Below are 144179 nucleotides of genomic sequence, written 5' to 3'. Positions count from 1 at the left end.
CAGTTGGATTACTGATCCTTAAAGGTCATAGGTAAACATGACTGTGTATCTTTTAACATTATTATAGGCTGCATATTGAGAAAATGTTCAATTTCAGTCATTTCTTTAACCCCAGGTAGTTTTTCTTTAATCTAAAGGTGTGAACAAGAGGCATAAAACTTGGGGAAACTTTGCATACTGACATGACTTATTGTCCAGATGCGTGTACATTTATATTGGGTTTTATTTGCCATTTTTATATGTTTAGTTCAAATTTAGTAACGTTATTGCAAACGGTTTCCATAGATTTTCGTATGATCATTTTCAATCAACTAGGTAAATTGCCATAAAGTAGCCCTAAATGTCTTGGGCATTACACGTTACATTTATTTATATCACGCCTTTGGATTCCGTAGCGCTGTTACAATCAGAGTCAGTGAAAATACGTTTTAACTACGCACAATAACAAAAAGGAAAAGAGGGCCCTAGTTGGGTGGTTTAGGGGGAAATGAAACAGGAGTGAACTGCTTGGATGAATTGATCAAGTCAGGATCAATTCATGTTGGCTAAGTGTTAGGAGGAAAGGTCATACACTTCTCCAAAAAAAAGAAAAAGTGAGTTTTCAGAGAGCTTTTGAATTTTGCGTACCAGGGAGAAGTTTTGACAGAACTGGGTAGGGAATTCCAAACAACAAGTATAACACTTGTGAGATCCAGAATACTGTAGTGGGAAGATGTAATCACAGAGACAGAAGTCTTGAGAAAAATGAAGAGGGAAGTTGTTAAGGGATCTGTAGGTCAGGGTCAGAAGTTTGAATTAGATTTTGCAGGCTATAGGGAGCCAATGGAGCGATTGCCACAGTGGAGCAGCAGATTAGGAACTGTTAGTGTTGCAGTGTTGAGTATGGATTTGAGTGGTGAAAGGCAGGAGAAGGGGAGACCATTTAGTAGGGAGATGGGATATCACAGGATATTGTGGACAAATGAGACAAGGGATAACCATAAGCTCAGTCTTTGAGATGTTACGCTTCAGGTAATGGGATATCATCCATGATGGAATTCCAGGAAGACGGTCAATGAGGCAGATTAGATGAGAGTGTGAAAGGGTTAGGAGAGGAGATATATTTTTGGGGATCACCTGTGTATAGGTGGTATTGGAAACTAACATAGTAACATAGTTCATAAGGTTGAAAAAAGACCAAAGTCCATCAAGTTCAACCTATATACCTATTATGTCCCTACTGTGTTGATCCAGAGGAAGGCAAAAACCCTTATGAAGCAGATGCCAATTGCCCCATACCAGGGGGAAAATTCCTTCCCGACTCCAAATATCAGAATAAATCCCTGGATCAACGTTCTGTCCCTATTAATCTAATATCCATAACTTGTAATATTATTGCTTTCAAGAAACACGTCCAGGCTCCTTTTGAACTCTTTTGTTGAGTTTACCATTACCACTTCCTCTGGCAGAGAGTTCCATAATCTTACCGCTCTTACTGTAAAGAACCCCCGTCTGTGCTGGTGTAGAAACCTTCTTTCCTCTAGCTGTAGAGGATGTCCACTTGTTACAGATACAGTCCTGGGAGTGATCTCTGTACTGCCCCCTTATATATTTATACATAGTTATTAAGTCCCCCCTAAGCCGTCTTTTTTTCCAAACTAAATAACCCTAATTCTGATAATCTTTCTGGGTACTGTAGTCCTTCCATTCCCCTTATTACTCTGGTTGCCCGTCTTTGAACCCTCTCCAGCTCCACTATATCTTTCTTGTACACTGGTGTCCAGTACTGTACACAGTATTCCATGTGTGGTCTGACTAGTGACTTGTACAGTGGTAGAATTATTTCCTTGTCGTGGGCATCTATGCCCCTTTTGATGCACCCCATGATTTTATTTGCCTTAGCAGCAGCTTCCTGACACTGGTCGCTACAGGTAAATTTACTGTTAACTAAAACTCCTAAGTCCTTTTCCATGTCAGTCGTCCCCAGTGTTTTCCCATTTAATACATATTCCCAGCCTGGATTTTTCTTCCCCATGTGTATAACCTTACATTTATCTGTGTTTAACCTCATCTGCCACATCCCAGCCCAGGCCTCCAACCTATCCAGATCCATTTGTAATCGTGCACTGTCCTCTATTGTGTTAACCACGTTACAGAGCTTAGTATCGTCTGCAAAGATTGATACTTTCCTATACAATCCCTCTACAAGGTCATTAATAAACATATTAAAAAGAATAGGACCCAAAACAAAAGATATGAGTTGTCCAAGTGAAGAGGTATAGATGGAGAAGAGTAGTGGCCCAAGAACTGAGCCCTGAGAAGCACCAACAAATAGAGGTAGAGGAGAGGAACAAATTCCAAAGTATGGTCACGGATACCATGAAGGTTTGTAGGACCGGGTTGTCAAAGGCTACAAAGAGGTCCAAGTAGTGAGAAGTGGCTTTTTGTTTAAACAGTGAAGAGATGATTGTAATAATTTTAATGATCAAGCACAGATTGTAGAGGGTCAAGCAGGTAGAAAATTATAAATCAACTAAGTTAATCGCCCCAGCTGTTTGGATGCCAATGGGAGAAGGGAAACTGGACGGTAGTTTAATGGGGATGGGGGATCAAGGAAAGGTTACTCTAGAGACATGAGAGCGGTGATGGCATATGAGAATACATCAGAGGAAATAGAGAGATTAGCGATATTGGTCAGGGTTGGGGTAAGGTCACCTGAAAAGGTCGGTAGGAGATGTGAGGGTACAAGGTTGAGGGGGCAGATGGTGATGTTGGGAGGACTAGAGAACCTCAGGAACTTTAGTAGGGGTGACATGATAGTGCCAGATTTGGTGTGTGTGTCCATAATATTAGTGTCACACATATACATATATATATATATATATATATATATATATATATATATATATATATATATATATATATATATATATATATAGCCTGCTCAGTGCATTCACGAGAGCTAACAAACTCATTGACTATTTGTACACAGAGACTAATTGCAATTTAAAAAGCCACAGGTGTGGGAAATTAATCTTTAATTGCCATTGCCTTGTGTGTCTGTAACATTCAAGGGAATGTAAACTTTTGATCAGGGCCATTTGGGTGATATCTGTTATCATTGTGATTTAAAAAGGAGCCAAACTACGTGATAATAAATGGCTTCATATGATCACTAGCCTTAAATAAAAGACAGTTTTTCATATTTTCAAAATCAGTACCAACATTTCACAGTTTCTGCCAGGGTATGCAAACTTTTTGAGCACAACTGTACATAAGTGTAGAACGTTGGCATGTTTGTGTTACTGCAAGGTGTCTGTGAGCAAAAGATGTTAGTGTGTGTCTGTTACTGTAAGGTGTTAGTGTGTAAATGTATGTTAGTATATAGCAAGGCTCAACAAAGTCTGGGCGCAAATGATTGGAAAAGAAAAAAAGCTGTCTCCTAATATTTGCTGGCTCCTATATATAATTAACACCATGGGAGAAGATGTTGGGCAGAGAAGTTGGTACGCAAGTGAGGCGTGTTAAAAGTGGAAAATGGATGCTTAGAGTTATAGGTAAGTGAAGAGATTAATTAAATAAAAGTGGAGAGATTGAGGGTCAATGTATAGGATCGGAGCATTAGTTTGTACGTGGAGGTATATAGGAGGTATTGTTATATTGAGGTGTGGCGACATTAGGACAGAAGGTGGTAGAGATGCTTGAGAGAGGTGGCAGAAGTGTGTTTGTAAGCTGTAAAGTGTCTAGGTCACGGAAGTTTTGGTGGGTTTGTGGTGGGGTTTTTTTAGGTAGAGGTGGTGTGGGAGTTCTGACACGGTTAAATGGGAGGGAGGAGTTGGAGAAATTAAAGGTGGGAGAACACTGTCAGTTTGGTAGCAAACACAATCCCTGGGTGAGGTGGTCCATTGTGAGAGACCAAGAAAAGAGGAGAGTGACTGCAGTTTAGAAGCAGCAATTTAATATAATTTCCATATCTTTATTTACTATAATTGTTTGCAAATCTGTACACTTTTTGTATACATAGAGCATTATAAATACATATGAATATATATATATATATATATATATAAATATATATATATATATTCATATAATTAACTATGATGTCATAATGTATTTGTATATAATTGTTTGATCATCCACTTTACAGAATACCACTTTCCTACCCTGCGATTGCTGAGTAAGTGGGAGGCAAAATGAGTTTCCCTTTACATTGGTTTTGTCTGCACGCTATTGGTGTTCTGCAGATTGGTTCAGGTGCCATTCCCTATAGGGAACCATCATAGCGCTACGGAATTTGATGACGCTATATAAAACAATAATAAATAATAATAATATAGCCTTGTGCCAGACACAATCGATCAGTAACAAGCAGTAACACGATCAGTAACTTTATTTGCAAATGTTTCAGTAGCAGCGTCCACAGGACAAAGCACCTCTTATATTAGAATAGTGACGTTGGTACAACCATAATAAGCTGCATGCAATGTCCCGGTAACAGGTTTTGGGGGTGGGGGTTCAGCTGCTGCACAGATCAGGATTTTGTATTCAGAAATCTCACTCACACACACACACACACACACACACACACACACACACACGCTGCAATAAGATGAACACCATATTGCCTTTGAACAGAAATTAGCAGCATGCTTTCGATGCATTTGCATTTCTCGGCCTTTGTGTATTAGTATTTTTTCTAATTATCTTGTAACTGATTTGAGAGATACGCATAATATGCACCACTGTGTGGGTATGTTTTCTTTGTTTCCTTTTAACAAGAGAAAACTGTAAATAACATTACTATCGATTTGAGTTGAATGTTACACCTACTGATATGTTTATGTCTAGACCGTTAGTACGAGAGAGGAGCGATGGGCACCTTTGACTACATTCGCCTAACCATCGAGTGGTATTTAATTCTGTGTTGTTCTGTAGGCCTCCCTCCAGCAGTACCGCAGTAATGCTGGATCCCCAGCCAACCAGTCTCCCACTTCTCCTGTCTCCAATCAAGGCTTCTCTCCAGGCAGCTCCCCTCAAGTAAGGCAATATTGTGCCTTTGGTTTCGTGTAGGCTTTCAGTCTAACCATTACTGCCCCATGGTCTATCACTGTTTCTGTTTTGTGCTCCATGACTCTGATGTCCCATCTTGTTGCACAGAATCATAAGTAGTTTTGTGAGTCTTGTTGAAGGTGCCTGTAGTCATTGTGATGAGCTGATGGTTTGAAGTCATCCTTTGGGAGAGCTGTGTTAAAAGATTTATAAAACTCCTGAAGTGTGCTTTGTGCTCAGGTTTGCTGCAAGTCGATCTCACACAAGATCTAAAGGGTTTGAAGATAAAAGGGGTGAATTTTACATATTAATACCATGAAGTGATTTTACAGCTAGACATTTCAAACTGTGCACTTGTGCTACTTTCAGAAATTATAATTATACCTATTAACATTGAACTGCTCTTAGAACACTAGAAGAACCATATCTGTTCTGTCAACATGTTGTAGTGGTGTGTACTTTCATTATTTTTTCCATGCAAATGCATCTTTTATTTAATATTATCAAATATGAAACAGGACAGATTTGTTAAAGAAAATATCCGCAGTGTGACAATCGGATCTGCTCATCTCTGCTTAGGGTCCATGCACTTTAGGAGGTAGCAGAGGCATTATTAAACACTAGTCTACACAAAACAGACAAGCCAGAAGACTTTTTTTCCCATCAGAAATATTTTAGTGCTGCCGCAACAGCAAAGGATTCCAGGTAGACGTGCAAAAAAAAGGTTAACAATGATCACCTTTTGCTTCTATCACCACTTTGTATATGGACCCCTTGGAGCAAATGTCTCGTGCACTGCAGCTTTAGAGAAATGTAAGCAGCTGTCTTGTAACCTTAAAAAAGCTCTAGAATGGACACCAAAGCTCACTCATTTTGGCCATGGTTTTAAAGGTTTGTGGAAACAGAACGCCTCTTTTGTTTTTTGTTTTTATTTTGCAGCACACACACCACCTCTAAACTTCTTTTGTCATTTAATCAGACATATACAATATATACAATAAAGTGGAATCGAACTCAAACTGAAGTGGTACAGCAATCCACCACTGCACTGAATGTTAGGGCATGATGAGGGCTGAGAGGCACAGTACACTTGCACCCTTCTGGTATGAAATAGAAAGAAGACCATTGACAGAGGGGGAGAGAAGAAGGGGTTAGCTAAGGAATGTGTATGAGCTCTTTGAACTTGTATATATTTAAGGTAATGTTGACTTTTTTTTTTTTTTTTACATTAAAATACTTTTACAACCTGCAGGTAACTTTTGCACAGTGATGGAGGTTCTCATAAAGTCTTTATTGCAGTTACACGCAAGTTTGCCTTCCTTTGCCCGGTGTAAATCCAATAGAAAAGGTTGCCTTAGCAATTTTGATCACTCCATGTAAACATGCAAAGCTTGGTCCAACCAAGGTTTATAATTTAGTGTTTTATTATTATAAATATTATATGTGTTATATATATATATATATATTGGCTTTTGCTCAATAAAAATACTTTTTTGGCCATTCAATGCTTCCTATAGAAGCCTCCGGTGATAAAATGTTTATAAAATGTGTTTCTGTGTATCTTCAAGGTGTGAAGACAACATGCGTTGATTATGTGCAGGATTATAGATGTGTTAAAAATGGTCTGCTTGCTGCTAAACTGAAATGATTTATGCTGCTAGGTATCCTCTTTATGAAACAAAATTTTGCACAAGAGTTGCAAACGTCTGAAGATGTTTTAGTGAAAGTACCAGCTCAAGTTCAAATCAATGTATGTGTGATAGCGCTTTGGAATATAACGACCTATAGTTACTTTGGAGAACTCTCTAGATGACTGATTACACAATGCCTCAGTAGCTTCTTAACAATGCATGGTCAGCAACAGTTTTCCAGCAGTGTTGATCGGCTACCTTTTGGGTACCTTCGGTGTAAATGTTTTGACCTGTCTGTGTCTGTAGCTTAGTCTTTGTGTCTCTCCCTTCCTCTGTATGATTCTGGGGTTTATTCACCAAACTGACAGTTTGTGTGAGTTGAAACATTTCCACTCTTCAGATTCTTGGTGTATCCCAAAGGACCAACCCTGGTGAACTTCGCTAATGGGTCTGCCTCTATGAAGTTTAACGTTAATGTTGAGAAGTGGGGGGGTCGCTAATCAAAATGATTACTACTACTACTGCTATGTTATTGCATCTTATAAACAGAATAAAAAAACATTGTATTCAATATAAAAAGGACACACAGACTTACTTAGTTCATTATATCCTTATTGTTCTCAAACAAAGTTCAGTCAGTCTTTATCTTTGTATAGTTTTTGTTCTTTATAATGTGTTTTCTACATATTGTTAATCTTATGTGTTGCCCCCGCAGCTGCTCTAACCATTGCTTTCATGAGCAGTTTCTGCGTCCCGTAGACTGATAAGGATGGTGCACGGGCTGCTTACATGCGAATTACATGCCACGAGCTTCCAGTTGGTCTGCTTCACTTTACAGGCATATACTATATAGTTGCCTTTTCTTGTGTGATGTGTAACTGGTGAATAGCAGGTTAAGCTTCATCGATTTCATAAAAACAAGAAAACCGAAAGAAACCGTGTTAAAATACCAAAAAAACAAAACCTAATTTTCCTTTTTACAGTGGGTCTTTGTTTTTCACCTCGTGTTCCCTGTTGTATTTTCGGCTTTGTGTCACATTTATGTGATAATGTCATGTTAGGTATTATTATTAGGATGTGTGATATGTCTTACTTTTCATTTTCAAATTGCATTCAACCTCAATGGTAACAGATTCTACCCTTAAATCTACACCTTGCGATCCAGTTTTTTTAAAGTTTGTTATTCAGAGACATTCTTTGGGAATTCTTTCTCAGTTTCCTTACTTGTTGTGTTGCATGAAGCCACTGGATTCTGTAATATAATCCACAAAAAAGACAGAAGCCGCTATATATATTCAGAGATGCGACGGGGTGTCTTATATGTGAATGAGTTACTTAAGTGTACATTTAAGTAAGCTTCAATTCATCCTGGTTCCCCCAAAAAGATGTATATTACTTTGTGTGTATAAGTAAAATAGGTTGTGTGGTTGTATGCCTGGGTTTTAGGATGCCACTGTGTATATGGTAGTTAGAATTTACCAATTATTGCAGTTTTATTGCTACACAGCAAAATGGCATTATTTGATATATGCATTTAGTTCAATAATTGCAACTACAAAAGATTCTCAGTTGAAAATAGTACAGTTTTTTTTTTCCCTTTTCTTAAAAGTGAGTGAAAGGATTCGTACTTTTATGCATTGGCCCTCTTTTCCTGCTCTCAGCTTCTTGGCTTGCTGGGAATACATTCAGCCAAATGCATGTCCTCTTTGGCACTGTGCTGGCATGGTATATTCACCATCAGCCTGCTCCAGTGCTTGGTGGTCGAGTGGTCTGGGGTTCTCATAAGACCCCCTGAAGGTATGTGCAGAGAGTTCTCCTATTAATTTCTTTGAGTACTTTCTTGCCTATGACTGGCTGCTTCAAACAGCCAAGACTTGCGCAAACAATGGACTGCAAGTTTCAGCACCGGAACTGCACTTTCTACTTAAGTTTAGGAACAGATCATTTTTAAGGAACAACTGTGTGTTTCTTACATCTGTTTCTATCATTTGGGCAAATGTCTTTCCCACAATAAGTCTTCTGCCTACGTGTGTAGAGCTTGTCTTGCTTATCACCTGCCTCTTTTAACATTTCCTTTCTCATTTCTAGCATTCAATCCTCGGAAGTGTGTTTGGAGACTCTTATTATGACCAACAGATGACTGCACGGCAGACTAATGCTCTATCTCACCAGGTAAGATAGGAGCTATGTGATCTGTCCAGCCCTATGCTGTTTTTTTTTTTTTTTTTTTGAAGAATGAGGACATGAAGACATTAAACATGGGGAAAACCGAAAAAGGCAATGTGGAGAGCATTTTCGTTGGTACTCCCTAAGCTCAGATGCTGGTGAAAATCCTTACACAACAAGTCCTTTAGTTGAACAATTAATGAATAGTAAAGTGAAAAGCACAACTCTCTTGCGCACCCCTCCTTTTAGTGAATTCACCCCTTTGTCAAAAACTGATTCACAGCTATAAAATAATGTCTAATGTATGTCCAAGACAATTACACAGATCAAGTGTCATGGGAATAGCACAGGCCAAGTGCAATTTCAGTAATGATTGATGCGCAGAATGGTATTGCTGATAGCTCACTTTTTTTTTTCTCTGTTGGATTTATGAAGAGTTTAACTCCATAATGGCTTGTCTCTGTTTGCAGCTTGAACAGTTTAATATGATAGAAAATGCTATTAGCTCAAACAGCCTCTACAGCCCATGCTCAACCCTCAACTACTCTCAGGCAGCCATGATGGGACTAACAAGTAGCCACAGCAGCTTGCACGACTCACAGCATCTTAATTATTCCAGCCATGGCAACATCCCCAACATCATCCTCACAGGTAATCTCTGCTTTTTATTACGTTACCAAGATTATATCATTTGTCTAACAGTAACCTTAATATGTTACCTTCTGCAGATACAATATCTAGATCAGCTGTTCTCCGAGAAATCTAAAACAAAACTGAATTCATAAAAATGACACAATTGGCACTTGCCCCAATTTTGTACTTTATTATCTATTCTCAGCAGCTGCTGCAGAGAATTGGATTGTAATAGACTACCAGTAGGAACACTGAATCAACACAGGTCCTGTAATGTAAGAACCAATGGTGGGAGACGTTTCTATTTTTAGTAAAAGGGAATGTTTATCTGTAGAGGGTTGGCAATCTTTGAATAATAAAGAAACATAGAATTTGGTGGCAGATAAAAAACATTTGTTCCATCTAGTCTGTCCATTTTCCCAATGTCAAGACCCAGACCTGAATCAACCCTTGGTCTTGTCTTAGATTCAGCATAGCATTGTGTTAACCTCTACCACTTCTGATGGGATGACGATCCATTTCTTTTTTTCTCTTCCACAGTAACGGGAGAGTCTCCGCCTAGTTTATCAAAGGAATTGACCAACTCATTGGCGGGTGTGGGAGATGTGAGTTTTGATTCAGATTCTCAATTTCCCTTGGATGAACTGAAAATTGATCCTTTGACACTGGATGGGCTGCATATGCTTAATGACCCAGATATGGTCCTCACTGACCCTGCCACAGAAGATACTTTCAGGATGGACCGATTGTAGAGTGAATATGCCATACAAAGAAATATAATGCTGCCCATTCCCCAGCTGAGCATAAAAAGTTCAGGGGGTCAGTCATGTCTAAGGCGATTGCTGAGATGTGTTGCGCTGTGATATACAATGAGTAATAACTTGTTGTCCTAAGCTTGCAATGCTAAGAATCCCTCATTGTGCGCCATGTTTTTATCTTAATCCACTCGCTTCACCCTAAGGAAGAAGGATTAGACCTGAAATTGTCCCATTTGCCTCCAAAATTACAACATGCAGTTATCCATTAGGAATTCACACTGGATGTTCTTTTTGCTTATTTTTTTCATCTATTGTATGGCCTCAGCAGAATCATGTATGTGACATCAAGCCTGTCAACTCTTCCAAAGACCAACAGGCCACAGTCTGTTACCTGGATATTTAAATATGTCTTTTTATGCAGATGGATAATAACCCGTCTCTAAACCTTCTATGCCTAAAAAACATCCAGCCTTCCCTGAAAGAGCTGCCACACATCCAGAATCTGATAAGCAAATGAAAATTAAAATGGAGCACGGGAAATGTTTGCAGCTCTGTCTCTTGGTTGCTAATTGTATGAATATTATTCTTATTGTTTGCTGTCTTTGTTAATGGTTATTTGTAACCAAGTTGCTGCCCGAAAGTCTAGCAACTGTAAGTTTAGTAAATGACTTATTTGTATTTATTTTTATGTTATTTAAGTATTTTGAACATATGGAAAATTGCTTCACAATGCCAACAAGAGCTTTACGCTCATCTTTTTGTTACTGGAATTTTTACCAAAAACCTTATCAAATGTTACAAGAATAGCATAGCAGCCCAATTTATGATATAGAAGGTGCCCATCAGAAAATGTTTTCTTATGCTTTTTTTCTTCATTTGCTCCGTTTTTGTTGAGCAATTAGTAATTACACAAAGGCACACACTCTATAGATTAATCACCAAGCAGTCTTGTTTTCTTTCTGCATTAAGTTGGTGTAACGGCCTAATACCTGTTATTTTCTCCCTATTTGTATGCTAATTGGACCAATGAAGCATGTACTGCATGTTTTATTGAAGAATGGGGGCACGTGTTTGCTAGAGAGCGAATGTTCTTTCCTGTATGGCAATAGCCTGTCTGATGAGTTTGTGGGGGGACTGCTCAGCATATCTCTACTAAAAAGACAAAAAAAAAAATAATAATAATTAAAAAAAAAAAATCACCATTATGGCAAGGGAAAGAAACATCTATCCTTTTTGCACATAAGAAGGTCTTGCCACCAACCTCTTTCATGCATTTTATGTGGCCAGTTGTATAGAACAAAACTTCTTAAGAACCACCTCTGACATGATGGCAACTGTTGCTTGTTTTGCTTTTATCAGTAGGTACTCAATGGATATCCCATCCTCAGATTTGTATGTTTCGCAAATGAAGCAGGGAGGGGATCGTTGATTGAAATATAATTCCTTGAATGCCATTGGTTTATGGTTCTACAAGAGGTTTGTTTTCTGGACAAATAACTGATTTAAAAAAATGAACTCCAGGGATATAGAATGCCATGTCCAAGTTTATGGTAAACCTACCCAACATTAGCAAACTAAATGGTACATGGCACAAAGCGTGTAATCTATGCAGACAGTTATTTGAGTGAGTGGTTTATAACCTTTACAACATTGTATGATTTAAGCTTCATCTAGCATAACTTATCACTTCACTTCATATAACTTATAGTATGAGCAATGGTGTATTTTGGCAGGGCAGTGTGCCCTAGGCCTGACCCTGGGCAGAGCCCCAACAGCTCCTCACCATTTACTCCTGGAGATGCAGTCCTCTACGCTGAGCAGTAGATTGTCATATCCCATGCTCCGCCACATGAGTATGTGCAAAGGCATTCTATGGAGCCTGAATCAGTCTCTAGTGTTACCCGCCTTGTTACAGGGGAGATTGCTGGTCTCCCCAGCTGATAGGGCAATTAGCCGGTTATGTGGCAGACACCAGGAATGCTGACCTAGGCCAGACTATGCACAGAGTGAGTACTATGAGGGGTCTAGAGAACACTAATAATGCACGCACAAGAAACAGTGGGGTTTGTAGTTGGGCTTGGTAAGAGATGTACATTTGGGAAAGGATTTCTTTATGTATATTTCAAAAATTGCTTCTAAATACAAAGTATTTGCACTTTTCCATTATACATTAGTCCCAAAACGGACGGTTAGTAAAGGTTCGACTTCACACCATCTACGTTGCTATTATGTACTGTAGCAGTTTTTGAATGTTTGTTTCCTCTTCTGCCATTTGTGGATTTGTGATAGTATTGTCATGGCGTGCCTGGCTAGGACATACTCATGCACTTCCTCACTGTGTTACTGGTGATTTGGTAGAGCGATGCAGACTTCTTTGCTCACTTTTGCTAGACCAGTGTCCTGCTCTGTTCTAAAGCTTCAAATCTCTGCAAACACTTTCAGATTTTTTTCTAATAAACTTGAAACAAGACATGTTGCACGTGCATCCATGGGCAGTATGTTTATTCTTGAAACCCATGGGATTTGATGCTGTTGGGGCTGGAGACAGACTCATTTTAAGTGAACAAAAAAAGGAATTTGTGTGACCGTTAACCCAAATAAATGCTACAACACCTGTGAATTTCTCAACAAACAATTCAGTAGATAAGGATACAAAAACAATATGTGCTTGCAAATCAAAAAAATAAATGTCGAATAAACCAACACAAATGGGTGAAGCAAATAAAGAAATAAGAGTATATACCTTTTCCTTATGGTAATCACGCTCTCACATGGGTAGTAATAGTGGTAGAGCCCAAACTCGGCTCTATAGTATGTGCCTGTGGGTTATATAGTTAACCCCGCACCCTCTGGTCTGGAAGCAGTCCTCCTCATCAAACGGCAATCTTGGAACGAGCCAAATGCTGCCAAAGTCCCCGATGACGCGTTTCGCCCTGGATGGGCTTCCTCAAATCAGTCTGCGTTTGATGAGGAGGACTGCTTCCAGACCAGAGCGTGTGCAATTCTATTCTAATGAATACTAAAGCATTACAAATGGGCATCTTGCTACAAAAAAAAAATAGTTTTCACTTGAAGCGGGGTGGCCTACCGGACCTGGCGCTTTTCAGCAGTGACTGACTTTTTCTGCTAAGCATTCACTGCATGTAAGATTTCTCAATTGTTGCTGATTTGTTCTGGCTTTTATATTCTAAACAAACGTCCCTGACAAAGAAAACCCTTAAGCATATCAACAAGCACACATTTGTAAGTCAAATTAGGAAGCGCGTTATTATATATTTATGTTGTTGACTGACACTGATTCTCCATGGTGACAAATTTTGAGGTGATATAGAAGTCTTGTAGTGGCGGTAAACTTCTTTGCTCCCAGGAAAGTGATTAAGCAGAGCTATGTCCTCAACGTCTAAGGCTGTAATAAAAAAATTAACTCCACTAGCTGCATTTAAACACAGAAACGTACCCAGTATTATGTTCTCTAATTGTAAAGTGTGTATTTGGCTGAGTTTTTTGTTTTGTTTTTACTTTTTTGCTCTAACTGGAAATTTTTTGTTGGTCCTTAATTAATTTGGGCAGTGTATATAACGCTGCTGTTTATCTGTTGTGTAGAAATGTCTGTTTTTTTATTATTATTCCCTACGAAATGCCGATCTTTCCGGAGGATTATGTCGTTTAGAAAGCCTTGGGTTGCTCTATCAAAACAAAAATGGTAGCTACCTCTGCCAGAAGCTCTTCTTTGTGTTCTGCTTTGGCTTGTGGTTTAATCATTTCTCAGATAGTAGTAGGAATAGTAAAGATGGACTAATTTGACTTGTTCTTTTTACTGTTTTTGGTAGACAATCTCGTAGAGATCATCATAAATTAGCAACAAAGTAGGATGACATCTGATTTATCTGCCCCCCCCATGCTGTTGTCAATATTTAATAGATTTTCTGTTCTTAAATGTGACAAGCGAAGACGAGCGAGTTCAGCCTTTTCAATTACCACCCCCCAAGTCTAATACAGCACCTTGTTGGCCAGCTGGAATCCAAATTTCATCAGAGCATCAAAACACATCTTCCATTATAAATCATGCTTTCATGTGGGTAACCTTGTTTTCTAGTTTTCTGTAACATCGTAGGGAGGTTTTCTACATTTACAGCAATTCCCTATTAAGGATGCACCAGGAAGGTGTTAGTCGATTTCCAGTGTAAAGATTTTCTGCAACACAAAGATCAATATAGCAAACCTCAGGTTTCCAGCATAACGTAATCAAAAAATGAGTTGATTTTATATCGGCCCTAGGGGGTATCGGTGTGATACACCAAATTAACATCTGAATTCTTAAACACACAAGGCAGGTAAATATTGTTTAATGTTGAATCACTTTTAAATGTAAACGTTTTAAGCTTGCTGTTTATATTGTAAAGGGAAATTACATGGAATCGGCCAATTCCAGGGGTTGCTGAAATAAACAAGAATGCCTCAAGTGATTAATCTGACACAGGTAGCCCATGCTGCGTGTAAATATATAAATGTGCAAATACTGACATATGGCACGTTCGGCGGTGGAGACACTTTGCTTATTGTGCATTCCGTTTCATGTTTTAAGAAGCAGGACACAGGTTGTTCATAGAAGAGTATGGGATTCTGGTATTTTTGGGAAAAAGCATAGCAACCCATTCATCCATTTTAGTTTGTAGGGTTGCTAAGCTGAGTCACATAACCACATTTGAGAAACCGTAAGGATATGCCTTCATTCACTATACCTTTAACTACAGCATTACCCAGAATGAAAAGAAAAGCTTATTGGCTATTGTATGTATATTTTTCCTGAACTATGTTTACATCTGTCACAATACGTCATTGTGTCTCTTTTCCTTGACTGTTATTTTGGTTGCCCAGGTGAATGTAGATTTAAATCGTTTTTTGTTATTTTTTAAACCAGGCTTTACATCCTGGTTTGTCATTTTTATTTGGGGGGCAGGGATCAGTGTGTTTAATTTTTCTTTAAATTCCCAGCATTTCCCAGCATAGCAGCATTTTAAGAGCGCTTTAGTGAAAGGAATGCAGGAGCCCAGGGACATCATGCTATACAAGCATCCGAAAGAACCATGCCATGTTTATTAGAGAGCCTGGCCCTAATGATACAAGCCAAGCCATTATCATGTTACAAACATCCAAAGGGGTGCCTTGTGGTTGATCCGACCATGAAGTTAGTAGATGAAACCTATAAATCATTTCAAATAATTCTTCTTCGTTTTTCTCCTATAAAATTAACCCAGTTTTGCAGAAGGTGATGTTCATTACATATTGAAATGTTCCGTTTGCTGAAACATAAACTGTTTGAAAAGGCTTACTGCATGTACAAAGGTCACATCAGACATTTGTTAACTCCAAAATGTTATACGTTATCATGCCGGTATGAGTACCTTGGGAATTTGCCAACTTTGAGATTTGTGTTTAGATATTAATCATGCCACCTTTTGTTCAGATTTATATAACCAACAATATTCTGTGTATGAACATATGCTGCTCTGTACACAAAGGCGTTTATTCACTAATAGAGAGTGTTTTAACCCCTTAATGACAAAGCCCGTACATATATGGGCTCAAAATGCATTGTTTTCAATGGGTTTAGGGACCGCCCATTGTCCTTAAGGGGTTAAGAGAGTTGTGTTGGAGCACCTTGACTTCACTATACATTATAAAGGTCCACGCTCAGTGAGCTTTTACTGCAGGAAATGTTTAGCTGTCCCTGTATTCGGTGAGAATTCTTTAGTCTCTATATACATTAAGTTATGTATTATACAGGGCCTGCTCAGCGCCCCCCCCCCCTTCCTGGAGAAATTTGACAGTGTTGGCCCTTTGTAATGAATAGTGAGAGCGTTAAAACCACAACTCCCCTTTTAGTGAAATAAACCCCAGTGGGTTTTATCTGGGGTGAAGGTTGCGGGGTGGGCTTAACAAAAAATAAGACTGTTGAATTTATGAATATTTGGAAAACGTTTGGTATTTACAAAACTGTACTTAAACACTAAAAAACTGTGATTTGATACAGAATAATGCAAGTGTTTGAAATGTATTATGGTGTGCAGAGAAAGGGGAGAGCTTTATTTGGAGATTTGCATTCAGCCTATTTTTGTTAAAGAAATATTGTATGCTGCGTGCATGATATCCATGCATAGGCTCTGGCAAAAAGTCTGCTTTTATTATGTATTAAACTGCATGTTAGTGAAACGGCTACCCCTTTTTTTGTAAATAAGAAATGTACAGACACAACTCTTAAAAATGTGTAGTTCCGTTTATTGATATTTTTTCTTTTTTTTGAAGCAAAACCTGTGCCTGGAATCTGGGTACAACTTTCCTTTAAACGTACAAGCGACAAATTTGACCTGTACTCAACCATACAAAATTTGGACGGGACTGAATTGCAGTCTTGGTTACTTTTCAAGATATATGATGCGTTAAATGTTATAACTTCAGAAGTGTAAAATAGATTATATTTCTTTAAGAGACTATATTAAAAAAAAAAAAAAAGATTATAAAAAAACACCCACTCAAACCAGCATGGTACAAAAATCTCCAATTGTACATGGAAAAAAGGTCTGAATAAATATACTAAAAATTGAATGTTGATGTGCGAATGGAAATATTTTTTTTTTCTCGTTTTCCTGTTTGATAATGAGCCTGTCACTGTGAGGTTGATGTGAGAGAATCTAACATTTGACATGTTTTGTTTAAGAAAAAAAAAATGGTGTGGTCTTCAATGTAATTTTAATTTTCATTTTATTTATACAGCGTAGAATAGGCATGGATGCATGTGCATTTTCTATGCTGGCACGGCAACGTATCTGTGTATTATAAATCATTTTTACCTTTTTAAAGCAATCATTGTGTGAAATTTATATATTACAAAACAAACACTATATGATGTCTTATTCATTTGTGTTTTTTTTTTTATTTATTCCTTTTATTTCCTGTTTTATTTTTTTAAGAGGGTGAAAACCGAATGGGGGGCTGATTGTTTTTACTGTGGTGTTTTCTTGCCTTATATGTAGGCTTCACAGATTTACAAATAAACCATTATAAAGGGGATATTATGTTTGTTTTTATTTATTTGTTTGTAATATACCGGCAAATATTTGTCTCGTTAAAATAGTAACTTAAACGCAAAGCCATAGTTAAAGGGTGCACTTTCACATATATTGATCTGGGTTAAGGTAAACAAATCCCCCTTTAAACTGCATGACATTTTTTCCTTTATGACCTCGGAGGCAGCTGGTATTGGTCAACCCCCCCCCCCCTTTAAGTTGGAGAAAATACACACAAAAAACCTAGATTGATGAAATGGACTACATGCCTTTTACTTAACAGAAAAATGTAACGTTATAGCCGTCAAATACCATAATCTGTGGATGCTTCAACAATGTAAACATTACATCAATATTCCTCTTACTCAAATAATTTAAAAGAAATAAAAACCCCTTTGCTTATACGTAGCATTTGGCTCCCTATGAGTTAAATGCCTGCAGGGAAAGTATCACATTAACTGATTATAATAGTTTTTGAAAGTATCAGAGATCTGCCTTTATTTGCACAATGGGTGGCTGTGTTTTTTTCCACAGCTCTCTAATTTAGCAGTTTCACCCACGCACACGCTAACCGCTTATGAGTCAGCAGAGGACAAAGGCTACAAGACGTTTAGCATAACTCGGATAATAATTGTTTATCTTCAACACAAACTAAGATAAAACTCCTACATAAGTATTTTAAAATGATGCTCCATGGCCAGACCTTCACTCCTGATTCTTCTGCAGACAAGGAGTGCTTGATTAAAGCATTGGATAATCCAACATTCAGATGTGTTATCCTTGTGCAGATGTTTTGAAGCTTTGGGACGTTTAGAGTGAAGTTATACTATGAGTCACTGTATTTAAGGAATCCTGCAATCCAGTCCATGTTTTATATAAATCAACAGCATTTGTGAACTTTGAAAACCTACATTTCTGCATACTTTGAAAAGCATCTAAAAACAGCTTTCCAAGACCAATAAAGTCGCTTGTACGGACCTTTAACTGTTGCAGCAGAGTGGTCTCTGCTGGACCAATTTTGTCCAATAGTTGTCTTGGAGATATTTATTTTAAATGTAAGGGTTTATCAGAGTGGTCTCTGCTGGAAATCCGTAGGTTCGCCGTCAGGGGTTAACTTGGTGCAACTTGGCCAGCAGAGACCACTGGTCTCCCTGCTCCAACAGTTAGAAGTCTTTACGAAGAAGTCGCTTGAACGGACCTTTAACTGTTGCAGCGGAGTGGTCTCTTCTGGCCAAGTTGCTGGACCAAGATTTTAAGTCTGTACGAGCGAGTCTATTGGTCGCCAGTAGGGGGCTCGTCTGCCATCAACCAATGAAGTACAGACGACCCATAGAGTTGCTCGTACGGACATTTAAAATCCTGGCACCAAAGCTGCTGCATAGTCCATGCCACGTTAACCCCGTATTAACCCCTTCTTCAAAAAACAGAGAAAACAAAGAAAAAAAACAAACACAAATATTCGCCCAAACCGAACACAGGAAAGGGAGAATATTCACGGAATACGAAGATTGTTTCCCCCCACGAAGACGAATACGAAGGGTTGGTCAGCGCCCAAGTCTAATATATACTATTCACCTCCGCTTAAGGATTAATTGTGTCTCTAAATCTGTTTCAAGGCTGGGTTATAATACGTACATGTTGTGTATTTTACATAGGTTGGTGTACTAAACTGCAATGTTGGATTTGACTCCTTCAACCCTTCATGATGTTATGTATTGTAATGAATAGGTATACTTTAACACCTACATTGATTGTATAGAACTTCATCCCTTCAATAGTGGAGTCCATGCCCATAGATGGAAACATTATAGGAATTTGCTGCCAAATGTACTAGAAAACGCAATAAAAAAAATCATTTAAAACCTTTTTTTATAACCTTTGCAATGCTTTTCTTGCGTATCAAGATGAGCACTCACAGGATTTCAATATCGTTCAAGCTCATCTTGATATGCATGGCAACCTTTGTAAGAGTAATGTAAGAATAAAGTAGAGAACCACACGATTAGATATGCTACTTTATCAATCTTTTGTCTCATATCTCAGTTTCTCTGATAAACCCTTACATTTAAAATAAATATCTCCTAAACAACTATTGGACAAAATTCATAATAAATTGCTGAATTCATTTGAATAAACGTTTACAGGAACGCTTAAATGAGTGATAGCCTCTATTAATTGGAGTAACCTACTACCTCAAACTTACAAGCCACGGTCAGCGATATATTTACCTTGTGCACTGCCTTAGACCCGACCTAGAGCAGCACCCCTAGCCACCCCTCTCGGGGGGGGGGGGCAGAAAGACACTGCACTTCTTAAAGAAATGGACTGGCTGTTGGGATATGTTGTCATATCCCGGCCACCATGTCCTAAAGCACACAGAACCTTTTAGTGCAGTCTTTGGAGGCTACGCCAGTTGGGGAGAGCAAAGATCTTCCATCTGACTAGCCCATTGTGCGGTGGGACACTGTGGGACTTGATGGTCAAAGAGGGAGATCGTCCTCCGGTTTGCACCAGGGGAACTAACACCCCTGTAGACCTGGCACCCTAGGCCTAGGTCAGAATACGTCACTGGCCACAGTCACCGATCCATTTATGCACATAAATAATCCTACATTTTTCATTCCCATGTCCTTCTCAGGTCCCTTTGTAACTAGCCACATATGCACATTTAACAGATATACTCCTTTATATTGCCGTAAAAGTCCTATCAGTTCATATCCTCACAAGTGTGAAACAATTCTTATCGTCAAGGTGAGAACATGGGGTGAGAAGCAGTAGGCAATTTATTTCTGTCATCTTCATGGAAACAGCAAGCCGCATAAAAAGAGAGAGAGAAGAAATGGAGCTATGACACATTTTTCTCAGATGCGATGAACGATAATATATTCGTGATGGCAGAGCTACAGCAAGTACATTTATCACTCCTAACAGAACAGGGCAGGTGTTTATATTTATTTTTTAGGCAACAGCTATCTCAGTACAAATAAGCATCCAGTAGTTTTACTTACATGCAACTTAATTTCTCATAAATACAACGCGTTGATTGTGTAACACCATTGGCAGTTTGCAAAGGGAATAACCAAGCACTTTATACACAGGAGTGATCACCTCTTTCAAGCCTTACCAGGACTGGCAATGTATTATTTACCCCACTGGCACTCAATGGGTTACATTTACATAAATTGTTAAAGCATTACCAATTTTTTTTATATATATCTTTGTATTGGTTCTCTGTTGTGGTTAGCGCTAGCGTACATAACACTATCAGAGTCACACATTGCGTTACACATTTGCAAAAGGCAGCTACCATTTCGTAATTATGTCAAGATGCTAGTAAACCTCAATTTTAGTAAAGTGGCTACGTTACCCTGTTACACACCATTTTGCAGCAAAGTATACCTTAACCCCTTCATGACCAGGGATTTTACTTCCCTAAGTGACCAAAGCTTTTTTCCCATTTTTATCACATTTTTGTGATAAATTCCCTTTTTCCATGTGCAGTGTGCCCACACAAATTATATATTGTTTTTTTCAAAACAGGCGTTACTAATACCCCTAATTTATGTCCAAGTATAATATCCCGCATGCATAGATTTTTTTTATTTTATACTACATGTTACATTATTTTTACTTAACTTTTTAACTTTGGATTGGGGTTATTTTTAATGTATATATGTACTGGGAGGGTTAAGAGATGTTTGAGCACCTGTTTTCCCATTTTTAAGTTTTTAATAATTTTTTTCATTTATTATTTTTTTAATTAATTTTGTTTTTAGATTTTTAACTTTTTTTGACTGAAGATCCCTTTGAGGTCTTTAAAGACTGGGTGGATGGAGGCTGTTTTTCTTATTTTTTTATTTCATTACTTTGATCCCTACTGCTGCTGATCACAGAATGATTTCAGCACTTGTGATCAGCCGGAAGGTTTTAGTAGAGTATAGATAGACCCTCTGATAACCTTTTTATTTTAATTGTTGTTGAACCTTTCTGTTCTGTTCAGATATTCTCTGTTATGTCAGTAACTAAAATAATAGGCCAGGGGAGGAGCAGTAGACATTTAGATTTCAGTAAGTTAATGGTATATATCCAGGGGAAGGACTTGTTACTAGTAGGTTGCCTCAAGTCTGTATTGATACCCATATTTTTTTAAATGCAACTATTATAAAAGATCTTATTGGAAACTTTTTGCAGATGACACAAAGGTCTGCTACAGGGTAGACATTCTTGGTGGAACAAGCCAAATGGCAAGTGATTCAAGTAAATACGAAGAATGGCCGAGAGTGTGGCAGCTGCTGTTGATAAAAGCAAAATAATGCATTTGGGGGCATTATATATATTTTAGTAACAACAGAAGAGAGGGATTTGGGAATTAAATGTAAGCAGGCAATGCAATAAAGTCTTACAAAAAGCAAGCAGGGTGCTGGGAGGTGGTTCTGCCACTTCACAGATCTCAGATCAGACTACATCTAGAGTATTGTGCACAGTTCTACGAACCAAATCTCTAGAAGGATATTGGAATTTTGGAAAGAGCTCATTATGGGGCTGCCAAAATTATGAATGGTTTGTAGGATAATTACCAGGAAAGACTCATAGCTATTATATAGCTTGCATAAAAGAAGAGAAATAGGAGATGTGATAGAAACATTTAATTACTTAAATGGATTTAACAAAGTACAAAAGGGAAGTTTATTTCAAAGGAGGAGAAATATTAGAACAAGATATCATAATCTAAAACTAGAAGGTCAGAGGTTTGGGTGTACTGTAAGGAAGTTTAATTTTACTCTGTGAGGCTAGGTTTCCATTTGGGTTTTTTTTGCTAAAAACGCCCATAAAAACGCCAATAGCGCCACCTGGCGTTTTTTTTGTGGAAAAACGCAGCAGCCAGATGTTAGCTGTTCTTCAATAGGAAATCGCAAAATGCCATTTCCACTTGGCGTTTTTCTGTCTGGCGTTTTTTCAGTCCTCTTTGGCGTTTTTCTGCTTTTTTGGGCTCTGTGGCAGTTTTTCAAAATCGCAGCATGTTCACACTCTGGCGTTTTTTGCAAGGAAATCATGGCGTTTTTCTCCAATAGAAGTCTATGGGAGAGAAAAAACGCCATGAAAAAGCCATGTGGGTTTATTGTCTTGGCGTTTTTTATGGCGTTTTTTCCACAGTTACAATGCAGAGGATGGACCCAGTATCTGTGTGTCCTACGAGATATAGGCTGAAAACAAACAGTTTCACACAAAACAAAGTCCTGGACTGGTTCATATTGAATTTTACACCATTTGGAACAAACATGCCATTACAAACAAACATACCCGACGCATCAACTGGATCCTGCGTGCCAAAAGCAACAGCAAACAATTTGCGCCATCATTTGGGGCCAATCTTCCCAGAGGAGCAGACATTCGAAATAAAGCATGCCTTACAAACCACAGAAAAGAGACAAAAGGGTCTACCAAGTAAATGACATCAGGAGAGGGCAGATACTTGCCATTTATCCTAATCCCTTTTAGCTGGGTGAAACTTCTAACTTGTAAAGGCTGGAAAAACTGCCTAAGGTCAAAAAAAGCAATTTCCACAGAAAGGCTAAATCGCCAGAAAAAACTGCAGAAAAAACGCCAAAACGCAGGTAAATGCAGTGGCAGTTTTCTTGGCAGTTTTCCTGGCGTTTTTCATCAAGAAAAAAACGCCGGACAAAAACCCAAGTGGAAACCTAGCCTGAGGGCGGTAAATAAATGGAATAGCCCACCATCAGAAGTGGCAGAGGCTAATACAGTAAGGGAATGCAAACATGCATGGGATAGTCTAAAGTTATCCTGAAGCTAAGACAAGATCAAGGACTGATTAAGATCTGAGTCTTACATCAAGTCAAATGGGGAGAAGCGATGGGCCGTGAGCCGCGATGTGTTAGAGAATAGGATGTTGCGGTGTGTGTGTGTGTTAGCATATGCCGTTAGTGTGATTTGCAAAGCAAATTGGCAATGCTCTACAGACTATAGAAATAATAGAATGAAAGCTGATGAAGAGCCATCCCGATGCTGACTGTATTTTGTAAAACAAACACAAAAATAATCTTCTATGATTATGTTGCTAGGGACTAGTTTCCAACAGTGTGATGTATATAGTGTCAAATGTATACGTTCTTAAATAAAATTTCATGATGACTGAGTGATACCTGAATTGTGAAAATGGTGCTTTCAAAATACTCTTCAAATGAAGTAATGTGATAAGACACACAAGTGTCCTCACGCAAGTAAATTGTAACTAGTATATTCCTCCAATGTACAGTAATATGGTGATATTTTTACCTTGCACATTTCACACTGTGGTACTTTTCAGTAATAAACTGCACTTTTTACGTGGTTTTCATAAATCTTTATTTTATTGACTCGAGTAATCCAGCAAACCAGTTCACATACTTGAGCAATAATTGTGTGCAATCATTCACACAACTCTCCAATCTTGGCATTTTATATGCTTTACTAGTGCATAGGTCATGGCACAACCCAGGGTATTGCTTTGCAAAACAGGCATTGTGCATTTTCAGGGTCCAGGAGTCAGGGTATTGGTCTGACCTGCAGGACGTATAATCATTAGTCGGGACTTTCTTGGCCAATTCAGCACACTTAATAACTATACCTGATGCATTCATTTGTCGAAAGATTGTTGGGGTGCATTTTAAGTTACAAGGAGTCTACGATTCTCTGATTTACCATTACTTTTCATTTTCGTGTGTGTGTACGTAGTTTGCATCAGATTTAAAAAAAATTATGTTTATCACTCTATATTATCAGTTCCTATGTATATTGGTACAATGTTGATTATCATTGAAAATATATAACAATAAGTGTTGCATAAACGATACTCGGTGATAACGATGTTAATATAAAATATCAATTGATATTGTACAAGCTACAAATATCATCACGGATTTCTCCATACTGACTCACTGGCATATCTGGCAGTTAAGGACTTTCAGAGATGTACTTTCCCTTTTTCACACCTTCTACAATCTAAGAAGTCTTCATTTTATTTCTGTGCAGCCATGGAAACAGAAACAGGAGGCAGGTCAAATTACAAATAATAATAATAAAACTCTAGAATGTTTACTTCCCTGTAGACCACTGTAAATAAAAGTGTAAACAGATTTGCTGTAGTAACAGTAGAAGCAAGAGATAGAGTCCACGGGTATAAAAATTGCCCTGGGCCCTCCAACATCAACAGCTAGTCTGTGCCTTGCCCCCCTTCTAACATACAACAAATGTAAACATAGTTGCACAAACTACACATACTCATTAACACACGCCATCTCACCCCACTTACACATGCATGCTCACACACAAGTACACACCCATACTCACAAACACACACGCATGCATGCTCACACAAGTACACATCCATGTTCATACACACACACACACAAGTTCACATCCATGTTCACACACACACACATGCATGCTCACACATCTCCCTGGTCCCTTCCCCATCTAGCCTACCTTATCTACGCATCATAGCAGGGGTTAACGGGAACATAGGGATTTCCGCTCCCATTATCTACGCAGCATCGCATTGGTTAATGGGAGCGGAAATCCGTAGGTTTGCTGTCAGGAGTTAAAGGGCCGTGCGAGCGACTCTATTGGTCGCCTGCAGGGGCCTCCTCTGGCATCAACCAATAAAGTCGTTCTTATGGCTCTTTAACTTCTGACGGCAAACCTACGGATTTTCGCTCCCATTAACCCCTGTGATGCTGCGTAGATAACGGGAGCGGAAATCCGTATGTTCGCCGTCAGGAGTTAAAGGGCTGTGTGATTGACTCTATTGGTCACCTGCAGGGGCCTCCTCCGGCATCCCCCAATCAACGAAGAGTTGGCCAGCACCTAAGTCTAATTAATATATATAATACATGTGTGAATATTTCGCATATCTTATATGAAAGTATAAAATATTTTATATAGCATACTTGTGTATATCACATATGTGAATATTATCACAAATGTATATATCACATTTATGGATCTTTTTTTATATGAATGCATTTTCACAGATGTGTATATCACATGTGTAGTATGCTTTCATATCTTAGTATACATTACTGTATACTGTATAAAAAATTGCTGTATAACATTACTGTATAAAAAAAATTAATTATAACATAATGAAGCACTGCTTTTAAACAAGGCTGGGGTGCAAGTTTGACATCTAAGACATGTTTTGTATATCGCCCAAACTGTTCAGGATTTTTTCAGACATCAATATATTGCCATCACTGGGATGGCACTCTTGTGGATATACATTAAATGTAGGACAGGTAGTTTGTGACCAAAACTGTGCAAATAGTGTTCTAGCTGGCAGGGTAGTCTTAGTGTCTTTAAGGTAGTATTACCTCTGTCTATACATATTTATATACAGCATCACCTAATGATGTTTGATTGTGTGCAGCCCACATGTTCAGTCATATAAGAAATGTATTCAGGTCTTGTCAGAGTCATATCATGGCTGGGTACTCCCCTAGGCCTGAACAGGGCAGTCCCCAAACTGCTCTTTACCACTAACCTCCACAGCATGCTAAGCACCAAGATATGGCATCATATCCAATGGCTGCATGTGTGCCACATAGTAATGTCCATACCTGGGAGCTCTCCGGGTCTGCACCCAAATCCTCCAGGTTGCGGGAGCGGGGTCTTGACAGGCCCTGGCCATTTCCGCTTCAAATGGGGTTGTTTCCCGCGCCATCGACAGGAACACCCCCAACGTCACCGGGAACACCCCCGACGTCAGCGAGAACTCCCACTAACATCAACGGTAACGCCTCAACGTCACCGGGTACGCCCGTCAGGGGGACCTCCCGCTGACGTCAGTGGGGACTCCTGCTGACGTCAGTGGGCGGTCCTGGCCGTGTCCCGCAAGGTAAGGCTCCGGGTAGCCGGAGCCCAGAAGTTCCCAGCTATGGTAATGTCACTATGGAGGCTTTGCCAGCTAGGCATTGAGCTCCATAGTTACAGTTACCAACTGTCCTTGTATCTGTCTCTGTAACCAGCCGAAAGATAAGTGAATGTGAGGTCCGTGCCTTAAGCCTTCTGCTTCAGCGTATTTATGTTTTGAAAGTGTTGATATGTATTAGTATATTTAAGATAAAATAGGTTTATTATGATTCATGCTAGACATTTATCTGCACAAAGGGAATTAGTCAGCTCTGGCAGCTTTTGCGTGTTCAAATTAATCATGTATTGTGGTGGTAAGGAGTTCAGGGATCTTGCAAAAGTGCCAGAATTGCTGGCATTTTTGTAAAATCCCTGAACTACAATACATTTATAAACTGAACACACAAAACATGCCATTCTGAAGGCTGATTCACTTTGTGCAGAAATCATGCTGATGTGGATGCATTCTGGGCAAATCCTGTTTCAGTGTGTAATCTGTGTGCTGGGGCAAATCCTGTGAGTGCAGTCTGGCTGCGGGGGTCAAATCCAGTGTCTCCATGTAAAATGGGTAGAAATCCTGTGTCTGTTTATAATCTGTGCAGGGACAAGTCCTGATGTACATATTACCGTACTGGCCCAATTATAGGCTGCACCCCCCCCCACTTTAAGTCTTTAAAGTGGGAGTGCGGCCTATAATCAGGGTTTATTGCAGGAATGCGCAATTCGTATCGCCCGACGCCCGGGACATGCAGCCTGTACAATACGTGCAGATAACCTCCGCTGCTGCCGGCACTTCTGCCAGGGTTTCTTTGACTGAGTGTCGGCATAGAAGCCCTGGCAGAAGTTGCGAGAAGCAGCAGATGTTGTCAACGCGCATCGCGCAGACGTCCAACGACTGCCCCGCTAAGACAGCCTTGGAATCAAATTAATTCATTTATTCTTATTCTTGTTCTCAGCTGCCGCCCTAGAACAACATTCTCCGGATGTTGATAGCCAAACACATATCCACTTAGGGGATGGTAAGCACACTTGACTGTGTGCTAGTGAGCTGTGAATCAGACTTTAAATCAGACGACCTCCACAACTTCTGTGTGGTCCAGAATGGATAAGAAATCGTCAGGTGATGTTAAATCCTTGAGACGTTTCAGTGGTATATTCTACAAAAAAAACAGGAAGTAAAAAAAATCTTTTTGAGTACTGTCCAATAGACTGCTGATGCCAAAATTGTTATAAAAGTGCAAGTGCCATCATAAAAGTGCAGGTGCCATATATATATCAGAAGAAAAATCCTCACCAAAGTGCAAATTCCATACATATTAAAACAGAAATCCGGAGTTGATCATTGTTATAAACGGGTCTGTATTTTATTAATCTTACTGTAATTATTGAATAACATTTACTGTATGAATATATATATATATATATATATATATATACAGTGGGGCAAAAAAGTATTTAGTCAGCCACCAATTGTGCAAGTTCTCCCACTTACGAGGTCAAACGTTTTCTGTAAGTCTTCACAAGGTTTTCACACACTGTTGCTGGTATTTTGGACCATTCCTCCATGCAGATCTCCTCTAGAACAGTGATGTTTTGGGGCTGTCGCTGGGCAACACAGACTTTCAACTCCCTCCAAAGGTTTTCTATGGGGTTGAGATCTGGAGACTGGCTAGGCCACTCCAGGACCTTGAAATGCTTCTTACGAAGCCACTCCTTCGTTGCCCGGGCGGTGTGTTTGGGATCATTGTCATGCTGAAAGACCCAGCTGATGGAAGGAGGTTTTCACTCAAAATCTCACGATACATGGCCCCATTCATTCTTTCCTTTACACGGATCAGTCGTCCTGGTCCCTTTGCAGAAAAACAGCCTCAAAGCATGATGTTTCCACCCCCATGCTTCACCATAGGTATGGTGTTCTTTGGATACAACTAACCATTCTTTCTCCTCCAAACACGACGAGATGAGTTTCTACCAAAAAGTTCTACTTTGGTTTCATCTGACCATATGACATTCGCCCAATCCTCTTCTGGATCATCCAAATGCTCTCTAGCAAACTTCAGATGGGCCCGGACTGGCTTAAGCAGGGGGACACGTCTGGCACTGCATGATTTGAGTCCCTGGCGGCGTAGTGTGTTACTGATGGTAGCCTTTGTTACTTTGGTCCCAGCTCTCTGCAGGTCATTCACTAGGTCCCCCTGTGTGGTTCTGGGATTTTTGCTCACCGTTCTTGTGATCATTTTGACACCACGGGGTGAGATCTTGCATGGAGCCCCAGATCGAGGGAGATTATCAGTGGTCCTGTATGTCTTCCATTTTTGAAAAATTCCTCCCACAGTTGATTTCTTCACACCAAGCTGCTTGCCTATTGCAGATTCAGTCTTCCCAGCCTGGTGCAGGTCCTTCGACAGTTCTTTGGTCTTGGCCATAGTGGGGTTTGGAGTGTGACTGTTTGAGGTTGTGGACAGGTGTCTTTTATACTGATAACAAGTTCAAACAGGTGCCATTAATACAGGTAATGAGTGGAGGACAGAGGAGACTCTTAAAGAAGATGTTACAGTCTGTGAGAGACAGATATCTTGCTTGTTTGTTGGTGACCAAATACTTATTTTACAGAGGATTTTACTAATGAATTCATTAGAAATCCTACAATGTGATTTCCTGTATTCTTTCCTCCCATTCTGTCTTTCATAGTTGAAGTGTACCTATGGTGAAAATTACAGGCCTCTCTCATCTTTTTAAGTGGGAGAACTTGGACAATTGGTGGCTGACTAAATACTTTTTTGCCAATATTTATTAAGAGAGGCTAAACAAACTAACAATACAAATACAAATTGCTATAAGTTAGTATATGCTGTTATCAAACTATCTATTCATTGATTGAATGGAAATAACAAAGAAACAGCAGGATAAGCCTGTAAACACGTGATACAATTACCACTCCCTTGTGATCATCTCCACGCAGACTCAGAAAGAGAGAGAGAGAGTTTGCAGGACTTTATAAACACAATAAGTCCTCCTTCTGAAATAAAAAATAAGTAATAAATACTAAAGTATAAGTCCCAGTCCTCTCAAAATGTGGAAATCCTCAACGCATTTCGCCTAGACCCATTCGTCTATATTGGCTTCCTCGTACGTACCTGTATCTCCCAAACTTTTATATGCTTCTTTAGTACAATGCATGCTGCTCAAAATTACTATCGCTCCTCCTTTGTCTGCAGGTTTGACTACCAGGTTATGTTTAATTTTCAATTCTTTTAATGATCTTTGTTCTTGTTAACTTCTGCTTCTGGTTAAAAGACTTATTCTTAGATTCTAGTTTTTCAAAATCTTTGAGTACAAGGTCAGTAAACACCTCTTTTTTCGTTAAATGGAAAAAATCTTGATTTTGGTCTCAATTATGTGTCTAAGAATTCCTCTTTTACTTTATTCTCTTTTTGATCTTTTTTATCGGATTTACAAAAAAACTTTTTAACAGTTAATTTCCTCAAATATTTTTGAGTGTCCATAAACAGGTCGAAAGAATTAGGTCCTCTTGCTGGTGCGAATTTTTAGTGCCTTAAAATGTATCTAATTTTGTTCCAATTGATATGTTAACAATGCCTACATCCTCCCCTCTTCTCCTCTCTTCCTCTTTGTCCCCTTGATCTCTTTGAAACTTTATTTTCTTCCAGGGGCTTTGATATATCGGAACAAATCTGTTTCTCAGTTCTAATACTTCTCTGGGTGGGGGTGTTTCCTTTCTGTTTGTTCCACCCTTTTGGGATGGCCCCCTGTCTAAAAAAACTCCTTTTCTTATCCTTACTCTACTTTCATCCCGATTTTTAAGGAGGGAGTGACGTCTGTATAGAGTGTAGTTGTCCTGATATTTTCTGTACGTATTCTTAGTATAGTTAAATTTAAAATTAGTAGGTTTATTTCTAAATTTTGTTCTCTTGGACCTCTCAGACGCTTTTGACACAGTCAACCACTCTCTTCTCCTACAAACCCTCCATGCTTATGGCATCCGTGACATGGCTCTTTCATGGCTTAAATCCTACCTTTCTAACCGTACTTTTAGTGTCTCATTTACTGGAACTTGCTCCTCTCCCCTACCGCTATCTACTGGTCTTCCTCAAGGCTCAGTTCCTGGGCCTCTGCTATTCTCCATCTACACTTCTTCACTCGGAAAACGTATTTCTTCCTTTGGTTTCCAGTACCACCTATGTGCAGATGACACCCTACTCTATATTTCTGCTCCTGATCTTCCCCCTCTCTTCTAACTCACCTCACTGACTGTCTATCAGGAATTGCATCATGGATGGCGTCCCGTTACCTAAAGCTCAACATCTCTATGACCGAACTCATGGTAATCCCGCCATCTGCTCTGTCCACTTTTCCTGACATCTCTATTACTGTTGATAACTCCACTATCCATCCAACAGACCAGGTTCGCTGCCTTGGTCTGTTGGATCCCTCACATCCAGTTCCTCACCAAATCCTGCCGCCTCCACCTGAAAAACATCTCCCGAATCCGCCCTTTCCTCACACAAGATACCACCAAGTTACTAATCCACCCCCTTGTGATATCCCGCCTGGATTATTGCAACTCCTACTAACCGGTCTCCCCCTCTCCCGCCTTTCACCGCTTCAATCTATCCTCAACACTGCAGCTAGATTCATCTTTCTCTCCCGCCGCTCCTCATCTGCTGCTCCACTATGCCAATTACTTCACTGGCTCCCCATACCCTTCAGAATCAAATTTAAACTTCTAACCCTGACCTATAGAGCCCTCAACAACTCAGCACCCCCTTACATCTCTACCCTCCTATCCAAATATACCCCTACCCACCCTCTTTGCTCCTCTCATGACCTGCTGCTTTCTTCTACTGTTGTTACCTCTTCCCACTCCCGTATTCAGGATTTCACCCGCGCCACTCCCCTCCTGTGGAATCCCCTTCCCCGTTCAGTCAGACTTTCTGCCTCGTACGCGACTTTCAAAACCTCTCTGAAAACCCACCTGTTCAGGGAAGCGTACAACATTCCTTCCCATTACTCTCAACCATCATCCTAATCACAGCCATCGGAACAAACGGCTTCAACACATTAGAAGCAGATCAACTCATCCTCATCCAAGCAGTCCTCTCCTATTGTCTCACTCCCCTCAACCACCGACTAGATTGTAAGCTCGCAAGAGCAGGGTCCTCTTCTCCTTTGCACCAGTTTGTTATTGTATGTGTTATGTGTTTATAAAATGTTCTATGAATGTAACAGCGCTGCGGAATCGGCCGGCGCTTTATAAATAAATGTTATGTAATGTAAATTTAGGTCTGCCCGGAAAATTCATTGGGATAGTTGGGCGTTTTTCCTGTGCAACCCATGTTGTATGTATTCCTCTCTGTGTCTCATTTCCTTTTTTGTTTTCAATAATTTGTTCCTCTATTTTATTCATTTTTCCTTCCAGATTTCTTTTTGTGGCCATAATTGTAATAGCTACTTTCACTTTTATGTCCTTTTCTATATTATGTATTTCTTTTTCTATATTTTTTAGTTAATCTTTTTGTTGTCCTATTATTAATCTCATTAATTTAAAGGAACATTCGCCCATTGTATTGTGCCACTCCTGCATAAAAGCCAGATCATCTGTGCCAAAAGCTGGAGTTTTATAAATACGTAACCCTCTGGGTATGGTTTTTGTCTTTATGTTTTGTTCAATAAATGTTACTTCCCACCATCTTTTTATTTCCTTTTCCATAAGTCTTTCTAATTGAATAAAAAGACAAAGTGGGCTCATAACTTGATGGTTCTTGTGTAAAGATATTATCAAGTTTTTTCTCTTTCCTCTCTCCAAATGGAGAAGGAGTCTATTCCATGGGCCATATTTATATCTAAATACCAAACACCAATGTGCACTGATACTCTCAGTGGAGAAAAATAAATGTGTTAAAGAAAAGAGTTAAGGGTATAGTGAATATGTAATGAATATGTAATGAATGTTTTCTATACTACCACATTAGTGAAAAATACTGCGCATTCCTTCAATCTGTACCAGATCAAAAGTACATGTTTCCCTAATAAAGATGATGCTTGTAACGTTATTCCCATTCACCAGATTTTGTTATTTTTTAGGATAAAGTACATCTTTAAAGGCTGTAATATCACCTTGGTACAGTAGTGGATTGCTTTGGAGCTCCACTTGGGGATAGCTGGCACCAAGGGTAATTCTTATACTCTTGATTATATCACTCAGAGCTAGAACTGGTTACTTGAAAGGCCATGTTGGAATGCAGTAATGGGAAGCCAAGACAGAGATCCTTGAGACTGGAGTTCATGGTAAATCTATGTGAGCCTCACCTGCCGTGTGTCAGCCCTATAAAATGACATATTATCGGAATTCAGTTGCTGGCTTACCTGTTATTGATGTTTAATAAAGCTATGGCCAACACCCAAGGTCAGATTAAGGAGCTTTGTGCTCTGGAACAATTAACAGGAAGGACCTCTGGAATTTCGGTCTTAAACAACCTGTTTCTCACCTCTTGTTTCTCAGCTTTTTGCCTGCTGTGGTCTTTTCCCTTTAGTTCTATTCCTTCCCTTTTTCTGTTCTTCTTTTTTTCTTGTGCTGTATCTTTTTTCCACCTCACCCGCTGACATCTTTTCTTCACTCTTTTCTATCTTCTTTGCAAAGGTGTATCTAGAGTATTTGGCACCCAGGATGGATCCCACATTTGCTTTGGGCACTCCCCCGATTGAAGGAACGGAGATGAGACAGGGACATGGAAACAGTTGGCGGAGAACATAAGGAGATATTAAGGAATTTCGCAGATACTTGGAAACCACCCTTAAAATACTTGGCAGTAAGCTTTAGGGATTTCAAGGGCCATGAATAAGATAACATTTTAAGAGACAATTCACTCAACTATCTGATTTTCTTTGAAGACATTTTTTTTAAAAATCATACAAGATTTCAGACTCTAAAGGTAAGTTAGGTTCTCCCTGATATATTATCAGTGAAAGTATTCATATATACCTTGAATATACTAATTTTGGATTGTAGTTATGTGAAGTTGCTTAAAAAAAAGACACCAGCAAATACCAGCATTCAAATATATATGCATTTTATTAATACAAAGCTTGTCATATCTTCCTCTGTATCCATGTTTCATATATCTCTATTGTAGAAAGACAAAACAGGCCTATCGCATCTACTATAACTGCGCCGAGGATGTGGTTGTAAGTTTCATTAGGACAACAGTTAAAAAACAGGAATCACAGTGATTAATGAATATATCCTGCTGATGTATAAAGAAAGGAAGAGACATGAGACACTATGCACAATTAGTTATTGGAGCTGTAATCTTCGTCAGTGGGATAATTTAAGAAGATTCTCGGTAGAGGGTATGTAATGTTTCCACCCTTTATTTGGGTTTTTCGGAAACATTGAAATGAAAAAAATGCTGTATGCTGTTCTGTTTAAGTTCTAACATTAATCAAGATATAATATTTTTTAAAGTTCCTCTGATGACCAGTGATTTTAAAAACACAGAAACATTCTATATTTCTGTATAATAAAAGGAAGCCGTCAAGGGGCATAGTTGATATTCCAATTGACATATTTTCATTCATTTTTCATACGTGTTGACATGCAGAGTCTACAGAGAAGCTATACGAGTTTGCCCATATTTACATAAAAAAGACAACTCAGCAAAACAGTAAGTGGTGTACAACATGTTGAAGCTTTAGGCTTTGATCTTCTGTTCTCTAAATGTTTCATAATCATTAGGAATTGTATCTAGGGGAAAATAAAGTAAAGTCATAGTCAGAATAAAGTAATGAACAAAAAAAGTATTCTACATAAAAACATGGGCTATGGTGAAGCCTAAATCAAGCATTTCAGTGATCTTCAGTACATTTCACCTCTAAGCCATGGCCTCTACAAACCAGCAGAAGGTCTAAAATGACCATCTTTGTATATCTTGGTGTTGGAAACACCTGTCCAAGATGTATATTTGGTGGCTGGGCCATATGTAGTTATTGATGTAAGACAAACAGATTTTTAGACAGCACAGCAGCTACCCATCAGCTGTCGAATGTCGTATCCGGCCTAGAATCTCCTAATAGAACAACATTGTTGTATCTCAGTTGCATATCAGATTGAATTTTGTGGTCAAAGGCACCCTATACAAATAGTTCTTGAACAAATATAACTTTTTTTTTGCTGTCTGAAAATCTACTAGTAATTGTATTCTATATTTTTGTTTGTAATTGTATTATATCTTGTGCTGCCTAACCCTTTCTTCCAAATACATCAAATAGTTTTGAACACAAACGTGCTTCTCACCATTACAGCGGTATCTTAGGTTAGACCAGATAATGTTCTCTTGAGAGAAACAGAACACTCCAAGACGTCCTCCTCTCATTGTGGTATCCAGGATGACTCCAGAATCTGCCACCAGTTCTGAACCCTCAAAAAACTTCACCCTGTGAAATTAAAGAACACCTTAAATGTATTTTTAGCCCCTTAAGGACAATGGGCGGTCCCTAAACCCATTGAAAACAATGCATTTTGAGCCCGTACATGTACGGGCTTTGTCATTAAGGGGTTAAATTATGACTCGTAAGTTAACAATATGTGAAAAAGCTGTACAGGGTGAATAAAATAATGCAAGGATGATGATGATGATATAAAATGATACAATTATATTTAAAACATATTTTAAAAATAAACCGTAGAGAGGGCTGCCAGAGGCAAATTAATTAGCGAATGCATTATTATTACAAAACTATGAATCAATGAATTGGAATTACTTTCTACCTTTGGAATTAAGTGGAAAGGTATCAATAGTCATAAATATATGAAGCTGTGGATTTATTTAGTATTAGTAGTAGTATTATTTCAATGCTCCTCAGATTCCCTAGCAGAGTCTTATTTCTATTTTATTATAAATTACAAATTATTTTTTTAAAAATGGAAATAATTTCATTTTCTTAAAAAAATGTTTAAAGAAAAGAATAAATCATTATAATTTATCTTGCATCAGATCTTAACTGTTTTAATTTATATATTTACTCCCTCTGCACACTCTCTTCTTGTGACACGGATAAGATGGGTTGAGTGGGGATGAATTCCAGACAAGCTATAGCAGTTGGAACGTAAACCTTTCTGACTTTTACTTTGAACAACTGCATATTACAGGTTCCTTGGTGACAATGATCAGGAAGTTAAATTCATAAATAAAAGATTTAGCCCACTCCTCGCTTCATATCAGTTTCTCTCAGTGCAACAAAATAACTCTCATGCATACCCCATCCAGATGGTATAATTTTTTACTTATAGCTATCAAACACATTTAACAGCAATGCATGTGGTTTGGGAGTTCCTATTAATGCAAATATGTTAAGGTTAAACATGTCTCTGGGTTTTTTTTTTGTTTTGTTTTTTTTTTACTTTTTCATTTTGTTTACACCTTCATATAGTCCATTGTCCATGTCCATTTCTCCACCTGCACTCCACATGCACTCCACCTGGGCCTATATTAGTACCCAATGGGCGTTATCATGCCACCAGACATATACCCGGGTAATCAACACCAAGTAACCTTTATAGACACCTAATAGATACATTTATTGATCATACCTGATGTATCCCACTGAAGGTCTGTGTTGTAAAAACCATCTGTAAGACGTCTTATCTTTCCAGCCTGCATTCCTGGGATCCTTCCACAGCAGTCTGACTTGGTTGACTGAGTCCCCTGTATGCCACAGAGAATTCCTAAGCTGCTCTCCTGGCCCACTTGTTGATTTTACTGCCTATGACCAAATGCACAAATGTAGTTACAACGATTTTGCACTTAAGTGTAAGACTAAGTTACAAAGTGCTGAAATTGGTCCGATCTCCACAGTAGAAGGTCCCTTGATTTATCAGCCAATGTGTTACCCTATATTCAGGACCTTCAGTGCAAGAGTAACCTTAGTTTAAATGCATGCATTGCTAATATATGCAGTAGTTTGTTAGAAGTCGATAGTCCCCTTATGCTCTGCAATACTTTGTTTGGGATCTTTTAGCATGTTCCCTATACATGTGTGTGAATAATTACATGAGTAATACGAATAATAAAAGGTACCATAAGTATGGGCCATAAATATCATTAAAGCCTGGGATATACAGATCCAATGAGTTTGATGATATGAATGGTATAATGGCTACTTTTGTTCTTCATGAAGTTTGTTAATGTTTTCAAAACAATAGGAAAATATAGGGCCTTCAGAAGTTTCAGGAAACCTCATGCACTTTCTAAGACAATGTGGGCAAGAGAGTAGAAACAAGATTCAGCCTTGGTAGCAAGTCAAGCGAAGTAGCCCAATAACATTGACTCAAAAAAAAACAATAGGCACTGTACAACACACATTCACTTAAAAACACTTAATGGAAATCTCTTCAGAGACCATAGAAAAGACTTGTTCAGGGTGTAAAAGTCCTTATTTCTCAAATATAACAAATGAATCACAGCAATGGAGAGGGGGGGATGGTACCTCCTACCCTCGCTATTACTCCACAAACAAGAAATTTGTTCCACTTACAGCACCTGTCACCGTAAATCTGAAACAGAAAGTAAATATATAGTAGGCCACTTTTGTTTCTACTTTCACTTGATAAGGTATATCATACAAGTATTTCCTCAATTGTTTTGTAATGAAAAGACAATGTTTATATTTAAGCTGCTAATAGAATTCTGACAGATGTCTATGGACTGTGGTAAGAGCTAAATGACTGATTGAAGGGAAAAGAAGACAGCAACCATAAGTTGTTCATAAATAACCTATTTTTTCAAAAGTAAACAGTTTAATTTTTACAGTTTGGTAATTTCATTATTTATAAGAATATGCACTGATCATCTGTTATACCTTAAGTTGGATTCCAGGTTCAGCCACAGCTCTGAATGGGTTTGCCTGCCAATATGTTTGCTCCATTTGTTTCCACATGACAACGTAGAAACTAGAACTATCCTGGTAACCAAATATGAACCCAGCATAATCATCATCTGTTTCTGTGTTAACGTGGAAGGTCCCCTCAAAGTCCACTCCGTTGAATGCAATGTAACCTTAATATAAGAAACCATGTTGGAATAGAATGAGTGAGATAATCATTGTTAAATTAGTACTGATAAATTAGCAATGGGAATGGCTATTACAAGCCTGTGTTTAGTTTATTTTACAGGTATTATATTTGTTTAGTAGCCAACATCCATACTGCATATTGTACAATATTATATCTTTCTGGCCAACCGGGGGCTCCAACGGAGCATGGCACCTCCATGAAAAGGTTGTCATTATACTGATGGACATGCAATTTTTTACAGAGCTATCACGGGTCAGGTTTCATTAAATATTTGAAAACAGTCACCGATGCACTGAATCAACAGCTCAAAAGGCAATTTCCTGCATGAGAGGAGATTTCACTGGACCCTGAGCCAGTACTACTGTAGTGAACAAAGTGGGAGTCAGATATCATGTATGGCCTCTTAATTCACACTATATCAAACAACTAAAAAAATGTGTGGGCAGTGGGGGATTCTTCGCTTAACCCACTGCATCCCAATTAACGATTTGATCCATTCAGTGCAAGTAAGGTGTGCTAAGGGATGTGGGGCTCAGGCTGCAGCCTCCCACTGCAGAGTTAAAGGACTGATTACTGTTAATCATTATGTGGAAAAGTTTAATTAAATTCATTTAAATGACAATTTCCCTGCGTTCACAGCATAATGCGTATTACCAACAGCAAGTCCTGGGTCACTGTTCATCGTTTGGACAATTTCCATCCCCTTAAAAAATACAAAAGGACATTGTTTGGAAAACATTAATTACTTATTAGAAATTCTGTATTCTGTATATTAAATGCATTAATATAATGTTTATGGCCATACCTCATTCAAAACAATCCAATTTGGATCAATTTGAGCATCACCCTCTGGATCTAAAACAACTGTTTGGTAAGCTCTGAAGTCTGTGAGAGTGACTTCGGCATTTTCTGGGCAAGCATCAACTGTGTCGATCACCAAGTCTCTATCAAAGTCACCTTCGCAAGCATTTCCAATGCCATTGCCTGCAAGATATATTACATTATAGAAACATTTTTATTTATACAAACATGATGCAGAGATGATAAAATGGACACACTGTGATTAGACTGTGAACATTTCCATCTACACAGCCTGTGTGCCCACTTGGTACGTAAACAGAGAGTAATAAATAGAACTGTTTCTACCACTTAGATCAGTTCAATGTGCGGCCTGCGGGCCAAATGCGGCGCACCGAACTTCAAGGTGATTTCCCAGTGGGTCAGCCGGTCCGAGGGCCAGCAGACCATCATTCAAAGCAGCCACACGACGGCTGCTTTGAACTTTGCGTCCTTCGGGCGGGCTCACAGACAAGTTCCTCCTGACAGGGAGAGGATCGTCATGTCGGACCTATATTCAAGGGGGGGGGGGGGGAATTCCCATGGGACAAAAATTAAATAGTACAAAAGGGGGGTGGCTGGGTTGTGACATTACAAACTCAATAGGGGGTGGCTGGGGGTAATACACATGGCAGTGAGGGCATCAATAGACAAGAGGTTGGTTGGGCATCACATTAGCCAATACAAAAAGGGTGGGAGCATCAATACATAAGGGGGGGGGATTGGCTGGGGCATCACGTAAATCAATACACAAAATGGGTGGGGCAATACACAAGGTTATGGGGGGGACACATTAATCAATACTAAAAGGGGCCTGGCTGGGGCATCAATACACAAGGGGGCAAAAATACAAAAGTGTCAGTTAATGACAAAGCAGTGTAGAAAATTATGCTTCAGTGTGGCAGAACCTCTCCTGGTGGGTGTGTGTGTTTGGGTGTCGGTGTGGCAGAGACTGTCCTGGTGTATGTGTGTTTAGGTGTCAAAGCCTGTCCTGGTGTGTGTGTTTTGGTGTCGGTGTGATAGAGCCTGTCCTAGTGTGTGTGTTTGGCTGTCAGCGTGGCAGAGCCTGTCCTGGTATATGTGTTTGGGTGTCAGTGTGGCAGAGCCTTTCCTGATGTGTGTGGCTGTTTGGGTATTGGTGGGGCAGAGCCTGTCCTGGTGTGTGTGTGTTTGGGTGTTGGTGTGACAGAGCCTATCCTGGTGTGTGTGTGTGTTTGGGTGTCGGTGTGGCAGAGCCTTTCCTGATGTGTGTGTGTGTTTGGGTATTGGTGGGGCAGAGCCTGTCCTTGTGTGTGTGTGTTTGGGTGTCGGTGTGACAGAGCCTATCCTGGTGTGTCTGTGTGTGTTTGGGTGTCGGTGTGGCAGAGCCTGTCCTGGTGTGTGTGTTTGGGGGTCAGTGTGACAGAGCCTGTCCTGGTGTGTGTGTTTGAGGGTCGGTGTGGCAGAGCCTGTCCTGGTGTGTGTGTGTTTGGGGGTCGGTGTGGCAGAGCCTGTCCTGATGTGTGTGTGTGTTTGGGGGTCGGTGTGTCAGAGCCTGTCCTGTTGTGTGTGTGTTTGGGTGTCTTAATCCAGCCCTTCCTCCAGTGTCCGTCAGTCAGCTTAAATCTAGCTTGTACCCACAGTGTGCTCCAGCCTTGTGCAGTTTTATTTGGCTAAACTTGTTTTAAATGGTTTGTGGACTGACTTTGTTTTACTGTTTAAGTAATTAAGTGTTGATAGAATGACATATAAAAGTTGATCAAAAAAACTTTTCCTGTATTAATATGCATTAAAAAGATAAAAGGCCATATTTTCTCTCAGTGAAAAATGAATGCGGCCCACACACACATACATTTCTGATGAAGTGGTCCATTGCAGAAAAAACTCGGACACCCCTGACTTAGATGAAGATTTTTTGTTTTATTTAGAATGGCCTAAAGGTTTTTTATTATACACGATAAACCTAATATTATGAAATCTGGATTTAAATAAAGTTAAAGAAATTAATTTCATATGTCAAAACCCTAATATCTAAAATTAATTCACGAGAAGCAAAAAATATACAAAAGAATAACTAAAAAAAAATCTAAATATACCCAGACCCACAATTTAACTTCAAACAAGGTTCTTCACAGATGCTTGCTCACCATCTGAATCTGCCTGATCTGGATTAGGAACCAGTCGGCAGTTATCAGGCCCAGGAGGAGAAATATCAGGAATTCCATCATTGTCGTCATCATCGTCACACTCATCTCCTTTGCCATCCTTGTCAGTGTCCAGCTGGGAACTATTAATGTCTGATGGGCAGTTATCTCTACTGTCTTGGTGACCATCTCCATCTCTAATGATAAAAAGTAGTGGGGAAAAAGTCTAAAATGATATTCATGCATTAGATTAATCGGTTCTCCCTGAAGAATTGACAATGATATGATATGATATGATATGCCAATGAATATAGATTTGACAATAATGACTAATGAACACTTAATTGTCTTGTAACTTAAGACATACTGCCATTTGTGAACCGACCATCAAATTATTACATGATTAACATTTAAATAAAATTTCGACTTAGTTATTTTAACATTGTATTCATATTGCATTACTTATTAATAATATTTTTTATTATGACTGCATAGATTTTCCTCTAATAATTTTCTTCTTTCACAATTATTTGAATTTCAAATATATCTTGTGGATAGGAGAGCCAAATTTATGTCCCACACACCTTTGCTACCACAGCTGTAGAAATTGGGCTATAAGCAATTGCCTAGTCTACAATTAGCAAATCTGGTGGTATATATTTTATTTATATTATAACAAACATAATAGAACAAATTTCAATACCTATCTTGGTTGGTATCACACTGATCCCCAACTAAATCACTGTCAGCATCTGACTAAAAAAGAGAGAAAAAGTGAAAAAGAACATATTTTTCTTAAAAAGAGCTGTAATCAATGTAGTTGTAGTATATTGTCTGTGCATATTCTGATACACATTCTACTTTTTTTCCAAACCTACCTGGTCTGGATTCCTAATGTTGGGACAGCTGTCACAAACATCTCCTACACCATCACCGTCGCTATCCTTTTGATCAGGATTGGGGACTTTCTTGCAGTTGTCCACAGTATTTTTAATTCCTTCAACAATTACATATTATCAGTTTTCTGTTGTGTGTGCCATGAGAAGAACTAATATTTCTGTCTTCTGTCCATGATGCAGTAGAAGATTGTGGGCTATATTCTAGTGAGCTTATACAACATTATAGGGCTTCTTTTGTCAAGGTATTTATCCATGACCTAGGGTAGTTGCCATATATTTGTCTTTTTTGTTCTGGCTTACCTAACTACACCATTTGTCTGCTGAATAAACAAGCAACTACCCACAATCTAACAAACTGAGAGTTCTTAAACTGCCAAAAGCCACCAGATAAACAGTAGTCATCACAGAGCCATTGCCAGAGCAGCTTGGTCAAAGTGGCTAGGTTGGTGCTGGGAGGTGATCCAAGGGTCTTAATTTGGCAAAGGGTCGGTTGTGGAAGAAACCAAATTGGAAATTTGGAAAAGAGAAAAACAAGTTACATGGAATACATAAATATACAGTATATTTACCATAGTATTCTAATACCATAACAGCTGCATAGGAACTGCTGAAAATTTGTATACTATTCTGACCAAAGTGACCAGCCTGCTATCAACATTAAATAATCATGTATTCATTTTTTCATATGAAACACACACACACACACATTATATATTATATCAAAACGTACTGTCGCCATCCATGTCATCATCACAAACATCTCCTTTGCCATCTCGATCAGTGTCTCTCTGGTCATCATTCTTGACATTGCGGCAGTTATCACAGGCATCTCCAAAGTTGTCCTGGTCAGTATTTTTCTGGTCCACGTTAGGGATATATACACAGTTGTCCTGAATCAATAAGTAGATGTAACCTTTAACCAATATGCTACAAGAAATTCTAGAAAATCCATGAACAATAATGATTATTGTAATTCACAGTTTTGGTAGTACATAAAACAATTAGATGTGACAAGCTGAGATCCACAATTAAAATATTCAATTACAAACAGGTGGGGCATGCCTCAACTCTGCTCTCGCAGCCCAAAGTTTTCTCTTAGTGACCCGGAGCTTTACATGGAGTCTACGGGCGAAACCTGGAGAATTCCCAAGTATGCCCATGTCTCTTTAACAGGCTGATTGGTTCAAAAACAGCCACAAAAAAAAATAATTTCTGAAATAAAATATTATCAATACTTAATCGTTGTAGGCTATTGTATAGCCGATGAGGGGTCGGGCATGCTATAGCTGGGGACATGATTTGGTAGGCCCGAACCTCATAGTGATCCTCTTGTTGCAGCATATTGTTGTATAAGCATAACTGCACAGACATTGCCAAGTGTTTTGTGCTCCTGTCTGTCCTGTTTACTCTAATGTGTGTGCCTTATTTCATTTTAAATGGCCATAAGGATGTAGAGTGTGGTTAGGAAACACAGAATTTGAAGTCACTATTCGGCTCATCTAGTCAGCCCATTTTTCCCAATATAAAGACTCAGGCCATAATCAGTACTTGGTATTGTCTTAGATTCAGAACAGCCTCATGCCTATTTAAATGCAGGCATTTTTAAATTCCCTCACTGTTATAGTCTCTACCATTTCTGCATGGAAGCCGTTAAAGACTAATGAGGAGGAATGGGTAGGGCTCATAGAAAAGACAGGCATAAGGGGATGAAAGAAGGGCAGAAAAACATGGGTCACAAAGAATGGCTGACATTACTTGACAGGGAGAAATGAAGGTATGCTGCATCACATGGTAAGACCTCCTATATCACCAAAAAACACCAGTAATTAACCTGTCTGGTGGGTAACATTTGTGATTTGTCACCACAGTAAATAACATGAACCATAGAAGTTTCAAACCTGCATATTTGTAATACCATCTCCATCAGCATCGTCATCGCATGCATCCCCAATGCCATCTTTGTCTGCATCTTCCTGACCCGAATTCGGAACTGTGACACAGTTGTCCTAAAGCAAGCAGAAATAAACACACAAACATTTTTGAAGCTTAATTAATCTGTTAAATCTATATACTGTTGTGGCAAACTGCACAAGTGCTGCACTGCACTCTTGCAAGTATTTACTTTGAAGCACATTCACTCATTACCAGTGACAGCCTTCAACAGACCCATTATAGTTGCTGGTCTAGGCATTCAAGAGAGGTTGAATTTTACTACTCTATATCCATCTTTATTTTACTGCTAAGTCCTGCCCAATCAAGCACCAGACATTTACCAAGCTTCAACTATCCAAAACTTCAAAAACCAACTAAAGAAACAGCACTACAATTACAAGCTTACAATCCTTTAACCCCTTCGGGACAATAGCTGTTTTAACATTTCTGTGGTGCTCGTGGTTAGCTGTTATTTTTTTTCTTTCCCATTTACTGAACCCACACAAGTTATATATTGTTTTTTTTCCAGGGCTTTCTTTAGATGTCATCATTTTGATTATATCATATAATTTACTAACAAAAAGTATAAAATATGGTGAAATTTTGAAAAAAGTACTTTTTCTGACTTTTACTTTAAAAATATTTTACTCATCTATAAAAGCTAATGAAAAAAATGCTAAATAGATTCTACTATTTGTCCTGAAATATCCAATGTTTTTATGTTTTTTTCCCTTTTTTTCTGCACGATATAGGACAATAATTACAAGTAGCGTTTTGCTATTTCAAAACCATTTTTCCAAATATGGTAATTCTGCACCCATGTGCTATTTGGAACATCTTTAAAGCCGGTTTTAACTCTTTCCATGGATAATCGTTTGAATTTTAGGACTTGCCCATACAAATAAACTTCCTGTGTTGGGTGTTCGGCATCGCTGAATTCCTCGCTTTCGAGGCATTTCAACAACACCATTGAAACTTTGCGATTGCTGATTGCCTCCTAAGCTCTTCTAAAACGAGCGTCCACCGCCATACAATGTATGGTGGACGTTTACTCCCCGGGTAGGGGCCAGACATGGCGTCAATTGTCATCAAGGGGTATCAGGGCTCATCCACCTGACTATATCCCTTACATACAGGACAGGGAACTCCTTTCCTAATGTAGTCATACCTATTGTAGCCTTATCAAAGTCTCTGACTATTGCACAATTTCACATATTGTATCTCACCTTTATTCAACTGTAAAGTTGTAAGTACGTGTTTATGTTAATTACATGTGATTTTTTTTTACTCATAATCTTTTATAATAGTGTGATATAGACGAAGTATTTTATATAGTTTATTGAGGGCCAACATATTTTTTGCAATAGAAGAGAAGAAACTTGGGAGTAATTATTTTTGAGGACTTGGAAGGTAAGCAGGCAATGGAATAAATTGTTGGAAAAAGCAAGCAGAGCGCTGGGTTGTGTAGCTAGTTGCATTAGTAGCAGAAAGATAGCGATGTCACATTACAGACCCCTGACTGCATCTCACAGCATTCTGTGCATGATTTTTAAATCCAGGTATTAAGAGATTTGAAAGTCATTGTAATGTCTATTCATTGTGATACCTGAACTACTAACAAAAACGGCCACTGTGCCTTTGCGAATCGACACAAACAAGGACGCGCATCTATGGTTGCATCTCCAAGGTGCCCTTTCTTGCCGCCTCAGAACTCTATGATTCTATCATATCCTAGTGCTTAGTAGTAAGGAGGATGGACACTGAAGTGGACATGACTTTCTCCACAGGTGAGAGTAAGTGCTGCAGATTGGCTCAGCACCTGATTGCCAACCCCACTAAGTGTTAAAAAGGTGTTTCTTTTTTAGTGGTGGCTTCAGATTGCATGTATGTGATATATATATAATAATACTTGGTTGCCCCCTGGATCTACACGGCAGAGCATGTATGTAAAGGATTTAAAAAATGGTTTAAAAACAGATTTGTAATATTCTGTTCAACTTCAAAGTCATCTAATATGATCAGATATAATCGGTGATATATTAAAGCCGGGAAACCGGTGGGCCGGCAGACATTCAAAGCAGCCGCCTAATAAAATGAAAGCAGCCGATGTGCCTAATAAAATGAAAGCAGCCGGCGTGCATGCACCATGCGTCCCACTGGCGGGGCCTCATTGAGGCTCTTCCTCCCACCCCTTTCAAGACGTGACGCTCAAGGGTGCAGGCTCATGAGAGGATCTTCACGTCGGAGGAGAGCAGGAAAAAAAAGAAACAAAAATGTAAGTATTTAAAAAAAAAAAAAGGGGTTAGAGGAAAGTGGACCCAAATTTAAGGGAGTGGGGAGAGGGGGGTGGCTGGGTTTTGTCATTACAAAATCAATATAAACAGGGGGGTGGGTGTTTGGAGGTAATACACATGGCAGTGGGGGCATCAATAGACAAGAGGGCATCACATAAATGAATACTAAAGAGGGGGCTGGCTGGGGACATCACATTAACCACTACAAAAGGGGTTGGGGCATCACTACACAAAAGGGGTGGGGGCAATACTGGGTGTCAGTATGGCAGAGCCTGCCCTGACGTGTGTGTGTCTGGGTGTTGGTGTGGCAGAGCCTGTCCTGGTGTGTGTGCCTGGGTGTCGGTGTGTGTTTGGGTGTCGGTGTGGCAGAGCCTGTCCTGGTGTGTGTGTTTGGCAGAGCTTGTCCTGGTGTGTGTCTGGGTGTCGGTGTTACAGAGCCTGTCCTGGTGTGTATTTGGTTATAATTTTTACTTATCCATAAATAAAATGCACTCCTTAATTTCACTTGAGAGGACAAAACTTTCTTGGCCCAGAAATCAGTGAGAGGAAAAGTAAAGGTTTTGTGATATTAATTTTATTTCAATAAGCAGATCTTATCACAAAGTCGCAGAAACTTGGATTGTGGTTGGGATCTTAAGAGTCTGTGAAACCTGATTTAATTGAAAGGCCTGATTTCATTCTGCTCTACAGGGGACAATTCCCTGTCCTTCCCCCTTAAGGGAGAACCTTTTACACACACACTGGCAGAACTGGTCATTTAAAAGTTTTTGCAGTAGCAAATGTTTTGATTCCATTATGTCTAATCTCTGTAACTAATTTGGGCTTTGTAACACTTTTGGTTTCTGGGATAAATAATGTGATAAAAATTAATGATTTATGGTTATTTGGATGGCAAATAGTGTGACTCAGGTATGTATGATGGGTGGTGTGATCAATAGAAACCTAGGGTGTTTTTTTTATATCTCTGCCTATAATGTGGTGTTTTGGTTTGACACCTTTTGAACTTACATTTGAGGTTGAATTAATTACTCTCCCAGGGGGACATTTAAGAAGAAGTATTCTACTTCACTATATTTGTTGATATTGTGACATATTGTGACATTTTACAAATCTCTATATTTTACAAATCTCTATATACTGTCACATCTTGAGTAAAGCGCCACACATGGGTAGCCCTACCTCCATGGGCAGCTTGCCCCACCCCCACAAACCCAAAGTACAACCCTGGGTAAACTGCTGGAAGTCACACTCCAGAAATCTAGGCTCAGGTGTGAAGACAGGACTTCTAAAGTTTTGACCTTCATAAAGTTTTATGACCTTCATCCTATCACTTAATAAGACATAACGATATCACATGTTTCTCTTGACTAAAAACACCTTCAAGTTTCCTTTGGATTAAAAACCAAATGTTATATTTTTCCCTTTTTTGTGTACTTTGTAAAACTTTTCTATGGCTTACCTCATTTTTAATTCTACTTAAACAAATCATTATTATTTATGTTTTGAGTTACAATCCCAGTACATTCTGCAGATAAAATGTCAAAAGAATGAAATATACTAGAGAAATAGCTATTTTCAGATGAAGAAGCCATATACATAAAGTTTAGTTTTATTGAGAAGAAAATGTATTCACAAAAGAGCTGTGTTTAGATGTAACAAAAGTAAAGCTTATTCCCTTGAGCAGGTATTTCTTTTGTGTACAAGCCATATAATTTGTCATGTTGTAATCGTAGGCTTTGCCATCTTACCTTTTTACACTGTAAGTCGGAACATCTAAGCTTTTCATCAGGAAATCCATCAATGTCTGTGTCCTTTGCACAGAAGAATCCATTCCCTGCCCATCCTACCATACACTGTCAAAAGATGGAAAATAAATAAGACGAAATTGCAGCCTGCTTGGATGTCTAATTTGACAGTGTTACTTCATTCATCCATTCTAATTGTTGCAAAGTACATCATATATAAAGTATGTCTCTCAGTACCAGTTTGACTATTGCAACTCTTTCTCTTTTGACACACACGCACACACCTACGCCTACACGTTGAGGACTGGGTTGAAAAGTTTTCTTCTGTATCATGTTCTACATTATTTCTTAATGGGAATTAGGTTAAATACCAGTTAAGTGTCAATGCTAATTGCATAGTATTGTCAGCAAGCAAGAATTTCACAGTGATTTGCAATAAGGATTTTGGTCTAATAAAAGGTGCACTTCAACCATCATATCATATTTTTGTGGCTTCACCCTTCCAAATGCATGGGCATACATTTATACCCTTTTATATGTCATGCAGTCTTACCACACATGCGACGGTCCCATCCCGTTCCATGATACAGTCTGCTTTCTCATGGCACTTGCTTATCTCCCCATTAGGACACCTTCTTTCTGTTTTGCATGCTTCGTGATCTTTCCCCCCTGCTTTGCAAGGGCTGCATTTATATGACCCCTGAACAGCAATAACAAATAAACAGTCATAAGCCACTCTTTTGATGGCTCCCTATCAGAGTATTGCTGGCTGGCTCAACTTAACTCAAACTCCATCTCTTGCTCTGGATTAAAGTGATCACACCGGCTGGCTCACTCATATCTATACTAAAGCCTTAGGCATTAGCCTAATTAATGTAAAAACATTCATTATTTTATAACAAATATAGAGATTCACTATACAAGAGACTTTTCTACACAAATATGGAAAGTAAAGCAATTAAAGAGAAAACATTTTAGTTTTCTGTAAGTATTTTAGCCTTGTTTGCCTACATCATCTCTCTCTTAAGTGAAAAATCATCATATATATTATTTCAACGGGTTTTAAACTATTATTAATACATAGCAAGGAAATGCAGGATTATAGAAAATTTGGAAAACAAATACATGAAAATATCAGATCAAACTTCATTGATTGACCCACTGGCTTTCAAAGATCTCTGAATTTTACATATATTGTATATTTCATTTTTCTGCTTTCACCCCTTTTGTGATTTCTTATGATTAACTAGTGCAAATTATTTACTGCTGCAGCATCCATTTACTTCTACTGCCAATGGGACTTCCAGAGACATAGAATTTGAGGGCAAGTAAGAAACCATTCAGCATCTCTAGTCTCCCCATTGTTCAATATGTAAGGGTTTCAAACCCCTATCAGTCCTTGGTCTGGTCCCATAATGAGGATAGTTTTATGTTTAGCCAATGTCTGTATAAATTCCCTTACACTATCTACCACTTTAACATTAACTCTGACTCTATACACTATACATACTAAGATCCCTTAGTTTCTTAATTTCTGTCCTGCAAACCACTTACCATTTTTGTAGACCTCCCTTGAATGATTTCAAATGTGTCAATATCCTCCTGGAGATGGGGTCTCCAGAACTGTACACAATACTCTACGTGAGGCCTAACCAGAGATCTGAAAAGTGGCAGAACCATCTTCCTCTTGCTGCCACTAATGCCTTTTGCTATACAACCCAGTACCCTGCTTGATTTTTCCATTGCTTTATTGCATTGTGTGTTTACCTTTAAGTCATCACAAGTAATTACTCTAATCTAATCTAATTACCCTATACGCGTACTTTTCTAGCTTACAGACACATATATACAACTGACAGCCACACTTAAAAGGTCTGAATCTGCTGCATGAGTGGTAGTAAATGTTTGTAACTAGTGGCATTTGCCAGTTTGGGTCTGTTCAGAATACCAGTGTAGGCATAGATTTTTTTGGTGTGCACCTCCACCTGTTGCTTTGTTTGTGCCCCTGGATGGAACCAGAACTACTTTCACAAAGCGGCGATAGATTCTCAGTTAGGGTGCCCCATTAAGTGGACTGCTTTTCGTGGCACTAAGACATCCAACTAATCTAACAAATATATATAAAATGTGTCATTATTGGAATTTCTTGTTGTTTTGATTGTACTAATCACAACAGAGTGATTTAAGGTAAACACAAAAAGAGGTATAAGAAATATATACTGAGATGGTTATGCCAAAACGTATTTCTGTGCCATTAACTGTTACTGCAATGTACAGAACATTTTGGGGACAACTGGCCATCGTCTTGTTCATGCATTTTCTTAAATGCTGTAACTACATACAGAAATTACTTATTACAGTTATAAGTTATTGAATTACTATTTACGTTTGTGTACGTTTATAACACATACAACCAAAATTTGGCTATATGCAATTTATTTGTTATATGACTTAAGTATTCTACTTTGTACATAATATAATGTTTTTTTGAGGCAGCTATAGTCATGTGTATGTATTCTAGCCATGTTATATAGGCTACTAGACAAATACCCTGACTCCTAATCATACTGCTTTTGGCAAACAATACAATGGCCCAGCTGGACACTCTAAATGATAAAAAAAAGTCTATGGAAAAAAAGAATTCATTAGCGTTGCCATAATGCAATGTCAGGAAAAATCTAAGGGTGGTGAGTCGGGAAAGTCACCCAAAATAACTGACAATGGCAGTCTACAGGTTGGCTGCGAAAAAAAGTTTACTGGAAAATAATTTGTTAAAAGTATGTTTTGTTTTTTTCCCAGTGCTTACCTACATTACTGTATACAGGACTGTATTTTACGCTTAAGAAGAAACATACAGTATGAAAAATGCTGTAAAGTAAGAATGCTTAAAAAAAGACATGTTAATTATTTATTTTTAGCATTTAACAAAATGCAAAGTGAGTGAACAGAAGAAAAATCTAAATAAATATTTAGTGTGACCACCATTTTCTTTCAAAACAGCTTTACCCTTACGAAAAAATTACTGCAGTTTTTCTGAAGTAATACTGCAGTTTTTGGGACATGAAAAAACTGCAATACTGCACTTTTACTGCAGTATTACTGCATATTTACTGCAGTTTTACTGCATTTGTACTTCACTGTACTGCAGTATTACTGCACATTTACCGCACTTTTTTTTTTATATTGCAAACCTACAGTTGTACTTCAATGTACTGTAGCTTTATTGTACTTCCGTACAAAAATAACTGCAGTAAAACTGCAGTACTTTGAAGTACAAATGCAGTAAAACTGCAGTAAATGTGCAGTAATACTGCAGTAAAAGTGCAGTATTGCAGTTTTTTCATGTCCAAAAAACTGCAGTATTACTTCAGAAAAACTGCAGTAATTTTTCATAAGGGTAATTCTTGTAGGTACACTTGCACATAGTTTTTTTTAATGAACTCAGCAAGTAGGTTTTTCCAAACATCTTGGAGAACGAACTACAGTTCTTCTGTGGATTTGCGAAGCCTCATTTTTTTTTCTCTCTTCATGTAAACCCCCAGACAGACTCAATAATGTTTGGATCAGGGCTCTGTGGGGGCCATGCCATCACTTCCAGGAATCTTTGTTCTTCGTTATGCTGAAGGTAGTTCTTAATAGACTTGGGCACCAGGGGGCTCTTCGTGTTCGTCTTCGTGCTCGTCTTCGGGGAAAAAAAAATCTTCGTATTCTGCGAATATTCGCCCGTTCCTGTCTTCTCTTCGGGCGAATATTCGCGGACATTCTTCGTGCTCGTTTAATCTTCGTTTTCTTCCCGGTTGCCTAGCAGGGGTTAATACGGGGTTAACAACACATCGGAGCAGCAGCAGCTGCCGTGAAGGAACGTGTGTGCAACTCTATTGGTCGTTTCGGCAGGGGGCTGGTCTGGCATCAACTAGTGAATTGCAGAACGCACTTCATTTGTTGATGGCAGGCCAGCCCCCTGCCGAAAAGACCAATAGAGTTGCACACACGTACTGAGGTGTACTGTACACAAAATGACCTAGAGACAAATGCTCCAAGGAACTTGGCCTCCGTTTATCATACACAATCACACATCCATAGATGTTTAATAAAAGAATAGGGATTATTTTACATTTTTAAATTGATTTTGGACCACTTGTAATACATGCCTAACATTTGCTACCTATTTACAATGGCATACTTTGCAACAACCCAACTTTTACTGGACAGGACTGGAAAAAAGCAGGACTGTCCACCAAAATCTTGGGTGTGTTGGCAGGTATGCGGATGGAAAAATGTTGGACAAGAACTAAAAAATAGCTTAGGGTTAATGTACGGTTATGTTTAAGATTAGTAGCAGTGCACTGCTTTGGTTAAAGATGTATTATGTCTAAATAATAATTTAATTTTAATTTTAATGTTTTTTTAAAAAAAAATTAGGGGTTTATTTAAATGTATTTTAAAGTTAGATTTATTATTTAGTACTTTATTATATTTATTTAATGTTTATACTAGTGCTACCTACCGAGCTATAACTACCAACGTGTATTTGCATACCTAGTTTAGCTAAATTAGATGGGACAGGACTGGAAAAAAGCAGGACTGTCCCTGAAAAAGTTGGGTCTGTTGGCAGGTATGTGGATGGAAAAATGTTATAGTATGAAGTGTGAGTTATAGCGTTAATGCTAGTGAGTGTAGAAATGAAGGCCAGGACAAATAACAAGAGGAAAGGTCCTTGTGATTTGTGCATTGTACGTGTATGTGTTATGTGTGTTATGTGTGTTGTCACTTGTCACTGGGTTATATGTGTTATGTGTGTTATGTGTTATGTCACTGTGTTATTTGTGTTATTGTGTGTGTTATGTTTGGTTGGTTGGTTGTGTATCAGAAGGAAAATAATGAAATGGAAATGGAAAAGGAAATGGAAAAGGCGAATGAGTGGGCAATTGGCGACCCACTCACCTGTTTAACCCCAGGGCAAAGCACCCAAACACTGTCAGTCTTAGACGTTTGGCAGCAGACTTCCAGAGCTCAGACACAAGGCCCTAGCGTAAGCTGGCCACTCCGGCGGAGGTAGCAGGCGTTGCCACACCGCAAACAGACGCAGCCAGAGGGGAGAAACTGCCCTTACCACTAGGGACATTTTGGGCATGACTCTAGCCAGGAAGCGAACTGGCAGAGAAGAGATGCTGGCACCACCACCACCACCAGCAGCAGCGAAAAATGGGAAAGGCGAATGAGTGGGCAATTGGCGACCCACTCACCTGTTTCACCCCAGGGCAAAGCACCCAAACACTGTCAGTCTTAGACGTTTGGCAGCAGACTTCCAGAGCTCAGACACAAGGCCCTAGCGTAAGCTGGCCACTCCGGCGGAGGTAGCAGGCGTTGCCACACCGCAGACAGAGGCAGCCAGGGGGGAGAAACTGCCCTTACCATTAGGGACATTTGATTCATGACACTAGCCAGGAAGCGAACTGACAGAGAAGAGACACTGGCACCACCACCAGCAGCAGCAGCAGCAGAATTGGGAAAGGCGAATGAGTGGGCAATTGGCGACCCACTCACCTGTTTCACCCCAGGGCAAAGCACCCAAACACTGTCAGTCTTAGACGTTTGGCAGCAGACTTCCAGAGCTCAGACACAAGGCCCTAGCGTAAGCTGGCCACTCCGGCGGAGGTAGCAGGCGTTGCCACACCGCAAACAGACGCAGCCAGAGGGGAGAAACTGCCCTTACCACTAGGGACATTTTGGGCATGACACTAGCCAGGAAGCGAACTGGCAGAGAAGAGATGCTGGCACCACCACCACCACCAGCAGCAGCATTGAAAAATGGGAAAGGCGAATGAGTGGGCAATTGGCGACCCACTCACCTGTTTCACCCCAGGGCAAAGCACCCAAACACTGTCAGTCTTAGACGTTTGGCAGCAGACTTCCAGAGCTCAGACACAAGGCCCTAGCGTAAGCTGGCCCCTCCGGCGGAGGTAGCAGGCGTTGCCACACCGCAAACAGACGCAGCCAGAGGGGAGAAACTGCCCTAACCACTAGGGACATTTTGGGCATGACTCTAGCCAGGAAGCGAACTGGCAGAGAAGAGATGCTGGCACCACCACCACCACCAGCAGCAGCATTGAAAAATGGGAAAGGCGAATGAGTGGGCAATTGGCGACCCACTCACCTGTTTCACCCCAGGGCAAAGCACCCAAACACTGTCAGTCTTAGACGTTTGGCAGCAGACTTCCAGAGCTCAGACACAAGGCCCTAGCGTAAGCTGGCCACTCCGGCGGAGGTAGCAGGCGTTGCCACACCGCAAACAGACGCAGCCAGAGGGGAGAAACTGGCCTTACCACTAGGGACATTTTGGGCATGACTCTAGCCAGGAAGCGAACTGGCAGAGAAGAGATGCTGGCACCACCACCACCACAAGCAGCAGCATTGAAAAATGGAAAGGCGAATGAGTGGGCAATTGGCGACCCACTCACCTGTTTCACCCCAGGGCAAAGCACCCAAACACTGTCAGTCTTAGACGTTTGGCAGCAGACTTCCAGAGCTCAGACACAAGGCCCTAGCGTAAGCTGGCCACTCCGGCGGAGGTAGCAGGCGTTGCCACACCGCAGACAGAGGCAGCCAGGGGGGAGAAACTGCCCTTACCATTAGGGACATTTGATTCATGACACTAGCCAGGAAGCGAACTGGCAGAGAAGAGACACTGGCACCACCAGCAGCAGCAGCAGCAGAATTGGGAAAGGCGAATGAGTGGGCAATTGGCGACCCACTTACCTGTTTCACCCCCAGGGCAAAGCACCCAAACACTGTCAGTCTTAGACGTTTGGCAGCAGACTTCCAGAGCTCAGACACAAGGCCCTAGCGTAAGCTGGCCACTCCGGCGGAGGTAGCAGGCGTTGCCACACCGCAAACAGACGCAGCCAGAGGGGAGAAACTGCCCTTACCACTAGGGACATTTTGGGCATGACTCTAGCCAGGAAGCGAACTGGCAGAGAAGAGATGCTGGCACCACCACCACCACCAGCAGCAGCATTGAAAAATGGGAAAGGCGAATGAGTGGGCAATTGGCGACCCACTCACCTGTTTCACCCCAGGGCAAAGCACCCAAACACTGTCAGTCTTAGACGTTTGGCAGCAGACTTCCAGAGCTCAGACACAAGGCCCTAGCGTAAGCTGGCCCCTCCGGCGGAGGTAGCAGGCGTTGCCACACCGCAAACAGACGCAGCCAGAGGGGAGAAACTGCCCTTACCACTAGGGACATTTTGGGCATGACTCTAGCCAGGAAGCGAACTGGCAGAGAAGAGATGCTGGCACCACCACCACCACCAGCAGCAGCATTGAAAAATGGGAAAGGCGAATGAGTGGGCAATTGGCGACCCACTCACCTGTTTCACCCCAGGGCAAAGCACCCAAACACTGTCAGTCTTAGACGTTTGGCAGCAGACTTCCAGAGCTCAGACACAAGGCCCTAGCGTAAGCTGGCCACTCCGGCGGAGGTAGCAGGCGTTGCCACACCGCAGACAGAGGCAGCCAGGGGGGAGAAACTGCCCTTACCATTAGGGACATTTGATTCATGACACTAGCCAGGAAGCGAACTGGCAGAGAAGAGACACTGGCACCACCAGCAGCAGAATTGGGAAAGGCGAATGAGTGGGCAATTGGCGACCCACTCACCTGTTTCACCCCAGGGCAAAGCACCCAAACACTGTCAGTCCTAGACGTTTGGCAGCGGACTTCCAGAGCTCAGACACAAGGCCCTAGCGTAAGCTGGCCACTCCGGCGGAGGTAGCAGGCGTTGCCACACCGCAGACAGAGGCAGCCAGGGGGGAGAAACTGCCCTTACCATTAGGGACATTTGATTCATGACACTAGCCAGGAAGCGAACTGGCAGAGAAGAGACACTGGCACCACCACCAGCAGCAGCAGCAGCAGCAGAATTGGGAAAGGCGAATGAGTGGGCAATTGGCGACCCACTCACCTGTTTCACCCCAGGGCAAAGCACCCAAACACTGTCAGTCCTAGACGTTTGGCAGCGGACTTCCAGAGCTCAGACACAAGGCCCTAGCGTAAGCTGGCCACTCCGGCGGAGGTAGCAGGCATTGCCACACCGCAGACAGAGGCAGCCAGGGGGGAGAAACTGCCCTTACCATTAGGGACATTTGATTCATGACACTAGCCAGGAAGCGAACTGGCAGAGAAGAGACACTGGCACCACCACCAGCAGCAGCAGCAGAATTGGGAAAGGCGAATGAGTGGGCAATTGGCGACCCACTCACCTGTTTCACCCCAGGGCAAAGCACCCAAACACTGTCAGTCCTAGACGTTTGGCAGCGGACTTCCAGAGCTCAGACACAAGGCCCTAGCGTAAGCTGGCCACTCCGGCGGAGGTAGCAGGCGTTGCCACACCGCAGACAGAGGCAGCCAGGGGGGAGAAACTGCCCTTACCATTAGGGACATTTGATTCATGACACTAGCCAGGAAGCGAACTGGCAGAGAAGAGACACTGGCACCACCACCAGCAGCAGCAGAATTGGGAAAGGCAAATGAGTGGGCAATTGGCGACCCACTCACCTGTTTCACCCCAGGGCAAAGCACCCAAACACTGTCAGTCCTAGACGTTTGGCAGCGGACTTCCAGAGCTCAGACACAAGGCCCTAGCGTAAGCTGGCCACTCCGGCGGAGGTAGCAGGCGTTGCCACACCGCAAACAGACGCAGCCAGAGGGGAGAAACTGCCCTTACCACTAGGGACATTTTGGGCATGACACTAGCCAGGAAGCGAACTGGCAGAGAAGAGATGCTGGCACCACCACCACCAGCAGCAGCAAAATTGGGAAAGGCGAATGAGTGGGCAATTGGCGACCCACTCACCTGTTTCACCCCAGGGCAAAGCACCCAAACACTGTCAGTCTTAGACGTTTGGCAGCAGACTTCCAGAGCTCAGACACTAGGCCCTAGCGTAAGCTGGCCACTCCGGCGGAGGTAGCAGGCGTTGCCACACCGCAGACAGAGGCAGCCAGGGGGGAGAAACTGCCCTTACCATTAGGGACATTTGAGGCATGACACTAGCCAGGAAGCGAACTGGCAGAGAAGAGACACTGGCACCACCACCAGCAGCAGCAGCAGCAGTAGCATTGGAAAAGGCGAATGAGTGGGCAATTGACGACCCGCTCACCTGTTTCACCCCAGGGCAAAGCATCCAAACACTGTCAGTCCTTGGCGTTTGGGAGCGGACTTCCAGAACTCAGACACAAGGCCCTAGCGTAAGCTGGCTACATTGGCGGAGGTAGCAGGCGTTGCCACACCGCAGCAAGTGCAACCAGGGGGGAGAAACTGCCCTTACCATAAGGGACATTTGAAGCATGACACTAGCCAGGAAGCGAACTGGCAGAGAAGAGATGCTGGCACCACCAGCAGCAGCAGCAGCATTGGAAAAGGCAAATGAGTGGGCAATTGACGACCCGCTCACCTGTTTCACCCCAGGGCAAAGCATCCAAACACTGTCAGTCCTTGGCGTTTGGGAGCGGACTTCCAGAACTCAGACACAAGGCCCTAGCGTAAGCTGGCTACATTGGCGGAGGTAGCAGGCGTTGCCACACCGCAGCAAGTGCAACCAGGGGGGAGAAACTGCCCTTACCATAAGGGACATTTGAAGCATGACACTAGCCAGGAAGCGAACTGGCAGAGAAGAGATGCTGGCACCACCAGCACCACCAGCAGCAGCAGCATTGGAAAAGGCAAATGAGTGGGCAATTGACGACCCGCTCACCTGTTTCACCCCAGGGCAAAGCATCCAAACACTGTCAGTCCTTGGCGTTTGGGAGCGGACTTCCAGAACTCAGACACAAGGCCCTAGCGTAAGCTGGCTACATTGGCGGAGGTAGCAGGCGTTGCCACACCGCAGCAAGTGCAACCAGGGGGGAGAAACTGCCCTTACCATAAGGGACATTTAAGGCATGACACTAGCCAGGAAGCGAACTGGCAGAGAAGAGACACTGGTACCACCACCAGCAGCAGCAGCATTGGAAAAGGCGAATGAGTGGGCAATTGACGACCCGCTCACCTGTTTCACCCCAGGGCAAAGCATCCAAAAACTGTCAGTCGTTGGCGTTTGGGAGCGGACTTCCAGAACTCAGACACAAGGCCCTAGCGTAAGCTGGCTACATTGGCGGAGGTAGCAGGCGTTGCCACACCGCAGCAAGTGCAACCAGGGGGGAGAAACTACCCTCTCCATTAGGGACATTTAAGGCATGACACTAGCCAGGAAGCGAACTGGCAGAGAAGAGACGCTGGCACCACCACCACCAGCAGCAGCAGCATTGGAAAAGGCAAATGAGTGGGCAATTGACGACCCGCTCACCTGTTTCACCCCAGGGCAAAGCATCCAAACACTGTCAGTCCTTGGCGTTTGGGAGCGGACTTCCAGAACTCAGACACAAGGCCCTAGCGTAAGCTGGCCACTCCGGCGGAGGTAGCAGGCGTTGCCACACCGCAAACAGACGCAGCCAGAGGGGAGAAACTGCCCTTACCACTAGGGACATTTTGGGCATGACTCTAGCCAGGAAGCGAACTGGCAGAGAAGAGATGCTGGCACCACCACCACCACCAGCAGCAGCATTGAAAAATGGGAAAGGCGAATGAGTGGGCAATTGGCGACCCACTCACCTGTTTCACCCCAGGGCAAAGCACCCAAACACTGTCAGTCTTAGACGTTTGGCAGCAGACTTCCAGAGCTCAGACACAAGGCCCTAGCGTAAGCTGGCCACTCCGGCGGAGGTAGCAGGCGTTGCCACACCGCAGACAGAGGCAGCCAGGGGGGAGAAACTGCCCTTACCATTAGGGACATTTGATTCATGACACTAGCCAGGAAGCGAACTGGCAGAGAAGAGACACTGGCACCACCACCAGCAGCAGCAGCAGCAGAATTGGGAAAGGCGAATGAGTGGGCAATTGGCGACCCACTCACCTGTTTCACCCCAGGGCAAAGCACCCAAACACTGTCAGTCCTAGACGTATGGCAGCGGACTTCCAGAGCTCAGACACAAGGCCCTAGCGTAAGCTGGCCACTCCGGCGGAGGTAGCAGGCGTTGCCACACCGCAGACAGAGGCAGCCAGGGGGGAGAAACTGCCCTTACCATTAGGGACATTTGATTCATGACACTAGCCAGGAAGCGAACTGGCAGAGAAGAGACACTGGCACCACCACCAGCAGCAGCAGCAGCAGAATTGGGAAAGGCGAATGAGTGGGCAATTGGCGACCCACTCACCTGTTTCACCCCAGGGCAAAGCACCCAAACACTGTCAGTCCTAGACGTATGGCAGCGGACTTCCAGAGCTCAGACACAAGGCCCTAGCGTAAGCTGGCCACTCCGGCGGAGGTAGCAGGCGTTGCCACACCGCAGACAGAGGCAGCCAGGGGGGAGAAACTGCCCTTACCATTAGGGACATTTGATTCATGACACTAGCCAGGAAGCGAACTGGCAGAGAAGAGACACTGGCACCACCACCAGCAGCAGCAGCAGCAGAATTTGGGAAAGGCGAATGAGTGGGCAATTGGCGACCCACTCACCTGTTTCACCCCAGGGCAAAGCACCCAAACACTGTCAGTCCTAGACGTTTGGCAGCGGACTTCCAGAGCTCAGACACAAGGCCCTAGCGTAAGCTGGCCACTCCGGCGGAGGTAGCAGGCGTTGCCACACCGCAGACAGAGGCAGCCAGGGGGGAGAAACTGCCCTTACCACTAGGGACATTTGATTCATGACACTAGCCAGGAAGCGAACTGGCAGAGAAGAGACACTGGCACCACCACCAGCAGCAGCAGCAGCAGAATTGGGAAAGGCGAATGAGTGGGCAATTGGCGACCCACTCACCTGTTTCACCCCAGGGCAAAGCACCCAAACACTGTCAGTCCTAGACGTTTGGCAGCGGACTTCCAGAGCTCAGACACAAGGCCCTAGCGTAAGCTGGCCACTCCGGCGGAGGTAGCAGGCGTTGCCACACCGCAAACAGACGCAGCCAGAGGGGAGAAACTTCCCTTACCACTAGGGACATTTTGGGCATGACACTAGCCAGGAAGCGAACTGGCAGAGAAGAGATGCTGGCACCACCATCACCAGCAGCAGCAAAATTGGGAAAGGCGAATGAGTGGGCAATTGGCGACCCACTCACCTGTTTCACCCCAGGGCAAAGCACCCAAACACTGTCAGTATTAGACGTTTGGCAGCAGACTTCCAGAGCTCAGACACTAGGCCCTAGCGTAAGCTGGCCACTCCGGCGGAGGTAGCAGGCGTTGCCACACCGCAGACAGAGGCAGCCAGGGGGGAGAAACTGCCCTTACCATTAGGGACATTTGAGGCATGACACTAGCCAGGAAGCGAACTGGCAGAGAAGAGACACTGGCACCACCACCAGCAGCAGCAGCAGCATTGGAAAAGGCGAATGAGTGGGCAATTGACGACCCGCTCACCTGTTTCACCCCAGGGCAAAGCATCCAAACACTGTCAGTCCTTGGCGTTTGGGAGCGGACCTCCAGAACTCAGACACAAGGCCCTAGCGTAAGCTGGCTACATTGGCGGAGGTAGCAGGCGTTGCCACACCGCAGCAAGTGCAACCAGGGGGGAGAAACTGCCCTTACCATAAGGGACATTTGAAGCATGACACTAGCCAGGAAGCGAACTGGCAGAGAAGAGATGCTGGCACCACCAGCAGCAGCAGCAGCAGCAGCATTGGAAAAGGCAAATGAGTGGGCAATTGACGACCCGCTCACCTGTTTCACCCCAGGGCAAAGCATCCAAACACTGTCAGTCCTTGGCGTTTGGGAGCGGACTTCCAGAACTCAGACACAAGGCCCTAGCGTAAGCTGGCTACATTGGCGGAGGTAGCAGGCGTTGCCACACCGCAGCAAGTGCAACCAGGGGGGAGAAACTGCCCTTACCATAAGGGACATTTGAAGCATGACACTAGCCAGGAAGCAAACTGGCAGAGAAGAGATGCTGGCACCACCAGCAGCAGCAGCAGCAGCATTGGAAAAGGCGAATGAGTGGGCAATTGACGACCCGCTCACCTGTTTCACCCCAGGGCAAAGCATCCAAACACTGTCAGTCCTTGGCGTTTGGGAGCGGACTTCCAGAACTCAGACACAAGGCCCTAGCGTAAGCTGGCTACATTGGCGGAGGTAGCAGGCGTTGCCACACCGCAGCAAGTGCAACCAGGGGGGAGAAACTGCCCTTACCATAAGGGACATTTAAGGCATGACACTAGCCAGGAAGCGAACTGGCAGAGAAGAGACACTGGCACCACCACCAGCAGCAGCAGCAGCAGCATTGGAAAAGGCAAATGAGTGGGCAATTGACGACCCGCTCACCTGTTTCACCCCAGGGCAAAGCATCCAAACACTGTCAGTCCTTGGCGTTTGGGAGCGGACTTCCAGAACTCAGACACAAGGCCCTAGCGTAAGCTGGCTACATTGGCGGAGGTAGCAGGCGTTGCCACACCGCAGCAAGTGCAACCAGGGGGGAGAAACTGCCCTTACCATAAGGGACATTTAAGGCATGACACTAGCCAGGAAGCGAACTGGCAGAGAAGAGACACTGGCACCACCACCAGCAGCAGCAGCAGCAGCAGCATTGGAAAAGGCGAATGAGTGGGCAATTGACGACCCGCTCACCTGTTTCACCCCAGGGCCAAGCATCCAAAAACTGTCAGTCCTTGGCGTTTGGGAGCGGACTTCCAGAACTCAGACACAAGGCCCTAGCGTAAGCTGGCTACATTGGCGGAGGTAGCAGGCGTTGCCACACCGCAGCAAGTGCAACCAGGGGGGAGAAACTACCCTCTCCATTAGGGACATTTAAGGCATGACACTAGCCAGGAAGCGAACTGGCAGAGAAGAGACGCTGGCACCACCACCACCAGCAGCAGCAGCAGCAGCATTGGAAAAGGCAAATGAGTGGGCAATTGACGACCCGCTCACCTGTTTCACCCCAGGGCAAAGCATCCAAAGACTGTCAGTCCTTGGCGTTTGAGAGCGGACTTCCAGAACTCAGACACTAGGCCCTAGCGTAAATTGGCTACACCGGCGGAGGTAGCAGGCATTGCCACACCGCAGCAAGTGCAACCAGGGGGAGAAACTACCCTCTCCATTAGGGACATTTGAGGCATGATTTCAGCCAGGAAGCGAACTGGCAAAAGATGCTGGCACCACCACCAGCAGCACCGTTGGAAAAGGAAAAAGGTGAATGAGTGGGCAATTGACGACCCGCTCACCTGTTTCACCCCAGGGCAAAGCATGAAAGTCTGTCAGTCCATGGCGTTTGGGAGCGGACTTCCAGAACTCAGACACTAGGCCCTAGCGTAAATTGGCTACACCGGCGGAGGTGGCAGACGTTGCCACACCGCAAACACGTGCAACCAGGGGGAGAAACTACCTTAAACATTACAGATAACAAAAATTAACTTTCCAAGTTAAGAGCTGGGTAACCCAACTTGGGCAGATTGAATTTAAGGAAGGCAATCTGCTCCATCAGATGAGGTGCCATGCGTGAGCGCTGTGGACTCAGTATGTTTCCAGTCATAGAAAACACGCGCTCACTTTGAACAGTGGTTGGCGGACATGATAGTAGCTGCTGCGCAACCCATGAGAGTGCAGGCCACACACTCTTCTTTTCATCCCAGTAGCTAAGAGGATCAACATTAGGCGCAGAAGGAACTTCACAGAGGTAAAGTTTGACCATTTCAGCAGCACTACTCTCCTTTCTGCTGCTAGCTCTGTAAGATGGTCCAACTATACTCCCAAGTGCCTCTTCCCAAAACGCAGCTGCTCCACTCAGCTGTGTTGTACTGCTTGTGGCACTGCTGCTGATGCTGCTGCTAGGAGTAGCAGACCACATCATCTCTTCCTCCTCCTGCACCTCTCCCTCCTCGGACAGCATTCCCATTTTACGCTGCCAGTCACGCACCTTGTTGACCAATTGCTCCCGGTAGCTACTGAGAACATTAAATTTCAAAGCCAGCTTTCCCTTAATTCTTGGATCGCAAAGGCACGCTAGCATCATTTCGGGACTCTCTTCCATTCGTTTGCGAAGGTGTACTTTTAGCAGATCCTTCAGCTTCCTGACTATGGCTGCTACATCAGGATGTAGAGTGCCACCTTGAACAGCCTCACGGTTTCCAAGGAACACATCCATCTTGCTGCCTAGATGGGAGAACACTGGGATTACCTGGGCCAGACTGGCAGTGTTTGAGCTTAAATTTTCTGTGGCATCCCTGAATGGTTTAAGGACTGCCACTAGCTGGGCGATCACTGTCCAATCCTCCCTATTCAATGGAGAGGTAATCCCAATATTGTGCTCTGAGGCAAAATTATGGATTGCCCTCTGCTGCTCCAAAATCCTCTCGAGCATGTCTAGCGTGGAGTTCCACCGTGTACTGACATCCTGACGTAGGCAGTGTACGGGAAGACCTGACCTCTCTTGCTCTTCCCTCAAAAGTTGGCTAGCCTTAACACTATGGTGAAAGTGCCCAGCGATCTTTCTGCAGCGGGACAGAACTACTGCTGCCACATTAGTTCCTTCTGACATTGCTGCCTTCACTACAAGATGGATGATGTGGGCTGCACAGCGCACACCAACAATATGACCATCTCGCAGCGCTTTCACCATATTGGCACCTCCGTCAGTTACCACAAAACCAACTTCAACATTGGTGCCCGCCTCTGCTCCCACCCAAAGGCTAAACATTTTCCTCATCGCATGTTTTTCCCTACAAAGGAATGAGATCGCTTTGGTTTGGGACCCCTCTGAGTCTTGCTGCTAATTTGGCTCTGCTTGGTACCTTGCATGCTGCTGGTGGATGGGGAAGATGCTGCTTGGGGCAAAAGGCACTTCTTTTTAGTCACTGGGCTGGTACTACTTGTGCTACCCTTTAACTTTGAACGTGCTTCTGGTGCTTTAGGCTTCCCGTAAAAAACCATAGAGCTTGTGGGCCTAGCCGCACTACTACTGCCTGCTTTTGGTGCCTTTCCTTTACTTGATGATCCTTCAAGCAATGCTTCCCCAAATGATAAGCGAGAGCTTGGCCTACTTGGCCGACTAGACTGACGCAAAGGCTGCATCTTAGAGCTGGTGGTGGTGCTGGTGGTGGTGCTGGTGGTGGTGGTGGTGGTAGATGGAGCTTGTCCCTCCTTAGTCCCAAAAGGAGGATCCATTTCAAATTTTGTGTTGTGTGTGTAGTGTAGTGTAGTGTAGTGTTTAAAAAACTATAAAAAAAAATAAAAAATAAAAATAAAAAAAAGGAAAAACGAATTAAAGACAAAAAAATTAGAGGAAGTTCTCTTCAGTGCTACTGCTTAAAAAGTAAAACTATGCACTACTGCACTGTGCTGTGTGCAATCTGCCAAAATCCTAAAGTTATTTAAATTATTAACTCAAGATTAACTATTTAATAACTAGCAGTATTTTATTTTTAATTTGAATTTACACGGGCCTAAGAGCTTAGCCTACCACTATGCTAGCCTAAAGCTATATTTCCTTACTATAAGTCTACCTCTAGGCAGACGCTCTCAAACCCACTAAGCTAAAGTGAGGTTAAATCAGATTCAGTATATGATTTATTAATTAATATTAAGTTATATAATATTAATAGATTAGAACTAATTTACTTATATATTATGTATTATAGATAGAAGAATATAGATTATGAATTAGAATTTAGAATTAGAATTACTTATATTATAGATTATGAATAAGAATATTATTATTTATAATATATTATAGATTAAGATTAAAGAAGATTAGAATTATTTTAGTACTACAGCTAGTAGCTTGAAGCTTTGCTTAGTACAGCTCGTCACAGTCAATTTTTCTTGAAAAGAATTAGAAATAAAATAAAATGTCACAGCAAAACAGTTAGCTTCAGTGCTTGCTGCACTCACTAGCCCAACAAGTTCACTTCACTGATGGACTGAGGTGAGCAAAACACTAAGGGTACTTTTAATAAAATTGAAATAAAATGTAAAATAAATGAGAAAATCTTTGCAAAACAGTTAACGTCACTGCTTGCTGATCAAAAAAAAACACAGCACTTATGCGGCTGCACTCACTAGCCCAACAAGTTCACTTCACTGATGGACTGAGGTGAGCAAAACAAATGAAATAAAATGAAAGATTAATTAAGAAAAATTGACTTGGTCTCTTACTGTTGCTAAAACAAAGCACAAACTATAGAGCTGCAGCACCAGTACTAATAAGATTAGCTGAACTATACGCTAGTAGTAATTAATTAATATTATTACTTTTATTTATAGCTAATTTAATTAACTATTAAGACAAGAAAGAATTATAGAATTATTGATATTACTGATTTTAGATTAGACACTAGTAGATGTCTTGAATGTCTACAGTACACTCTACACTAGTATACTATTACTAACTATAACTGACAAATATATATATAAGTTTATAATGAATTCAATTATTAATTATATTAATTAATATTACTGATTTTAAATTAGACACTAGTAGATGAATGTCTACAGTACATGCTACACTAGTATACTATAGAATATATATATATATGACTGACAAATATATATATATATATAATAATGAACTATTAAATTATAGATTCTATTAAATTATTATTTATAAATTCTATTTAATTTATTTAAGCAGGACAGGCAATAGGCACTAGTGCCAGCCCAGGGCAAGGGCACCCCAGTGCCACTAAGGCACTGGGTGCACTGTCAACTCAACAGCACTTACACTACAGTTGATGACAAATTAAATAAAAAAAATTAAATTAATCAAATTATTATTATTAAATTAATTATATTAAGTAGCACTGAAGTGAGGATGAAGTACACTGTGAGAAAGGCTTACCAGTCTCACACAGAACAGAACAATCTCTCTCTGTAACGCTCGGATGCAGCACAGCAGTGTTGCCAAAGCAGTCACAGCGAAAAATGAATGGATCTCTCAGGCAAGCTCTGGTCTTATAAAGGCGCCTTCAGAATTCAAAAATCAGCAGCACAGGCATTGGACGAGACCCTTAGCGTGACGTCACAAGAGTGAGCTGATTGGACAGACGAGATCAGCTCACTCCTGTTTGAAATTTTGGCGGCTGCGCGGCAAAAACGAAGACGATCGAAGATTCTTCGTGGTTGTGAGTCTTCGTCTTCTCCTACGTTTTGCCGGCACTGTATTCTCTTCGGCGTGTCTTCGGAACGAACAAAAAAACGGCCTCTTCGTGCTCGTTTTCATGTTCGCCCGAAGACGAATGCGCAAGTCTAGTTCTTAATGACTTTGGGTGTATGTTTGGGTCATTGCCATGCTGAAGAGTAAAGTTGGAGCCATTCAGATGCCTCATTGTTCAGATAAAAATTCTGACATCTGGAAGCCCCTGTCTGCCTGGGAAAGACCTTGCTGATACATTACAACTACATCGCTGTGCTCAGTCTTGACATGGTGTATGACTTTTGCAGGTCTGCAACAACTAATTGATAAAACCAATAATAATTGATAAGGAAAATCGTTATAAACTATTTTCATTATCGATTAATTGAATCAATTTGTTCAAATATAAGATGAGGTTTTTTCAGAGCAAATGATCTGCAAAATATCCCTCGTCTTATAGTCTGACCTCTATTTGAGACCAAGATCCAGATCTCCCACAGCGCTGCAGGGGACCTGAATCCTCTCTGGCAGCTGGTGGGCGGCTGCATGATGCAGAGGTCCACCAGCTGCCTCCACTAGACACCGAGGAGTCTGGAGCACAGGGGCAAGTCTGAGGATGCATTGGTAAGTCTGGGGGGCAGAGTGGCATATCTGGGGGGCAGATTGGCATATAGGGGCATATGGCATATCTGGGGGTATAAGGCATATCTTGGGGGTATAAGCATACCTGGGAACTCTCCGAGTTAGACCCGGAGATTGCTGGGTGAGCGCTGCTCCTCCGGTTCTCCGGGTCAAGACCCGAATCCTCCGCTCCGCGGGAGCGGGGTCTTGACACGCCCCGCTCCCCGCCCATTTTTTCCTTTACATGGGGGTGTTTCCCCCCCAACGACAGCGGGAACTCCCCCGGCGTAAGCTATTTTGAAAGCAAAGTGCGGTCATACCAAATATTGATTTGATTTAGATTTTTCCTCTGTTCACTCACTTTGCATTTTGTTAAATGACAAAAATAAACTATTACCATGTCGATTTTTGAAAGTATTCTTTCCACACCTGCCTAAAAACAGCATTACAGCATTTACTCCACACCTGCCTTAAACTTTTGCACAGCACTGCAATTTTACTGTGGTGCTTCCCCTTTAACCCCTTCGTGGCAAAGGCTGATTTTACTTTTTGTACCCTTTGTGACAATGGCCGTTTTAACCTTTCTGCGCTGCTCGTGTTTAGCTGTAATTTTCTTCTTTCCCGTTTACTGAACCCACACACATTAGATATTGTTTTTTTCAGGACAAGAAGGGCTTTCTTTAGATGACATTGTTTTGATTGTATCATATTATTTACTATTAAAAAAAGTATAAAATATGGTGAAACATTTAGAAAAAAATGACTGTTTCTAACTTTTAGTTGAAAAATCTTTTACTCATCTATAAAAAGTAATAAAATAACCAGCTAAATAGATTCTACTATTTGTCCTGAGTTTAGAAATACCCAATGTTTTTATGTTTTTTTGCTTTTTTCTACACATTATGGGGCAATAAGTACAGGTAGCGTTTTGCTATTTCAAAGCCATTTTTTCCAAATCTGGTAATTCTTCCCCCCTTGTGCCATTTTTCGGGTATCTTTGAACCCGGCCAATGAAATTTACCCCATCAAGTCATATATTTTTGAAAACTAGACAGCCCAGGGTATTCCAAATGCTAGTATTTTAACCTTTTCCAAGCACTTATTCTACCATCAGCCTTTGTCAAACTTTATGGTAGTAATTTTTTTGCATTTGTTTTTTCACACACATTTTACTTCAGGTATGAATAAACAGGTTCTGGTATATGTCACTATCATAAAACACCCCAATATGTGTTCAGCAACATCTCCTGAGTACAGCGATTCCTCACATGAATGATTTTGCCTGGCTGTTTGGGGGCAAAAGGGCCACATTTGGGGCATGCACATTTTTCAATGTTGAACTTTGGCATTTGGGGATCCACTGCCCATGCCCTATTTGGTACATCTTTGAGCCGGGCCATTTCAGTGTGCCCAATAAACCCATATATTTTTGAAAACTAGACACCCCAGGGTATTTCAAATGCTAGTATTTTAACTCTTTCCATGCACCATATCTATCACCAGTCTTTGTCAAACTTTATGGTAGTCATTTTTTGCATTTGTTTTGTCACACACATTTTACTTCAGGTATGAATTAAAAAGTTCCCGTATATGTCACTATCACAAAACACCCCAATATGTGTTCAGCAACATCTCCTGAGCGCAGTGATACCCCACATGAATGATGGTATTTTAACTCTTTGCATGCACACATTTTACCACCAGCATTTTTTCAAAGTTTGCAGTAGTATTTTTGTGTGTGTATTTTTCCCCCACACACCTACTTTATGTATGAATTTACAGCTCCTGGTATATGCCGCTGTCACACGACACCCTAATATGTGTTCTGCAACATCTCCTGAGTACAGTGATACCCCACATGCATGGGTTTGTCATTTTTGGGGGGAACTAAAAGGCCACATTTGGTACGTGTGCATTTTTCTAATTGGAAACTAGATGTGTGGCCATCCTTCCCCCCCGTGTTAATTGGGACATTGTTGAACCCGGCCAATTCAATTTACCCCATCAAATCATACATTTTTTAAAAGTAGACACCCCATGGGCATTTAATATGCCAGTATTTTAACTCTTTCCATGCGAGAATTGTTTTAAGCTAATATGCTAATTTTAGGACTTGCTCACAAAAATATATTTTTTATATATTTGTTTTTGCCTTTTTTAATTTTTTTTTTACATTTTACTGTTTTTTTTACTATTTTTTTCTAATTATTATTAATTTTATTTTTAATTTATTTTTACTAATCACACTGTGATTAGAAAGCTGAGCTCCATTGACTTGCATGGTTGAATGCAGTACCTGTATTCAACCTGCAAGTGGAGCCAGAGTTCTCTAGAGGGTCTGGAGACATTCCAGCGACACCATTTAAGTTTAGGAGGCGATCGTTGATCGCCTCCTAAACGCTTTTAAAACGGGCGTCCGCCGCCATACAAAGTATGGCAGATGTTGACGCCCCGGGGAGGGGCCAGAGATGGCCCCTTTGTGCCGATCATGGCGTTGCTGAATGCCTCGAGGTCGAGGCATTACAGCAACGCCGTTTCGGTGCAGAAAGCGAAAATAGATCGCTTTCTGCACCCGTTTAAAGACGTGCCGGTCCTGGCACGTCAATTGTCGTTAACGACTTGATTTTCGGTGACGTGCCGTGGGTAGACTTAAGAAAACAGGAGCAGCATGTGACACGGGTAAATTGGAGTCAGAGTAACTCTGGGATGAACCTAGGAAGAATGCGAATGGAGTTACGGGAGCATGGACATGCACCTGCCTAGTGAGTAGTCACTATATTTATTATGGTATTATAAATACTGAAAATGGGTTTGTAGCTTACTTGCAGTAAGAAGGTAAAATAGTTGGAAAAATATGTTTTGTTTCTCTGTTTTTTTTAGTGTGTGCAATTATTTAAGGGTGGCGTTTGTAATCAATTACCTGTGTAGTCTGTATAGAGCAAGTAGCAAAACTCACAGAATATGCTCACAGTAAGGGTTTGCTTCTCTCCGAGCTTTTTTGTAAGTGGCCAATTTGTTAGGCAAACAAAAGTAAGTTCATAAAAAAAGGACTCGCGTTAGATTCTTACGAATATCAAATTTACTGAATTTTTTTAAATTGGTCAATTCGTATGAAGCCCTGAAAATGAGGCCAGACCCCTCCCCAAAAACAAAGCAAGACGTTTCAAATTGTTGTCTTAAATTCATCAGCTTAATGCATGGTTAAAGCCTGGATGCAAGGAGGAGGGCTTTGGGTTTTTTAGAGCACTGGTGTGGAAGAAGAGGCTGTGTGAGGTGTGATGGAATGAGTATGTTTTAGTGTAAGTGTGTTTAGAGTTAGTATTTGTATGTTAATGTGAGTGTGTATATATATGTGTGTGTATGTAAGTATGTATGTCACTGGGAGGCAGTCAGCTATACCAGTTCCCAGGAGAGAGGGTGCCAGCACTCCTCTGGATCCAGTCATTTGAAATACTGAACTGAAATACTGATCTTGAAATTTTATAGTGATCCAGCTAAATGTATTTTGTCCCTGGAATTGTCAAACCTAAAAACTTTGTGCGTAGATAAAAGAAATACAATGCTACAATGCTCCCCAATGAGACAGAGCTTTCACAGTAAAAACAGTTTTATAAATATGAAATTAAAGTGCTATATTTACCTTGGTGTTGATACAAACAGTGTTAGCAGGACATGGGCTGTTCCTGTTTTCACATTCATTTATGTCATCACACACCTGAAAAATATTGAAAACCATACATTAGGTATGATGGTCTCTGAGAAACATTTTAAAAACGCTTCAATTGTTTTATTTGTGTTTGAGGACGTACAATTTAATAAAATTCCTTATTTATTTACATGGGAGTGACACAGTACTATTACTACACGACTAAAAACACTTAAACATCATCATAATAAGTTGTGCTGTATTCTTGTCTTGGATTCTTGACTATTGCCGAAGTAGCCTTTGGGGTAGTTGCGATTGGAAATCTCCGAAGTTGAGGCTCCACGAAAGTGGGTTTCTTGTAGGAAAGTCACGTAGACTTTGTAGAATTTAAGGTCTCTTAAAAGGTAGCTCAGTTTCTCTGGAACATTCAGGCCCCTGACATTCATGGATTATCAGGCCCCATCCAGGCTGCAGAGCTGCGTGTCTTTTGTTTCCCTGTCTTGCTGTGGTCCATTTCTGGATTTCCATATGTTCTGTCCTGAACCTCTGATTCCTTGATTCCAGTCTTGCTCTTTGCTTCAGCTCTGTTTCCTTTATAAGGTGTGCCCCACCCATGTGTTCTGTTTGTTTCAGTCAGCAGTCTAAAGGTACGTCCTTCTTGGTTTTGTGTATAGATTCAATGTTCAGTTTATAAGTACTTATGTAGGCAGGGTTTTGCGTTAGGACCCACTGAATATTGGAGTACTTTGGCATAGTGGTGGGCTAAGCATTCTATGGTCATATGATGTGACAGAATCTCCAATTGTTATTATATAGTCCTAGGCTAGTTCCTGTATTCATGTTTGTCTCTTATGTGCCCTCTATTCCCTGAATCATCTGAGGATCTCGGTTTCTCTCTCCCCATGTCCCAGTTAAGAGTTCCTATCCTTGCTTAAAGGAGAAGCGTCTGAGGATCTCGGCTCCTTACTCCATCCCCTGTGTTCCTTGCCTTGTTCCCTGTCCTTTGGGGTGTCCTGTACCATGTATGTATTGTCTGGTTATGTTTCTTGCTCGCTCTATTCCCCTTGCTCACTCTGTTCCCCTTGCTCGCTATGTTTCAGCTGTTACTCTGCTTAGCTTCCATACTCCCAACCTGCAGCATCCTGCACATGATTCTGCAGCATCTCATGCCTGCTCCAGGGTGCCTGCCGGATATCACTTTGTTTTGTTCTGCACAACATCCACTGCTATGTCAGACTGCTGGTATGTGACTGCACAACCCTAGGTGCTCAATCAAGCCTGGAACTGGAGACCCACTGGCAGGGGAACTGTAGCGAGGGCAGGGCACACGGCTTGGAAGCCCTCTGGCAGGCACACGGCTTGGAAGCCCTCTGGCAGGGCACACGGCTTGGAAGCCCTCTGGCTGGGCACACGGCTTGGAAGCCCTCTGGCAGGGCACACGGCTTGGAAGCCCTCTGGCAGGGCACACGGCTTGGAAGCCCTCTGGCAGGGCACACGGCTTGGAAGCCCTCTGGCAGGGCACACGGCTTGGAAGCCCTCTGGCAGGGCACACGGCTTGGAAGCCCTCTGGCAGGGCACACGGCTTGGAAGCCCTCAGGCAGGGCACGCGGCTTGGAAGCCCTCAGGCAGGGCACCCGGCTTGGAAGGTATGTAAGTCTGGGACATGCCGGGGTCTGGTACACAAATCAGGATCAGGAACGTAGCCAAGGTCATACACAGGAAATCAGAACAAGTAAACGGATCTTTAGCTGCAACCAGACTAACAGGGACCCAAGCCAAACAAAAGCAAAGGCCCAGACTGAAGGGCAGATCAGGTATAAAAGGGCAGGGCTAAACTCAGGTAACGAGGCTCAGCTGTCCCAAGTAATTGGATAAGGGTGCTCCTGAGAGGGAAGGGTGGCCACCAGTGGCTGCAGGTAGACAAGATTTCAAATAATTATTGCATAGTCCAGGCTGGCAGGGTGGACCCTGACACATACATGTGTAGATGTTGTTTTAGAACCTGGATATAAATTGCAGCCCACGGTAAAGTAAAACTCTGTGGAACCCTATGTAACCAGACTACTTCTCTTAGTTCTACGAGTTCCTTGGTTGTAGGTACTTAGAGAGGTACAAAGTGAGCTTGTTTGGAAAACAAATCGACAATGACTAGTATTATGGTCTTCTCAAGCGACAAAAGAAGGTCTGTGACAAAGTCCATGGCCAAATACGACCAAGTATGGTCAGGTACAGGGAGTGGATGGAGTAGGCCAGGTGGTCTTTGTTGCAGTATATTGCTCCTTCCACAGATGTCACAGGCTTATACAAAAGCATAAACATCGGAGGACATGTTGTGCCACCAGAAGCCTGGATGAAAGAAAAAAAGAATACCCCAGTGGCCAGTAAAGGGAGATCCATGAACCCAGCACAGTAGTTCATGACAACACTGTGGGGAAACGTAGAGACGAACAGGAGGTGTAGTCTTCAAAGTTTGAAGTGTTGAGAACGGAATATAAGACGTGGGAGGGTCATGGAAATAGTAGCTAGAATATGTCCCGGGGGAATGATGGGTTTGGCAATGGGAGTAAAGTTATGTTTTTCTAATTGTCTAGAAAAGGCATCAGCTTTATTGTTGTTGGAGCTGGGACAGTAGGTTATGATGAAATTGAAACAGGTAAAAAAAACAAAGCCCATTTGTTGACGAGGGTTAAGCCATTTGGCCTTTTCCAGGTAAAGCAGATTCTTATGATCGGTTATTATAGTGATAGTGATGTCCTAGTTCCTATTTTTGCTGCTTGAATGAGCCAATCAATCATAGGAAAATGTTATCATTGAACTCAAAGAGAGTCATTTTTACACATGACCGCAGAAGGTCTTGTTAGATCTGCTGGAATTCTTCCATGAGACAGTGCTGGCACTGTCTGGAGATGAGTATAGCAAGCATGCGTTTTGGCAAGCAGGAGATGTGTTTAGCCAAACACATCTCCTGCAGGCCTGTGATTGGGCAAAGAGGCAAATGCATATTGGGGACATGACTGGCCTATGAATCATTAGGCAGTCCTAACACTTTAAGACCAGTGACTTCTGGATGGCTACACGTGGCCACACATTTAGTTGCTAAACTCAAGTAGAATGCAGCCACTGTTTGGCGATGTGGGACCCTCAGGTATCATATTAAAATACTTACAATGACTGGAGCTTCCCTTTTAAAATATGTTATGTAGTTCATACTTGTATTAAGTTATATGACTTATCAGTAGTCTGACAGCAAAAATGGCCTGATTGGCAAAATAACTGCTACAACTTACAAGATATGATATGTATTGTTTTTGAAATAATCATCATTTTTATGTTTAAACCCTTGTTACTCATATATACCGTATTGGCTCGAATATAGGCCGCACTTTTTTCCCCCACTTTAAGTTTTTAAAGTGGGGGTGCGGCCTATATTCGGGGTCTAGCGCCCGACGCCCGGGACATGCAGTCCTGGGCGCCGGGCAGGCAGCGGGGTTAGGATACAGATCCCCCGCAGCGGTGCAGGGGACCTGCATCCTTCTCCCCGATACGCTCAGACAGCCTCCCCTGCCAGCACTTCCCACGGGGGGGGTGCCGGCACGGGAGGTTATCTAAGCGTTTTACCTCTGCCCACCCCCGACTTACCGGAGCAGACTCCCGGGTGTCTTGCGGGGCCGGCGGGAGACATTTACGCAATACGCAAATGCAACTTCCGGTAACGGTACCGGAAGTTGCATACGCGTATTGCGTAGATGTCCCTCGCCGGCCCTGAAGACACCCGGGAGTCTGCTCCGGTAAGTCGAGGAGGGGGGGCAGAGGAGGACAGCGGCAGCGTATCGCGGGGAGGGAGGACAGCGTATCGCGGGGAGGGAGGACAGCGTATCGCGGGGAGGGAGGACAGCGTATCGCGGGGAGGGAGGGCAGCGGATCGCGGGGAGGGAGGGCAGCGGATCGCGGGGAGGGAGGGCAGCGGATCGCGGGGAGGGAGGGCAGCGGATCTCGGGGAGGGAGGGCAGCGGATCGCGGGGAGGGAGGGCAGCGGATCGCGGGGAGGGAGCGCAGCGGATCGCGGGGAGGACAGCGGCAGCGTATCGCGGGGAGGGAGGACAGCGGCAGCGTATCGCGGGGAGGGAGGACAGCGGCAGCGTATCTCGGGGAGGGAGGACAGTGGCAGCATATCTCGGGGGGGAGGACAGTGGCAGCATGTTTTTTTTGGTGCTTTTTTAAAGAAAAAAAACTTTTTCTTTAAAAAAGCACCAAACTTTTAGGGTGCGGCCTATATACGGGGGCGGCCTATATCCGAGCCAATACGGTAATTAATGTTTTATCCTCATTATACCTGTTATTTACAATTAAATCTTTGAATGATAGATTGCTTTAACACATGTGCTAATCAGCCGATACATGTATTAAAACTAGCTATGCAAAATACTGTGCTGCTATTTAGAGCATATAGCTACAAGGTAAGATAGCCTTTACAATTAGGAAGCAAGATACCAACATCTGCATACTGACATCTACTGGATAATTGTATTGCTCAATAGTGTTTTCTTTAGATTCATGTTAATTTTGTCAGACCATAAATGAAACAATATGTATACAATAATTTTGTGGCATGGCAGTAAAACATACATGTGTTTTTCTTTTTGCATGTGTTAACATAATAGTGTGATTTGATTTTTTTGGCCAACTGATGGAATGAAAACCACAATTTATAATTAAATTATTGGATCCGATACAGGACCAAATGTTAGGTTTTTTTTGTATTTCTGTTTATCTCTACACCTTTATCATGGTAACATATTAATGGTCTTTATCATATGTCTTGGTACAAATTAAGATGTTGCCCATATTCCCACAGGTCCTCTCTAACCCTACATTTCACCTGACCAAGTGAGTTATTACCTGCTTATTAGCTCTGGCAAAATTCAGCCCAATTCCTTCGACCCTCTTTCCAATATAACCAATAGGGCAAGGGTCACAATGGAAGCCAGGAGAGGTGTTGATGCACCGAACCCGAGGAAAACAGGGATTTGCTGTGCACTGTGAAGAGATGTTAGTCTTATTAAGCTCCATAATCTTAATAGCATTTCTGGTCTTATTAATTGAAACAATTGTTCAAAACATATACATACATAATACATAATTCAATTAGAGCTCTGCTTTCCCACTATAAAAAAAACTAGACTCTTATTGATCATTCACATCTTCTATTATTTGGCTCCTTTATTCCCAATTAAAGGGATTGTGAAAATCCTTTAGCTCAGGCAGGGTGATGATCTCATTAAATGACAACTCCCCTTCTGCTGAGAACAATGGACAATGTAGTTCAACAAGTACAGGGCCATATATTGGTTCTTTTCAATTTTTATTACCCCCTTTAACAAATATGTTAAACTTTCCTTTAATACTTTCCCTTTTTTTGTTCTTCACATCCATTATATTTATAACAAAATGCTGGCTGATGGAGAAAAAACAGTATACTTAAACAGTGTATAACTTACTTCATTGATATCAGTGCAATGTGATCCATTTCCTGTATAGCCAGGTGGACAAGGGCCACAGCGGAAACCAGTGGCTGTCTCTGTGCAAGTGACCCCACTGAAACAGGGATTTGGGATACAGCGGTTTTGATAAGCTGTAACTGTGATTCCTTGGCCGGTGGCACTGGGGTGTATGCCTTAAAAAGACATGCAAAACAAAATTTGTTTTTTGCTGAAACTAAAATGGGACACACAAACAACAAAAATTTTATAAATATATACATGCAGGGCCGGCCCTATAATGGGGCAGACTGGGGCAATTGCCCCAGGCGGCACTTTAGAAGGGGCGGCACTTTGCCGCCCCAAGCGCTTTTTTTGTTTGTTTTTTGAAGCGGAGGAGAGAGAGAGGCACCGAGTGGTTTTCGCTTACCCGCTCGGCGCCGCAGGACTGTTTAAAGGTAAGTACCGGGGGGGGGGGATCGTAGATTATGGCGTCTGCGAAGTTTAAAGTGCCGCCGCTTTGGGCAGCGTTTTAAACTTCGCCCCAGGCGGCGTTAAGTCTTCGGCCGGCCCTGTATACATGTGTATATATATATAAAAAAGAAAGTACACGCTCTTTGAATGTTTGAATTCTATAGTTTTACTTATCAGGACATAATAACAACCATCTGTTGCTTAGCAGGTCTAAAATATATGTAAATACAATATCAGATGAACAACAACAACACATGACATATTAGACTATGTCCTGATTTATGCAACAAAAATAAATAAACTTTTGGCCTACTCTTCTTTGCGGTTTGCAGGCATTTGTTTATGCAAAGCTCTCTTAAGGTCCTGCCACAGCATGTCAATCAGGTTGAGGTTTGGACTTTTATTGGGCCATTAAAGCTTGATTCTTTTTTGCAGCCATTCTGTTGTACACTTGTTGGTGTGCTTGGGGTCATTGTTCTGTTGTATGACCTAATTTTGGTCAAGCTTCAGCTGTCGGACAGATGGCCTCAAATTTGACTCTAGAATACTTTGTTATACAGAGGAGTTCACGGACGACTCAATGACTGCAAGGTTCCCAGATCCTATCACTGCAAAACAAGCCCAAATCATCACCCATCCAACACCGTGCTTGACAGTTGGTATGAGGTGTTTGTACTGATATGCTGTGTTTAGTTTTCAACAAACATGGCGTTGTGTATTATGGCCAAACATCTCCACTTTAATTGTAACTTTGCAAACCTAAGCTGTTCTGCCATGTTCTTTTTAGTGAGAAAAGGCTTTCTCCTTGTAACCCTTCCAAACAAACCATATTTGTTCAGTCCTTTTCCAATTGTACTCTCATGAACTTTGACTTTTAAAACGCTAACTGAGGCCTGTAGAGCCTGAGATGTTTGTTTTTCAATTTCTCTGAGCATTGCATGGTTTGACCTTTGGTTGAATTTTCTGGGATTTCCACTCCTGGGAAGATTGGCAACTGTCTTGAATGTTTTCCACTTTTAAATATTCTCATTGTAAAACGATGGACTTTAAATTGTTTGGAAATGGCCTTATGACCCTTGGTGGGCAGCAACAATTGTCAATTATGACATGTCAACAAATGTTCATCTAAAGGTTGTATTTACCTAATTTTTAGACCTTCTTAGGAATAGGTTGTTATTATGTCCTGATATGTAAAACGATAGAATTCAAAGAGGGTGTACTTTCTTTTTCACACATTTCACTTTTCTTTTTCACATTACATTTATCAGGGGTGAGCGAGGGGTTAGTGGTGCCTGTGTACAGTATTTCTTTGCAGTTCCCCTGTGAAGTAAAACATGCGCACATTTAACACCCCCTCAATCTAACACCAAATGCTAACAGCATACACTCCCACAGGCTTACATGCATTCTAACAACATACATTAACAGATATACACTACTGCCATACAGTAACACACACTCATGCTAACACACATGCTTGCACACATGGTAACATCATACAACAAAATACACTAGCACACACTCATCTACCACCACATACACACCCTCCCTTTTCCTTTTGTCCTCTCTCTCTCTTTGACCATGGATGCCTGTCTTCACTGAAGCTTGCACTCACCATGTGAGCAGCTGTCACCCTACTACCGCAGGGTCACATAACATAAGGCACCTGGCTTCCATACAACCAAGGCACCTTAGTGCACCATTGACTCTCCCTAATCTAAGTGATTATTTTACATTGTTAAAGAATGCATGTTAAAGTACTTTAATACACATTCTTCTTTGGTGAGGCTGTGAGTGGGTAGTGCATTTGGATATAAACATAACATTCTTTGTATTCATTTAATAAGGTATCATTTTTGCAAGACCTTGTGAAAATACTTGTACTTGTTAACATTGAACTTATTCCTGTAAATCGTTTCATTATTTCCCTTGAGTCAATTTTTGTACCAGGACTTTTTTTCTTTAAGCCATTCTTCGTATGTCTCTTCTGGCACTGTTTGTATGGGTGTAAAAAGAATGGAACTTGTTTTCTGTCTTTTTATTTGGCAGGTACATTTTGGCTGATTGGTATATACTACTTTGTCTTGGCATCTCTTGCAGTGGAAGAGAAGCTATGGCTGTGCAGCGGAGGGAAAGGATAAATATAACTTGTCATTATGGATTGGTTGCATGCCCAAAGGAGACCTAAATTCCAGACATGCATCAGCTCTGGGCACACCATTACATTTCCTGTTCAGTTTCCTGTTTGCTTTCACTTCCTGCTGCACTTTTGCACATTTTCTAGATACATTATTTTCAACAACTTTGACTTTTCCCTTTTATGTGAGGGGAGTTTATAATGAATGAAAAACATACATACACAATGGCCAGATAAACTGAATTGGGCCCAGACTAGACAAATATCATTTGGAAGCTTATGTCAACATAATGTGATGTCACAAATGCCAGTCTATCTGTTTCATGATATTGAGACAACACAGAAGTACCAAGACATTACATGATATATGAAAAGAGATTACTTTATATCATTCTGACTCGGAATTATAAATATGCATGAGTTAGTCTTTCATTGATCATATGTCATTATAGAAGAATTATTGAATTATGTCAAATTAAAAATCACTTATTTGAAAACTCAATAAAAAAATGACTTCAGAATAAAAAAATATGCCAAATAAATTCTGGTGAAAACTGTTCATCACTGCTACAATACCGCTGAAACATCAGTTATAGATAAGGTATCTACCCTAACCAACTATGTTCCCATATAGATTGAGAGGTCATGTGTGGTTCATGGAATTTATGGGGGGGGATGCATATTCCTCACAGAATTTCAGGGATTAAAGTTAAACAGTAACACTGATACACTCAGTGAATGACACCACTTACCACAAGCATCACATTCCATGACGGTATTTTTCAAAAATGTTATTTCTTTAACCTGAAAATTCAAAGAAAACATTAAATCTGAGTGCAGAGCTACAGCCTCGCCAATATTTAACCAGCAGTATGGTTATTAATGTATCTCTTGACCACCTTCAACAATGGTGGTGTATGTGAACACAAAATATAAAATAAAATCCGGGAACTTTCAGGGTTTCTACATAGGAATCAATGTTTCTATACAGAATCAATCTCAGGGTGAAAAGGCAGATTCTTTTGGTCACATATGTAAAGATAACTTCTTGCTATTTTGCAAATGTTTAATGATACTGTAGCATCCAGTTGCTGCTTTTCTCACTTGTATATCAGTGTGGAAATTCCAGTATAAATACAGGTGACTTCATGATTGGTTGGAAGGTAAAGACTGAATTGTTTTCATATGAACCATTATTAGTACTATTTGGTTACTACCATTAGCAAAAAATATTGTCTTTGTGATGGACTGTTAACCTTTGATTGCTAGTGGTCAGGGCACATTTTACTTACTGTGGGAGACCAAGGCATGTTTTGTAGTTCTCCTATAGGTAGATTCAGCTGACAACCATATAAACCGCTCACACATACGGAAACTTTTCAGGACAAGTTAAAGTATTTAAATATACCTAGTTTAAGGGAAACCATGCATCTGATCACATTATAAAAATGTAACTTTCCTATATTTCTTCCTTATATATTACAAACCAAATAATTAAGTAATGGAAGCAAAATATTTTCCATTAAAGCTTCCACCATCCCTGGAAAATTTAGTCAACTGATAAATACATCTAGGCATACATGTGTATATGTATCTGTTGGATACTCTCAGGGTTCTCACCCTTCCCACGCTCAACTACTTGCATCTCTGCTCAGTACAGGAACACCTCAGCTAATGACTAATTAACAGCCTTTCCTTCTCTGTCTCCACGGATACCTGTTAATCATTGCCCCTTCCTTGCTGTGCTCTTGCTATTTGGCTGCCCTTGCTTGGTCTCTGAGTACTTTGTGGCCTCTCCATTAGACTTTGGTTTCTCTGTGTATGATCCTGGCCTGGCTTCCTGGCCTGGCTTCCTTTCTCCAGTTCCTGATTATGTTCCTGGCTATATTGACATCTTTTATCCTGATCCTGGCTCGTCTGACTACCCGTTTTGGCTTGCATTCTATTAGACCACGCTTCTTGCTTACGTTTTTGTTTTGTTTTTTTTGTGGTTCCTGACAGATACATATATGCATTGATGCAGATTGCACATGCAGCCCATGTAGATGACACTACACAAAATAGGCACACATAACAAATTCCAAAACATGCTAAAAAAAGGTAAAAAAAATATTAAAACGTCCACAAGTATGTCAACAAACCAAAGGGGACTAGTGCCACGACATGTGAGATATGTGGTTGGTTCCTGGGGTCTGCTTTGCCAACCACCTATGGCATACATGGTTACCACAAATGCTTGAATGGTTAATATTTGAAGAGTTTTTGTTTTTTTAAAGCTCCCAGGTATGTTTCTATCTAGAGCTCAGAACCCATTTAAGTTCTTGTGCCTCTTACAGTGGTAATACATTCTTTTTTTCTATCTTCCAGAATTATTATTCTCTTTGGGGGGGCAGCACTATAGCTGTTAATGGTAACATTAACAATTACATGAAACAAAAAACAATGATGAGAAAACATAAGAAAATAACTAGAGAGGGCCCTGCTCTTGTAAGCTTACAACCTATAAGGAGTATTAGGAGTAGATGAGTATTCTCTATATCACGCTGGATGCTGCTGTTGGCACGTAGGAAACAATTACGTATTCATGGACAGTGGCATTTGGACCAGAAGATTTCTAATAAATTACGGTAATACATAATGAATGGTTCCAGATGCCAAAGACCCCCACTCTGGCCACTAATCGTCCGGAGTGAACAATGTTCTCCAGAAAATATGGAAATGTAATGATGAGTCACATTTACCTCATATTCTCCTTTCATACATTCCTGGAAGCGTAACTATGTTGACTTTTTTGTGTCTGAAATTTCCAGTTGTTAAAATGATTGGTTTAACTTAATATTTATTAACTGGCATATCATCAAACAAATATTTGCTCAGGATATGTGGCCAAGACACATTTGCCTATAGTGGGTTCCTGCCAAGGATTTTTGTTTATACCTGTGTCTTAGAAGTGGGTATTCGTTCCTCTCAGAAGCTCCTTCATTATCTTGAAACAATGGATTGGGGGCTTGTTTTAAAAAGATCAGTCTTGTAAGCTGACGTTTCATACCCTACTCTGTGTGGATTCCAATTTCCAGGGTGTCGTCAGCTCCAGATATTGAGGTGCCATGTGGCAGTTTCTGTCTGACTAAATTCTTTAGTGAACCCAGTTGCACGGGTTTAATGTCCAAATGCCCTATTGTGTATGTATACATGTAAATAAAGTGTATTTCTTTTCTTTCAGTAATGCCTCAATTTCTTTTCTCAGGAATCAATGTTTCTCTTCCTCATCAATTTCCTCTACTGTACCAAGCTAATTGCTATTTTTGCTTTTATAAAGATGCTGTGTCTATGTTATTGAAGAACAAAAATATACGTGGCGGAAAATTTTAGTAAACAAAAAATGTTATGCTAAGTGCTCTATTGTTGTCAACTAATCTTTAATAATAGTCAATTAATTTTATCTTCAACTAAACTTTCCTTCTGTAATTATGTTAAGACCTGACCATAAAGCTGATGAAAGCGTTTCTGTATAAAACACACAGCTTCTTCAGAGTCTCATCACACCAGACAGATGTGGTTCAGTCCTGCTGGTACGGGAGAAAGCAGGATGAGTACCTACAAATTCTGCCTGCCAGTAGCAGGTAGCAGCCAACATAGAGTAGCAGGACACTTGGTCTGGATGCTGAAGAAAACCAAACTGTGGGCACAATTCTGACCAAATTAGAATGGTCACTAATGGTTATCAAAATCAAATTGTACCTTTAATAAATGAATGACCACTAGAAAAAAAAGTACTGGATCTCTGGATTTCAAGGATGTAAAGTGGGTTTAGTTATGTGTTTGCCAGGAGGAATACATTCAATAGGTAGACACAGAAGCAGGATGCTTTATTAATGATAAGAAAATATTGTTTCAACGCCAACTTAAACTATATCAAGAGTATCTTGAATATTTGCTTGATTTACTAATACGACTGCTCACCAAAGACAACAGGTTTCTGCAATGGAAGAGCATTAAGGAAGGTCTCAACAGTCTGCATAGGTAATGAACACGTATTCAGTCGACAGATTAACCTGTTATGATACTAGTTCATTACAATGACTGAAGCTGGCTGCCACCAGGCAACTGCATATTACCAGATTTGGATATTGAACTTTACAGGATCTGTTAATTGTGAATAACATTGTACGTTCACAAACTGTGCCGAATTGTGTTTGCCAACTCTACTCTGAGTTGAGCAAACTTTCCCTGAATTCTTCTTAACTAAGTGAAGAAACATCAATTTCAGCCAAAATGAATGAAAGAGACTACTGTTGGCAGTGAGGACAATATTCCCATTCCAATATAAAGACAGATCACACTCATGGGTGCTTTTTATAACAAATACTGTATCTAGTGGCATTCACAATTGAAACTTCATGCATACAAGCATGTTCCATACAGGCGTGGTTTTTGTGCATACTAGCTATATAGGGCAGTTTTTAAAGCAGGGTACAGTGCAAAGTGGATAAAGTTGCCCTGAGGTCTTGCACTTCATAGGGAACCACATCATCTACCTCTCAGCATACATGTGTGGGTTTGTGTGGGGTTTCTGGTGTTGGGCCATTGCTTAAAGGCTTAAGTGTAATGGGGAAAAGATGATGCTGTTTGTCCACTCCTGATCTTATGTCCCTCTTTGGCCCCCTTTGGCCATTATGTTTGGAGTGCTGGACATGAATAACCATGCAGTATGCAGACAGTTTTATTATTTATATATATATATATATATATATATATATATATATATATATATATATAGACATATATTTATTCAGTATATATAAATAATATATAATATATTGAAATCATTAAGGTTTTGCCTATCATGGCTAGTCACACATTTATTTTGTTATTTTTCAGCTAGCTTTCTTCTATTGCAAATAAGCAAACTATATGTGTATAATGTGCTCTTTGCTGGGAAACAATTGATCTTATTGTTTGTTTTGTTTCTAGTTCCTTACCGGAGATAATTCGTACAATTCATAATAAATGACAGTCTACAACTAGTTTATGGAGTAGCACGAATGGAGGACTCTGGATGCAGAGCTGCTGTTAACCTTTTGAGTGCTGGGGGTTGGGGGTTTTTTAGTGTGTGTTTGTGTGTGTGTGGGGGGCAAATATGTTGTTACAATACCAGATAACTGTGTGGTAACAGGGATTAGAATTAGTTTTACCAGCATAACTGACAGCTGATTACTCAATAGCTGGGGTTAATTACCTTTTATACTATATATAATCTATATGCTATATTAGAATCTGTTTATAAGCAACTCCAATTATATACTATAGTGCATGCATGAAGCGCACCAGTAACAGTCAAAATACTTATTGCCTGCCCTTTCCAGGAAGTGTGATCAGGATACAGGAGTGAGGAGGTTACAGAACCAAACTGAAGGTGGTAGGACCCGTTTCATTCAGCGGCTTGCCTACCTTTGAATGTGCAGACAATTATAGAAAACAGGTGAAACAGGAGCAAGGAGTGTGTGGATCTAGAGTATGTACCAACCAAACAAGCCTCTCCTGGGGTCAAGTATTGCTCTGGAGGCCTGATGATCAGTTGTTACACTGGAGCCTCTAGGACAAACTTGAAGCACTTGCAGGTTTTGGTGATTATCTTTACCAAGCACTTGTCCTAAAAATAATTATGATTTAGAAACTCTTTAGAATTTTGGAGTTTAGTATTATATTTCCTACAGAAACATACTTCCATTGAAAGCAAGTTATGAGTTTTACCTGTTGCTTCAGGAGATTCCGGACCTCCTTCAACACAAGATTGGTTTCTTTAATCTCTGATAGAATTTGTGGACCCACATCTCCTCCTGAAAGAAAAATGATTAAATTTGTAAATATATATTTAATCATCAACATCCACGTCATTCTTTTTTCATTTCAAGTCATAATTAAGGGCTTTCTTCACATCCTACACTATAAATACTTTTATAGAAAGCTTTTGGTGAAATATATGGAAGGTGGCCATATCAACAAAGCTCTTAGGTAGGGAGATGAATGCCATGGACACTCATGCCTCTGACACTCTGATGCCTCTGACCCTGCCTGTCCCCTCTTCGCCCCAACAAATATACATATAAGTCTGTAATGGTATAGTCAATGATATATTGAATTATCTTATGTTATAATATTTTATAATTGATGGTTCTACCTGGTATAGACAAACCTTTGTGTTAGATTTTTGTAGGACCACTGGTATAACCATGGACAAGAAGTATTTATATCAACTCTAAGGTCAGCACCTGCTATTTGCTACACTTGTCAGACTGTTATAATACATAATGTCATATTGCTGGTAATCTACTGAGAGTGCTTTCAAATAGGCAGCAATTTCACGCTATACAGCAAATGTAACCTGTAATTTAGTTATCAAGATAATTGCCACTCTGGCATTGCTCCTACAGTTCTCTTTTCTGCTGTTACTGTGGTTATTTAAGCATTTCCTCTAGAGCATGGTTTGCTCTGAACTTTTCCATCCATTATACATCTTTTTGTGCATCATTATTCAAGAAGAACCACTTTTCCATTCAATTTGAGTTTTAAAATAAAAACTGTACATTTTGAGTCACATCCTATTAAAAATAGTTTGATTTTATGTCAAGATATTATAATTAACCCCTAAAACAATGTGAGTGGATGAGAAGATTGAGGAAACATGTCCTGTGGTGATTTGAGAAGAGCATGGATATACTGTATAATGTACAATCAGGTCCAAAAATATTTGGACAGTGACAAAAATGTCCAAATATTTATTGACCTGATTGTCCATAAATTGCCTGGGACAGTCCCGCAATGGGAAAACGCATTGTCCCGAAATGAGAGTTCTCGGGTGGCGCTTTACGTTGAAAATTATTGAGTGGATGGGCACAATTCGTTCTAAGATGGACATCAATTTCAGTTTACAACCATCTGAAAAACAATTGAGCCCACACATTCAATAATCTTCATGGGCGCAAAACCAACAAAATGACAGGCTGTGTGGAGGAACCGTGCGATGCTCAGCAAGGTAAGCTGGCAAACTGGGGACAGTTGGCACTGGGAAGCTGTGAATCACTCCCATCACTCTCACGGACTTGCTAATGCTTTCTCACTCTCCTGTCTTCAATTCACTTTTCCTCCTTCACTTTGTCCCATTTGTTCTTCCTCTTGGCTCTTCATATTCTGTCTCCCTCCGGTGCGGTGGGCTTTGTGTCAGTGTTGCCGGTACGCATCAGAAGGGAGAAGCATTGGAGGTCTCCTGCTCCCTTGACTGATTTTAAGCCGGTTAGACTGTTTTTGATCTCACCTAACTGAGCCTGCTCCTCTAGTGGCAGACATTGTAGTCTGTCTCTGAAGGGGTGAACACCCGATGCTGGCCTGGTGGCACGCCCTGATGAGTAGCACTTGGGGCTGACCACACCCTCTGCCCTCCCTCGGTAAACTACTGGATCACCCTAGCAACCACAATGGATTTGAAATGAATCAATCAAGATATGATTGAAGTAAAGACTTTCAGCTTTAATATAAGGGGTTTAGGTATAAACTGTTAAAAATTACAGCATACACAGTTGCACCATTTCTAGGGGCTCAAGAATAGTTGGTTGAAAATCATTTGCAGTTAATGACTGCCTGATGTCTGAAACCCATGGACATCAATTTCTGGGTTTTCTCCATAGTAATGCTTTTCATGCCTTTAATACTGCTGTCTTAAGCTGTTTTTTGTGGGTCATTCTACCTTCAGTTTTGTCTTTAGCAAGTAAAATGCGTGTTCTTTGCCTTCAAAAGCTCTTTGGTTGCTGTTTCAGTATTTTTGGGGTCATTGTCCATCTGTATTAGTAACATAGTAACATAGTTCATAAGGTTGAAAAAAGACCAAAGTCCATCAAGTTCAACCTATATACATATTGTGTCCCTACTGTGTTGATCCAGAGGAAGGCAAAAAACCCTTATGAAGCAGATGCCAATTGCCCCATACCAGGGGGAAAATTCCTTCCCGACTCCAAATATGGCAATCAGAATAAATCCCTGGATCAACGTTCTGTCCCTATTAATCTAATATCCATAACTTGTAATATTATTGCTTTCAAGAAACACGTCCAGGCTCCTTTTAAACTCTTTTATTGAGTTTAGCATTACCACTTCCTCTGGCAGAGAGTTCCATAGTCTCACCGCTCTTACTGTAAAGAACCCCCGTCTGTGCTGGTGTAGAAACCTTCTTTCCTCCAGCCATAGAGGATGTCCCCTTGTTATAGATACAGTCCTGGGTATAAATAGGTCCTGGGAGTGATCTCTGTACTGCCCCCTTATATATTTATACATAGTTATTAAGTCCCCCCTAAGCCGTCTTTTTTCCAAACTAAATAACCCTAATTCTGATAATCTTTCTGGGTACTGTAGTCCTTCCATTCCCTTTATTACTCTGGTTGCCCGTCTTTGAACCCTCTCCAGCTCCACTATATCTTTCTTGTACACTGGTGTCCAGTACTGTACACAGTATTCCATGTGTGGTCTGACTAGTGACTTGTACAATGGTAGAATTATTTCCTTGTCCTGGGCATCTATGCCCCTTTTGATGCACCCCATGATTTTATTTGCCTTAGCAGCAGCTGCCTGACACTGGTCGCTACAGGTAAATTTACTGTTAACCAAGACGCCTAAGTCCTTTTCCATGTCAGTCGTCCCCAGTGTTTTCCCATTTAATATATATTCCCAGCCTGGATTTTTCTTCCCCATGTGCATAACCTTACATTTATCTGTGTTGAACCTCATCTGCCACATCCCAGCCCAAGCCTCCAACCTATGCAGATCCATTTGTAATCGTGCACTGTCCTCTATTGTGTTAACCACGTTACAGAGCTTAGTATCGTCTGCAAAGATTGATACTTTACTATACAATCCCTCTACAAGGTCATTAATAAATATATTAAAAAGAATAGGACCCAAAACTGACCCCTGTGGTACCCCACTAGTAACAGTCACCCACTCAGAGTATGTACCATTAATAACCACCCTCTGTTTCCTATCACTGAGCCAGTTACTTACCCATATACACACATTCTCCCCCAGCCCAAGCATTCTCATTTTATGTACCAGCCTTTTATGTGGCACCATATCAAACGCTTTGGAAAAATCAAGATATACGACATCCAGCGATTCACCCCGATCCAGTCTTGAGCTCACCTCCTCATAAAAGCTGATCAGGTTAGTTTGACAGGACCGATCCCTTGTAAACCCATGCTGATATGGAGTCATACATTTATTTTCATTGAGATTCTCCAAAATAGCATCTCTTAGGAAACCCTCGAACAGTTTACATACAACAGAAGTTAAACTAACAGGCCTATAATTCCCCGGGTCACTTTTTGTCCCCTTTTTGAATATTGGCACAACATTTGCTATGCGCCAGTCCTGGGGAACAGACCCTGTCACTATAGAGTCCTTGAATATTAGAAATAGGGGTCTGTCTATTACATTACTTAACTCCCTTAGAACGCGGGGGTGAATGCCATCTGGACCTGGTGATTTGTCTATTTTGATTTTTTTTAGGCGGCACTGCACTTCTTCCTGGGTTAGACAGGCGACATGTACTGGGGCATTTATCTCATCCTGCTGTATATTACCTGGCATTTCATTTTCCTCTGTGAATACAGCAGAGAAGAATATATTTAATAGATTAGCTTTTTCCTGATCCCGTCTATAACTTCTCCCTCATTACTTTTTAAGGGGCCAACGCTTTCATTTTTAACCTTTTTACTATTTATATAGTTATATAGTATTGTGAAGTGCCATCCTATTAGTTTTGCAGCATCTAGCTAAAGCTTAGCTAATAGTATAGCCCTATACACTTTGGAAATCATTTTGCGACTTTTGTTATATACCTTATTGGCTCGTATATAGGCCGCCCCCGTATATAGGCCGCACCCTAAAAGTTTGGTGCTTTTTTAAAGAAAACGTTTTTTTAATAGACATGCTGCCACTCTGCCCCCCCCGAGATATGCTGCCACTCTGTCCCCCCCGAGATATGCTGCCACTGTCCCCCCGAGATATGCTGCCACTGCCCCCCCGAGATATGCTGCCACTCCCCCCCGAGATATGCTGCCACTGTCCCCCCGAGATATGCTGCCACTGTCCTCCCCCCCCGAGATATGCTGCCACTGTCCTCCTCCCCCCCCGAGATATACTGCCACTCTGCCCCCCCCGACTTACTCAGTGGATGTGCCGGCACCGGAAGTTGTATACGCGTATTGCGTAGATGTCCCCCGCTGGCCCCGCAAGACACCCGGAAGTCTGCTCTGGGAAGTCTTGGGGGCAGAGGTAAAACGCATCATGCGGACGTTCACTGGCTGCGGCGATGCGCGTAAACAACCTCCACTGCCGGCACGTCTGCACGATGTGCTTTAACAATCTCCCTTGCCGGGACTCCCCCCGTGGGAATTCCCGGCAAGGGAGATTGTTAAAGCACATTGTGCAGACGTGCCGGCAGCAGAGGCTGTTTACGCGCATCGCCGCTGCCGGTGAACGTCTGCACGATGCGCTTAGACAACCTCCAGTGCCGGCACTCCCCCCGTGGAAAGTGCCGGCAGGGGAGGCTGTCTCAGCATATCAGAGAGTAGGATGCAGGTCCCCTGCACCGCTGCGGGGGATCTGTATCCTAACCCTGCTGCCTGCCCGGCGCCCGGAACTGCATGTCCCGGGCGCTAGACCCCAAATATAGGCCGCACCCCCACTTTAAAGACTTTGGTCTTTTTTCAACCTTATGAACTATGCTACTATGTTACTATGTTACTATGTCTCCTTTCCCACAGCTCTGCTTCTTATATTGCCTCTTCTTGTTCTTCTGTCTTCTTTCTTTGTCTGCTTCTCCCCATGTCTTCTATGTGAACCTGAACTCCCAGATCCTATATTTTGGCACCCTTTCTTGCACCCCAGTAACTCCCGTACACCAAATTTTCTGGACATTGTATTCTTGAGGCTTACAAGTGCTTTGTGCCTTGTGGAAAACCCTCTGTATTTACTTTCATGATGTCGTCTCTTGATTGTAGATTTTGACAATGATACACCTACTTCTTGGAAAGTGTAGTGGACATGGTAAGATTTTGTGAAGGGGTTTTCCTTCACCAATTTAATAATTCTGCAATCATCCACTACAGTTCTCTTATGTGGTCATAAATCCATTGTGATGGTGTGCAGAGCCAAAATTATGAAAATTATGTCACTATTCAAATATTTATGGACCAGGCTGAATGTGCATGTCTGCAAGTATATTCAGTGTACAACCCATCCATACCAATTACCAGTGTTTGGTCATCCCATCCACACATTCATGAGAAGAGTTTACACATATACTTTAGTTGATATCATTTAATCTTAAGGATAAGACCAGTAATGGCATTTAGACACATGTACACTACTCATCAGGTGCTAGAAAGGGAGTTTACAGGTGAGATAAATATTTCAACTTTCTGACTTTATTGCATTATGAAAGAGCCACCCAAGTAAGCTGATCCTGCTGGAAGGGTTGAGCTGATCCTGCATTATGAATTATGACAGCCTACACCCTTCCCTCTTAGCAGAAGCAAGCATCCCTGGTACACTGTCACCATATGAATGCCCAATCCCTTCGGAAAGTCTCAGGAGGTAAGATCCCTGAGGATCTGTCCAGACACTGCTGGGGTCTCTGATTGCTCCCCATGCTGGTGATCACACCCATTGTGATCTGCAATGCAGATTTATGGAGCTGTGTGTTTTGATCAGAATGTAATCAGCACAGAAGCAAACAAAGAGAAAAGAAAAAAGGAGAGTTATGAGGTATAAGAGACATCCCTAAAGGAAAGAAGATAAAAAAAAGAAAACATATTTTTGAAAAAGTGCTCCAATCTCCTACCACTACATAAAAAAAACCTTTACTACCCCTCAACACTCTAAGCTTCTTTTATTTAAAGTACATATGTTATTGGCAGGGGAGGGCTGGCACATTCTGTAGAAGCAGCCACAATTTTTTGTAGGGTTATATAACATTGTGTGACCTCACTGTGCTCCTGAATAATTTTTTATCAGCCAGCCGTAGTCATTAAACAGTGACAATGTGTAGATGGTCACTTTTCAACCTATATATTGGGTACGGGTGGTAACCCCCAGCAGCACAAAAACATAAAGAGCAGCATTCCATTGTCTCTGGAAAGCATTCAGATTAAATTGAATTCATGGTTTAATAGAAATAATTATTAGCTTGATGTTTGAAAGACCTGCCATTAGCACATTTGCATTATTAGACAAAATGATTATAGCTCAGCTGTGGGTGGTTTTCTTACAATAACATGTAAAGCAAACTGGAAACTGGATTTCAACTGCAGTATGTAATTTGGGGTTTGAGGCAGTTGGCAGAAGTTAAATGTCTGAACTGTGAATCTTTGTGGGTGTCACTGCTTTTGGGGGGTTTGTACATTAAAAGCACAGAGTTGGGACATTTTAAAGGTGTGTATGGAAAAAATGTGCGGTGCCAAAACTCTCACATTTATTTAATATATACTCTAATCAAGCCTACTTTATTGGCTGCATCTAAAACAAGGAGAATTTCTGTGTAAAACAGAAATAGATGTAAAAACATATTTCCAAATAGAACATTTGTCAGAATGGATGCATCTGGACATGCATCAGCTAAAATATTTCATTTTTAACGTTATTATCTGTCAGAGGATAACTGTGTTTTATTATATATTTTAATTTATGTGTTGATATTTTATGAAATTATGCAGTAAGGGAGTGATACTCACGGCTTTATAATATATTTCTGTATGAAAGGTTAAGCAGTAATAGACTTGTACATTCGGAATCGTACAAATTGCAAATTTACCGAACTTTGTTAAATTCAAGGATTTGTGCAAAGCCCCAAAAATGAGCCCAGACCCCCCACAAATCGGATGAAAACTAAGTAAAAAGCTCACAATTTTTGTCCAAAATTCACAGGTTCACATTCATTCACACAGACGCACACTTTCATTCTCGTTCACTCTCTCATGCTCTCTTAACATTTCCCTATCTTCCACTTCCCCATCTTCTTCTGCATCATCTATCTCCTATTTTCTCCTTTCAGTTCACATGAGGGCCAAATGACAGTGCTTGCGGTGACTTCTTCTCCCTAAATAGGAGTTTCCTTGGTCCTTCTTTATACATAGTTGTTTAATGATTGTTACGAGACACGTATAGTTTGTTGATATTTTGTGGGAAAAGAGTGCACATTTTGATGTGAGAACATATGTGTCATATTTTGGATACATTGATTTGTGTATTTTTCTTTTTTTTAAATTCAAATAAATATGTAACTATGAAAGTAAAATCTGGATAGTTGACAATCATATTGTTAGGCCACCACAGCTGTAAAGCGTTGCAAGAGAAAATCAGTTAAGGAGTTAGAGAAAGCATATGTTGTACCAGATCAGAACTTTTGCGCTTTGAAATGTTACTGTTCCCCAATGTTTGGTAGGCACAGTATTCCCTTTCGTGAAAACACAACTGAGCCTGGCTGGCTGGCTAGACTTTTAGAAACTGTGAGAGTCCATGCTTATGGTTTGGACTTTAGGCTGTGGAATACCATGGATAGAGAAATCACTCATAGTTGGTCCTATTAGTCAGTGGTGAATGAGGGGATGCGTAGTTTCCTCAATAAATACTGTGTTGTCTAGAATAAGTTAAACTTTATATTTTGTATAGTAGTAGTCATTTTTGTGAGAAATATGGCCTTAAATCAGAGGAACAGTAAACACATTCTTCACACTGTGATTTTTGAAAAACATGAATACACAGCACAATATGAACACAATCATTTTCGTTATTGTAAAACATGCAGGTATTGCGCTTTGTCAAATAGTTTTAAAGATGTTTCTACACTGTAATCTCACATGACCTTAGCACCTCCTAATTTATACTTATATTAAGTCTCATCCTTTCAATACTGCTATTTAATATTGCGGTGCTATAAATAAAATATCACAATACAAATGATATTTGCATGTTTATTTTTTTAAATAAAATGAAAAATATCACCATTTGGTTGATTGATGTCTACTAAAATAAAAACTATACAGTGCACAACAAGAGCTAGGGGTGCACATAGAAATTTTAAGTTGTGTACCCATAAATGCCCTTTCTTGCCAAAAAACAACCCAGTTATTGTTTAAAATGCTATGCAAAATTACATAAAAGGAACATAACTTTTACCTAATTAATACAAATCCTAAGGATATGTGTATCCATTTTTATTTATGATTTTTATATCTTAAGGTATACATCTTTACCCACTTCATTCACACCTCTATTTAAATGAATTCATAGTTGCTACCTACCTCTCCCAGATAATAGTTGGCATGATCCATAGAAGGTAGTGGAACTAATGAGAAGAAGCACGAATGAAAGCATGGTGTGATGTTCCTGCTGCAGAGTCTTCTGAGGCTTCTGCTTAATTCCTGCTTCCTTCTGTTTATAAAGTTTTGTTCATTCCTATGATGAAGTTATTTTCTTGGATTGAACTCAGGTTTGGCTACATCGCCTTAAACCACAAATCCAACCTCCTACTTTTTTTCTCTTAGCTTGGTGTTAAACTTGAAACTTTTTCCAAAGAGTGGTGTGTAGAAGTTCATTTTAGTGTCTGTCAACACAATTCCTAGGGCTCATGTCATTATACAATGACACAATTTTCATTTCATTTATATAAAAAGGTTCATATCATTTACATATTTATTAGAAAAGCATCCATATATAGTGCTGTCATATTCCCCAGCGATGTACAGCAGGTAAACAAGATGTAACAAGTAGCGCATAATATAACAATTTGACGTACAAAAAGTTCAACAAGCTTTCTTACAGCGATATCCACACATGAATATGTGTTATTTAAAAAGGTATATAAGAGTGTGTGTATGTATAATGTATGTACTAGCGCTATATTAGTGACTGGGAGAGCAGGTGTTTTAGACATCAAGCCTACTCGAGATGCAGAAAGAGGTAATAAATGAAACAAATTAGGGGTGCTAGATTAATTTCTCTCTATCACCAATCCTCATCTGCTGCCCCTCTTTACCAATCACTCCACTGGCTTCATACCTTTCGAGTATGCAAATTCTAACTCCTGGCATCGGTGGGCGTTCTCACTGATGTCAGAGTCGGTCCTGCTGTTATCAGGGGCGGTCCCGCTGATGTTTGGGGCGGTCCCACTGATGGCAGTGGGAAACACCCCCATTTACAGGGAAAATGGTGCGGGGAGTGGGGAGTTTCAAGACCCCTCTCCTGCGACCCGGAGGATTCAGGTCTTAACCCAGAGAACCGGAGCTTCACCCGGCAATCTCCGGGTCAAACCCGGAGAGTTCCCAGGTATGCTCATGACTTGCGCCTGTCTTCTAACATCATTACCCGTTCCCACTCCCGCATTCAGGGTTTCACCTGTGCTGCGCCCCCCTCTCTGGAATTCCCTTCTCCATTCTATCAGATTTTCTCCCTGATATCCAAATGTAAAAAACTCACCTCCTTTGAAGAGCATACAATCTTTGCTCATGACACTCTCAGCCAGCATCCTGTCTAAGCCTTCTGAACAATCAACAACCTCAACAGATTATCCTGACTCAACCAACTCGTTCTTATCCAAGAAGGCATCTCCTGGTGTTTCACCTCCCCTGAACCACCAACTAGATTGTAAGCTTGGACGAGCAGAGCCCTCTTCTCCTTTTGTACTAGTTTGTTATTGTTTGGGATTTTAAATGTATTCTACCGACTCTGATTGTAAAGTGCTACTGAATCTGCTGGTGTTATATAAATAAATGTAATGTAATGTAATGGGTGGTCAACAACAACATAATATCAAAGCACCAAGTGTGTACCATCAAGCCTCCTTAGAGCAGAAACAGTAAATGCCTGGCAGTTCCTAATAATGGCTATAGCCATCAAAATCAGTAAGGGTAACAAGATGATAAAAAACGGTAATTTTACTTACCGTAAATTCTCTTTTCCCAAGTATAGTGGCAGTACCGGCGGGCTTTGCTCTCTCCCGGGACAAGCACTTAAAGAAAAGGGTTAAACTCCGCCCCCCCTTACCCTATAACCACACTCACCGGCGCCCGTAAGCCAGTTAATAACAAGAGGATTATTCAGTAGCAAAAAACTTACTTTATTAACACAATTTGGGAGGGAAACACGTACTGCCACTATACTTGGGAAAAGAGAATTTACGGTAAGTAAAATTACCGTTTTTCCCGGCGTATAGTGGCAGTACCGGCGGGATATACCAAGATCCCCCAAAACAAACAAGGGAGGGAGTTAGCGATTAACGGTGTGAAGAACCTGCCTCCCAAACTCCGCTTCTGAGGCAGAGGAAATGTCCAGTCTGTAATGTCTAATGAAAGTATTCCAGGAGGACCAAGTAGCCGCCTTGCAAATCTCTTCAGGAGAGACTGATGATCTGGAAGCCCAGGAAACTGCCATGGATCTCGTGGAATGCGCCTTAATTTGGGACGGAAGAACCATATCACAGGATTCATAGGCCAGACGGATGGCGTCCGTGAGCCATCTGGCCAACGTAGATTTTGACACTGCGTGGCCTGCAGAACTGCCATGGAACTGAAGAAAGAGATGATCAGATGAACGAAAGGCAGAAGTACGCTGCAAATAAACAGAAAGAGCCCTCTTAACATCCAGCGTGTGCCAGTCCTTTTCTAGTGATGATGTAGGATTAGGATAAAACGTTGGAAGGACTATCGGTTGATTAATATTAGCTTGCGACAACACCTTTGGAAGGAAGGATGGCCTGGGATACAGAACTACCTTGTCTTGATGAAAAATGAGAAAGTCTTCCGAGGCTGAGAGAGCCTGGAGTTCCCCAATACGCCGTGCTGATGTGATCGCAACCAAAAATGCAGTTTTTAAGGAGAGGAACTTAACGGAGACTTCTTGAAGAGGTTCAAATGGCGCAGAACACATAGCTTTGAGAACTAAGGCGAGATCCCATGGTGGAAAAAAGGATCTAACCGGGGGCCTTTTAATCATGATGGCCTTCACAAATCTCCGAATGAAACGATTTGATGCTAAATCGACAAGTAGAAAATGGCTGAGAGCAGAAATCTGACCTTTAAGCGTTGCCACCTTGAGGCCTGCTTCAAATCCTTGATTTAAAAAATGCAGGATGACCGGCATGGAGGGAGGTGAAGCTTGAACGTCATGAGACTGACACCATTCTAGAAATTTCCTCCAAGTTCTTAGGTAGATAGTAGCCGTGGAAGGTCTGACTGAACCCAAAAGGAGATTGGCCATGATGGAGTCTATACCCTGATCTTTCAGGATCAGCCTTGCAGAAGCCAAGCCGTCAATTTGAACATGTGAAGAGTGTGGAGTGGAATCCCCTTGTTCTCCAAGATGTCTGGAGATACCGGAAGCTCCCAATGATTTATCGAAAGTTGGCAAAGGTCTGAAAACCAACTGCGGTTTGGCCAGAAAGGAAGAATTGCCAGTACCCTCGCTTTGTCCGTCTTGATCTTCAGTATCACTCGAGGAATCATAGAGATCGGTGGAAAAACGTATGCCAGATTGAACCTCCATTTGATCTCCAGACCATCCAGAAACGGAGGGTAGTCCGTCTTGTACAGAGAGGCAAAAAGGGATACTTTCCGATTTAATCTTGTCGCCATAAGATCGACTTCTGGTAAGCCTACTTTCGCAACCAACTCCTGAAAGATAGACGGGTGAAGTGACCATTCTGCCTGGGAGCATCTGTTTCTGCTGAGGTCGTCTGCGAGTATATTGTTCCGCCCTCTGATATGGACAGCCGAAATTGCTTCCAGATTCTCTTGCGCCCATTGCATAATTTTGGAACAGAGGTTGTGAAGGCTGGATATTCTCGTGCCTCCTTGTCTGTTGATGTATGCTACTGTCGTGGCGTTGTCTGACTGAATTTTCACCGGTTTGCCCGATATCCATGGTTTGAAGAATGTCAGCGCCTTGAAGACTGCATTCAACTCCCTGAAATTGGAGGATTGACGTGCCTCCTGAGTCGACCACTGTCCTTGGGCTGTGCGAAACTTGAGATGTGCTCCCCAACCAGTTTTGGACGCGTCCGTGGTGACTACAAGCCACTCCTTTGGCTGGAACGATAGACCGCTTGTTAAGTTTACTTTGACCTTCCACCACTCCAGGTGTTGAAGTACATTCTGAGGCAGAAGAATGTTTGTGTCTAGGTGTTCGTCTCTTCCTGACCATTGGGATAGAATGTACCATTGTAGAGGTCTCATTTGCGCTTGCGCCCAGGCCACCGCAGGAATGGTCGATGTCAGTAGTCCCAGGATGCTCATAGCCTTTCGGATGGTGCAGAGAGGGTATGTTTGTAGCTGAGTAATGCTTCGCTGAATACGTTTGGCTTTGTCCTCTGGAAGGTACAGGCGTAGAGACAGTGAGTCCACCAGAAAACCTAGAAAGCGGATCTCCGTAGTTGGAATTAAGTTTGATTTGGCTAAGTTGATAATCCAACCGTGGTTTCTGATGAGAGTAATCGTGTCCTGAAGATCCGTTAAAAGCTTTGCCGACGAAGACGCTTTTATTAGCCAGTCGTCCAGATAGGGCACCACCGCTATTCCTTTCAATCTCAACTCCGCTGCTAAAGGAGTAAGGATCTTGGTGAAGACCCTCGGGGCGGTAGAGAGGCCAAAAGGTAGTGCTCTGAATTGGAAATGTTTTAAACCTTTGTTTGTGTCTATCGCAAATCTGAGAAATCTTCTTGATCTGTCTGCTATCGGCACGTGCAGATAGGCGTCCTGGAGGTCCAGAGACGCCATAAAATCTCCTTTGTGAATCATGTGAGTCACTGACGAGATGGTTTCCATCCGGAAATGTTGGTATGGAATATGTTGATTGACAGATTTCAGATCCAAAACTGGACGAAAGGAGCCGTCTGGTTTTGGAACCAGGAACAAGCGAGAGTAAACTCCCCGACATAGCTGTTTTTTTGGAACATGTTCTATCACCCCCTTTTTTAGGAGTTTTGATGCTGCCTTGTCCAGTGTCATATTCTTTGTTCTTGACGGGTATGAGGAGATCAGGAAATAATCGTTTGGGATCTTGGAGAACGTGATGGTGTAGCCTTCCGAGATTATCTGACGTATCCATGGGTTGTTGGTAGTGTGGAACCACGTTTCCCGATACCTCTGAAGGCGACCTCCTACTTTGTCAGAATCTCCTCGTCCTTTCTTGTCTTGTAGTTTTGAATTGAAATCTGGATTCTTTATTTGGCTTCCGAAAGGAAGATTTATCCGAAGGTCTTGAATATCGTTGCCTATTATAGGGGTATCTCCGATTCCACTTAGGCTTGATGTCTTGAGGAAGAGCTTTCTTAGTGTCAGACATTTGTTTCAACAGTTCTTCTAGTGGAGAACCAAAAAGCTTCTTTCTTTCAAATGGCAGCTCACATAACGAAGACTTTGATGCGGAGTCAGCATTCCAAGATCTGAGCCAGATAGCTCTTCTGGCAACTGTTGACAGCCCCATGTTACGGGCAGCGAGTTTGACCACTTCATCCACCGTGTCAATCAGGAATTCATTTGATAGTTTCAAATTCTTTAAAAGCTGAGATAGATCTTTATCTGCCTCCTCCAGAACTTGATCTTCCAATTTCTGGATCCATAGGCCTTGAGCTCTAGCTACAGCTGCTCCGGCTGATGCTGCTTTGCATTGAAACCCTGACGCTTGGAACATCCGTCTATTAGCAGTCTCTGCTCTTTTGTCCATGGTATCTTTTAAACCGGACACCTCTCCAATCGGCAACGTGGTTTTTTTAGATAACTGCGCAATCTGGACATCCACTTTAGGCAGTTCCTCCCACATGGCATCATCTTGTAGTTTAAAAAGCTGTTTAAAATGTTTTGAAATAAATGCTCTTTTAGTAGGATTTTTCCACTCACGCTGCATAAACTCCAGTATTTGCGGCAAAATGGGAAGACCTTTCCTCTTTGCTTCTGGATTAAGCAATATCTGGTTCACTTCCTTAACGAATTTTCCCAGCTCTTGAGGTGGGAATCCGGATTCAAAATCTGAATCTTCAGAAGTGGTTGAATCCATAGAAGAGCGAGAACATTCTCCAGATGAAAAATCTGATATAGATGAATTCCTCTCTCTTTTACGCTTATTACTTGGCTTGTCCTGAACCGTCGGTTTGGCAGCCTCTTTAAATGCCGAAAAAGTCTGGGATAAATTGTCTTGGAACCAGGACAGAAAGGACTGCATGTCCTTCTGTTTCTCTTTAGCCAGGATATCCGCTAAACACTGCTGGCACGTCTTTCTCCTGTAGCCGTCCGGAAGAGGAGTATTACATTCTAGACAGGCTAAGTGTTTGGATTTACATGAAGCCTTTTTGGGAGGAGCAGGAGGCATTTTCTCCTTGTCAGGTGATGAAGGGGTTAACATTTTGGTGTATCCGTAGATAAGGATCACCAAAAACCGTGTGGGGGGTCAGACAACACGGAAACCTGTCCTGACACACACTCTTGTGGTCAGACAGGTTTGCACAGTTTAAATAGGCATCAAAAAATTCAAATTTGGCGCCAAAATCGGATGATCCGAGCCGCGCATGCGTTGTAGCACGGACGGATCATCAGTGGAACGCATAACCACCCGGGCTTGCGTTCCACCGTACTGCGCATGCTCCTCCCCGGACGTCCTTAAATAACCGCTACAGATTCAATCTGTAAACGCGGTGAAGATGCGGCAGCCGAACTTCCACCCGGGAAGCGAACGGACTGCCTGGGACCCCCTATCAGCCACAACCCGTGTGCTGAATGTCTTCTTCGGATCCGGAGACTACCCGTGCTCGTCCCTGCGCGGGACAAAAAAGAACTGGCTTACGGGCGCCGGTGAGTGTGGTTATAGGGTAAGGGGGGGCGGAGTTTAACCCTTTTCTTTAAGTGCTTGTCCCGGGAGAGAGCAAAGCCCGCCGGTACTGCCACTATACGCCGGGAAAAAGGTCTTCTTTCACTTAAAGGGTTCAAGAATTTGATAGAAGCTATACTAAAGTCATATACATTCATTGGGCAGTTTTGCTGTAAAACATGTACACTGTGCACTATTATAAACCCTTTTCCATTGAAAAGAAAAAGTGTCGGTGCGCTGTTTCCATTGAGCTGCACATTTTTTTGGCTGTTAGGGGAACATCTTTAAAGCATAGCTTAAATCTGTTAATATAACACTTATATGAATGAAAGAGAGAGAACTGTTTCTCTCTAGGTCAAACAGAGCACAGCTTGTTCAGAAAGGATGAGATCATTTTATCCACTTATTTTCTTTGGATGGATATTTGACCGTCGTTTACCGGTGTTGATATGTTACCATCCTACGCTTGACAGTTTTAAAGTTTCTTTTAATGAATATTTTATGTGATTAAACCCCTTTTTCATACCAATTTATATATCATAGTAGTAAACAGTCAATGTTCTGTTGATACTTAAAGGAAAAGTAATAACTGATTAAATCTGTTTTTAATAACCTCCCGCTTAGAGAAATTTTAAGGATGAGCTAAATGTCTTAGGAAAAAGCTCAGAATCAGGAAATGCAGTACATGAGTATGGATGTGTCTGAATAATTGAGTGTAAGCATGGATGTGTGTTTGTATGAGAGCATGATAGTGTATGTTTGTGAGCATGTGTGTGTGTGTGTGAGCATGGATGTGTAAGTGCAGGTGAGCAAGAGTGTGTATGTGTAAGTGCATGTGAACATGAATACGTAAGTGTGTAACCATGGATGTGTAAGGGTTTGCGTGTGAGCATTGATGTGTATGTATGTGAGGTGTAAGTGTGTGCGTTGGTAAGTATATGGTACCTATGCTGACATGAGTGTGTTAGTCTGTGCAAAAGTGACAATAAGTGTAGAAATATGTGACAGTATGTATGCCAGTTACTGGGCTGGCAAGCAGACAAACAAAGAAGACAGAATAGGAAGCAAGAAAAGTGGAGCTGGGGGAAAGGAAGACACATTGAGAGAGTGGGAATGAGAGTGTGAAAGCATGAGAAAGTGAATTAATTAATCATAACATAATAAATGTGTGTCCTGTTTTGGTGGGCGTGGTTGTAGGGGGTCAGCATTTCATCTTGAACCCAGGCCGGCCCTGCGTCACACCGAGACTCGATTTTGGGCTGCCCACTGAAACAATCGTGGCTTCAGACACTCTAGCCCCTTCATAGAGAAACCCTGTCTTTACATGTCTATAGATATACTAGTGAGTTTGCTGCTGCAATGTAAATATACAATTTTATACCTGAAGAAGTCTCTGTCAAACACAAACTTGGCATGGGGCATGGTGGTGGCTGGCATCTATGTTTCATGGAACATATTGCAGTGTGGTGTTTGATAACCCCAGGGAGAATATTTTGTGGCAGACAGAATAGAGGGACATTATGTGGTTTAGTTTGGGTCCCTGGGGTGGAGCATTTTGGAGAGAAGGGAGGGCCAGTGCTCCACTCCACAGTTTACTTCCAGCAGGTGCTGGCAATGAGCAGCTTCAAAGTTCCCTGTGAGGGATTCAGTGGGGGGAATCCAGGCAGTAAGTAAGACTGCATTTCCCTCCAGAAGATTCTACAGGAATATTTCTTAAGAAAAGGTCTGTGCTACATTTTTGTTTTGTTGGCAGCGGGTAAGCCGTCCAACTATAGTCAGCTTCAATTGTTAGTGCTCAGAGAGCAAGGCTTTTCTTTTGTTTGCCAGACCTTTTAATAAAAAGGACTATAACTTCTACAGCAATACAACCTTGTGTGGTATTTCCATCCCTAAGACTGTGTAGTTATATGATATCAGCTCACAATACAAATAGACACAGTATAAACAGTGACGGAACCCCTTCATTCACCTGCCTCAACCTGTTTTAGCCTCTCTCCTCTTTTTCTCAATCTTGGTAATCCCCTTTTCTACACCACCACATTCTATATTTATTTTGCTATTTCATATATTTCTTAAATCCTAAATCTCCCAGATATGTTTTAACACTTTCATTCACTCGCCTTTTTTGACACCACTTGTCATTTTAGTAAAAAAAAAAGATTATTTTCTATTATCCCTTTTAACTACTACAGACTAGGGTGACCACATTTTATTTCTGCTATTCATATTCATAAATGCATTCTCACAAATTTATTCATTCTCTCACTCATTCTCACTCTATTTGAATATTCTTACTACCCCCTTTCTCACTATCTACCCTCTCCCCCCTTTGTAGTTCACTGACCTTGTAGAGGTCCTGTGGTGGGAGCGTGAGGCCTCTGTCTCGCTGCTCTCCCATGGTGCGTGCTGCTTCACTGCTGAGCACTGGCATATGACATCATATTCCAGGACTCAGCATAAAATGCCGGCACCGTGACCGAGCTAGAAGTCTTGCCTCCGCGCCAATCAGTGCTCCCTTGGCTTCCCCTGCCAGCGCCACTGATTCCAGGACATGTGGTCACCCTACTACAGACGCTTATTAATCATTTTTCTTATTCAAACCTCTTCAGGAGTAAAGGCATTTCCTACTTTAAAGTCCTGAGCAATTATATTTTTTTCCATGTTTGTTAAACTACTATCCCTCTTTTCCATAGGTGACGTATCCACACAAATAAGGTATTGTTTTTTATGACAAGTAGGGCCTTCTTTTGAAATCATACAAATACATAAAACATTATAATTATCAGTGTTATGTAAACATATTCTGTATGTTATGTAGCACACTAAATGTAATCAAGTGTTATGTCTTATTTAGTTGCACGTGCTGTTTCCATGTGTTGTTTATTTGCTCTATACCTGAACTACAGGGAGTAAGTAAAAGAGAGGTATGGTTTAAAGGACAAAGGGACTCTGGGGATGATTACGGGGGAGAGGACCTCTCAATTTCACGGTGCAGTCAGAAGGAGGGAAGACTGTACTGACTCTCACAGTCTTCCCCTGATCTGCAGTCAGTGTGGCAAATATTTTTTCTTTTTGGGGTGGTAGCGGAGGGAGTGATTGCATGCTAGGGAGCGTGGAGTGGGGCCCAAGGAAATGCTTGGGTAGGGTCCAATTTTTTCACTATAAAATATATTGGCAACATGGTCTTTATTTATATATATATATATATATATATATATATATATATTTATTTATTCGCAGCAGGGTCTAATATTGATATATATATTGTCAGCAGGGGCTAATATTAATATATATTGGCAGCAGGGACTAATATTATATATATATATCGGCAGCAGGGGCTAATATTTACAAAAAATAAAAACTGTCTGCGCTTCTTACCCTAATAAAGTTGGCAACAAATATATAAACATAATATAAATGAGAGGTTTAGGTTATATGAATTGGCCAAAGCATAATTAAGCTCACCCGCCACGTCAAGGCACACTCTCAATAGGGTGAGAACCTACTCTCACCTCCTACATAGTGGGCACACAAAGCAGTTTATACTGCTACCAAAACCTTTTTAGGGGCTAATATTTATTTATATATATATCGGCAGCAGGGAGCTAATATTAAAGAATGAAAAATAACTGCCAGTTCAGCTGTTATTGTTAAATCATATTTCAATCAAGGTCTTTACTTCAATGAGATAAGTACATATTATGTAGTTAAAAATAAATGTCCAACACAGAGATTATAGATGTTTTTGAGTATGTATCTATACTTCCATAGGGAGTAAGCCCCAGGCAGAAAAAAATATACCTTTCATTGCTAACCCATTAGTGGACATAACAGAGGTCTGTACCAGTAGAGGTTCTGAAACAGCACTGTAGAATCGCAGTGCCCTGCTTTTTTGGGGCAATTTAGGACCGGTTGGGGAGAACACAGGATCTCTCCTGACCAGCTGAAATGTGAAATTGATTACAACTGTGCTGTTGCAGCTTAGACCTCCATTGCAGTTTTCACATGGATGCGTTGGGACATAGTGAAGTTGTGCAGTGGCATATGACATCATATCGTGGTGTTCTGCTCCACTAGACCTCTAGTCCCACCCTGCGTCTAACCACCTCCCCAACAAAGGTGGCCCACTTTCGACTCCTGAAATGTTGGGGGTATATGACACAGGTAGTATTCCCATTAGCATGAGTGACCTCTAAAGCTTAGCTCACTTATGGTGAGGCCGGCACTGAATGCATATTTATGAATTGTAGGTCTTTGTCTGGCATTTTTGGCTGGATAGGACCTTTAAGTACATATTCGACTGTTTTCTGCATGGTAGAATACTTTGAATTCTTCTTGTGGTTTCCAAGCGTCAGTGTGTACACGCGTTTCGTTAGGGCTGTCATTTTCCAGTGTGCTCTTATAACAGCTACAAATATAGTGGCAAAGTTCTTTTCAAAACGGCTAATGAAGTGTGTTAGCATCTTGGGCAACATCCTCTATCCCATATTGAGTTATTAATGTCACAAACTATTTCCCATTAAATGATTATGCAGAATAACATTTCACTTGTACAATATAATCTCCTGATTTTATCCACAGGGACATTGCGTGCAGAACATTTCCAGATGAAAACAGGAATTTTCAGGGCAATGTTTCAAAAACTAAATGCAATTCCAGGAAAAGTGAAAAGGTAAAACCATTTGTGCTGGTGCCATTAACTATTTTAGAGACAATTATACATTATAAATTTTTGATCCAACTTATTTTTGTACACATATTTAGTGGAGAGAAATAAAAATAATCCAAGACAAAACATCCCATACAAAACATAAAATTACAAAGGAACACACACACACACACCTGTCTTCACAAATTAGTATAAAAGTCACCTTGGTTGGCTCACATGCGTACTCACACACATTTTCACACTTACATACATACATCCCCCGGATGGTTCAGTGCAGCTGACAGACACGACAAAGCACATTCAAATCAATAACGAGAAGCTGTCTCCATCAAGAGCTGCACTTTAGCAAAGTACTGAGAAGCTAGCTGGCAGTTTCACCATCTCGTTGTGCAGAATGAATCATGACTTTATTAAAGTCAGGAGGCTAATATTATCCATGAACCCTGAAAATGCTACATTCGGAAATCTCACCAACAAAACACAGGTGCTGTTACAACACATCTTTGGGGTGATTGTACTGAAAACAATCCTCCACTATTGGATAGAACCCAAACCACCACTGCCACTTTTCCACACCAAATTATTTTATCTGTTTAGAATGTACTGGCTGACCGCATAAAAACACACAGTTTTATAACACAATGGCTTGAATACATTAATCCCCTTCCACCGACTACACAAAGCAACTTTCCAAAACATCTCATGGTACATGACACAGTTGCTTCAGCAACGACATCTTATTCAATGGACATAATCTACACTACTGATGGGCAATAGACTAAACAATTATTTACTGTGGTCAGGATGTACACACACGACAGACTACATTGTAAGAACGTACTCACATTCAACGGACTGGTTCTTCTCCGCACTCGACGACTTTATGACAAACGGACACTTTAAGTTATTGTATTGATGTTTATTTTATTGCTGACATTGTATTTGTTCAATGTTACACATTTCCTTTTTGGGTATTCTTATTTCCCAAAACCTTTCCTCAAAACCCTCTCAGCCAACATTCTGTCTAAACTATCTGAACGACAAACAACTTCTACAGCGCATCTTGACTCGGCCAACTTATCCTCATCCAAGCATTCCTCTGCAACTGTTTCACTTCCCCCTCAACCAACCAATTAACAAATTAACAGATATAGCAAGGCTGAACTTGATGGACGCATGTCTTTTTTCAGCCTATGTAACTATGTAACTAGATTGTAAGCTCACAGGAGCAAGGCACTCTTCTTAATGTTCGTGATTTAAAATGTATTCTACTGTATTGCTGGTGCTATATAAAGAGATGTAATGTAATAAGACAAAGCTAGTATACAGAATGAGGATACATACTTATGTAAAATAAACGCACTTGTCACAGCCTAGGGAAATGTTAGCCACAGTTGGTCCACGCTATTTCATTTGCTATAATACTGTACTCATTTTTGTCTACAATAAACAATGCTTTAAAAAAATGGATACAACATTTTCTTTCAGTGTTTTTCAACTGGACCACTTTCAGAGTCTTCTCGCTATTATGATCTTTTTTCATTTTATTTTGACAGTACTTGTAATTCCTTGTTCCTTTCAGCCAGGGTTATTGCATATATACATTTATTTTGTTACATATGTTTCATGTAGCACCATACATTTAAATTTAAGATCCCTGCTACCCCAGTTATTAGAGACAATGTAAAAGAATGGATTAACTCAGGTAAGTAAAGTCATTTAGATGGTCAAAGGGGTTCGGTCAATTAAACTTTGCAACCAAAGCGATAAAACATCCTTTCACCTGTTTGCAGTATTGAACAGTGGGCAGCGCAAACCCACAAGAAAAGAATGAAGCCTGACACATTCTGTTCTTCAGATACCACCGACTCTGAGAAATCAGTTGGTCTATTTATACGTCTACTACACATTAGAGTCTGCCAAAAAAAATTCACTGAAGCTGGCCCTTCATTTCAAAGAATGAAATGAATAGAAATGGAACCCTGTGCAAGTGTAAAAGCTATTCAATAAAAAAAATACATACATGGGTGGTATGGAACCTGGCATCTGGATTGGCTTGGCTCAGATTGTGCTGCTCGCCTTTAGTGTGTTAATTCACAAGCCTTTTATATATAAGCCTTTTATTGGCAAATACGATGTTAATATATCTGCACAGGCATCTCCCTAGCACTGGAATATTATTATGCATGGGTGCTTATATATGAATACTATAACTATACTAGTATAACACTGTGGTTTATAGTAGGATAAACCATGTATGGGCATCCAACATTATTGTTTTAACCCCTTAAGGACAATGGGCGGTCCCTAAACCCATTGAAAACAATGCATTTTGAGCCCGTACATATACGGGCTTTGTCATTAAGGGGTTAATGGTGGTACAAGGATGGCACTAGAAGGATTCATGTTTTGGACACACTTATAAGACTCAGTAGGTTAACACTCGTGAGTGAGCACCATTATGGACTAGGCAGATGGTGGTAATGCCTAATTTTTAAACACAGAGTGAGTTTGGCAAGGGCCAGAGAATAATAAAAAAAAAAAATTCTGAGGCCTATGTAGATATAATTTGAAAGAAATAATCATTTGTTTACTAGCTAATTTTTTGCCATAAAACTGAAAAAGCTAAAAGGTTTCAGCATCTTGCAATTAAACAAAAAAGAAGAAAATGGCAGATCCGTTAGGAGAGTTCTATGTTTTGGTTAAGTGCAACAGCACTTTCATACTTGAAAATTACAGCTTTAGGTGAATGTTATAAGATATTCAGGATACACCTGATTATCGTGAAATGCAACAAACATGGATGGATTATGTAGATTGTCTACAATGCTGTCGTATTGATCATAAGGGTCATTTCCTGATCGAGATGGCGGGGCTCTCAAACCCATTTCTCCTCTGGCGTAACGGCCTGTTAGCATCTTAACTTGGTACACGTATCGCCTGCCAGTCGCTGGGTCTGGAGGGGAATAAGTATGCCTTGTAGAGTAGCTGGCATTCACAGCAAAATACACCCCATTACCAAAATAGGCAGCTATAAAGAAAAACATAAATTGATTAGAACAAAGTTAACAGAGTTCTATTTTGGAAAAATCTGTTGTATATGGTTACAAACTTTAAATCTGTGTTTTGGTCTGACTAGCACTATTTTATATTCATTTTTTAATGAAGCATACATAATTATTATTTGAGATAAAAAAAACATAGTTGTTTTCCTATTATTTTGAAAGCTGCTGTTCCACCTACTCTGTTGAAACACTTTAGTAACTAGATGCAGCGTTAGAAACATAATTTCTAGTACTGTTGAACGCAAAATCCTTCCCAGAAATACTTACTTAACCATGTAAGTTTTTACCTGACTCATTATATTTTGGGAAATGCTTAATATCCAGCAATGTATAAGCAGGCACTGATAGTCTGTTTTTCAATTATCTGAGCAAAGCGTTAGACTAATTAAGTAAAACAAAGATAAGTTGATTTTCTTTGCATAAACACTGTGCACATTGGACCGTGCCATAGCTTCAGAAAGCAATATTATATAGCATTTCAAAATGTATTGATTGCCTTCTGTAGCTTTTAGCAAATTGTGTTGTTTTGGATGTACATTTCTTGGATTGTGATCTCAACCAAATATTTCTTACCATTTGTTCCTGCAAAGCTCCTGTTAAAGCCATTGGAGTTGATGGAATTGCAGTTTTGATGCTGTGTGCCATGGTATAATGTGCGTTCATTCACTTCAGAAGATCCGTTCTTCTTTCTAATGTAGTCTTTTCTTAATGTATATGCAGTATACTGGTATCTGTTTTGGATCCTCTCAATCTAGAGGAGAAAAAGGTGAAAAGATAAAAGATAGGAAAAGAAAATTGTTTCATGAAAGCCCCAACTTTTTACTGGTTCCCATAGCAAGTACACCTGTACCCGTTTAACAGTGTGACTATGACAGTTTTATACCTAGAAAAGTAAACATGAGCTCCAAAGAAGAAAAACGTTTTGTAGTAAAATGAAAATATCCCTTTTAAAAGACCTTGTGGGTGATTGGAAACAAAGAAAGATAGAATTTGATGGCAGATAAGAATTATTCTACCTTTTTTATCTGCTAATTTTTAGGCTACTTCACTCTATTTACCTTTGCCATTTCTGCTGTGAGGCCGCATCGCTTATCTACCACTCTTTTCATAAAGGTACAGCAGGTGCATAATAGAAGGAATGCCTAAAACGCACTTGCTTCACAAACTACTGTGTTTGCTTGATTATAAGACTACCGCAAAATTTGAATAATAATTTAGGAACAAAAAGAAAAGGCCTGAATATAAGACTACCCTATAGGACAAACTGTTTACTAGTAAATATTAATTCACGTGTAACTACTTTTTTCATATTTAATAAAAACTATGATTGATAAAAATGCATTTCTTGTTTTTATTTCTTTTTATTTGGCCAACCCGGCCCCCAGTTATGCACATCTGCCCTTACACAACCGGAAAAAACGAAGAAAAAAACGAACACGAAGAATGTCCACGAATATTCGCCCGAAGAGAAGACGGGAATGGGCAAATATTTGCGGAAGAATTTTTTTTCCCCTGAAGACGAGCACGAACACGAAGACCTCCCTGCCCAAGTCTATTGGGAATGCCCCCAAAATGTTGTTCTGACAAAACAAAAAGGACCCCGAATTCCGTCCGAGCCAAACAGCGGGGAAACGAAATTCATTGCCCGAAAACGAACACTTGTCAAATAGTATGACAGTAATTGTGTAATGTATACAGAAGGATTGGGGATATTTCAGCTATGCTGTCGACATATAGAAAACAAATATTGACATCTCAGTTTGGCTATTCTAGTTGTTATGAAGGAAATAGATCAACAAGAATATGACTTTACCAGAGGCGCCGCCATATTGCCCTAAGTTCAACTTAAGACAAAACAGCGCTTTGAGTGATGTCCTCTACCTCAATTAGAGGGTTAGGGAGAGGACATCACAGGGGGCGTCACCATTTTGGAGCATGTTATGGAGCCAGGTTATGTCTGCGGAGATGCGGATGAAGATAGAAGAGAAGAGATAAAGATGAAGATGATGAGGAAGCGGAAGTGGTCGGCAGAATTAGTAGGTAGAAGTGGAAGTGGTCGGCAGATGTAGGGAAATATTTAGAGAGCATGAGAGAGTAAACTAGAATGAGAGAGTGAGTGAATGTGGGCACTGAATTTTTGGGCAAACCCAATAGATGGGTAATGTAATTTGTTGCCCTGAAAACGAATGACCCAAAAACAGAGCAAAACATTTGTGTGAATAAACTCTGGCCCATTTGCACATGTCTAATAAAAAGTATTTTTATATTTCTGATGATACTACATGAATTTAATGATCTATCTTGAAAATATAATTTTATTTAACTTAAGTGGATCAGCCTTCCAGCAGAAGGCCAATACAACAGGGGAATTTAAACATACATGGGGTAGGCCTATGGCTCCCCTGAATCTAAGAAAATACCAGGGATTGGAAAAACATGGGCCTTATCTACCCTCGATTTCTATGTCTTTATCACATGTTCAATAGAAGAATGTTGCTATTATTAGAAGAATGTGATAGAAGAAATAATGTGAGTTGCAATATAAAGCTCACCACATCCTACAGGTGTTCCATTTTGTCATAATCAAGAGTATTTTAGAAGCCATTTTTATATTGCTTTCAGTTAATTAATGAACATGGATATTATCAAAGACATGATAAAAACATCCAATATCAGGTAACTATATCATACCGATTGTGCTAGAAAAAAAAGTATATGTATTCTTCAAACTCCTAAAAAAATTACATATAATCCAGTTGGATATTTAAGTTGATTTCTTCATATATAGCACTTCAAATTCAATAAGCAAAAAAAGGCTGTATACACAGGATAGCTAAATATGAAGGCAAGCTTGCAATTGAAACTGGAGGTGCAATGGTTAGCTAGCAAAAACAACTGCATAGTCTAAGTTTTTGGGGTTAGGACAAAGTGCTGGGTCACAAGATGGCCTTCAATGAGTTGCATCTGATCAGTATCACGCTACCTTTACCGTAAGATGTGATGTCACTCTGCAGCATCGGGAAAACTTTGAGTTGGTAAGTGAACTCAGTGATGGAACTGCAAGAACACTGCATAGTATTCTACAGTGAAGGTAAGTGCACTCTATATTTCTTACAATAGCATTTAACACTGTAATTCGTGTTACAGGGGATTTCTAAGGCAATGAAACACAAACAAATCTGATCCTTATTTAATTACTGTTTTATCTACCTTTTCAACAAAGATGTTCTTAGCTGTTCGCACAAAACCACTATGAACACCTTGATATTCTGCCGAGTTTGGATCCAGACGCACCAACATGAGAAACCGTCCGTTCATGTCTTCCCAGTTTTCAGGTAAATGAATATCTGGGGGAATACAATTTATCACACATCAAAATCTGAGGTTTTAGCAATAGGAATTTGAGTATTATCAATGTGAAAGTAATATCGCTCATGTTCATATACTAGAGGTAGTGTAAATGCTTACATTATAATCATACACTATTATCAAATGTATGGACAACTCACCTAATTATTGGGTTTATGTGTTTGAGCCACACCCATTGCTAACAAGTGTATAAAATCAAGAACACATGCATGCAATCTACATAGACAAGCATCGGCAGTAGAATGGGTCGTACTGAAGAACTTGACTTTAAACATGGCGCTGTCATAGGAAGCCACCTTATCTCCCCGATCCAGTGCAACGTATATGAGACAAGGTAGAATATTGGATGTATCTCCTGGGAATGCACCTCGGGCAGAAGGGATCATTGGTAGCTGGTTCATATGGTTCATATGGATATTGACTCGGATGACCGATACTAGGCAGTGCGGTGGTGTGCAGCACAGGAACAATACAGTCCAAAGGGAGGCAGCATTCCTGAGGGGGATGGTTTTGACAGCCCCAGATTATTGTGGAAGCGTTTCAAGGGAGACAGCAATTTTGGCTATGAACTATGAATTGCGGTTCTGGGAAGTTTTGAGACGCCATTCGGTCAATCTGGCTACACAAGAGTGGGAGCTGAAGAAGGCTGCTAGAATAGAGGCTGCTAGTGGATGACAACCACTGGAGAGTGAGGTGGCTTATCTCCCGTCCCTGTAGAACTGAGTGAGTGTCTGGAAGATGGTGTAGGTGGCCAATCTCCCCAGTGGCAGCAGGAGCACCAGGGAGGGGATGTAGCTGGCATCATTCTTTAGTGGCACAGACCAGTTGGAGGTGTGGTACCTGGTTAGTCTACCCTTGGGGGGCGTGAAATGTAACAGAAGCCTCCATTACCTTGGCACATGAAAGGACGGCGGCCCCGCCTCCTTCCTACAGGAAGTCTGGGCGGAAGGTTTAGTATAAATATCTGCGCATGTCCCCTAATAAAGTGAGTAGTTCCTGGCTGACCCTTAAGCATTCAGCCCCAATGAATGTTCTGATAAAACATCCATATGAGGAATTTGCTCATGTGTTTGATGATTATTATTAGTTATTGTTTTATATAACACCATCATATTCTGTAGCGCTGTACAAGGGGTAGACAGGACATAAGTAGTATATAACAAAATGTAACTTACAGAAACAACAGGTAAGGAGGACCCTGCTCAAACAAGCTTACAATCTAGAGGGAGTTGGGGTATATTACACAATAGGTAAAAGTGAACCTCTTAGGAGGGATGGACCAGCCACACTAGTATTGCAGGAGATTGACTAGGAAAGGTGAGCTAAAGTAATATGGGAGGGTGTTAATGTGTAATGTTTTAAGTGCTCTTAAAGAAGTGGGTCTTGAGGGACCGAAGGCAGGGGGAAAGGCAGAGAGGCCTGGGAAGGGTATTCCAAAGGATAGGGGCAGCCCTTGAGAAATCTTGTAAGCATGCATGAGAGTTAGAAAAACGGAGGAGAGGACAGAAGGAGATCATTGGATGAGCGGACAGACCAGTTAGGAGTGTATTTAGAGATGTGTGATAAGATGTAAGTAGGGAAAGTGCTGTAAAGGACATTGAAAGTAAGGTGAGGATTTTGAAATGAATACTGAAGGGCACAGGCAGCCAGTGAAGAGACTCACAGAGAGGAGAGGCGTTAGTAAAGTGTTGGGAGAGAGATAAGTCTGGCAGTAGCATTCATGGTGAATTGTAGAGTGACGAGATGGGTTAGAGGGAGACCAGCTAAAACAGAGTTACAACAATTAAGGTGGGAGATAATGAGGGCATGGACAAGAACCTTAGTGGCATCTTGTGTTAGGAAGGGATGCTGCAGGCAATATTTTTAGGAGGGAGACAGAAGGTTTTCGAAACAGGGGGTGAACGAGAGGTCAGAGTGAAGGGTCACACCAAGACAGCGAGCATAAGGAGATAAGGAGATTATTATTATTTATTGTTTTATATAGCGCCATCAAATTCTGTAGCGCTGTACAATGGGTAGACAGGACACTGACACATAACAAACTGACTTACAGAGACAACAGGTGAGGAGGGCCCTGCTCAAATGAGCTTACAATTTAGAGGCATCACAATAGCAGAATACACAATAAAACAGCACATTTGGTACTCAATTTATTTTTTATCTAACAATAACCAGAGCACTCTGTAAATATGTTCCAAAATATCACTGTATATGGACACATTGTATAATAAACACTGGTACTTATTGAGTGCTCTGGACTTTAACTCCTTAGTCTGCATAATGGCCCCACTCACAGCCATGACTAAGAAGGAGGCGGACTGTAAACATCGGTCTGAGGAAGCAGTTCAACCCTTCCACTTGCTCAAACGATCCTTTGCCCCCGCACAAGTTTCAACCCATCCAGATCTTTCCAAGGGTGGCAGTGCATGCCCCCTAGATTGAAGTGGGAGCAGTACAGTCCCAACGAGTGGAACTGCGCGCAAACCACCGTATTTGCTCGATTATAAGACAAGGTTTTTGTCAGAGCGAATTCTCTGACTACAAGACTAAAATCCAGCTCCCTGCAGCGCTGCGGGGGACCAGGATCCTCCTCACTGGCAGCCAGTGGATGACTCGTAAAACTTTTTTCCTATAGGGTAGTCCTATATTTAGGCTTTCTTTCCCCTAAATCAATATTCAAATTTTGGAGGGTCGTCTCATAACCAGGGTCGTCTTATAATCAAGAAAATACGATACATCCGTTTGTCTACTTTTCTAAGAAATTCACGTCTACAGAAACCAACTATGACATAGGTAATCGAGGATTGGGATTGGGAATAATTTTGGCACTTGAAAAATGTCAACATCTGTTAGAGGGGGTGATAAGCCCAATTACCATTTTGATCGATAACAAAAATTTGGAATATCTCATCAATGAGAAACCCTAGACAAGCTTGTTGGTCATTATTTCCTTCTATATTTGATTTCATTATATATATTGTCCAGGATTCAAGAACATAAAAGCTGATGCATTACCCAGGCAATTTATCACAGACTCCAACAAAAAGAACACTCAATAACCCATTATCCTTGCTTTGCAAATGACCACCTCAGTTACCACCTATGTCATCCCTGTTAGTTAACCTTGGGACTTTCAACCCCCCCTTACCCTGGATACCTTGTGGATTCTAGGAAAATCTGGAATACCTTCCCCTACCTGGTACACTGGAAGGGAAATGGAAGAAAGGTCATGGGTCCCTTCCAGTAAACTGCATTCCATGCTGACCATGTTGACCATGTTGTCACATTGTCTGGACCAGCTGCCTGACTGACTACATTGTGCCAACTAGACTCGTTACTTCCAGTGAAGGGAAATCTTCAGCATACCGAGACATTTTGGACAATGCTTTGCTTCCAACTTTGTGGGAATAGTTTGGGGAAGGCCCTTTTCTATGCTAGCATGACTATGCCCTAGAACACAAAGCAAGGTCCATAAAGACATGGTTGGATGGTGTGGAAAACTTGACTGGCCTGTACAGATCCTTGACCTCAACACCATCAAACATCTTTGGGATGAATTGGAATGGAACTTCCAGACAGACCTCACAGATACTTTACTGGATGAATGGAAAAAAAAATGTCCAAAATATTATGGAAAGCCTTCCCACAAGAGTGGAAGCTGTTATAGCTACAAAAGGGGGGGGAACAACTACATATTAATGTCGAAGTATTTAGAATGCAATGTCTTAAAAGTCCCTGTTGGTGTAATGATTAGGTGTCCCAACAGCTGTCGATATAGCTGTATTTAGCAGGAGCTGTGCTAAACACAATTGTTGCTGTCTGAATTTTTTTGAATAATGCAAGATTACTTACAAAATACTTCAAATATGCATTCATATTTCATAGGTCACATGGACACTAAACTGTCAGTTTAAAGTATGTTGATAACACAGCAAAATATTTTAACATGTAAACCTTTCCTGAGCAGCAATACAGAAGATACTGTAGATTTGTGGTTCGAAACATTCAGTTCAAAAATACTTAATTCTAATATAGTGGAAACTGATAAGCACAAAGTAAAAGTAAAATTGACTCTTACCCGCTTCCAAGTCCTTCCGGACAACGGTCACCTCCTCTCCCATCCCATCCAGCAAAGCTTTCATAGTGTTCAAATTCACTTTAGCTTGTTTCCCATCTGCAAGCTGCACTGTGATATCAACATCATCTTTGTTCAAAAACTTGTCTTCCAGCAGCTGACTGGCGTTTACTTCAAAGGCGACCATCTCACTGCCATCATAATAACCCCATTGAACCAGTAGCCCTGCCCGTTCTTTATTTGCTTCTTGAAGTCTCACATGCAAAATTTCCCTAAGACTTTCCTGTACTTTTAAATAAACTTCTGTAACATCTGTATTGCAGCCATTCAGGAAGATACATTTCTTCACCCTATCCAAAATCATTTGGACTCCAGGCTTTTCTCTGACTAATGAGAAGAGCTTTTGGATTTCCTCCAATGAAAATCTGTAAAGTAATGGTTCCTCTATTTTCTGCTCTTCATAGTTACGCTCAAATAATTCGTTCAGATACACCTCTACGGCAGACACATCTTCTATTCGGCTTCCAATGATGTTAAGCAAAACTTCAGGTTGATGGGGAAATGGGTGTTCAAAAATGTCAATATCATTTATGGCTTCAGTCTGTGGGGTAGGTTGTTTTTTTAAGCGTGATGCAAGTACAGCTGTAAGACACAAGACAGACTGTACATTTTAAGAGTAAATAGAAAATGTTGCAGTATTGCTTTGTTCTGATCATCTATTATTGCTCACATTACTAAATAGGCAGTATGGTTTAACATATCAGGACATACAATCAGCTGTTCCTTAGCAGGTATAAATAGATAAATACAACCTCAGATGAACAACACCACATAACATATTAGACTGTGTCATGATTTATTCAACAAAATGGAGAAGCCATGTGTGAAAAACTAAGTACACTTACATGTATGAAAAACCAAGTACGCTTACTGCTTCCATAAGAATTAAAATGTAAGTAGCTACTTGTACAACCTCAGATGAACACCACAACATGACATATATTCCAAACAATTTAAAGTCCATCATTCTTCGGTGAGAAAGATTATTCAAAAGTGGAAAACATTTAAAACAGTTGCCAATTTTTTCTGGGAAATTCACTACAAGGTCAGACCGTGCAATTCTCAAAGAAATTGCACAAAACCCAAGAGTTACATCTCAGACTCTACAGGCCTCAGTGAGCATGTTAAAGGTCAAAGTTCATGATAGTACAATTAGAACAAGTATGGTTTGTTTGGAAGGGTTGCCAGGAGAAAGCTTCTTCTCTCTAAAAAGAACATGGCAGCATAGCTTAGGTTTGCAAAGTTGCATCTGAACAAGCCACAAGACATCGGGAACATAGTCCTTTGGACAGATGAGGACAAAGTAGAGATGTTTAGCCATAATACACAGCGCCGCATTTAGCGAAAACCAACACATCAGCACAAACACCTCATACCAACTGTCAAGCACGGTGGTGGAGGGGTGATGATTTGGGCTTGGGAAACCTTGCAGTCATTGATTGACCATGAACCCATCTGCATACCAAAGTATTCTAGAGTCAAATGTGAGGCCATCTGTCCAATAGCTTGGCCAACATTGGGTCATCCCAAGCACACCAGCAAATCTACAAAAAAATTGGCTGAAAAAGAAAAAAGAGTCAAGGTATTGCAATGGCCCAGTCAAAGTCCAGAACTCAAACCAGGACCTTAAGAGAGATATGCATAAACAAATACCTGCAAACCTGAATGAACTGAAGCAACGTTGTAAAGAAGACCGGGCCAGAAGTTCATCCACAATGATAGGCTGAAAACAGATTACTTTTAGGTTATTGCTGCTAAAGGTGGTTGTACAAGATATTGAATGATAAGGGTTTTTTTGCACGTGGCTTCTCTATTTTGGCTTTATTTTTGTTGAATAAATCATGGCGTGGTGTAATATGTCATGTGTTGTTGTTCATCTGAGGTTGTATTTACCTAATTTTTTTAAAATTCTCTGCTATGGAACAGATTGTTATTGATTTGTATGTGATATGTAAAACAATAGACTTTCACGAGGTTGTACTTTCTTTTTCATATGAAGATATATATAGTGTGAAGTTATATGAAAACCGAGATGACACTCACCCTGTACATTCCAGGAATAGTCACAAACTGGTTTAAACCTTTCCTGAGCAGCAATACAGAAGATACTGTAGATATGTGGTTTGAAAGCAATAAGGCGCACACAGGACAGGACTGACAATTCGACATTCCGGGCAAGAGAAGAGATAACATCTATTGTGCATTTAGCCACAATCTGTGGATCTAATCCACATTCACCTGACAAGAAGAAAGAAATAATGAGAACATTGTTGAATGAACATCTGTAGATGACTGTGACATATAGGGAAGATATAGGGAAGGCATGATGGGTGTGCAAGGAAATGGGCATCTTAGGAGCAGCCAGCAAAACAGGAATTCACTGAAGCAATGAAAAAGTAAATGACAGTGTGCTCACTGGATGCAGGTAAAAGATCTTTTTTTTTTACTGCCATCCGGTGAGAGCGCTGTCTTATCCTTATTTTGCTTTTGGTCTGGTGTGGTCCCTAATAAAGTATGTGAATGTCCCTGTGAATCTGCCTGGTGTGTTTTATTACATGGCTGGTTTATAGAGTACCCTTTGACTCCCATTCCAAGATTGGACCGACATGGCTGTCCCCTGTAGCCGGAGGAAAACTCGGCCATGGACTATTAGGGTTGCATATTTCCCATTAAAAAGTGAAATCTCCTAGTTACTTCATTTTCATGTGTTCCTTAATTTCAAGAAATTGTTTTACTTTTTATTTTACCTTCCTCCATTTCAAGCCCCCTGTTTTTATTAGAAGAATAATTCTCTAATAAAAATTACCCTGATCAGCTTATTTAAATTGATCTACATCCCATGATGATAAAATATATAGGCATTTGCAGGGGCACAATACATTTTATTTAAAAGGGACATATTTAAAGTTCCTGAGAAATGCAACATCTTTGCAATATGCATTTGAAATAAATTCCAATTATTACAACATATATTCATAGGTTTTTCTACCTATCCACTAACTTGAGGCCATAGTAGATGCTCAAATCAGACCTATCACCAAAAAATGACATGGTATCTCTTTTTAAAGTTTGTCATTATACCCATAGGCATCAATGTTGCTAGTATATGCTTATGCAAGAAGCTGAGTTAGCTGAATGTTGAAGTACTCTGCGTCAGCATTAAGATGACCACATTTTATTTCTGCCATTCAGGGACACACTATGAACCGTACGAGATTAAACACAAAAGGTGTGTATATATTTCACATACACACTAACATATACTATTATATATTAATGATTAGGAACCATGGGATTATTGGGAACCATGTTGGATTTAATAAACACACTTATATTAAAATATGCATAAATCATTACAGACACGAGCAGGTTCAAAGCATTAACTTCTCTATTACTCCTCTATTACCAGACATTACACACAATCAGACAAAGTCAAACAGACAGACACAGTCACATATCCACAGTCAAACCCACATACCTGGTGCTGGCTGCAGCCTACACTGAGCTTGGTGTGAAGGAGGGACTCAGCCTATCAGGAGAGGCTTCTGAACTCACAGGCAATCAGGAAAATTAAGAAATCTCTCCTGATTGGCTGAGACCTCCTTCACTCAGACTTCTCATTACATACCGGATTGAGGCTGCTCGGGAGTCACTGTGGGACTGTCCCGGGCAATCCAGTACATGTGGTCACCCTAGCAGCATAAAGTATGCGGTCAGATACTCAAACATCTTCAAAAGCAGGACTTATTTTTTGGCGATAAAATGTACTGGACTGTTGAGGCAGCTTAGTTTGCAAAGTTTAAGTTTAGTTATTCTTCTTTACAAAGGAAACAACAACCTCAGTCCTGTGTGACGAGAGCAGCCCATACCTGTGCCAATAGCAGGAAGAGCCACAGAGCTCAATCCCATTTTGTCACTTTCAATCAATATGTCCTTTATAAATATCTTGATGTTTTCTATGTCCTTCTGGCAATCACAGTGGAAAATCCATTTGCACTTCAGTTTCCCAGCTGTCGTCATCACTGGTTTTTTACCACAGGCTTTGCCTAAAGAGGACAATTAAGGGGTCCAGTCATTAAAATAGCAGTTGGCAGGAGACTTTGCATTAGAGTTGTGTTTCAGCTGCCTTATTTCACTATACATTATGAAGGGCCAATGTATTTGGGATGGGCCCTCATAATGTATGTTAAAGTCAAACTCTCCTACCCAAATATTTTATAGATCAAACTTTTATCTTTAAATTAACATACAGAAGTTGTGACACGTTAGTGGAAGCATGTGTGCCACAAAAGGAGAACAAATGTGCCAAAAAACGAGAACAGGTGCCCCATGATCAGTATCAGCACACACGGCGGTCTTACCACCTAACCTCGCGGCCGCACCATGTGAACGTTGGGCCGGCAGACCAATGTTAACATAGTGCGGCCGCGAGGTGAGGTGGTAAGACCATGCTGCTGAGTGGCAGTGCCTCAGTGAGGCTCTTCGTCCCACCCCTTTCAAGATGTGACGCTCGAGGGGGCGGGGCTCACAGAAGAGTTCCTCGTGACGGGGAGAGGATCGTCACTTCGGAGGAGAGCGCGAAAAAACGAAAAGCCAAAATGTGAGTATTTTTAAAAAAGATAGTTAGGGATTTGAGGAAAGTGGACCTATATTTAAGGGAGAGGGGGGGGGGATTCCCTTGGGACATCATTAAAACTTAAATAATACAAAAGGGGGATGACTGGGTTTTGAAATTACAAAACCAATATAAACAGGTGTGTGTGGCTGGGGGTAATACACAGGGCAGTGGGGGCATCAATAGACAAAAGGGTGGATGGGCATCACATAAATTAATACTAAAGGGGGGCATCACATTAACCACTATAAAAGGGGTGGGGCATCAATACACAAGGGAGGAGGGCTGGCTGGGGGCAACACATAAATCAATGCACATGGGTGTGGTGGCATAAATGCACAAAATGGGGCAATACACAAGGTTGTGGGGCAGAACACATTAATCAATACTAAAGGGGGGCCTGGCTGGGGCATTAATACACAAGGGGCAAAAATATAAATACAATCACAAATACAAGGCATGTTCATGGCCACAAAAAGCCAAGTGAAAAACACTAATATTATATAGGAAATTTGGTGTGTCACATAAGAATATATTAAATTATCTGCATAACTTAAACATGACATTTGGTTCTAGTCTTAAATACGTGTAAATTTAAGATCTGTTATTTGTGTCATTGAAAATAAAACTTTGTTAGTCTAAAAAAAATAAAAATCCTGGCTCCGAATTAGAAACATCCCCCAATTTGCCTGAAAACAAATGGGCCAAAAATGAACCCGGGAAATGTGTCCTACTCCTTTCTGGCCCATTTGCACATGTATAACAATTTAATAAACCCACAAAGAGCAGTGGTGTTCAAACTTACCCTGAGCCTCCTTTACAATTTCTTTTCCACCTGCTGTAAATATGGCATGTGCCACAGCTGGGAAGATAAAACATTTAATTAAGACATCAGAGAAAAATGCAACAGAGGCCATATTCTGATGAAACCAATACCAGGGCCTAAGATTGTTATCTTGTTATTATAGCCTTAATCCATCTCCTATAATGATGTGCGGGTGTTCATCATGGTCATGTGACGGTGTTATTTTACCCTGTGCTACATCCATGGATGCTCTCTCTCAATGGAAGAAGGGATAAGTGGGTCCCCGCGCCATATGTTCAGTATGCGTGTATACGCAGCTGAGAATGATATGTTAGTTGCCAACATTTTAAAAACAATTACAGGGAAACTTTGCAGCACAGCTTTAAAATACTTACTTGAAAATTTACCACATCTAGTTCCCCAAAGCTCTGCCTACTCTTCTCAACCCAAATAAATTTAGCAGTTATTATGGTGCAGATTAACTCGCCAATTTCACAAACTGACTTGCCATTGCACCTCTAGGACTTGCCTCTGTACCCAGAGGACTTGACATATCACCCTAACTCCAATCTGTTGATTTCCTAACAATAATTTTCACACCTGCATGTCAAAAGGACCTTTACCTCATTGTTATTATTTTCTATAGCACCATCATATTCTGAAGCGACGTACAATGGGTAGCTATTATATACCAACTAGCATACTGTATAAGATAACAGAAACAACAGGTTGGAAGGTCCCTGCTCAAAAAAAGCTTACAATTTAGAGGGAGTTAGGGTGTATTACACAAGAGGTAAAAGTGCCACTGTTAGGGATGGACCAGCCACACTAGTATTGCAGGAGAGGGACTAGGGAAGGGGATCCCAGGAATATGGCAGGAAGGGCGTTATCAAACCAAAGAAAATTGCTACCACTGCCCCTATCACATAGTTATTTATTTCAATATAATGGTATTAATGCAATAATACATACATATCCAAGGAAACTTATCTTGGATGATGTCTAGTTTGGTTAAAAAAAACAAACAAGTGGCAACACTGTCACTGACAGATAATGGAAGAGCAATATCTTAAGCTTTCTAATGCAATCCATCCCACATTTATAAAACCTTGTAAATAAATGTTCTTTACACTGTTTGCTCCATTGATAAAAATTTGTAGAATTTACGATGACATCTGTGGATTCCGTCACAATATTCCCATAAACAACGTATACGGACAGGCGTCCAATTTCGAATTTCAGCTCTTCACTTAAAGATGGTGCTTGGAAAGGCTCTGCAGCAAGAAACAATGGATTAGTCTGACTATGCTTTGTTAGTTCTGGTTATGGCAAATGTAACCAAAAAATGTAATGGCATAGTGAATACACATGAAGCCCAGCTTAAAAATAAGATTGCCAAACTCTTTTTTGTACCCCGCCCATTAAAGGATAAATGACAATATAGAGCACCATGAACATGTGGGGTGGTCTGTGTAGATTTCTGGGGCTTTTTGGAGTCTAACACAGAGGGTTATAATTCTCTACTTGGATTATTACATACTTGGAATCTTTCATACGGACCATATATTTCACAGTGTTACAGGCAAGGAGGAGGACACAAAGTAACAAATGTCATTTTCACAAAGTTGTGTGTCTTATGGCCAAAATAATGTAACTGCGTACATTGATTTTGTTCTAATCTACAATATATAGATTAGCTGCTAGACAATTTTACTTGAAACAAAAACTGTAAAAAAAAAAAATAACTAACTATACTTCTGGTCACAAGCATTACAGATAGTAATAAACATCCAAAGTCTTCAAACAACTTAATAACTAGCATGTTTTTACATAATAATATTCAGTTTAAATATAAATAGTTTTAATTTAAATATTTACCTCCATCTCTGTTACATACAACAATTTGATCTCCTAAATCCATTTGTAACAGTGTATCTTTATATACCTAGTGAAAGATAGCACCATAAGACAATTAGCTTTATGACCATCACAGGACTAGCTACCACCAATATCAAAAGGGAGGTGAAGAAAAAGCAAGCACGAGGAGTATAAATATATAAATATAAAGTGAAACAAACTCAATAACAAGGGGTTACACATGCAGGGGGCAGCATTAGATATGATAATTATTTTATTTTTCAGGATATCCATATGTGAATAAAAGACACAATTCAGCATTTTGCCATAATACGTGTCACATTAAAGTTCCAACAGATTTGTGTGTTAAACTGTTGGTATGTGTCAAATGTGTCATCTTAGTACAGTAGACATCTTGTGAAGGCCTTCAGGGTCAGGGCATACAGACCAGGGTAACACACACCCGGGTGACCCGTGTAGGATAACTCCATTTGTTTACACTCGTCTATGATGAGCTTCTTGGTCATGTCCAATATATGAACTGTTAGACGCTATGTCATGCTCAGTGTACCAGAGGAGATGTTGGTGCAGGGTACGACACTGTCTCCATATAAAGAGAATGCCCCTCTTAGATTAGAATATCCCTCTAAGAGTTCTTAAAACCCAACTGGTTACCCCTTGGGTTGTGGCTTTTGAGTTCTGATGATCCTCCAAGACCAAGGACAAGCTAAGGGTGCACAAGCAGGATAGTCAAAAGAAGCAGTAGTCAGGAAGCTGGAGTTCAGGGTAATCAAGATATCAGAGCCGAGGTCAGAGAGCCAAAGAAACAGAATAGTCAAAGTCAAGCCTGGTCAAAACACAGGAACAAATAATAATGAGTATACTCTAGCATAGGTACAACCATTTGAGGCAATTATGGGGCAGGGAAAGAGAAAAGGTACCAAATTCAGAGGTCACTCTGTTCAGGACATATACCAGCGACCATCTTGTGTTTGTGGCTGTGCAAGAGGCCGCAGCCAGGCACTGTAGTGCGTGGTCACAGGAAAATGAGAGGAGTGGGAGGATCTATCGGACGGTATGGGACACAGGATGGTGATCTACCCTGATGGAGTGGCAGAGGGGCAGACCTTACAGTACAGGGGAAGTCATCCCCGGCAGCAGGTTATTGTGGTATACAGACTTTTCGTCGCTTTCACACCATATGTCGCCTGGCTCCATCTCAGAATCTGTGTGTTAGCTAGCACGTCTGCCAGTATTACCTCAAAGACCTCTGTTTTGCTGTAAAGGTTTCTGGGTGTTGTGGGGCTTGTTTGCTTTGCCCATTACCGCCACTTGAGTGTGTTTGTGTGTGATTTCTGCACCTTCTAGACGAGAGCTCCTTGTCACACGTTCAGCTTGGTTGACAGTTGTCACAAGGTTGGTAATTTTGATTGCATGGTACCTCCTAAGTTCAGTTACATGGTTACTTGTGCAAGTGATGGCAATGTATGTGTAATAGTTTTTGTGTATATGTGTGTCTCAGTGTATGTATATATTCCTCATGCATGTCACTGTGCATATGCTTTAGTGTATTGATGTCTGTATGCGTCCACATGTACATCACCATGCGGCAAGATGAGCCTTCTGCGTGACACAGGCATTCTATTGTTTACCACAAGACGGCATAATAAGAACTAAGCGTGGTTAGTGGGCTAACACAACAGAGCTAGCATATGTACATATAACTGATATGCATTTATCAGAAACACTGCAAATGTATGTAAAATCTAAAATTGTTCTGAAACAGAAAATATGATACTATGACGGGAGATCCTGTCTCAGTGACACAAAACTAAGACTTACAGAAAATAGCATCTGGTTGTCCTGAGGAATCACAATATGTATTTTCCTTAGGGGGGTGGTGGGTTCTTTAGTCACAAAGGATTTCACTTCTTCTCCAAGAATGGTGGCCGAGGTCATAGAGGGGAATTTCAAGGCTAGGCCAGGCCCAATAGGTGGCATAGCCAGTGAATCTGCCTTTCCCTTGCATTTCTCAAGGACACTGGAAATCCCCTTTCTTAAGTCCTTTTGAAAGAACAGCACAGTTTAGTATATAAAATATTAACCAACATCCTTGGAGGAACTATAGGCGGTTTCTGTATAAATAAAGTTGAAAATATGTTTCATGCACTCACTATACACTTTATTACTAGTTACATAAACAATATGTAAATAAGACTACATTTCATCATATAACCCCAGTTGTGGTTTTAAGCAGAATGACAGGAAAGGGAAAGACCAGGCCATTTCAGGGTATAATAAAGTACAGGTTGAGTATCCCTTATCTGAAAATCCCTTTTCCGAAATGTTTTTTCCAGGTAAAAGAAAATTCAGATAAGGTATAGTCATGACTGAAGGTGGTCAGGAAATGATGCACAACCTCTTTCGGGGTTCTCCCTCCTGTCCGCACAGTTGCTCAGGCTTCTCCTCACAGTCTCCCTGGACTCTGGGTTTGCAGGGAGAAGTCTGAACAACGGAGTGCACACAGGTAAGAAGACAGATCCATTATCCAAAAATATCCCTTATCCAGAATACTTCTGGTCACAAGCATTACAGATAATAATGCTCTAAATTCTAGTAGGAAGAGCAGGGAAATGTACATTTCTAATATTCTTCCTTGCACCACAAGATACAAAGAGTATGGGGGTGGATATCACCAAAGACCGAGTTCTTGTGGTTTCTGTCTGAATCAGCATTGATTCACATCTTAGAATACTTATTCACAAGGTAATATCTCACCTTAACAGAAGAGCCATCAGATCCATTCCATGGTGTGCAAGCAATAAAGATCACCATGTCACAGTTAATTCCATAGTTGTTTCCAGTGACATTCATCTGCAGAAGGCTTCCAGGGTTAAGGTATTTACAATTAGTACATAAATTGGAGAACAGGTTAGAAAAATGGGACCCCGCTTTTAATTCCAGATCTTTGGTTATATTCAAACAAGCAAGAGAAGGGTTGGTAGACAACAATGGTGCAATGAAGATATCAGCCTGAGGAAAAGACATAGTTTTTTCATGCAAATATACAACCGTTGGTTTGAGACTACAGTTCAGTTTTGTCCTCTTAGCACTAGAATATCCCTAACTTTACATGTTTTTTCTGCCTTTAAATAAAATTCCCAAATAATTTGTACTGCTTACCAATTTATTGCAAACCTTACACTGGCTTCTTAATGCATAGGGAATTTATTATATGACAATACTGTCATACAGCAACTCTGCCAAAGGACCATCTTCAGCACTTGTTCGAGATGGTTCATTGGTGGTAAACGCCCCAAAATTTCAGATTTAACGAAATTTTACTTTTAATGTAGAAATTCCACTTCACTTGATGTCACCAGTATGTATTGTCTGTTTCAAATTGCCTTCTAACTTTAATCATTTTTAATCATTTTTACATTTGGTAGTTCTTACCATTTAAAAATAACCATTATATAAAAAATGATATTTGGAAATATTTTGGGCACATCTGAATGGGCTAGTTTAGTTACCATTTTCCATGTCCCTTGTTGTTTTTCTTTGCTTTTTTTCTTGCATTTGAAATAAATTATATATATATATATATATATTATATATATCCAAACCTATATTTGTTTTAACCCTTTTAAATGGCAGAAGTCAGGGCACATTTTTCTACATGGAGACAGGGCCAGTTTTCATAGCTATAGTTAAATTTATACTAAAAATATATACACAGCTTACAATTGACACCAGGAAACCATTCTATTCACTCTAAGATAAAGTCAGCGCGATTAACACTAAACATATGCCTTTCTTCTATATGTCTCAAGCATGCAACAGACTTCATCTGAGTTTGAAGCAAGCTTGACTTGCGAAGACGGGGTAGCCCTGGCTCTTTAAAGCCAGCTGTCTCCTGATGACATACGTGCAGCCGACTGCTGTATATGCAGGGCCATATGCTACATATTTATGCTCAAATAGCTCACGGCCAGGCATATCCAGCAGGATGGCCAGTATGGGTTTATAAAACCATAAGTTTCTCTTACAAACAATGCATTATCCCTATTATACAATGCATTAAGTCTCATTGTTTTAAGCCATTTAGACAATTTAAACATCTTGACTAATATTTGTGTATTCATGTACAAAGATATTTTTTTTCATTTATGTATGTTGAATAACATGTTTAACTTATTCGCAATAATAAGTAATGCATTGTTTCACTTTTATAAGCAATTTAACAAAAACTGCTGAAATCAATAATCACTGTACCTTTTGCTCTTCAAGTTTTCCTTGTATTAGGATTAGTTGAACGGGAGATAGATGTTTGGTAGCACCTGCTATTGGTTGTTTATCAGTGTTCCTGTAGCTGGCGGCAGCTTCCCTTTGGTCTGATTGTTTGGAATTTGATGTATACGGATTTGTTTTATCAATATTCACTTTTTGATAGGTATCTTTTGCTTTACTTTTTGATGCACTCGCCATGATCTCGGTAACCTCAGGGATCTCCTCATCACAAATGACGGTGACTCTGCATTTATATTGCTTTGCTATGCGGTCTAATTCTTCATTTCCTTTATTTTTGAAATAATGCTTTGCTCCATGTTTTTTAATAGATAAATGCTTTTGGCACAGTTTCTCTAGCACCTGTTTTAGTACATCTTTTGACTTTGCCACATCTTCCTCGGATCCAATCAAAGTAATTGTCTGGTCTTGGTCCGAAGGAATTTCTACAGTAGCTGGGATTGGCCCAATTTGAAGGTTCTGAATGAAATAATCTAGATTTTCAGCTATTCCATTAATCCCCATATTAAATGTTTCCTTAGTTAAGGTATGTTGTCTCAGATAGTCTTCAATCCACTTAACATTTTCATCAACATCTTCTCTGAAACCCACCAAGGACAGCCATGTTTCATTTTGCAACGTGGTCACAATCTTTCTTTTGAGTTGCAAATCCTTCAAGAGATTCTTTAAAGTTTCTAAAATAATGCCCTGACCTTCTCTTATTTCAACCACAGACTCTTTAAGAACCTGACTCAGAACATGTTGCGCTCTGTCTAACATGGCACTAGAAGAAGCATACAAACACACACCTCTTGATGTATCAACAATTACCCTGCCTCCAGCTTCCCCGCCAAATATCTTTTTTGAAATGTCTTCCTTATGCCACAGGCTAAGAGCCATCGATGCATATGGTACATTTGTAACGCAGACCATTTTTACAGAATCCAGTTTATCCTTGATGATTGGACGTGCAGCTAGCACATGATCCATATCCCCCAAAAGCGTCACCTCTCGTTGGCCAGTACGGATTTCTAACGTTGGGAATAATGTGCACTTTAAATTTTCAATTTCATCTCTAATAGCCAGGTATTTAGAATCACTTTCCACAATGAGGGTAGAAGAGATGCGACTGCGCCTTCTGTTAAGCTGAACATTAGATGATATTGAGTCCTCAGCATCATCATCATCATCAGGGATGTACCCTCCACTGCCTGCTAGAGCTTTAAAAGAATATTACATTACATTATATATATTTTCGATATTCAACGTGCACAAATATTTTCTACATGATTTCTAGAAAACTTGGATCTGTGTCCAACTACGTGTAACTGCATGGGTTTTAAAGTATCTCGATTACCTTCATATCTGGGGTACTTTTTTCCCTGTAAAGTATAGAATGCATATTAAAATACTTACTAAGGTGGGTCTGCATGGTGCTTTAGTGTGTTCCTTTTAAAAGGAGTCAAGAGAATGCATGTACCAATGAATTACAGCACATGCACAACTGACTCTACATTAAAAATAAAAAGAATGGGGGGTAGCCTTTGTATCGTAAGGCTAGATTCCTTTGTGAGTGACAGGAGTTAAAAAGGTGAGTGTGGCTAATATATGATCATATATGTACAGTAAATGAATTAAACATTTAAACACTGTAGCTCTAGCTTCCTTGTCCATCCACTTTTCCCATCTCAACTGCATCCTAAGTAAATGTTTTATATATGTTTACTGCAATATCACAAGTTTTAATGCTGACATCAAATCCTCAGAAACTACACGTTAAAGTGTATGCTACTTACTGGGCATTTCATCTTCAATGGGTGTTGCCATCAGGTCCTGGAAAGCAAAAAAAGAGGTGGTTTTGGTAAATACAGAGTTAATAAAACTAAGGACCTTCATAAAATGACCCATCTAAAACCCAATCTTTTGGTGGAAATGAAGATTGCATGCTAATATCATACGCACAAATAGGCAATTTAACTCCCAGTGCACAAATCAACAAAGTTATTGCTAACTACAAAAAAAAATGAATACAGTTAGCTGTGTATATCATAATCACAGCCAAGTGTGAGGCGATACTAGATCTTAAAGAGCTACTTTCTGTTTGTGACATTTATATTATCATTTAGGTAACTAGCTAGGTAGGTTTTTGTTACTTAAATGCAGAAGAGCAGGACACTTACATTAGGTTTTGCATAGGCTTGTTTTATCTGCAACTATTAATGCCAGTTAAGGTTCAGAAAGATCACCGAATCGTGCCCCCGAAATCTAAAATCACCATTAATGAGGCACCTGTGTCGCAGGAGGGGCTGCTCAACTCAAAGTTTGGTCAGAACTTGCAAATATGCACAGCACAAAAAAATATACAAAGATAGAAGAGCGCACAAGTTAAAAGCATGGGGCACTTTGACATATATTGTGACGGAATCCACAATGTTTATGCTCTATACAATGTTTTTTGCACGGTATTCCCTGGGTAGGTGCTGAATTCAATCTAAGAATCTGATTTTTTTGTGCCTTTTATTCTTTTTAGGTTGTGCTCTGCTCTAGTTAAGTATAGTATAGCATCATATAAAAACCATGGAAGGAACTTACCTTTTCAGCGACACCTTCCAAGTACACTACCAAGGAAACCAATTCTCCATCCGACTGTATACTATGCTCTTTGTGACTCAGCACTCTCTCCATCACTACAAAAGGCAACAAATACACATCCGGTAAGCATAGGCAGCATGACATATAAAAAAACCCCTTATCTTGGATTAGTTAAATCTATAATGTTTTAACACAGAACAAAACTATGGACACTGCAGGCACCTCTTTTGTCATTTGTTCATCTGGACAAAGTGTTGGAGTGCTTTTTTTTTAATCTCAATCAAAGCAATGTTTCTAGCTTTTTTCATTACACAAGGCATATATAATATACATAATATATTTAAGTGTAAATCAATGTTTATTAGAGTTTTTCAAATATGTGGGATACAGAAAAGAAAAGTGAGGGGAACAAAAAAAACAAAACACGTGACATCCAAGTTAGTACATATCACCCCAACAATCGTCCTTCCAACGGTCGTCTGCATGGCGACAGAATACCAATGGGAGACCCTCGACAGACACATGGTATGGACAAAACACCAAAGAGAGGGAGCGGGGTGCTTCAAAGGCTACCGACTTCAGTTTCGTAGCAAAGGGCGTGAGAAAGCAGCAGAAGAGCGGCGCCGAGCGTAACACGCGACTTCAAAGGCTGCCGACTTCAGTTTCGTAGCAAAGGTAGTGAGAAGAGCGGCGCCGAGCGTAACACGCGACTAGAGGAGCGCAACTACTGTCGTAGAGGCGTCAGTACCGGAGCAGACTGGCAAGGGCAGTCCCGTCATGGGCACTCGGCCCACATAGCAGCAGAGAACGGGGTGGGGGGGTCGAAAGGACAAAGTCCAGAATGATGGGTGATCGAAGGCAGGCCACAGGGGAGGGGAATGGCACGTGGAAAGGAAAAAGAGGGAGAGACACAAGGGAAGGACACAAAAAAAGGGGGGGGTAGGGGGTGTGGACCAGGCCGCAACAGGGCGTTCGGGCAGTGGTTTGTAGTGCAGTAGCCAAAAGCTAATCCGCAGACGCCTGGGACAGAAGTGAACGGGCATGGGGGCCAGAGGCATAGGCCAGCCAGTGGTACCAGGTTTGTTGATATCTCTCAACCGCATTTGAAGCCGACAGGGCTAATTCCTCCAGTGTGCGTTTGTTGCCCACCCAGAGGAACCATTCCCTAAAGGGGGGGGGGATCACCCCATTGCAGAGGTATGAGGGCCTTAGCAGCCGTGACCAGGTGCCTAACAACCCTCCTTTTGTACCAGGAGAAGGAGAAAGTCATGTGCTGAAGGAGGTAGAACTCCGGGGTGAAGGGAAGGACCTTATCAGTGAGGGACTGTGCGCAGGCATGAACAGCGGACCAGAAGGGAGCAATACGGGGGTAGTGCCAACAGAGATGGAGGAGAGAGCCCGGGGACACCCCACACCTCCAGCACTCGTCCGTCGACCCAGGCTGGTAGCGCGACAACACCGAAGGGGGCCGGTACCAATGAGCTAGCAGTTTATAAGACATCTCCTGGTCTTTAGCGCTGAGGGAGCAGCGATGCGTTAAGATACATATCTTGCGCCACTGTTCCTCAGTAAGGATAACCTGCAGCGCCGTCTCCCACTTCTCCATGAACGCAGGGGGTGTAGGGGCCAGGGCGGACAGGAGAAGGCTGTACAGCTTGGAGATACCATGAGACAGAGGGGCATACATCACACATAGGGACTCAAAAGGGGAGAGGTCACGCAACACGTTATGTTTCTGCGCTAAATAGCAGTAAATGTTTCACAGTTGCAGGTAGCGAAGCCTATCCATCAGAGAGGGCGTCCCCAGTCCGACCAGGTGCTCCAAGGGCTTGAGCCCCGTAGGGGTTACAAAGGAGCGGAATCTCGGGGCTTCCCCCGGAGTCACAGGGGGAAAAATATCGGCTCCCAACCCAGGCGGAAAGTGGGGAAGGGACAGAGAAAAGCCGCGTGGTGCGGAGCAGGGAGTGCCAAACCCGTAGCCTAGCCCGCAGAAAGGTAAGACGGCGTGCCCGTAGCCTTGCCTGCAGAAAGGCAAGACGACGTGCCGCAGCCACAACTAGCCAAGGGAAGGAAGAGAACGGGAGGCCCAGCGGCGCGCTCTCGACTCCCACCCACTGCTTGTGGGCCAAAGAGCGGGTCCACTCCACGATGCGCAACAGATGACAGGCACGGTAATATGTTCGCAGGCAGGGCGAGGCCACCCCTAGATTTGGGGAGGATCAGCGTGACCAAGGGCCCCACAGGAAGCGGAGGAAGGCGGAACGGACAGATGAAAAGAAAGAGGGTGGGATGAAGATCGGCAAGGTTTGGTACAGGTATAGAAGGCGAGGCATGTCATCTTGATGGTATTAACCTTACCCAACCAGGAGACCGTAAGTCTCGACCACTTGAGTAGGTCAGATTGAATCGATGTCGGGGGGGTAAAGGCTAAAGAGGCGGGAGAAGTCAACCGTCAGCCAGACACCCAGGTATTTCAGTTTGAAAGGGCACGATGTAAAAGAGAAGGAAGCAGCCAGTGGGTCCCTGTCCGCTGGGGGTAAGTTGACATTGAGAATCTCCGACTTAGGCATGTTTATTTTAAAATTAGAAAGTTTCCCGTAGTCGGAAATCTCCTGCAGGACGACCGGCAAGGACAAACAAGGCCGGGTACATAATATATTTAAATAGTGAGACTAAGTATGGGAGTAGAATACATGGTTTTAAAGGGACACTCTAGCCATCACAATGAAAATGATAGCTGAGAGGTTCTTTAAATGTACATGGTCTCCCTTTTGCAAATGAATGGGGGATTCTGCAGAAACCATCATTAGTGTCTCTCTTGTTCAATGGCATTAGAGTAGCCTTTTATATTATTCCAGTCTTGTTATTTAACCTTCAGTCCCAGGGGTTTCGGTGCCTAATTTTTACGGTATGTCAGGTCAGCGATTATTCCCTTTCCTGCGGGAAACTATACCCATGTAAACTATATATATTGTTTTTTCAATGAGAGAGAGGGCTTTCTTTTGATAAAATAGTTAGACAATTAGCTGAAAATTTAGGATTTGAAATTTAGTAAGCACTAGTGAAAATTAGAGAAAAAAAAATAAAAAATATATATATATATTTTCCCCTCTGAATCCTCATAAAATTAGGTAAAGTGACAGAAAATCCTCCTCCAAGTGTCCTGATTTCAGAAATACCTAATTTATATAGAATTTCCATACTTTCCCAGCACTTGTAGGGAACATACTATAAGGTGTACATTAGGTATGATTGCAACTCTAATTTTAAACAAATAAACAATACCCACAAAAGTATATATTTCTGTAAAGCAGACAACCCAGACTATCCCATCAGGGGTAATTGGGCACTCTTCACGCAGCTATTTGACCACCAATCACTGTCAAAGATGGCCGCAGAAATTATTTCCTGCGCTTTTTTCCCCACCAACACTTCTGTGTCGCTTAGATTTTTTGCACAGGGTATGCATTATGGCAGAGAAACCCAGCCAAAAATGTTTAGCTGCATCTCCTGATTACAGAAATACCCCACATCCTTAGTTTTTTTTCTTTCTAGAAGGCCATATACATCCCTTACATATAGTACCCTATAGGGTAGTATTTTTTATACTTATGGCTTAACGGGTTTGGGGGTTGTGAACGGGGGCAGGAGGGTTATACCTTTTAGATGTGGTGTTAGGGCAATGGCATGTAAGGGTTTTTTCATTTTTTTTTTATTACACTTATCAGTGCAGTATGGTTAGATGTCCTCTTAGGGACCTCTTGAACATGTTATTAATGCCAGTGATGTCACAATGACATCACTTAGCTCATTTTGTTTTTTTATTTTATTTTATTTATTGTATTATTTTCTTTTGATTCGTTTTTCAGGATGTGAAAAGAGTAAGAAACATGGTTTCTCAATCTCCTCCCTGTGATCCCCCTGCACCGATCACACTGTGATCTCCATGTAAGTCCCCATAGACTTGCATAGAGATCACATTGTCTGATCAGTGCCTCATTGGAGCGTTCGGATATCCCAACAGGGGATATCCTGTCCTCCGATGACCTTGCGGGTGATGTCAGCAGATCGGGCATTCCCTTCCAGATCGAGCATTTAAAACTAACAGTTTTCTGGCGCTTGGTGGGAGTCCAGGCTGTCGATCTCCCGTGTAGCAGCAGGGATGTGTCCCTGCCGCTGCAAGAAGGTCAGGATGTACCGGTACGTCCATAAGGGGACTGAAGGGGTTAAATGAATATGTCCTGGCAGCATCAAAAGAGAAAATATGTGATCTCAAAAGAAAACTAACAAGTGCATTTCCAAAAACAGGCACAAGATGGCATAAGTTTTCCAATGGTTTATTTTATTATTATTTTATTGTTTTCTATGGCGCCGTCAATTTCCATAGCGCTGTAAAATGGGTAGGCAGGACATAACAAGTAGCGTGTAATATAACAAATTGAGTAACAGAGACAACAGGGCCTTGCTCAAACGAGCTTACAATCTAGAGGGATTTAGGGAGTATTACACAATAGGTAAAGGGTAAAAGTGCCAGTTTAAGGGATGGACCAAGCACACTAGTACAAGTATTGCAGGAGAGGGACTAGGAAAAGTGAGCTAAAAGAATATGGGAGGGCGTTAATGTGCTATGTTATAAGCGTCCTTAAAGAAGTGGGTCTTGAGGGATTTTTTTTTATAGGAATAAAGGCAGGGAGAAAGACAGATAGGCTGGGGGAGAGCATTCCAGAGGATAGGGGCAGCACTTGAGAAATCTTGTAAGCATGCATGAGAGCTAGAAATCAGAGGAGAGAATAGAAGGAGATCATTGGATGAGCGGAGAGACCAGTTAGGAGTGTATTTAGAGATGAGTTCCCAATGTTTTTTTACTTTTTTTCTGTTTTTGTTTAAGTTATTTGACAATAAGTACAAGTAGTATTTTGTTATTTCAAAACCATTTTTTTATGTTTCAGTAAACTTAATGCAGCAATGATCTCCTAACGCTCCCCACAGAGCTTTATAGATCAGGTGATATAATTTCAAATAAATATCCAATAATTATCACCTTGATGCTTATTAGTACATGAATAATGAAGAAATGTAATAATATTAACAAATAAAAAAAATAAAAAGGTAGAAAGGCAATGTAACTGGGCAGCAGTAAATACAAGCAGGATTTAACCCTTTAAGGACCAGGCTGCTTTTTTTTTTTTATATATACCCTTTGTGACCAAGGCTGTTTTAACACTTTTGAGGTGCTTGTGTTTAGCTGTAATTTTTAGCTTGTGTCCTGCACCCACACAGGGCACCAAACAGCACGTTTCTCTAGGGTATTAAAGCCACAGTCTCAGTGAGGTAACCAACCACAATTTATTTGTAATCCACATACTCAGATTTTAACAGGATTATACGGAACACAATTTCCCTATAAACAAAAGCCTAGCTCGTCTGAGCACTTACTAACATAGAAGTCCCTCACTACTCAGGGTCTAAACTAAACAGAACTTAATCTCACCAACCTTTTTGATGGTCTCTTTTGTGCAAACAAAACTCACTCTCTTCTCTGTCCAACAGGTAAAGCTTTATCGCAGTCAGTGCCGCTAATTACTTGCAGCTGACCAGTGCATTAGAGTCAGCCTAAACTCCTGGCCTGGATCCTGTGTCAGTCCATGTGTATGTAAACTGCGGGGTGGAGCACCAGCCCGCCCTACTCTCAGTATGCTCTACCCCAGGGGCCCATATAGAAACATATTATAATCTGGTGCAACGCACACTCCCCCTGGGGCTATATAATCATACAAAACCCTGTAAAATCGAGGGGGAATGTAGACGCCATCCACAACAACACCCTGCACCTTGTTACAGTACCCATACAAGTTATATATTGGGGTTTTTACAGAACAAGGGCTTTCTTCAGATACTATTTTTTTGATCATATCATCTAATGTCCTAAATTAAAAAAAACCCACTTTTATTTGAAGATTCTTTTACTCCTGAGTTTAAAAATACCCAATGTTTTTTTTTTTACTTTTTTCTGCAAGTTATTTGACAATAAGAACAAGTAGTATTTTGTTATTTCAAAACCATTTTTTCCAAATCTGGTCATTCTGCCCCATGTGCTATTTCAGGTATCTTTGAAGCCAGCCAATACAATGAATTTATCACTCCTAGTGTATGTCACTGTCAAACAACACCCCAATATGTGTTCAGCAACATCTCTTAAGTACAGTGATACCACCCATGTAGGTCAGTCTGTGCCAATGCCTTATCTTTGAGCCTGCCCACTCCAATTTACCCATTACCCAAAAAACCAAACCAAACCATTCAATACCCCTGGGTATTTAAAATGTAAGGATTTTAACTCTTTCCATGTCAGGATTTTTGGCAAGATGCAGCGCTAATTTTACCACTTTCTCATAGTAAACTATTTTTTTACATTTTGCTGGAACTGGATGGTTCTACTGCACAGCATAAATATTTTTAAATGTTACCACATTTTTATTTTTTTAGCTATTTTTATTTTTTTTATAAATTTTTTTAATATTTTACTAATCACATTGTGATTAGAAAGCTGGGCTACATTGACTTGCATGGTTGAATGCAGTACCTGTATTTAACCTGCAAGAGGAGCCAGAGTTCTCAGGATGCCGCCATCTTGCAAAGAGTAGCAAAAGATCGTAGATCACTTTCTAAGCTTACTTAATGCCATAACATGCCAAGCACGTAATTGGTCGTTAACGGGTTAAGAGAATATTATTAGCAAAAGGTGTTTGTTTATGCCATTTTGTGATTTACTAATCAAAAGTCATCTAGAGAATTATGTGCTGTGCTGGAGAACCACTTTAAAAAGCTTCTGCTGATCACTTCCCTGCTGTGCTGATGAACCCCCATGTTCAGAAGGTTTCGATATTTTGGAGAAGTCCAGAGTACAACTACCAATTTCGTTTAATGGACATAAGAAAAAAGATAAAATTAAAGACTAATGACTCACACAGTATACCCAACCATAACATTATGACCACTGGCAGGTGAAGGACACTAGCGGGAGTAAAAGTGAGATCGGTAACTTCCACATGTTTTATAATCCGAATAATAACCTCCCAGAAGGGCCTCACCAAGGGACACTCCCACCACAGATGGTGGTAAGTCCCCTCAGGGGAACCACACCTCCAACAATCAGGTGGAACCTGCGGCAAAAAGCGGTGGAGCACCGCTGGGACCCTGTACCAACGTGTCAGCAATTTGTAGGCGGACTCCTGTACCCTACTGGAGGTAGAGCAGCAATGGGTCAAAGCAATAGCCTTATCCCATTCAGCCGCCTCCATCGTCAAGCCCAGGTCGCCCTCCCAGAGACTTAAATAATATGGCTTAGTGGAGGTTTGAGCATCTATAAAGATTTTATACAGCCGGGACAGGAGATGAGAGGAGCTGGCGGAATCGTCACAGGTGAGTTCAAACGGCGTCAGAGGCCTGTCCATCGAGCAAAGCGGGGCGACAGAAGAAACAAAATGCTTAAGCTGGTGGTAGAGGAACTGAAGTCGAAAGGTCGGACGCACTTCTCGTAGGAGGTCCGTAAGAGGGAGAAAGTGCCCCCCCCCCGGAATAGCCTAGAAACCCGAAGGACTCTGTCGCCCGGTAAAAGAAACAGGCGAGTAACCGCACCAGTCATGTCAGCTGGGAAGGCCGGGTTAAAGGACAGCGGTAGGAGAGGACTAGGAAAGGTAGTGAGATTGTATTTACGCTGCGCTCGTTTCAGAACCGTGAGGGTGGGTCCTATGGTGGGATGCGGACGCACAAGAGGGACCCAAAACTTATCCGCCACCCAAGGCACGACCGAGATGGGAATATCAAAGAAAGAGGCCTCCAGCTGTACCCAGAGCGCAGGGGAACAAAAGGTTGAGCTCATAAAAGATAAAAAAAAATATGTAAACAAAGCCCCTAAGTGAGGTATATTTTAAAAGAAAGAAACAAAATGAGACAAGGGCTACACATACACATTACTTTTAATTTGTCGGGTGAGCTGGAAGTGGAAAAAAAAACAATTTTTAGCTTTTAGTTTTACTTTCTTTTACTTTGAGGGGAATCCCAGATATCACGTTCACCGCCCAAGCAGGAAGTGTAAAGTATTTCTGCAGTTCAGTTAAGTACAATGTTTATTAGGTCTGTGCTGCTGGAGAAGAGGGTAAAGGTTATACAATTTGTTCATGGTAAACAACAGTTACAACAAAGAATACTTGCAGCACAGGCAATGAGATTTTATATTTAAGTAGGAACATACTGCACCACCTAAGAAAACTGACAACAATAAAATCAGAAATCATTTTGTCAGGGACACAGTTGCCAGTTGGATTTTAATTTTGGCAACTGCTTACATAAAACACCAGAGATTGTGTTATACCAAAGAAAGCATACTTAATGATCACATTGATGACCTAATTTTTATAGCATTTATTATAACCTGCTCATTTAGAGTGAGACTACTTCTTTTAAATCGCATTATACATCACACAAGTTTTAAATTAAGTTTTAAACTTTACATGTTGCTCAACCAGAGCCCCATCCTGTATTGTGACTTGCTGGTCCCTCAGCAACAAGTATAGGCAGTGTTGGTTGCATATGCTACTTCCCTTAAAGGAGCCAGATATTTCCTTTTGACACTTTTTTCAAAACCCTCAACTGTTGCATTAGATTTGCCTTCCTTAATAACAGTTAACAGTTTACTGGGAATCATTTTTGGACTATACTTTGGTACCTTACTCTGACTGCTTATACCACATTCCGAGCTGGCCTGATTCTGCTACTGAGAACAGCCGGAAGCTGTTACGGGCGATCGGACAGCAGAAAGCCGGCTTCTGCTGTCAGTGGGGAGTCCAGGCTGTCAAACGACAGCCTGGTCTCCCGTGCAGCGGCAGGGATGTGTCCCTGACGCTGCACGAAGGGCTGGACGTACCGGGACGTCCATAGGGGTTTCTTTGTGGGCGTTTTTTGGACGTCCCGGTATGTCTATAGGGGATTGAAGGGGTTAAAAGGAACTAGAGATGCTCAGTCAAAATGTAGGTTTTATTAGTTATGAGGTTATGCTACAAAATGAAACTATAAACATACTCTTACCTTTTTGTTCTTGGAAGCTCACTTTGAACAGTTTAGAAGAAAGCATAGACACTTTATTTTCTCCTCCTCTGGATTTTCTTTGCAGGGAAAAGTACCGCTGTAGATGTGAAGTTTGATTATCGCTCAGCTCCTTAGAGCATCTAACATTTAGAGAATAAGGATATTCCTCCATGTTGTGTCTGCTACACAGACAATTCCCGGAAATAATATGAAAATGAAACTAAATGGATTTGGAGCATTCTTCATTGTGAGATGGAAACTGAAAGTGAGTGAAATGAAATACCAGGAATTAGCATTGTTTAACTCTTTGAGTGCCAGATTCCAAAAATAAATCGATAATAGTAGTCAGACTAGTAGTCAGATAATATTATCGATTTATTTGTGATCAGCAAATTTGTCTCCTGAGGTAGCAGGACAGCACCTGGGGAAACACATAGAGAGGCTGATCATTTTATCTTCATCCATTCATATCATCACTTACCAGTGGATTCCTCGTGGATTGCCTTTGCTTTTATGCTGTTGCAGCTCACTTTGTGGGCCACCACGTCTTGTAAGTTGCTCCAATAAATAGGGGACACACTTTTTTTAATTGCTATACCATGGCTGCATTTTAGATTGTCCTGGATACCATCCTTTTACCCTGCGCTTCCCTACTTGTATCCATTACTCTGTATCCCATCACACCCTACAGTTAGTGCTTAGTTGTCTGATGCAAGTGGTATAATAACCATGGTCGCAACTACAACAGCTTTTCTACGCACGCACTGGCCCGCAAGCTTACCTCACAGAAGCCCGCTCATTTATCTAACTATGGTATCAAAAGAAAGCCCCCTCTCTCCTTGAAAAAACAATATATAGTTTACATGGGTACACTATTCTTATTGTTCTTACTGTGAAGAACCCTTTCCTATGCTGATGCTGAAATCTCTTTAAGTGTGTGTCTGTGTGTAAGTGTGTCTGGCTGTGTGCCTAAGTGTGTCTGTGTTTTAATTTATTCATTTAAAAATGGAGATTTTATTTATTTTTATATAGATATATTTGTATAGACACTAGTGATGGGAAGTTCGGATCATTAAAGTGAATCGGATCATTTCGACTCGTTCACTGAAATGATCCGATTCATGATCCGAATCTTCGGATCACTCAGTGTGACTCACAGGAGTTACTGTTTTCCAGTAACTCCGTGCAGGCACACTAACGATTGGGCCCGCCCCTTTCATTACTCAATGAATCCTCCCCCCTTCCTACTCCAGTGATGTCAATGAAGGCAGAGAGTCGTTCAAAGATTCGGATCTTACAGGGATCCGAATCTTACAGTGATCCGGATCTTTGAACGACTCTCTGCCTTCATTGGGATTCGAATCAGTCAGATAATATTACCATACTGTTATAAATAATACATTAATAATCACTGCCCCCAGGATTTACATTCCCCTTTACCTGCAACTGCACCTTAAGCTAACTGTATTAAATTAATTAAATTAACCCTCACCATTAAATTAACCCTAAACACCCCATCAACCATGACTGCCCCAAAAATTAACCCTTAACACCCCATTAAGCATAACTGCCCCCAAATTAACCCTAAACACCCCATTAAGCATAACTGTCCCCAAATTAACCCTAAACACCCCATTAAGCATAACTGCCCCCAAATTAACCCTAAACACCTCATTAAGCATAACTGCCCCTAAATTAACACGAAAGACCCCATTAAGCATAACTGCCCCTAAATTAACCCTAAACATCCCGTTAAGCATAACTTCCCCCAAATTAACCCTAAACACCCCATTAACCACAACTGCCCCTAAATTAACCCTAAACACCCCATTAACCATAACTGCCCCTAAATTAACACTAAAGACCCCATCAACCATACCAATTTATTAGGTAATTTATCTGGAGTACACGCAATTAATTTAGGGGCAGTTATGGATAACGGAGTATTTAGGGTTAATTTCAGGGGCCGTTATGGTTAATGGGGTCTTTAGGGTTAATTTCAGGGGCTGTTATGGTTAATGGGATCTTTACGGTTAATTTCAGGGGCAGTTATGGTTGATGGGGTATAAGGGTTAATTTTATGCTGATGACTGAGGGTTAATTTAATTAATTTAATAGAGTTAACTGTAGGTGCAGTTATAGGTAAAGGGGGGCAAACTCAGGGGAATCTAAATCCTGGGGGCAGTGTGAACATTATTAATGTATTTATTTATAAAAGTATGGTATCAGTAATATTCTCTGAATGATTCGAATCTCTGTAAGATTCGGATCCTTGTAAGATCCGGATCCCAGTAAGATTCGAATCATTTGAATCTTCGGATCATTCGACTCTTCGGATCATTCGAATCTTTGAACGACTCTCTGACTCTATGAGTCATCGTTCCTCTGTGAATTAATGAGCTGTAACCTGACCCCAGAGTCTGTGTCTGAGTGCTCTGCAGATGACTCACAGCTCTAGGATCAGGTTACAGCTGCATGATTCACAGACTGAACCGCTACAAATGAATCGTTCAGTCTACTGAACTGATTCATCCGGATCACTAAAAAGAATCGGATCAAATGAACGATTCGTTCATGATCCGGACATCACTAATAGACACATACTTTATATATAAACACTTATATATAGACACACAAGTTTAGCTCCCCATTGTCACCTCTGTCCCCATTCAGCCCCCCTATGTCATTGCTGTCCCCAATTAGCTCCCCAGTGTCAGCTCTGTCCCCAATCAGCCCTTCCAGTGAATTAATATTTGAGAGTGTATGGGCCCCAGGCCTTAGGCTGCCAGCCCTCCCCTGTGACCCTGTATGTATTTGTACAATGTGATCAGATCCCCTCTTAGACATCTTTTTTTAAGTACAAACAAGTTCCGTTTTCCTAGTCTTTCTTCATAACAAACATTCTCCATTCATGTAATTAACTGTTTACTTTCTCCAGCTCTGTAACATCATTCTTTCAAAACTAGTGCCCAAAATTGAACTGCATATTCAAGGTGAGGCCTCACCATTGCTTTATAAGAGGTAAAATTATATTTTCATCTTGTGATTTAATTCTCCTCTTTATGCATGCCATTACCTTACTGGCTTTTGCAACTGCTGACTGGCACTGCACTGTATTGCTAAGTCTATGGTTTACAATGATACCTAAGTCCTTCTCATTGTCTGCTTTGCCCAATGCAATGCCCATTAGAGTGTAAGTTGCATGCTTATTTTTGGTACACTTGCCTGTATTGAATCTCATCTGCCACTTATTTGCCCGGTCCCCTAGTTTATCCAAATTATTCTGAAGAGAAGCTACATCCATGTCAGACTTTATAACCTTACCTAATTTTGTGTCATCAGCAAACACAGACAAGTGACTTGCAATATCTATTGCAAGGTCATTAATAAACAAGTTAAAAAGAACTGGACCCAAGACAGAACCCTGATGCACCCCACTTACCACAGTTGTCCAGTTTGAGAATTTACCATTAACAACAACTCATTGCACCCTGTCACTAAGCCAGTTTCTAATCCAAACACAAGCATTTCGTCCAAGACTGATTTGTCCTAGTTTGTAGGTTTTTTTGGAGCTGTTGTTGCCATTGGTAAAATACAGACAATGCACTGCAGGTAGTTTTTTATGTGGCTGGAGGGAAGGGGAGCAGGCTTACTCAGGAGGACAAAACCTCCATGCAAACCTTCTCCCCCCGATTGGAAGAGAAACGGGTGCACATTAAGCCAGGACAACAACCTATCTACCCACCATTTTCAGACTCCAGTGAGGTATCAACCATAGAGGTATGGGATACATGGGTCCTCCTCACTTTTGGTGCTTGTAAGGACCAGTGGTGTCAGCAGGGGGGGCAAAGGTGACCATCAATTGAAACTCTCCAGTTGGCCGTCCCATCACCAAGACCAGGGCCATACCAAGGCAGATGCATGGGATCCGAGGAGAGAGAGAGGCACCGAGCAGTCGATCATGAAAAAGTTTTCAGCAACTGCTTGGCACCCCTCTGTCTCCTCCGTTTCTTGCTGCCACTCGCCTCAGCGCTGCCCTGAGTGCGGTGGTAGCAGCGCAAGGCCTCGGCTGTGGTGAAGAGTGATGTCTTATCTAGACGCTCAGCAGTGAAACAGGGCCCCCACGGCCAAGCAGCGAGACAAAGGCCCCGGGCTCCTACCACAGATCTTCAGCAAGGTAAATGAACTACAAAGGGGGAGGAGGTAGATAGTGAGAGCGGGGAGATAGTGAGAAAGGGGGATAGATAGTGAGAAAGAGGGGGTAGTAAGAATATTGAAATAAAGAGTGAGAGAATCAATGAATTAATGTGTGGATGAATTGCTTGAATGATTTGTGAGAATGCATTAATTAATATGTGTAAATGACTTGTGTGAATGAGTGAGAGAAATAATGAGTGTGTGAATAAATTGTGTGAAAGAGAGTGAATGCGTGAGTAATTGTATAAGTGTTTCTGTGTATCATTAATGTATAAGTGATTTGGGGAAAGGCAAAGATGGCACAAGCCGAGTGTTTATGGGACAAAGGTGGCACTGGGCGGGCTTTGGGGACAAAGTACTATGTGTGTAATCTGGGTGCTGGTCAGGTTCTGTACTGGCAATGTGGATGCCAGGGCTGGCCTTTGGAGTATGCAACCTGTGATCAGGGGCGGGCTGGGCAGGGGGGCAAATGCCCCCCAGGCTGCCCTGAATCATTCAAGGCAGCTGCAAAGTTTAAAACTAAGCGGCTGCCACCGGGACTGGGGTGCCGCTCACTGAGGGGTGCCGACACGCCTCGAAAAACGATGCGTGCGGCAACTATGGCTGTGCGTCAGGACTTGATGTCAAATCCCGGCGCACAACACTGAAGCCACGCCCACCGTCTTCCGCGCTCTCTGCACCGGAAGGACGGGACATAGAAGAGGAAGAACGAAGAGGAGGAGGAAAAGTGACAGTGACAGAGGAAAGGTAGGAAAATATTAGTAAGTGTGTGAGAGTGATGGGTGTTATGCTGTAGTTTATGATGAATGTTTGTGAATGAGGGTTTCAGATTGCATGGAAGTGTGGGGGGATAGCATGGCATGGGGAGGCTGTCTAGGCATGATAGGAGTGTGATTGCTGTTATCAGTTATTTTTTTTGTCCAACTGTGGTGTGTTAACAACACTTTTATTAAAAGTAAATTACATACCAAACAATGTGATCAGATCCCCTCTTAGACATCTCTTTTGAAGTGCAAAGAAGTTCAGTTTTCCTAGTCTTTCTTCATAACTAACATTCTCCATTCATCTAATTAACTGTGCACTTTCTCCAGCTCTGTAACAAATACTCTAGGTACGCCCCTGCGTCGTGCGGCAGTCAGGCCCAATGGCCATGCCTCAGCTCTTCATCCCACGTCTTAAAAGGGGTGGGATGAACAGCTGAGGCACGGCTATTGGGCGGCGCGGTGCGTGCACGCCGGCCGCTTTCAATGTCGCTCGCAGCTGCTTTGGTGGCGCAATGGGCCACTTGACTAGACTTGCCCCCCAGGCCTTAGGCTGCCAGCCCTCCCCTGCCTGTGATTTATGCCTGTATGTTTTTATGTGATTTGCAGTTGACCCAAAGCTAAGTTTGTGTGTTATTCTGTTGATCTATATCTGCTATGCTATTTTTCCATACATTTTTATTACAGTATATACATGCAAATACAGGATTTGTACCTTCAATGCTGAGTTCACATGTGATTTTCATTTGATCTATACATGCAAAGCTGGGTTTGTGTGTAATTCTGTCGATCTACATTATATATAGTGTGTGAGTTTTATAATTCCCACACACACACTTTGGTCCCTGTCCCCCATGTACCCTCCCAAATATGAAAGCTGGAGATGCCACTGGTAAGGACTTGTATATACATCCTACAAAATATGGTCCATGAGGACCATGCAGATATATACCCTATTGGCCCGATTACATGCCTTCCAACATTTCAAAACGTGAAAGAGGGACTCTCATGGAAGGCAACAATACAAGCAATTGCACTTTACAATGTTGCGCTTGCATCGCCACTTAAAGCATTTTTGTCAGCACAGTCATGCATATTAAAAATAACCAGCACATTGAATTTAAACACCTGGCTGGCTGAGAACCATGAGAATTATAGTTCACAGCTAACATCTGCATCTTTATCTATTGTTAACTGCACTTCCCATGATGCTCAGCCAGCATCATGGAAGTAGTATGTCTGGCTGAGCTTCATGGGAATTAAATTCAATGTGTTGATTATTTTTAATATGCATGACTGTGCTGACAAAAATGAAGGGTGTTTTAAGTGGCGATGTAAGCGCGACATTGTAAAGTGCAATTGCTTGTATTGGTGAGTTCCGCGAGATTTTTTTAAAAAAAGTGTCCCTCTTTCACATTTTTATATGTTGGGAGGTATGTAAATGTAAAAAACAAAAAAACACACACACAGTTTTTAGTGATGACTTCGGAACATTTGCTAATGATGTTGATTGTTACACAGGGGAGAGGATGAGGACTGCTCCCACCGGCCTCCTTTTGATTTACACTCTCCCTAATCTTGAAAGGAAGGGTTGTCTTTCTAAAATATGGTTCTGATATTTGTTCCCTTTTATTTGTCTTCTCCCTATCTCTACTTTCCAAATGTCCATTCCTTTCCCCTTCTTTATTCATAACTACTAAATGGTTTTCCAAATTTTTGTTTGTATATAACATGTGCTGTCAAAAGCATAATAGATACCAAAAGTGTTAAAATACATGTATTCCTGTTCATTAAATAAAATACTGTTTTACTATAACACTTATGGGTATTTTTTCTTTAAAATAGCCCCAACTATATGGGTGTGACCTATAATCGGTTGCATCCTATAATTGGGTCAATACTGTATATATGTCCTGTGTTAAAATGTAGCAGGCACTCCTGCCTGAGACCAGCCCCAACCCTCCCCTGCTGCCCGATCACTCATGAGAGAAACATGTAAGTGTTTGTGGGGCAAAGCTAGCACAGACAGGCTCTCTGCAATGTAAAGCATGTTTTGGAATACAGTAAACACACACAAAAAAATCCCCACTTCACTTGAGCACATAGATTACACATATGTGTGGCATGTCGGTAGTACATAGTCACAAAAGCTCCCCAAATCATGAGTGTGCAAAGTGGTTTCAACTTACTTTGCATCTCATGATTTTTCAGGGTTA

General features: G+C 41.2%; 3 protein-coding genes across 5 annotated transcripts in view; 1 reads left to right on the top strand and 2 right to left on the bottom strand.

Moving 5' to 3' along the window:
- CRTC1 (CREB regulated transcription coactivator 1) overlaps positions 1 to 10897 on the top strand; it is a 71022-nt gene extending 60125 nt beyond the window's left edge. For 2 of the 3 annotated variants that reach the window (XM_053465658.1, XM_053465649.1), the window contains 3 exons: positions 8751 to 8834; positions 9299 to 9479; positions 10002 to 10897. In XM_053465658.1, the coding sequence (XP_053321633.1) occupies positions 8751 to 8834; positions 9299 to 9479; positions 10002 to 10213 (477 nt within the window). In that variant the 3' untranslated portion in view covers positions 10214 to 10897. Of the gene's footprint in view, positions 1 to 4917; positions 5020 to 8750; positions 8835 to 9298; positions 9480 to 10001 lie in introns of all 3 variants that reach the window. The other variant, XM_053465666.1, reaches the window with a different exon arrangement.
- Positions 10898 to 33779: 22882 nt separating this feature from the next.
- Positions 33780 to 92044, bottom strand: COMP (cartilage oligomeric matrix protein). The gene is made up of 19 exons (XM_053465637.1): positions 91972 to 92044; positions 83375 to 83460; positions 78373 to 78424; positions 75031 to 75206; positions 74432 to 74569; positions 69527 to 69601; positions 47669 to 47815; positions 47119 to 47223; positions 43043 to 43150; positions 41875 to 42034; positions 41124 to 41242; positions 40949 to 41001; positions 40249 to 40442; positions 38091 to 38269; positions 37940 to 37988; positions 37072 to 37268; positions 35804 to 35976; positions 34508 to 34647; positions 33780 to 33958 (listed from the first exon to the last, which is right to left on the bottom strand). Exons 1-19 carry the CDS (start codon positions 92042 to 92044, stop codon positions 33906 to 33908), a joined length of 2277 nt encoding a protein of 758 aa, XP_053321612.1. The 3' UTR covers positions 33780 to 33905.
- A 13839-nt stretch (positions 92045 to 105883) lies between these two features.
- Positions 105884 to 137202, bottom strand: LOC128492872 (protein mono-ADP-ribosyltransferase PARP14-like). Its single transcript, XM_053465613.1, has 15 exons — positions 137006 to 137202; positions 127919 to 128013; positions 127123 to 127159; positions 125315 to 126546; positions 123818 to 124072; positions 122882 to 123103; positions 121061 to 121127; positions 120313 to 120456; positions 119183 to 119239; positions 117632 to 117808; positions 115806 to 116000; positions 113706 to 114344; positions 109469 to 109605; positions 106832 to 107009; positions 105884 to 106224 (listed from the first exon to the last, which is right to left on the bottom strand). Exons 1-15 carry the CDS (start codon positions 137175 to 137177, stop codon positions 105935 to 105937), a joined length of 3897 nt encoding a protein of 1298 aa, XP_053321588.1. The 5' UTR covers positions 137178 to 137202; the 3' UTR covers positions 105884 to 105934.
- Between the last annotated feature and the right edge of the window lie 6977 nt (positions 137203 to 144179).

The sequence above is a fragment of the Spea bombifrons genome, chromosome 1 (assembly GCF_027358695.1).
Source record: "Spea bombifrons isolate aSpeBom1 chromosome 1, aSpeBom1.2.pri, whole genome shotgun sequence".
In the NCBI taxonomy this organism is placed as follows: Eukaryota; Metazoa; Chordata; class Amphibia; order Anura; family Pelobatidae; genus Spea; species Spea bombifrons.
The sequence above is the reverse complement of the archived record's forward strand: the minus strand, read 5'-3'. Positions and strand labels throughout refer to the sequence as shown.

Coding starts and splice junctions, on each gene's coding strand:
- COMP (XM_053465637.1), bottom strand. CDS start 92,044: ATGCTTTCATTCGTGCTTCTTCTCATTAGTTCCACTACCTTCTATGGA. Junction 75,207..78,372: donor CATGGAATGTGATGCTTGTG/GTAAGTGGTGTC, acceptor TGTCTTTTTAAG/GCATACACCCCAGTGCCACC. Junction 41,002..41,123: donor ACATTAGGAATCCAGACCAG/GTAGGTTTGGAA, acceptor TCTCTTTTTTAG/TCAGATGCTGACAGTGATTT.
- LOC128492872 (XM_053465613.1), bottom strand. CDS start 137,177: ATGGAGGAATATCCTTATTCTCTAAATGTTAGATGCTCTAAGGAGCTG. Junction 123,104..123,817: donor CTGATGGCTCTTCTGTTAAG/GTGAGATATTAC, acceptor TTCTTTCAAAAG/GACTTAAGAAAGGGGATTTC. Junction 117,809..119,182: donor AATTGTAAAGGAGGCTCAGG/GTAAGTTTGAAC, acceptor TGTCCTCTTTAG/GCAAAGCCTGTGGTAAAAAA.